Below are 140840 nucleotides of genomic sequence, written 5' to 3' on the forward strand. Positions count from 1 at the left end.
CAGGGACACAGGAAAGGAGAGCTAACAGGAGTGGAGTCAACATGCTGTGAAAATTCAGAGAGAAGCGGTTCATTCCAACGACCTGGAAGGATCTGTGGCAAGTTGGCCTTGGAAGTGAGGCTGGAAGGAGCACTGGGGTGCTGTAGGGTTTGTGGCTGTAGCGAGAAGATAGTGATCTTGTTCTACTCTATGGCAATATTGCTTCATAAGGCCAGTGTAACAAGAAAACACAAGACAGAGGGTTTTGCAAGGGCTAACTGCCATTCAGCTCAGTGGAGGGAATTAATCCCCTGTCTCAACGGATTCCGCCCGAGGCCTCCAGCGCAGGGTAAAAATAACTCGGCTGGGCTATCCGCAGGCCCGTGATGAGAAACTGCCTGTGTCCACATGTCATTGCCAGTGACACCTTCTCTTCACCCCCTCAACCAGGGTCGTCCCAGAATACACACGTCCTTGTCATAGGCCCTGGGGTCATGTCCCTGTCCACACGCTGTCAGTGACCACCACTTCCCGTAGCTGCCGCCTGGGGAATCTGCGTGGTGGGGCTGGGAAGGCTCGGTGGGGCCCCACCAGCGTCGCCAGGTGTGGGGCAGGGCGGTGGAGAGGGCCCTCGCGGCCACGTGCACCCACCCTGGGCGTGGTACACTCCGGAAGGTACCAGGTCGTGGGAGCCCCATGGTGTCCCCTTCGCTCCGGGAGGTCAGGTGCCCAGTCCGCCCATGGGAGACGCCTGTCCCGGGGGCGGTTCTCAGCGGCGCAGCCACTACAGCTCCGCACTGATGCCAGCAGCCGCCACCGCCCACTTTCATCCGCCGCCCAGCTTCCCACTCTGTACGCCGCACCTTCAGGCCGCCTTTCTGTCGGAGGACAGCGCTCACTGGGCGGGAAGCCCTCTCCTTTAAGAGGCGTCCCGGAAGCGGTACCGCGGCAGAGCCGGTACCGGAAGTGAATGAGGCCGGCAGCTGCAGGCGGCCGGTTGGGGAGCTTCCTCCGGCGGCCGGGCAGGCGTCGCTGTTGCGGCGGGGGTTGCTGCTCAGGTTCGGGCTGGCCGGGTGCGGCCTCGGGGCTGCCCATGGGGCGCGGAGGGCCGGGCCGGTGACGCCGGACGCCCATGGACGCCCCTGAGGAGCCGCTGCCGCCGGTGATCTACACCATGGAGAACAAGCCCATCGTCACCTGTGAGTGCCGGTCGGCGCGGGAGGGGGCGGCGGCCGTTGGAGACAGCCCGACCCGTGTTCGCCGTCCCCTTGACCCCTGTTCTGAGGCCCTGGCCGCTTCCCGGATGGAAGTGTGACTGGGGCGGCGGCTGCGGCGGGATCCCCGCAGACGACCTCCGACCCTGCGGGAGACGTCGTCCCGGGCAGTTTCCTTGCACTTTGACAGCGCTCGGGGCAGGGCGTGCTCCGAATGGAGGGCGGGATGGGGGCCCGGCTGTGCCCCCGTCCAGCTCCCGGCTTGGTTGCTGGCCGAGCGACCGGAGGGGACCGTCCTGCCGGTCACACTACTCCCGGACCCTGGGGAGGGCCCTCATCGCTCGCAGACTGGGAAGCGTGGATGAAGTTTGTGTGCGTGTGTCTTGTTAGAAGACACGAGTTTGTACTTCAGTCAAGTGTTAAATGTGATCGGTGCAGGTAGTCCGATCAGAGCCGTGCGCCGGCAGGACCACTCCCCCGACCGAGCCGGATGGCGGGCCAGGACGTACCTCACGCATCCTTCCCTTCTGTCCATCACCTGGGCCGCCAGGCCCACTCTTTTTTGCTGTTACAGGGGTGAAACCCATTTCACAGATGCGAGCGCAGAGGTTAGGCGAGCCTCCACTCTTGAATGCACACTCCAGACAACCAGACTGGAGCCTTTACAGCTATAACTTTAGAATGAAATACTTCAAACAACACTAATGGGTTGAAATGTTGGCTGGCATTTAGGCGATTTGCAGAGAAGTGTTTCAGTTGGCCTTTCATGCTCTGAGAGGAAGCACTGTCGCAGCAACATCTGGGCCACCAGGCGGTAGAAGACTGTGTGTCTCTCTTTTTTCCTTTTTTTAATTTAATTTTTTTCTGATTAATGGACACACTCCTTGTATGCTCCCTCTTGTCAGATCCCTGAGAAATTACGTATTTAAAGTTTGTTGGCTGCTGCTTCTTTAGTTGGTAAACTATCTTATAGAAATGTACAGTTTCATCTAAATGTGGAGACTGGCATGGTTCAGCAGTTGCTGTTTTCTGCCCCACCCCCCGGAATACTTGAACTGGTCTTACTCAGGACTGCACCTTGAGTCCGAGGGAACCGGTGTGTGGCACCTACCTTCAGGTCCTCCTATTCCCAGGCACTTTCTGAGTCCCCAGGGCACCGGCGCCAGTGCCCTGCTCAGTGCGGGTCCATGGAGGTTCCCTGAAACTCCTTTCCAGAGGGTGTGCACACTGGGGGTGCTGCAGAAACGCTGCGCACAGGGGCACCCACGCACCCACGCACCCAATGACACCTCATGCCCCCGAGCTGCCTTTGGCTAGCAGTGTGTTTCAACACGTGCCTTGTCAGCTCGTCCGCAGACGTTCCTAAAGCTCTGTGGTGTTTTCCACGCCCAGTAGCCAGTGCCAAAGCTGTGCTAAGGTTTGGTGTCACGCACACAGGCATGACAGGTAGCGAGGGACTGTTTTCTCCTTATCTTGTGGGATGTTTCCCTCTAAGCTCTGTCCGCACCGACTGTACCTGTGTTCACAGGCAGCTCGGAGAGGAAAGTGGCTTCAGTAAACTCTCGGGGAAGTTAGTGAAAAGTGAGAAAGATCCCTTTAAAAGTTAAAGGATTTTTTAACTTTTTGAAAGACTGCCTGCACAGTTCAGCCTTGAAATGACACTCCAGTGTCTCTAGTGCTGAAGCTCTGGTGGCACTTGTCCTGCTCTCACTTTGTACTTTATACCTTGTTCCATTCTCCAGCTGCAGGTGCTGGGAGGGCGGAGCTATCCAGGTGGTGCAGGGGTAGCAGGAAGGTTGCTTTAAAAAACCCATCCAGCGGCTTCATGTTTTTTGATATTATGTACATAGTTCCTTTAGTGTACAACATTTTTGTTTTCAAAAGTTCATTTCCGTCTCCTTGAATACTTATCTAGCCGTTGGCCCTTATGAGACTGTGCTTGTTCATTTTAAAATGAAAGCAGAGTTTATGCTTGTTGTCAGTTTCTTCCAAAGAACTTAGAACATTTTACTTAAGTGAAAATGACTTGTGGGTAGACTTTTCCAAGAAGAATGTAGAATGCACCGGTTCAGGCAAATTTCGGGACTGTTTGTTTATGTGTGGGCAGGAGAAGACCGGGAAGTCCCCTGAGATTAGGGGTATGTAGAATTCATTATTGCTCGAAAACCTTGCTGAATTATTTTAATATTCTGATGCTCCCTAAAAGTTTTAATGGCCTTCAATCCATAATTAAAAGTTTCAGACCCTGCTGCCTACGCATCCCTGCTTCACTGCCTGCCTCTGTAGAGGCTCCCCATAGACCCTGGAATGGCTGAGCTCGGCAGTGCTTAGAGCAAGCATCTGAAAGGTGTCTGCCGGGGGAACAGTAACGGTCCTGATAACCTGTGGGCACTGCATGATGGATCGCCTAATCCTAGCAGTTCGAACACCTATAATATAATTTATTAATCAGGAAAAACGCACGGTGGGACGGAAACAAATCCAGCAGATCCATTTGATCCAAATTTAAGTTGTAGCTTAGATTTTTTTCAACCACTGGATCAATTTTCTGCTGAATAAAGACTTAGGTTTCTGATCCAAGGTTATATTAAGAAAGATATGTTCCTTTTCCAGCTCTCTCATTCATGGACAGAGTTATCGTCATTCCTGATTTGTGACTTTTCTTTGTTCATTGCTGGTATCATGCCTAGATTAGCACATTCTATCGATATGGGATTGTCTAATTTCTGAAAAATAACAGCACTCTGACCAAAGGGTCTGTTTGCCCCTGTCCCATTTTATATCGCCTATTTCATTTTTCTGAATCTCTGTTTTGGGGGTTCCAGATCTGATATAAAATTTTCAAGGGAGAAAAAAAGCAACAGAAATGATTTGTACTTGGTTATGGTTTATGTTTTTCCTTCTGGTAAGTTAAAGTTTTCAAATTTGCACATCACAGTTTTTCACCAATCCTGACGGTGTGGTACTTGTGATTTAACCGCTGTCTCAGTTTCATGACCAGAAAAGTAACATAATGCCTTTAAAAAGATCAGCGCACGTAAATGCACGTCTGGGTCCATACTGGGTTTGTACGTCCGTAGCAGACCAGCAGTTGAGAGGTGGAGAAACAGCTCTCCGTAGGGAACCTCAGTTCTCCGTGGAGTGGACTCGGAGGGCGGGGGCTGAAGGCGCCCCCAGATGTGCTTAACTTGCTTCGTATGTCATTTCTGCCTGGGTCTGGTTCAGAACAGTTAGGTGTCACATGTGTGACCTAGAGAGTTCCATAATCTTGTCCTCATCTGTGAACTTGGGAGAGTGGCAGCACCAGTCTGATGGGGGGATATGGATTGAAAAGTACGCATATTGTGAAGCACTCTGATGAGGGGTCCGTGTGCAAAAACTGGTAGCTGCTAAGGAGAAAGCCTAAACTTCCTCTGTTCACGATGGCTTTGGTGTATCAGGGATTTTTTCCTGGCACTTCTTGGCCAGTAAGAATACCAAACAATTTCATTTATTAAGTAGCTAGGTCCAAATAATTTTATTAAGTATTATGTACTAACAGTCACTATCTGAAAAAATAAACGTAAATTGGAAGAAGATGTTAATTTCATTCTTCGATAACCACAGTAACACACCAGTGGGATGGCTGCACCGCACAACTTCTCTGCCCTGCAAGTCACAGTGCACACCGATACCCTGTTTGATTGTGTGTGTGTGTGTGTGTGTGTGGTACTTTTATCACAGCAACCACCCTGTTTTCTGACAGTGATACGTCATGGAAAGGAATGTACCATGATCTAATTTTGAAACTGAGTGCCTGAAGTAGGATTCGCTGCATCTCTATCTAGCATTGCTGTTTCCTCTCATTTGAACCATCTTCTTTGGCATGTGGGGGGCTTGCTGGTACCCTGAGGCCCCCGGGTGCCCAGCCTGGGAACCCATGCTGTTAGTATATTACTCCAACTTGAGGGTGGATTCGAACTGACGATTTAGAAGTGAAAAGCTTCCTTGTCTATGTGAACTTCAGTTCACATACCTGGTTTGCAAATGTGTTTCTGAAGAGTTTCTAGTAAAGAAGCCTTTGGTTTCTGCAGATGGAAGTCAAGAGTCTGATTTTAAGAGCCGTTGGCGCTTGGAAGCAACCCGGCACGGCAGACCCTCAGCCCAGCCGATCTTTCCCAGGAAGGACCTGGCCTGATGTGTGGTCTGCCAGTGAGATGGGGAGGGCTGAGCCCTCATCTTCTATTGGAAATGCAGGTGACTTGCTGAAAAACTTTTTTGTCTAAAAAATATTTTTGCCAGTTGACAGAGTATCTTTTCACATGAATCGCACAATGTTGTGTGTGTGGTCTTCCAGGGGGTCACTTGCGCATGTTCTGTTCCCTGTACTCCCGCTCTGTGACTTCAGATCTCAGTGACAGGCCGGGTGGAGGGAAAGACTACATGCCTTTCAGTGCTCTCAGGGCAGAAGGACGCCTTCTGCACCCTTCTAGGTTCTTGTGGCTGGTCTGAAAATCAATAGACGTGAGATGAAATAACCGAATTGAATCATATATATGTGTGGGAACCCCGGGTACAGGAGAGGATTGGGGCAGACCTGGGAGATGGGGGCTATGTGACATTCTGAGCTAAAGTTAAGGTGAGGTGCCTGCGGCTGCGGAGGGGAGGAGGGCCATTGCAGGGTGATAAGAAGAGCAGATGTCTGTTCATTAGAGGTTTGGCCTGCTCCATGGTTGGGTTGAAAAAAATTATTTCTGGCAGTAAGTCTTATTATGGGCAAGGCCCCTAATTTAACTTAAGGGAGAGGTAAAACTTTCCCTTGAACCTACAGGGTCTCTGTTTCCTTCACATCAAAATAATCCACAAGCCAAGATGGCATGTACTGGGGAGGCCTGTTTGGAACCCCTTAAATTACAGACACACCTCTTTCTGAATAGTCTCTGACTGTATTGGCCCCAGGGTCTTCATGGCTTCCTCTCCTTATCTTACCTTCCCGTCTGTCTTTTCTTTCTTCTTTTCTAATCAAGTCTTTCTTCTGTAACTACTCCTAATGTAAATTTTCAATGTAGTCACAGTATTTTAGGCTTAGAGAATATTTGGTTTTTAAATTAAAAATTGATGAGCTTGGAGTCATTCCTGACTCCTCTATTTCTCTCACAGCTGACGTTCAGTCTATCAGCAAATACCATTTTATCTTTGACATTTACTTAGAATTCAGCACTTCTCCCCACCTTTGCTGCTGCTCCTCCAAACCCAAGCTACTTTTTGTCTCTCCCAGGACTACTCCAGTGGCCAACCAGCCAGCCTCCCTGTTTCTGTTTTAGCCTCTTGAAGCTAATTCTCTGTGGGTTTAGGGTGATCCCTCTGGGAGAAGCCACAGCATGTCATTCCTCTGCCCAGACCCCTCCAGGGACTAACCACCTTCCCAGCCTAACAGTCACAGGCCTTTCACGGGCTGCAAGACCCTCCCTGATGTACAGCCTCCTGGCCCCTCTGCCCTGGCTTCCTGGCTGCAGCCTACTCCTCTGCGGTCTTTGTAGCCTTGTCCCGGCGGGGCCTACGTGGCACTGTTGGTCCTCAGTGGGTCCCTTCCTCCTGTGGTGGCTGCTCAGATGCCACCCCTTACATAGATATTTGTTTTCTTTCTTGGTTTATTGGTTTTCTACCCCTAACCCAGGGGGCCTGCAAACTGGAGTGCAGCGTTTGGAACTGCAGGAACTTGGTGTGTTTCGCTCCCTGCTGTGACTCCAGCACCGGGAACAGCGCTTGCACAGACTGGCTACGCAGTCTATCTGCTGTGCTGTGTGTCGTTTGATGCTTCTGTGTGTAAGTTAGAAGCTTTTGATGGCACACGGTTATTTAAGTACATACTTTTGTTCAAGATAAGACAGGTTCGTAGAAAATGCTTAGAGAGTGTGAATTCTTATCACTAGACTTGCTTTTAGGCAAACTGCTATATGGTTAGTTTTGTTTTGCCTTTGATACTGGAACATTTTCTGGTGCTCTACACGTTCAGAGAAACCTCTCTAGTAACGAACTATAGAAATGATCCCTGAAAGTATAGTCTTTGATACTGGAACATTTTCTGATTAGCGTTTTTGACCGAAGAAATACATGTTAATGCAGTAAAAGAAATAAAGTTAACTAGTATGCTAGGGGCTCTGTTCTTTGAAATGGACCTCTGAGTTGTGTTCAGGTACACTTTCTTTGCTGCAGGTCAGTAAAAACTTAACTGCGACCAAACCAGAACATTCTCAGGTCACTGATTCAGCTCCTGGGGTGGACGTTTAGGTTGGGGCACTGTCAACCCTGGCATTTGGATGAAGCCTTGATGAAAATATATCTGTAACTTTTCCAAACTAAACTCTGAACCTTAACAAGTGCATCAGTAAAACGGAAGTACATTTTTTATGAAGAAGAATGGGGTCTAGGACTGCGGTTGCTGGGCCAGAAGGTGAGAGCAGTGTAACTTTGCAAACTGCTTCCAGACCCCCCGTGGGAAAGCAGTGCGCCAAGTACATTTACTGCACTGGGGCGGAGTCTTTGAAGAGTTTCCCCACCCCCCCGTCTGCTGGATGGGAAAAAAAACTACCAGTGTTTAAAAACAGGTTTATCGAGCTTTCATCTTTATACTGTGTATTTGATCCATTCTAAATGTACAGCCCTTTGACTCTTAGTTTATTTTTAGAGTTGAGCAGCCATCCCTATAAGTCAGTTTTAGAACATCTCCATCACCCCGAGGAGTTAGTTTCCTTGCACTTCTTAGCAGTTAATCCCCGTTCCCGCCTCCAGGCACCAGCAGCCACCAGTGGGCTTTCTGTCTCCATGAACTTGTGTTTGTAGACATTTTGTAGAAATAAAATCGTGTAATGTACGCTCGTGGTGTCTGGCTTCTTTCATACAGCACTGTTTTTGAGGTTAATCTGTGTTGCATCATTTAATGTTATTTGTTCCTTTTTTATTGCTGAATAGTATTTCATTGCATGGATGAACCACATTTTATTTATCCATTTGCCATTGATGGACATTTTAATTGTTTCCAGTTTTTGGCTAACGAATATTTGCATGTATGTCTTTCTGTGGACTTGTGTTTTCATTTTTCGTGGAAAGATTCTTTGGAGCAGAATTGCTATGTTGTATGATTAGCCAACTTCTTAAGAAACTGTGAAATTGTTTTCCGAAGTGGTCGTACTGCTTGACTCTTGCATCATCGGTGTGTGAGGGTTCCAGTTTATCCAGACCCTCGCTGAACTCGTCTGTCTTTTTTACCGTAGTCATCCTATTGGGCATGGAGAGGTACCTGAATTTGGCTGTAATCTGCATTTCCCTGATGATTAGTGATGTTGAACATCTTGGTGTGTTCTCATTAGCCATTTGTATATCTTCTTTAGTGAAAGGTTTATTCAAATTTTTTGCCCATTTTTTTAAGTTAGATTATCATTGAGTTCTAAACAGTTCATTATATTTTCTGGGTACAGTTCCTTTATCCAGATAGATGATTTGCAAATATTTTGTCTTGGTCTTTGGTTTTAAAATTTTCTGAATGGCATCTTTAAAACATTTTTAATTCTGATGCAGTCTGATTATCAGTGTTTTTTTCTCTCACGAATTGTGCTTTTGCTATCATATCTTAGAGCTCTTTTTCTAGCTGAAGGTCGTCATAGTCGCTTCAGCGTGTACATACTGATGACCAGTGAGATTCTTTTTGTGTTTCCTGGTGATCGGACCTCTTCAGAATTATCTGCCCATCTGTGTTTGCTTTGACACTTAAGAGATAGAGCCAAAAAACACGTCTGGAAGAGGAATTGGAGTAGCACTAGGAAAAAATGCGCATTCCTTTTTTCCATTTTATACCATATGTATTAGGTTTTTTGAGGGCTGCAATAACAAATGATCAGAAACCGGATGGATTAAAGCAAGAGGAATATATTTTCTCGTAGTTCTGGAGACCAGAAGTTGAAAACCAAGGAGTCATCAGGGCCGAGCTCTCTCCCAAGGCCCTAGGGGGCATCCTTCCTGCCTCTCCCAGCTCCCCGAAGTCCTCTGCGTCCCTGGGTTCTCAGCCCCGCCTTGTCTTCTCAAGGCCTTCGCTTTCCCTGTGTTTTCTCTTCTGCCTTTTTTAGACATTTCGGAGCCCATCCAGATGATCTGCGATGATCTCATTTGAGATCCTGAACTTAATTACATCCACCAAGGCTCTTTTTCCAAGTCCTGTTCACAGGTTCTGGGTGTCAGGAAGCGCACCCCTGGTGATTTTGGGGGCCCCTTTCTCCCCAAAGTACAGTGTCTGTATTGGCAGCCAGGTGCATATCAGCCCACACCCTGTGGGCGTCTTGGGTTTTTCTCTCACTTCTTCTGTCTCTGGAGGCTTGTCCTCACTCTCCTTCCGACCAAGGGAATTCTTCCTTGGCATCTGGAAGTTGGGCTCCAGAAGTTGACATAAGGTGGTGTGATCCCTTAGAAAGAAATGAGCCTTTTCTGCAGTCTCTCCGTTTTCTCCCCAGGGAAATAAATGTCTTCCTTTGGCTTCTTACACATTGTTTCATGGTGATTCCTTTCTCAATATTGTTTTGGGTCCTTGTTTATTACATTTTTAGAAAAGTGAGGAGAGCAATTGCAGAGAAACTGACAGCAGGATTAGACCTTGGCCTCACCAGCTATATATATGTGCACATTTTTCTTATTTTTGACAGATATGTTTAGTATTTAGAAGTTGTGGCATCAATACCAGAGCTAAAATTTTAGGTAGAACCTTGGAACTAACAATTATCCCTTGGGGTAGTAATTTTTACTAAATTTGTAGCTCACTACATATGGCACTTTTATTTTGGCCAGATGCGTTAGAAAGTTTCTAAGCACCAGGCTGAGCAACAGGAAGGGCTGTCAGAGGTCATTTTGAAGGTGAAGACTGTGCCTGACCAGGTCCCTCAGTGCTGGGTGGCGGAGTGAGCTGCTGCCTCGAGGTGGCTGATCTCCTGCCACGGCTTCACCAAGTATTGCAGTGTCAGACACCCTCTGCTCACATGGAAAGGGCGTTTTCCCTAAAATTAGCCCTCAGAGAAAGCATTTCCTATGGAGTTAGGAAAAATAAAAGTATCACTTCCTTTAGTTTAGCAACCTAAGCACTAAGTAGCCACGCCAGAAATGTTGGGTATGATGTAAAATGAAGTTTGTATTCTGACACCCAGTGCCATCGTCGCTTCTGCTGCAGGTTATCCCGTCCTTGGGAGCCCTGGGTTGTCTGATGTAGCATGTGAGGGAGACAGGCCAGGTTCACCAGTCAGTGAACAAGTACTCAGCGTCTGGTACCTGCCAGGCACTGTTGGAGATGCTTGGGTTACATTTGTGAACAAAGACAGCAGCCCTCTTAGAGCTTACATTCTAGCAGGAGGGAATATACAATATACATAAATGGCAAATTATATAATATGTGATAAGTGCTGTGGAACAAAGAAGGAAAAGGGTCAGAAAAATGGGAAAATTGTGTCATTTTAAACTTTTTATTATGGAAACTTGCAACTATGTATAAAAATAGACAGTAGTATAAAGAAACCTTACAAACCCATCACTCAACTTCAGCGGTGGGAGAATTTGCCAATCTTGCTGTTCTGTGTTCCCCGTTCCCTCTAATCTTTTATTATTTTGAAGAAAATATCAGGCATCATGTAATTTATCTGTAAATGTATGTGTTATGGACGGAATGTCTGTCTCCACCCCCACTTCCGTGTCAAAGCCCTAACCTCCAGTGTGATGACATTTGAGGTGGAGCCTTTTGGAGGCGATCGGAATTAGAGTAGGTCCCGAGGGTGGGCCTTTGTGATGGATTCAGTGGCCTGACGCACCTCATGTGCACCAAGGAAAGGCCAGATGGGCACGTGGAGAGAGGCAGGGGCTGTAAAGAAGCCGGGAAGAAAGACCTCACCAGGAGCCAGGTGGCTGGGACAGAAGACGAGCTTGTGCAGCCTGAGCTACGCCCTCTGCCGTGTAGCCTGAGCCGACACAGTGTGTCTCCAGAGGACAGGGTTCAAAGAAAATGTAACTGCAAAACCTTTGTGACAGGTAGAAATTTCCTAATTTCGAATATTTCAGTGTTTACATTTACAGTGTGTCTTAAATATTTTTTTAACACTTTCAATTAATTAGTATCCAAGTGAAGTTTTTAGATAAGTGTTTTCAGTTTCTCTTGAACCCTCGGGTTCCCCTCCACATCCCTTTCGCCTTTCGTTCCTTGCAGGGTGTTCGAGAGCCCGGTGTTAGTTCTGTAGTGGCATCTGCCCCTGCTCCTGGACTTCGCCAACTGTGCCTTGTCCTTGAATACCACCCTCTGCCCTCTGTGTTTGCGGTAAAGTGGTGTTTGGAGTGAGAGGCAGGGTCAGGTTCGGGTTGGATCCCTTCTGGTAAGACCCCTTTGTGTGTGGTGGCGTGTTCTTCCATCAGCCGGTGCGTAGTGTCCGGGGGTCTCTCTCTCGTGCTGCAGCAGCCGTTTCCGTCCATGTCCTTCGTTCCCGAAGGGCTGCAAGATGGTGATATTCTAATTTTACCACTTCCTTTTCGTTAGCTGAATATTTCTGTACAGGGGTGTATATGTACACATGTATATGTATACATACTACATACCTCTGCACACCCCCCCTACATACACACACCCACACACACATACTCCCCTACACACACATACACCGTACACATACATACTCTCCTACACATATATACACCACTTACATACACATACTCCCCCTTACACATACACTCCTACACACACACCCTCCCCTACACATACTCCCCTACACACACACCCCCTACATACACACCTATACACATACCCCTATACATATATACACCCCTATACACTACACACATACTCACACATATACACATATATACATACATGTTTACATTATTGGTTTCCCAGTGGTAGAGTGTGTAAGGAAAGTCAGACTAAGTACTCGATTCATTTCCTTCATGTAACTGTTTTCAAAATAGACTGGTTCATTACTTCCTTCAGTGATGATCAATTTGATTTTTTTAAGTATTATTAAGAACTTAAGGATTTAAACACCCTTGATTTGTTTTTGCTCATTTCAGTTGTCAACCTTTTTGGTGAGTGGGTTGTTCCATCTTTAACAACTGGCTTCTGAGATGTAGGGATCTTTGTCAGTTTCTCTGTTCTCTGGGATGACAAGGTGGCCCAAACTCACTCTGCACGGTTCCTGCCCTAGGTGTGGAGTCAGCCGTTTCCTCAAGGGGCCCCGATTCCCTGTGGTGGGGACTGGTTGCTGCTGGGCCATTTTGGGGGGCAGAGCTAGGATTCAGCGTTAAAGCACATCCTAAGTTCACACGGATCAAATTCAGGACTTCAGAGTCACAACGAAGTGTTCTGTCTTCCGTATTTTCTTCCTGTTTTCATGGGTTCTGGGGTTGGCAGAGTTAGGGGAGGTTCTCGAAGGATCTGCGTCCCAGTCCCCTGAGGCCATGTTGGAACCCCAGGCTGCGTCCGAGCTTCAGATTCAGCAGGTCTGGGTGGGCCTGGGGCCCGCCTTTCTAAGAAATGCCCGTGCAATGCCTGCTGCAGGTCCGTCTTGCATCTCTGAGGAGCAGCTTTTCCTCGGCCTCAGCAACAGGGCCCGTGAACACAGATGTCAGACTTGTTCAGTAGTTCTTTGTGGCATTTGAGTATGTGCTGCCAGGAAAAACAAGTGACTGTAGGTTTCAAAGTGTGAAGTCCCTTGTCATAGTTCCTCTCTCTGTGGTTATACTACCAACTCTGTGCACATTAACTTCCTTGGTTTTATTTTTTCCTTATATTTTTATGGAAAGAGTTTTAAAAATTTCATTTTGTTTGATAATGATGTAAAATATTTAGTCTTTCAAAATCAAATCTGTCAAACAAGCTAAATGTCAAGCATTTAAAGCNTCCCCCCCCCCCCCCCCCCCCCCCCCGTTCCATTCCTTGCCTAAGTAGTCTCCTTTCATAAAAAAAATTCACGCATACTTGTATTTCTCTTGGATGAGAGATTGCAGGCTGGGTGCTTTTCTCTGCAGCATGACCTGGAGCACACTGCACCCTAGCATCCGGAGATCTGTCCCAGGCCTGCCTACAGCCCATGGGACTTGGTCAGTTAAGGAGCTGTTCCCTGGTTCATTCTACGAGACCCCCACAGTGGAATTTGAATGGTTTCCTCTTTCCCTATTCAGCTAGTCCTGCCTGCAATAATAGCCTTATTGTGTCTGTCTTCCAGTTTTGCTTGCTGTATCTGTTGGGGATTGCTGGGTCTGTGGGAAATTCTGTGTAATTTTGCTACATGTCGCCAAATTACCCTCCATAATGATGTACCTTCTGAAGCTGCAGTTGGCTCCAGTGAGAGAGTGAGTTTGAACTAAGTCTTTAGGAAGTGATAGGGAATCTGGAGAAAGTCCCTTCTATCCAACCCCCCCGGGGCGGGGGGCGGGTGGCTGTCTGGAGCCACACTGTCCCTTCTTGAATTTGCAAGAGCTGTGATTCAAACTGCTATAATCATCTTACTTTTAAAAAATTTAAAATGTACAAAGTGTTGAAGACTGATTCTTCAGTATTGTTACGTTTGCATGCATGTATCCAGTCTTTCTGTTTCTGTTCCGACTCTCTGGTTTTAAGGCTAGCCTGGTCTCTGAGTGTTAGAGGTGGCTGCTGTCCCCCTGGTTACAGGGGTCACCCAGACCTCGTCAGCACTCGAACATCAGCACTCGGCACGTGTGCTAATTATCTTTTTGGTGAGAAAAGAAAAAGACTTTGGGACTTTGTATTTTGTGACTAGTGTCTCAGTATCGGGTGTAGTCCCTTTTCCACAGATTTCCGCAGTATAAAACTTGGTGGACGCTAGCATACTTTGTGCTTTTTCCCCTCCGATGGCACCTCTCAGGGGAAGTAACCGTTCTATGGACTTAGCACTGGGAAGGTGGGAGAAGCAGAGTGGAAGACCCTGCGCCTGTGTGTGTGTGTCGCAGGAAGGGTCGGGTGGGCTCAGTGGAGTGGACACACCATGAAAGCCAGTGACGAAATGGCAGCCTGTACTGAGCTGTGATCTAGAGTCACCCTCATTTGGCCCAAATGCAGCAGGCGACAGCCAAAGGAGGGCGCTTCCCACCAAGCCACAGTGGGGGTTGCTTTTCTTTAAACTTGGCCTCTGGTGCAGGGCTGCGGGAGGGCTCATGGCTTTCTTCTTGACTATGTGCCTTCCTCCCAATATAGGGAGGGCAGGGTTTTTTAAGGTATTATTTTAGCCCTGGCCAATGTGGCTTATTGGTTGGAGCGTCATCCTGTGACCAAAAGGTCGCTGGTTTGATTCCTGGTCAGGGCACATACCTGGGCTGCAGACTTGAGCCCCTGTCTGGGTGGGTATGACCCCTGGGCTGGGTGCGTACGGGAGGCAACCGATTGATGTTTCCCTCACTGATTGATCGATGCTCTTCTCCTCAGGTGAGGATGAAAAAAAATAAAACAAAGGATATTATTTTAATTTTTATTTATTGATTTGAAAGAGAGAGAGAGAATTGGCTATCAATTTGTTGCTCCACTTATTTATGCATTCATTGGTTATTCTTGTATGTGCCCTGGCCAGGGATTGAACCTGTAACCTTGGTGTATCAGGATTGAACCTGTAACCTTGGTGTACACTCTAAGTAACTGAGCCACCCAGCCAGGGCCAGAAGGGCAATGTTTGTGTGTAGAATGAGGATCGGTTGCCTAGTCATTTTAAGGGCCAGACTAGCCTGGCTTTCTACTTGTAGATCTGGTTAACACCTGGATCTTGTTTTTTTCTCACGAAGCTTCACCCCCTGTTCCCACTCAGTGTATGAGCCTTTTGTGCAGTTCCCGGTGCATGGAAACCCAGCGCCCAAGCCTTTTGTGCTCAGGCACTCGGGGGGTGGGTGCTGGGGAGGCTTCCAGAGTCCTCGAGTGTGCATCGGATAATGGCTTTCCCCAGGAGAAAGCTGCCGATTGGAAGCATTAATTACTTTTTATTACTGCATTTACATTATACATAAATTTTAGCAAATTGGCGTTACGCATTATTGAACAGGCTAAAATGACTTCCCAGTTTGTGACCTTGGACATTTTTATTGTCCGTTTGAAAGTCTCTTCTGCTAAAAGCTGTTGAGAAATTCACGTTTGGTCTGTGGGCAGGCACATGCGTTCTTAGGGTTAGAGACAGTGGTCTCTCAACATGTTTTCAAGGGGGAGTGAACTGCTGAATCATGAATCTTTGCCCTCTTTTGTTAGCAGCATTCTGACGGAATGGCTGTTTCTGTAAAACTTTCCATAAAGCAAATATTAGAAAGATTATGTATGTCCTTCGACTCTTGTTCAGAAGTTGAGTTACAGAATCTCTTCCCTGCGAGGGCCGTGGAATGGGTCATCTCGGCCCACGCAGCCGCTGCTCTGCTGCGAGGTCTCCGGAGCCCCGTGGGAAGTGCGCAGGTGGGGGGCACTTACCCCTCCACAGGCAGTTCCTTCATCTTCCGCCAGAGCCTGTTTTTGTGTTGAGCTACAATGAAATGAAGAAACAGAAGGCAGCGCAGAGCAGTGGAGAACGTTGGGTCGAGGGCCAGGCTGCCTGGCTGAGTGCGTCCCAGCTTTGATGTTCATTAGCGGCTTGAGCTCAAGCCAGTTAGGGAAGTTCTCAGTTCCTCGGTTTCCTTCTCTGGAGTGGCACTCTCACCTCAGGCTGGTGTCAGGGTTCACAGTGGCTGTGTGCAAAATGCTTAGTGTGTGCCGGCCTGCCATGCTGCCTGTATGGGCCGTACGCACATGGCCCCTCAGCAGATGGCCCCTCCCAACTTCTGTTCGCCAGCTCCAAGCTGGTGCCAGACCCTCTGCAGCTTAGTAAGCCCTTCTCTGTCATCAGGTCAAAGGTATTACATAGAATTTTTTTTTCAAATTAAATACTTTTGGTTTTTTCCCCTTTAAGTCTTTCACATACTTTTTATGGCTGTATTAGTTTCCTGTGACTGCTGGAACAAATTACATAGATTTAGTAACATTAAGAAAAGCCATCTTCTTGGGCTGAAATCTAGGTGTCAGCTGGGCTGGTTTTCCATGGACGTGCTGGAGGAAAGAGTCTGTTTCCTGGCCTTTTCCAGCCTTTAGAGGCCCCCACTTTCCTTGGTGCTCATTCCCTTCTCCATCTTCACAGCCGGCAGTGACCAGTTCAGTGTTGGTTCTGGTTTTTCTGCCTCCCTCTTCCCCATTCTGAGACCCTTGTGAGTACAGTGGGCCCATCCGGATAATCCAGGATAATCTGTTTATTTAAGGTCAGCCGGTTAGCAGCAACCTTCGTCCACCTGCACCTTTATTTTTCCTTGTCAGGTGATGTAACCTATTTACAGGTTCCGGGACACCAGAGGAGAGTTGTGAATGCCCTTAGTGTGCCTGGAGGAGAAGCCATAGGAAGTAATGACTTTATGAGCATGAAAATCGTGTGTCCTTCCCTACAGAGAGGTGACTTTTCAGTCTAACCTTGTGATCCCCTGAGGCATAATTTATAGCTCTCTCTTGAGCATTCAAACCACATTTGGTAATTAGTGCTACTTTTCCATATAGACAGTTCCAAAGTCAATCTTATGTCATAATTGAGTCCTAAAATATTTTTTAATTGTTGCATATGCATAGGAATATTAACAAAATAAATCTATAGCTTTTGATTGTAGATACAAATACTTTCTCTTAGGTTGAAGAGAATGTATGCCTTTATTTTTGACAGCCTGTGTTCCTGAAATGCAGTGTGAACTCCATAATCTCATCCCCAAAGAGAACCACTTGGGGCGGTGTGGTTTGGTCCTAAGATTTTGGGATGAGAAGCTGGCTGTGCGTCTTGTTTGAGGCATTTTCACCAAAGCGGGTCCTAGAGTCCTCCGCTCATTCGGCGCCCACTTAATAATTGATTCTGTTCTGCTTGCAACGGACTGCTAAGAATTCCAGATTTGAATTTTAAAATACTTCAATGTGAAATACTTTGTGACTTGGCAGTTCTAGTGGGCCCAAAGTAAAAGGTTCTGTGCTTGAAATGATTGTCAGTAAACAGTCCATTGCCCTTTACACCGACTGAAGGTAAAACGAATGGCATGGGGCTGTGACGACAGCTGTACCTGGGCCGGCCATGTGGCTGGTTAGCAGCAGCGTCACTGTTGGGTCTGTCTGGGCCTGTCCTCGGCTTGGGTTAGACTCTCATTTTAGTGATAGCATCTTCGGTCTAAAAAGACTGTCCTGCAGGATTCTATTTTTAGTGATAATAGACTTCTTTGAAGAGGAGAAGTGCTCTAAAATGGCCATTTTTCTCATTGTCTTGTTGTCGGTGATCTAACATCTAAATGCGGCATCTAAATCTGTAGTGACTGTGTCAGTTGGGCTTGTGTTAGTGTCTTTTTAATGTCGATGTAAGATACTAAGTACTTACTCTGTAATTTAGACCCCAAATGCTTCTGTTTTAGAGATTTTGAGAAAATATTAAGCAGGGTTTGTCAAAATACATTTATGCTTAAATCACTGAAATAATCTTTTTGAATTCTTTTCCCTGTGTTTGATTAATTCTTATCAGCTCGTAACATAAAATTTTTTTAATTATGTGATTGATACAGGAATATATGCTTGCAAAAATCTCAGCGTGTGCAGAAATAATTCAGGAAATAGTGAAGGTCCGTATCAGTCATCTGACTAAATGTAACAGAAAATCCAGTTACAACTAGCATAAATAATAAGAAAACAGGCCCATGTGGTCAGAAACCCGGGGCTGTGCCCGCCTTTCTTGGAGTGTCTGAACTGGGCTTTCCCCAGCTTGTGGGCTCTTCCTCCGCCTGGGGGCCAGTGCCCAGCGGCCCACAGACTGAGAGCTTATGTTGATCACTTCAGAGCAAGGTGACTGTCCCCTGGCATTTCCCTTCACAGTTGAGTGTCTCCTGCGCCTACTCCTCCATCACCTCCTGCCGGGGTGCCGCCCTGCACTGATGTGACAAGGGGCAGAGGACAGCCGTGCTGGTGTGTGCACGCCCCTGAAACCACCCGTGGTGCCGGGGTTACTGAGTGCTCAGATCTCTGTGACTTTGTCCCCTGGTTAGTGATGAGGACTGGCAGCGTATGTGCAGACACACACACATACACACATGCAGGTTTATGTTCATGGGACTGTGCTTTGAATTACTTGTTAATTATTTTGATGTCTTCCCCCTCACCAAAAAAAAAGAGAAGAAGCTTATTTGTTAAGTAGTCTGAATTGACTCTTTTAACAGGCCTCTGGCGTCAGAAAAGTGAGCACAGCAAGTTTCTGAACAGGGATCTCTGAACATGGGCACATCTGTCTCAAGCCTCGTATTTGCTTTTAGCAGCTGTTTTCTAGTAACTGAATCCTTGGTTTTTCTCTCTTGCCCATGGGATTAAAACAAAAACTCAGCCTAGAAGTCGTTGATCTTGCAGCCCAGACCTGTATGCGGTAATGACTTTCTCCTTTGGTGGTCGGGCTGTTTCGGGAAGCTACAGTTGTACGTACTGTTACTTTGACTCCCCGTCACGCAGGCCGAGACCCAGTTCTTTCAGGTTTTCTGCCCCAGCCCGTCCCAGCCCTGCTGTTTTGTGCTCCGGTTCTCTGTGGCTCATTTGCAGAGGCATCTCTAATTTTCATGATAATACAGATTTAAGAGTATCGTACTTAATAGTAGCTGCATATTCAGAGGAAATCATGGTGGCATTTCTTCATTTTTGTTCAATGTAGGGCTTTGATGGGTTAGAGGGATTTGACCTCCAAATTTAAATTAGGGCACTGTGTCAGTTTGCCAGGACTATCACAAAGAAACGCTGTCCACTGGGTGGTTTAAACAACAGAAGGTTATTTTCTAACGTTCTGGTGGCTGGAAGTCCAAGCTCAGAGTGTCAGCAGGGTAGGTGTCTGCAGCCTCTTTCCTTGGTTTGTAGGTGGCCACTTACTTGCTGTGTCCTCACATGGTCATTTCCTGTCCCCGTGTCTCTGTGCGTCCCATTTTCTCTTCTTAGAAAGACCCAGTCAGATTGGATCAGGGCCCACCCTGTGGATCTCATTTTAACTTAATCACCTCTTTCAAGATCTTATCTCAGATAGTCTCAAAGCATGAATTTGGTGGTGGGGACACACAGTTCATAACAGGTGCTGAGATCTAATGGTCTTGTGTTAATAAGTCCCCAGTTATTGTTAGAGGACATCTTTGTCCTTGACAGATGTGCTAATTAACCTATAATATTTAAAAATGAAAATTTGGACACAGAGTACATTTTTATTTCACAACAGAATGTAAGAAAAGTTGTTACTTTAGTGTGTCCATTTATGGACGTTTTATTGTATAATAGGATTTCCTGTGGGAGAAAGCTTACAGGGGCGGGTTGGGGGGGGAGGGGGGAGACCTGGAGGCACTTCATTGGTTTATTCTGTGTACTTATGTAAATTAGGTATTCACGTGAGACTTCACAACAAACCTGGTGAGAGAGGAGAAAGCTTTCATATAGTCACCCTAACTTCTACATAAGAAAAAAATAGTGATTTTTGTATATTAATCTTGGAACTTTTAAAAGAGGCAACAGAAATTGGCAAAGACAAGAGATCTAACTGAAGGTTTTTTTTACTTTAATGATTTCTAGGATGACCATCAAATAAATAAACATGATTAAAACAAAATTTTTTTATTTTTACAAAAACTGGAATAATAGTAACCCTTACGAGTATTTACTGGGTATCAGGCCTTATTCAAGGTTATTTATCAGTGTCGACTCATTTAGTCCCACCTCAGCCCTGGGGGTTGGTGTCTTACTCCTCCCTTTCACAGATGGTCCTGTGAGGGCTGGGAGTGGGGTGGTAAATGGTCGCCCAGGGTGTTCAGCTGGTAGAGGTGGAGCTGAGATGGGATTCAGGAATTCAGGCCGTTGTCACCATGTCTCACCACGCTCAGGTGCTCACAGCACAGCTGTCCAGAATGTCATTCCTCTTGGCAGTGACTTGACGTTGTTATGTGGTTTGGGTAGGTTTATTTTTCATTTTTGTTTTTGTAGGTTCATGGTAGCAAAACAAGCAAATGTATTAATGACCCCCATCAATTCCCCATGATTTCTTTAAAATCGACAAAAAAGCAGTTTGGAAAACGGTTTGCTCAGTGTTGGAGGACCCTCTGAGTATAAGAATTTGAGTAGCCTACAGGAGAAAGGTCCTTTTCTAGCTCGACTGTAACAGTGTGTCACACTGTCACTTTATGAGAGCTCGGTGGGCGTTTCCACTCTGTGAAGCTGCTGTGGAAGAGCTGAGTGAGAAGCCGAGTGGGGGTGCAGCACAGAGTCAGACACACAGGGTGGGCGCGGGCCGGGGCCAACCAGTGTCTGCCAGTGTGGTCGGGTGCTCTGGGTGCCTTGGCTCTCAGACCTCCCTTCCCTTCTCTGTGAGGCTGGCTCCAGTCTGCTAGGCTTAGTGCAGGGACTGAGTGAGAGACCGCATGGCGAGAGTTTTGCATAGTGTGTGTGCAGAGAACGTGTCCTGTGCGGTTTTGCTCCTGATTTGCTCCTGATGTCATTTTGATGCACAGAGAGTTTCCATTGTTGAAGAAACCTCTCCTTTTCTCCCAACCTCTCCTTGGGTCTCCTTTTCTGCCGGGATGTTCTGGCTGTTGTCTTGACATTGAAGAAGGTAGCGGCTGTAGAGCAGGCTGGGGGTGAACCTGGGTGGAGGTGGCGGGGCCCTCTCTCCCGAGCTTGGCGGCTTTGGGCAAGTCACTCAACTTTTCTGACCCTCCTCCTCCTGGAGGGGAAAACCAGACCCACTCGTGGAGGTGTCGTGAGGGTTAAGTTAGACCATCAATGTCAGGTGCTGGGTGTTCTAGAGATCGATTATTTAAAGACAGTCTCATTTTGTGATGTCATTTTACTAAATATGAAGTAGTCTAAAATTGCCAGCCTAATAAATTCTAGAGCCCGTTTTGCCTACATTTACCTACAAATGTCTTAACTGGATTTCTCTTTATTCTTGTTGTAGGTGCTGGAGATCAGAATTTGTTTACCTCCATTTACCCAACGCTCTCCCAGCAGCTGCCAAGAGAACCGATGGAATGGAGAAGGTATGGCGTGCTTGTTTTCTGGCTGCATCTCTCTCTTCACTTTCTAGACATTTGTGTGAGCAAGGTGGGTAGTCAGATTACAGCCTGAGAGCTGAAGTGAGCTGTGGAGGAACTACATGGTGTCAGCCCGTGGGCCTTCTTCCTGGAGGAATTCGTTGGTTTTCCTAGTGAGGCATCGGATGGCAGAAAGAAGTGATCCTTTTGAGTTACACGCCCACTTCTACAAGAATGATTTCTGATCCTTTGGGTTCATCAGAACATCTCAAAGGCACAGACCCTTGGGAAAGGAGACGCGCTCACCCAGGCTGTACATTAAGCAGAAGGTGGGCCTTTATCTGCGTTCTCCTGAGCAGCGCTGCCCCCCGCCCGAGATCCCTGCCCTCCCAGGTTCTTCCTTACGGGTGAGAAAGTGTGCAGTGTGCAGAGAGACGTTTCGTAAAAGTGAGAGAAACCGTGCCGGCCGCCCGGGCCGCCCCACTGTGTGTAGTTGTTCATTGAGTGACATCCCTGCTGTGTTCAGAGGGGATGATTGACTTTGAGTTAACTTGTTGGAAAACTGATTTCTGGTAAGCTATGAGTTTTAGAAAGTGTTTGGATATTTATTTGTTAATACAAGTAATCTGATTTTAACAAGGTGGATACATACTTTTCTGTTGTTCATACTCACACAGATCTGGTTCTTGCTATTCTTCCTTTCTGACCACCAGTTTGTACCCAGTGCCGGGAGGGGTCAGTGGGGCTCTCTGGGGGTGACTCACCTGGGCCTCCACCGGGTCTAGTCTCATTTCTGTGCCCGCTTGTTGTGTTGCAGGGGTGTGTTTACTGACTGACATTCAGTATAAATAGTGTGCTGCAGAGGGTGGGAGAATTCTCTTTCAAAACAACCTCTGAGGAGGCCCAGTGCTGTGAGTGAGAGAAAACAGCTCACTCAGCAAATGGAGGACTTCAATGTCTGAAGAAATAAAGTAATCTGAAAAGGATTTCAAATAAGAATATACTATGTAAACATTTATAATAGAAAGGTAAAAGAAAAAGATGTATCCAAGAAGCAATAAAGGGAGTTACTCGGGGGGGAAACGAAGTAGAGAGACTACATAGATTAATGCATGTATTCACCTTCCTGAAACCTCACTGAAGGAGAAAAAGGACTGAAAAGGGCATAAATGCACAAAGACAGAGAAAGGGGTGGAAATAATGGCAGCAAAGAGGTCTGGACGCCTTTTTGGTAGAAGGAAGCGAAATGGAGGAGTTAGGAGAGACAGCTGAGCCCCATGTGTCTGCAGCGGTGGCTCCCTGAAGAGCAGGAAGTCCCCGACAGGTGACAGGGCCCATCCAGGGCCCACCCAGGACCTTGGTAGGCAAGGGCAAGACCAGGCTGGAAAGGGAGGTGGCAGAAGGGGTGGGCAGGGAGCTGCAGGGCCCCCATCGCGTGTCCGCGGAAGCAGTGGCAGTGGTCTGCCCCTGTCAGACCCTGGGGGTGGGGTGTCTCTCTGTGGACGGAGAAGCGCTGGGCCCTTGGGTGTGAGGCGCTGCAGCAGGTGGGAGCAGGGCCGTTCTGGAACCAGCGGGTCTAAAGCTGAGACCCACGAATCCGGCGCCACATCCCTGCTCCCCAGGCAAGACAGTGAGCGCGTATCTCAGGAGACACTGGGTGGTCCTAGGGACAAGGCCTACCACACTCCCTGCCTTAGAAAACACTGGGAGGAGGTGCTTCCCCCAGTTTGGGGCCTGGATGTCCTCCTGATCAGAGCAGCAGGACTGAGGGCTCTACGGTGTGTCACCAGGGAAAAGAACTGGTAGTGACCTGATGTCTGACTGTGTGGGCAGCATTCAGGGAGTTGTCAGTTCTGTTGGAGAGCTTTGGAAGGTTTCAAAATGGTGACACTGGAAGCTCAGAAAATAAAAGTGCCAAGAAGAGGAAAAGTTAGGTTCTAAAGCTACTGTAAGAACAGACGTTACTTGACCTATTAGTGAATAGTGCTTCTGCTTTTAATAATTTGGGCAACAGTTGTGACGGAGCCACTGGGAATGGGGAGGGAGAGGAGGAGGGGGGGAAGACAGCTGAATCTGCAGCTCCCATCTCCCATGGTGGAAGATTGGGTCTAAAATGAAGTGCCTGGGGAAAGGCAGTGGGTGGAATCGTGGCCCCAGAAGGTGAGTCTGTTTGGGACCAGTGGATGTGGACCTTACTTGGAATAGGAGTTTTTGCAGATACATACAAGTTAAGGATCTCACTACGAGCTCATCCTGGATTTGGTTGGGCCTTAAGGCCAATGACCAGGAAGACACAGAAAAGGAAGAGACACATAAAGATGGAGGCAGAGGTTGGAGTGATGCACCCACAGGCCAAGGCTGGGGGGAAGGCAGGGGAGAGGCAAGGGACGGATTTCCCTCAGAGCTCCCAGAGGGCACCAGCCCCGCCAGTACCTTGATTTCAAATTCCTGGCCGCCTGAACTGTAAGAAAATGAATGTGGTTTTAAACCTCCAGGTTTGCGGTGCGTTTTTAATGTCAACTCTAGGAGACTAGTACATAGGTGAGGTAGAGAGGACAGGGTAGGCACCTGCACTTGTGTGTGTGTGAGAAAAGCTAACTCATAATATTTGACATGTTAGAGTGTGTCCATATTACTTTCATAAAAATTCGAAATTAACTGAGTAGCTCTTGGAGGTAAAAAAGCTTGAAGCACAAACTTGGCTAGATTCACTGAGCAGTTGCACAGCTGAAGGGCAAGCTAGTGAGTTGAAAGATCAAGCTTAGAAGTGCTAGGCTTAATTGCCGGAGCTGGAGATGGGGAGCATGCAAGAAAAGCAGAGACGTGGCGTTTCTGTCCAAAGGTTTCAATGTCCTTCTAATAGATGTTTCAGAGGAGAAAACAGAGAACGAGGACAGGCAGTATTTGAAGAACCAACATCAGGATTTTCCCAGAAGTGATCGGAGATTTCGGGAGCCTGCAGAAAGTCAGGCGGAAAGAAAGCCAAACTGAAAGCCGCGCCAAGAAAACAGAGAAAAGGGAAACAGAATTTGCATCTCTCTCGACATGTAAAAGACAGTTTGAAGTAGAACATTTAAGGACAGTCTTCTCAAAGTGTTGAGGGAAAATACCTCTGAGCCCAGAACTGGTGCAAGAGGGAAACTGCACCAGCGCCTTCCTCCGTGGGCCCTGGAGGAGATGGAGTGCTGAGCGACGTCAGCCTCGGGGGCCCGGCTGGGGCCTGGGGGCCCGGGGCCCTGCTCTGTCTCACCGCACTGCACGCAGCCGTGTGTGTGTTACTCCAGAGTGACGACGACATGGAGGTGGTCGGGAAGCAGTGAGTAATGACATTTTCAGACGTGTGTGGTCAGAAACCCTGCCACCCTGACTGAATAATGAAAGGATGGATCTCAACAAGAGGAAAAATGAACTCAGGATTCACAAGATGAAAGAAGCAGCTGCCAACAAACAAGTCAAAATATTTTGCTGAAGTTAAGGTATTGATCCTTTTAAAAATGAAAAAATGTAAAATTCCAGATGTGTGGAAGAAAGCAGAGAGAAGGTATACTGTCCTGTGTCATTCAAGGAGTATACATTTTTTTCTTCAAGAGTTTATTGATTTATTTTTAGAGAGAGAGGAAGGGAAGGAGAAAGAGGAGAGAAACATCGATGTGTGGTTGACTATCGTGTGCCCCCCACTAGGGACCTGGTCTGCAACCCAGGCATGTGCCCTGACCTGACTGGGGATCGAACCAGTGACGCTTGGTTCACAGGCCAGCGCTCAACCTACTGCGCCACACTAGCCAGGGCTACATGTTTACTTTAATATTTGAAAGAAAATGTACATTTATGTATATTAAAATAAAAATGTAACTAACAGCAGAATAGGGATAGATGGTTAAGAGGGAAAAAGAAAATTTGATTAATTTCACAAAGGACAGACAGAAAAATAGCCTGCAAATAGGATATAGACAAGTTCACGTGTGAGCCTGGTCACATTCAACATGGCTGGTGTCAGCTTGTTAAACACAGATGCTCCTGAGATTAGAGACACAGCTTCTCTCTAGAGGTGGAGAATAAGCCTTGGAAAAAGACACGGGTGACATAATTTATTTTTAGAAGTGTAACTACACTGCACCCACATCCTCTGATAGCCTTAGGTTAGATGTTTGTAGCTGGTGGGGTTTCTGCGTTCTTGCCTCTCGGAGCGGGAAAAGGGGGGAGGGTGGTCACCACGTTTTTATTTGTGCTCTGCAGACAAAACCTGTTCTCTTTCACCAGATGATTCTCTTTTTCAGATAATACAGGAGGCAAAACTGCTGGTGCAGTTTAAAGCTTTCATAGTTTCAAATTGCACTTTTGACATTTGGGAACTTTTCCTCTTTTCCAGTGACTTAAAGATGAAGTTAATCTCCAAGTAAGGTCCGTTTTCCCCAGAAGTCTGCGTTGTTGCAAACAGCCTGGTTAGACAGTGTGCTCCTCTGCACGTGAGCATCACCGAGTAACTGGAAGATGTTACGGAGAGATAGCTTTGATATGTAGTCGTGCAGTGTGTTTAAAATAACTTACAGAATTTGCAGGGTTAATAGTCTATACGTACTTCTGAACTCATGGAAATGCGTATATTCTTGTTGCGTTATTTCTTTCTGCTGAACGTCCGTCAGTTGCTTTTCTCATTGACTACAAATTGCTTGCAGGTCCTACGGCCGGGCTCCCAAGATGATTCACCTAGAGTCCAACTTCGTGCAGTTCAAGGAGGAGCTGCTGCCCAAAGAAGGAAACAAGGCCCTGCTCACCTTCCCCTTCCTGCACGTTTACTGGACGGAGTGCTGTGTAAGTGTTCACTGCGGGGACCTCTCTTGGAATCGGGGTAAGACCTCACGGGCCTAGGTTTTTCTGAGACAACCATGGTTTTTCATATGTTCTCGCCAGCGTACCCTTCACCCTGGTGTTCCCTTGTCTCTGTTCCTCAGCCGTGTGTGTGGCTTTGTCACATCTTTCCGGTCTGGCCTAGTGTGTTGCCCTTGTGGTCATCGGCCAGCACAGTCTTACTTCCCGTGCTCGGGTTCTGTGAGCCATCTCTGTGACCGAGTGACCTCTAGGCATTTTTTCTGTTTATTCTCAGCTTCATTTCTTCAACCTCCTGTTCTTGCCCTCCTGGCGAATAGTCCTTGTGTGTCCCTTGCCAGTTTGTAGACTTTCTGAGGGCCAGGGGCACCGTGTCCTTCCTCACAATCCATGCCTGTCCCTCCAGGGAGTGAGCGCTGCTGCTGGCCGCCTTTCCTTGAACTTGGCCGTTGTGTATTCTTGAATCCAGAAAGAAACTTTACGTTCTTGGCATAATTCTACTGTCATGAATTAATAGGAAGTTTTGTGGGTCACAAGAGCAAGCATTTATAATATACAAAATACATAAATCATGGCATGGCATTTTAACCTGAATCTGAGGAGGCAGAGACAGTTTTTGTAATTTTGATGAGAATGAACTCAAAGCTCATGCTGGTTTCCCTGGACTGTACCCCGCGCATCTTTTGCTTGAGCTCAGTGACATGTGTGAGAAGTTGTCTACTAGGGGGATTCATCATAGACCCAGCACCCTGGGCTCTTATCGGGGCTGGTCACATGGCACCCCTGCCCAGCACTTGCCCCAAACTTCACCCTCCCAGAGGGAGAGAGGTGTCAGCATGGCCATTGTGCTGTGCAGACGGTTTAGGCCCAGTGCGGCACTCCCGTCACACATGCTGAGGGCCCTCCCACAGTCCCCGTTCCCAGGTGCCGGCCCAGGGCCAGCCTTGGGAGAAGGCCTAGAGGTGGCTGCCCCAGGCCTGGTACCTCTTCCCTCTCCAGCCCCTCAGTGGTCAAGTCAGATTCAATTTGTGGTCAGGGCGTTGTCTGGTTTCCCCTTGCTGCGAGTAAGCCACCTCCGGGGGCCACTTCAGGACGGTGTGAGTGCCCTTTTCGTGTGGTGTTCGTTCTGAGACTTCGCCCCTGGTGATTCCTCCTGAGCAGTCTTTACCCAGGGTTGCCAGTGCCGCTCCCCTGAGTTGACCAGCCTGTGCTCTACTCTGGGAAAGAGCCTGCATGGGTTTTTGTTTAATTTAGTGCTTTTACTTAATTGATGTTCAGATTTCTCAGATGTGGCCAGTGGTCACTCCAGACTTGCTCCTGTGTCCCCTGAGCTTTGTCTAACTTTCCGGGACAGTAAAGATGTTCTAGGTTCCTGTAGTTTGCTGCCCTTGTCCTGGAAGCAGCCACGTCTTCACAGAGCGCTGTGTCCTTGGCCACTGTGGAGCGCCCCTGCTTCCCGCCCTCTTTGTGGACAGAGCAATGCAGGATATCTCATCTCTCGAGATCAGAGCAGATAGCAATGTCGCGGAGTCTAGCCTGGCCCCACAGGGCTCTTTCTGCCTCGCCCACTTGATGTCTGTACTCACCCCGCTCTCCACGCCACCAACACGTCTGCTGCGGGCCCAGTCCTATTGCAAGCATGATGCAGCTTGGCAGCTGCTGCGCTGTGCTACAGCTGGAAGCAGACCTTCTGAGAAGAGTCCAGCAGTAGTTTGCGGTTTGCACTTTCCTAGATGGACGGGGATGCTCGTTCTCTCCGCTTGGGCCAGCCCTCCTTGGCCTTCGGCCTTTTAGCGTTTCCCTAGCTGCTCTTGCCCGTGTGTTTTCTCTCCGTGATATATTCTAGTTGGCTATTTTTGCTGTATATGACAGTTCTTAATTTTTTCGTGTTACCCTTGCTGAATTCTTCCGTTGTTTGAGTTAGTTATCATTGGTTCTATAGGTCCCAGTAGCGCTTTCCAGATACCCTATCAAATAGAGATAGTCTGACCTCTTCTTGTTCGGTTCTGTGCCTCACATGTTTTCTCAGTTCTAAGACATTGTTAAGTGGCAGCAGAGATAGTGGGAACCTTGCCTTGCTCCTGGCCTTAGAGGGGGTGCCTGCCGTGGTTCCCTATTCAGTGCGATGTAGGCTCTAGGGACAGAGGTGAGTTCATAGGAGCATGTAAGGAAGTTCCATCCATCCTGCTTTTTCAGGGTTTTTTATTAGAAATACATTGTTGAATTTTGTTGAAGGCTTTTTTACATGCAGTGGAGATCGTCATATGATTTTCTCCACTTAGATCTATTAATATGTTGAGTTACATTCATGGGTTTCTGATTATTGAGCCACACTTGTGTTCCTGGTGGAAATCCCTCTCAGTCAAGTATTATTTTCCTAACGTGGGTTAGGTGTTTGTTCGCTTTATTTAGGATTTTTGTATCTGTGTCCACAAGTGATTGGTCTCTGCTTTTTTTGTGCTCTTTCTCAACTCGAGGTACTAATGTTATACTTGATTCATCAAAAGAACTTTGAAGTTTTTTTCTTTGTTTCTGAAACAATTTCTGTAACACTGGGACTCTGGTGGCTAAGGTTTGGTGCCATTTTCCCATGAACCCATCTGGGCCTGGTGCTTTCCGCGGGGCAGGTCCTTGGCTGCTTCCTGAATCCCTTCCATGGAAATGGGTCTGGTTTAGCCATTTGTCAATTTTGATAAACTGTACTTTTCTTAGAAATTATATATTTAGTTAAGTTTTAAAATTTACTTTTCTTGAGGTCTGTGGTCTTTTTTGACTTATAAAATATGCTGTGTCCATAGCTGGGTCCATCATGGCTCCTTCTGTGTGTCTACTTTCTCCCGCTCTTTCCTGATGACGTCATCGCAAGGGGCGGGGTCTTCCTCTGAGAGAACCGGGGTTTCTTCATCAATCTGCCATACTGTTCGTCTGCTGTCTCCATTAATTTTTGTTTCATTTTACTTATTTTCTTTCTTTTGTTATGTTTTACTTTGTTCTTGTTCTAGTTTTTTTGAGTTGGGAATGCATTTATTTTTGCTTTTAAATTTTTATTGCTATGGGTCTGTAAAGATAAGGACTTAAATGTGCTCCAGTATTCTATAATTGTTTTGGGGTATTCTCTATTTTCTGTTTGTGTTGTCTCTTACAGCTAGTAGTTTAACAGAAAGAAAGTTTAAAATTTTTAGAGATTTCTAATTTTATTGCATTATTTGCTTTATGAAACTTATTTTTTCTCTGTGACCTAATAAGTGATCAGTCTTTGTGTGGTCCATGCCTGTTTGAGAATGTGTTTTCTCTAATTTAAGGTATTTATGTTAAACATGTATTCATAGAAATATCTTGCCTATTATGTTGCTTAGATCCTTTACATTTTAGTGTTTTGTCCACTTGACCTGTCTTTAATTGACGGTGGTACATTAAAGCCTTCTCTATCAGTATGTTTCAGCTTCTCTTGCATCTTCTGCAGTTGCTGATTTATAAAGGCAGTTGATGTATTGTTTAGTGCACTGGTATTTGTAACCAGTATAACTTTTATGGAATGAAACATGTCATTTAAAAAATGGTTTCTGAGTAGTATATCTTGTTTAGAAAGGCCTTGTCTATCTGAAGGTAACTGATTTTCTTGTAATGATTTTGTAATTTGATCTGTGTAACTTCAGGTGATTTTTGTGTGTGGCAGGAGCTATAAGGACTTGGGGCCTAATATTACAGTCTAAATGTGTAGCAAATTGGCCTAGCATCGTTTTATATTTGTCTTTTTCCCACTGATTGAAAAATACCTCCTTCGAGCCAAAATCCCACATGTGCAGTCTTCTGGACACTTCAGTTGTATTGATCATTGTCTGCTCTGTGCCAGGATTGGACTTCTAATTATTACATTTTTATAATGTGTGTTGATTATCTGTTCTTTTAAAATAAATCCCTTTATTAGCGTACATTTTCTCTTTTATATAAACTTTGAAATCAGGTTGGTAGGTGTACAAATTTTATTTCCCAAAAGTGCCTGTACCAGTACATCCCACCCGTAGCTCCTCCGCCCGCGTCAGGGACAGCCCTCCACGGAGAGGCCAGGTCTGCGCTTCCTCTAGTGGATCCCCTGGGCCTCTGCCTGGCAGAAGGGACACTGCAACTTTTGAAACTAAGTCATAAAAGGTAACTTATCTTCTGCTAGGTCCTCTAACGATGTTTGTCAGCCACCATTCTGTCAGGAAGTCAAGTTCCCCCATGGGAAGGCCAACTGGAGGTGCAGTCCCAGACCCGGGGGGTCCAGGTCCCCAAGCTAGTCCACCAGCAGACAGGGATGCCTTTCTGTTTTAGCCTTCAAACCCCACAGCGGACACCAGGGGGCACTGGCGAGCTGTCCTCCAAGTCTCCAGGTTGTGGCTTGGTGAGCAGAGTAAATGTTCTGGATGGTTACATACTGCCTGCTGTTACAAAGCAGCAGGTAACTGGAATAGCAGTCTAAAAGAAAAAAGGAAAGATCGAGGGTTTAGGTTGTGACTGCCTTGAATAAGTTATAGATTAATGAGAGAGGAATTGGTGATCATGCATCTTCTTGTCTGGGAACATGGCTTGTTTCTGACTTCTTTTTACCTTTTTTAGTTTTTTAATAACGTTCTGCAGTGCTTTTCACAAAAGTCTTGTGAAACTATTCCGACAATTTTTATTGTCAGAATACTGGAATATTGTCGGAATATTGTCGGAATAGTTTTTGTGGGCATTATGAATGAGGCGGTTTTTTTCCTTCAATTGCATTTTCTCTGAGGGAGCTGTATATTTTGTAGTTGTTTTAGGGTTTTCATTTGTTCAGTTTTATTATCTATTAAGAAGAGTTTCCTGGAGCAAGTTGATAATAATGAGGATTTTAAATTTAAAAGTAAAACTCTTTGTTGTGTTACTGCAGTTCAGTCAGTCCTCTCTTCACGTCATCAGTGGCTTCTGGGAACTGCAGCCAAGTGATGTGTTAGGAAACCAGGCTGGCCGCAGGCTAGGCAATACAAACGGGAGTGACGCGTCTGCGAGCCCTGTCAGATGGCGTTGGATGGAACGAGGTGCTGGAGGACTCGCTGTAGTCACTGCCGTGTTTGTCCTCATCTGTGACTTAGCGCCTCCTTCCTTCTAGTCACACCTGACACGCAGCACGAGAACTGCACAGCGATGCACCTCCGTGCCCCCCGCGGCCTCTGCACTGTTGTGTCGTGGCCCCCACGGTGCATGGGCCCTCTGTTCCACTCTAACGGTCAGTCGCATCTTTACCTTGGTCTGCAGGGTTTTCCTTTCCGGCGCTCCCCTTCCCTTGCGTCCGTCGGTCCATCCTGGTTGGCAGGTGGTGGTCATTCCCTCTGCTGGAAGGACTCCCTCGCCTTTCTGCACAGCAGGCCCGTGGCGATGTGTCACTTCAGCTTCCGTGTTTCTGAGACAGTCGTTTGCCTTTATTTTTGGAAAATGTTTCACTGGTGATAGAATTCTAGTTTGAAGGTCCTTTCTTTTCTTTTAATACTTAAAAGATGTTGCTCTGTTGTCTTTTGTTTTCCAGTGTTACCGATGAGCAATCTTTTCTTGTTGTTACTTTGTATATAGGTATCTTTTTCTTTGGGTGGTTGAGGATTTTTTTCTTTATCCATGATTTTAGGCAGTTTGATTGTGGTATGCCTTCATGTAGTTTCCATGTTTCTGTGCTTGGGTTTTTTTTGGCTTTTGGGATTATAATTTTGGCAAATTTGGAACATTGTTGCTCATTTTTTCTTCAACTATTTTTTCTGTATCTCCTTTTTCTCCTTCCCTTCGGGGACCCCAGTTACTTGTATGTTAGTCCACTTGAAGTCTCACTGATGCTGCGGTGATGCTTTGTGAGCGTTTTCCTCTGTGTTTCATTTGGATGATTTTTGTTTCTGCATCTTCAAGTTGTCTAACCTGCTCTTGATACTGCCCAGTGTAGTTTCCAGGTTGATGCTGTGGTTGGCATCTTTGGAAATTCCAAGAGGGTTTTTCCCTCCTCCTTTTCAAAATATCTTTCATGGCTCTGCTTAACATTTTGAACATGTGCAATGTGGTTACCGAAACTGTTTTAATGGCTTTGTCTACTCATTTTCATATCCGCATCATTGCAGAATTTACTTCCATTGATTGATTTTTCTACATGTTATGGACCATACGTTCTTTTTTCCTACCTGGCAATTTTTTATTGGATGCCAGACATTATGGATTTGATTTTGTCCAGTTCTGGTCTTTTTGTAAGCCTAGAATTTTCCTGAGCTTTGACTAGGTTAAGTTTGATCCTTTTAGGAATTGCTTTTATGTGTGGGTGGGACTGGAGCAGCGAGCAGTCTAGGACTAACTGTTCCTCACTCTCTGAGTTCTCCTCCTGACCCCTGTGAGCGAGGAGGTGTTCCGCTCTGGCCTGTGAGCACAGGTACTGTTGCCAGCCCTGCGTGGGTGTCTCATCCTGCCTTGAGGGGTCTCTTCCCCGGCTCTGGGTGCTGCCTGCGTGCATGCGCTCACCAGTTCCCTGCCGGACACTCGAGGACGATTCTCGGGCCTCCAGAGCCCCTCACGCTGCTCTCCCCTCGGGCCCTGTGGCCTCCTGTGAAGCAGCTGCCTTCGTCTCTGAGGCCTCCTCAGCCCCGCCCTGCCCGTGGTCAGAGCCTCTCGGAGCTGCACTGCTCTCAGGGCTCGCCTCCCTGCGGCCGCTCCCAGGAACTGTGCTTCATTGCCTGACGTCCAGGGTCTCGGAACCCCTCGATTCGTGTTTTTTGGGGGTGAGGAGTGGGGAGGTTGTTTCAGGTGGCTGTGTCAGTCTGGTCCTTGTCACTTCATCTTGTCTGGGAGCAATGGTCCCGTTTGTTCATTGGTGTCAGTACACACTCATTAATTTCTAGTTTTTGGAATGTAATTCCTTAATGCCATTATTTATTTTAATGCTTAGGCTGTCCCAGATTCGGCTTCTGTGACCTTTGGAAATGCCTTCACCGTCTGAGCGCCCCCCACACAGGGCGTCCAGGGTCCTTTCCAAGTTTTTTCCCTCCCTGAGCCCTGGGTCCACTGTTCTCCAGGGACCCTGGGTTCTGAGTGGGAAATTGTACTTAGAAACCAAGATCTGGGGCCAGATGTGCTGTTGGCTACTGAGCCATCTCAGTGACACAGCGGGAGAAGGCATGTGTGTCTGTGCATGTGTCACCTTCACACCCATCGGCATTTCCGCATGTAGCTCAGTGTGCACACACAGACATGTGTATACATGCACAGCCTACTTCCAGTCCTGTCCCACAGGGCTGATTACAGTTCTTTCCTTTCCACACTTGCCGCTTCCTTCTCTGAGACCGGAAGCCGGGCACTCCTTAACCCCCAGGTGTTTGCTTATTCGAATGCTTGCTCTCACAGGCACTCTCCCCACCACTGCATCCTGACCCCCACAACACGGCGCCCTTCTGCTCTGGAGCAGACGCTCAGTGCTGGATCATGCGCTCCTCACTTCCTCTGACCCACAGCGCCCCCAGGGAAAGTCCTCTGTCCTGCTTGGCCTCAGACACCTCGTGCCAGTGCCCTAGTCCTTCGTCATCTCACCTGGGGTCCCATACCTCATGCTGGGACACCCTCCTCATTCTGCTCGGCTCTGAGGCCTAGGCAGGGCTGCTCCTCCCTGAGGCCCCTTTCTTGCCCCCTCCCCCCCCCCCGTGGACACCTTTCCCTCCTTCCCTGCTAATGGGTTCTTCTGCTATTAGCCTTCTTTTCCTGAGAGACCCTTAACCTCAGGGCTCACCTGTGCTCCTCTTCTGGAGAGATGCTTGGGTCTTCTTAGCACCCTTCCCTGTGGGCTCACTCTCGTGAGTGACAGGCCGGACCGTAAACTCCCGATTTCCCCAGGGCTTTTGGGCACTCTGTCCCACCTGCCGCTCATTGAGGTCCCTTCCCGAGTCCCTGCACACTGCCTGCCCTGCTGAGTGTCTCAGAGGGTGTGCAGGTGTCTGCCCTAGGCGCCTCCTGGGGTAGAGAGCTGGGGTGGGGGAGGCGCTGGAGGGGAGTGCAGGGCACCTGGAACCAGGCCCTGTGGTTCTCAGTTCTTTGCTGCTCCTTGGCCTATGGGGCCTTGTGATTTGTGTCCACTCTTAGATTAGAAGCTCTGGGGTCTGGCATTTTGTTTCACCCTCCAGGTGGGATGATGCATTTGGGCTCTCAGAGTTGCTACAGGACACCAGCATTCTGAAGTCTCATTTCAAGCCCCAACACTGCCATTCTATGGAAAACATACAGTATGTGAGCATGGGTACAGTAATTCATAGAAAATTGATTTTTGCAAGATTTTTTTCTTAAATTTTAAGTAAAATATTTTTTCAGCTTACATTTGCTTCTAATTTAAACCAAGGACATAGTTTTTAAAATCAGGTTAAAAATTATAAGTACTGCCTTTTGGAACTTTTCACTTATTAATGAAGCCAAAAGTGGGACTGGATACAGAACTTGAAATTGAACTCGTCCATGAATCAGTCAGTCACATCAGTACAGATCTGCAGGAGTTGTTATTCCAGAAAGGCTAAAAATTTGCAGCAGTATGGGCAGGATAATGAGGATTCTTCCATTAAAAGAGGGAAAAGCAGCTACTAAGTATAGTTTTTAAAGGTTTTAAATGCCTAATTTTGAAATGAATTAGGTATCTTGGTGTTTAGATTTTCACTCTGGATCTTCCAAGTGCATTTATAGAGCAAACAGGGGACTGTAAACAGAGATACAAACGGCAAGGACAGTTTCCCTTTCCCTGCTTCTGTCTGGAAGAGGCTGAGGCCGGACTCGCTGGCTGTGGTGCAGGCCGGGTGTTCTCTTTGGCAGGCTGATGTGCCGAGCTCAGAGTTGGAAGTAGCACTGATTTTTAGGACCAGGACAGTGGTCCTGTTGATCCGTGAGAACCAGAATAGCTTTAGAGAAGCCTCAGGTAATCCTTTTTCACTGGGCTCCCATCTGAGGCTGCCTCGCCCCAAGTGTGGCCTGGGAATGACATGGAGTTTGAAGTGGTTCTGGGGGTTGGCAGAGAGCTGAGGGCTGTGGAGGGGACTGCTGGGAGGCTGGCCCCGGCCCTGCCATGACAGCCAGCTCACAGTGGTGACAGCCAGCCCACAGAGGTGACAGGCAGCCTGCGGCGGAGGTTCTGCTCTCCTTCCCCATCCAGGCAGAGCACATGACAGGGCCTGGGCACAGAGCCCGTGGCCATGCTGACCTGGGTTTTAAAGTTTCAGCTTGCCTCGCTGACTGTGTCACTGTGGGCAACTTCCTGAGCTGTCTGATCCTCACTGTCTTCCTCACTGTGACATGGGAAGGTCTTCCTTCAGTGTCCCAAATATTTGGGGATCACATGTTGCCCGTGCCCAGAGACCTTCCGGGTGGCTCCATGCTGGGTGTCTCTTGGAGTGTCCCCAGCCTGAAACTGTAAAGTGCTGTCGCTGCTGTGTTCTGTTACTGGACACATTTTGCCATATAAATAAAAGGGATTGATTAACTTGCTTTCACAGTGACTTATTTATTTTTAGGACACTGAAGTGTATAAAGCTACAGTAAAAGACGACCTTACCAAGTGGCAGAATGTTCTGAAAGCCCATAGCTCTGTGGACTGGTTAATAGTGGTAGTTGAAAATGATGCCAAGAAAAAAAACAAAACCAACATCCTTCCCCGAACTTCTATTGTGGACAAAATAAGAAATGATTTTTGTAATAAACAGAGTGACAGGTAAGTGATCTTTAATTTCACCTCATTGGGCTGATTCCTGGGTAATGCAGGTCATTGGCTTGGGCGCTGATGTGTGTGCGTCCCCAGTGGCTGTGGCGGGCGTGCCTGACGCTGGAGCGGGTGACCGGGGTGTGAAGGGAGGACGGGTCTCTCTCCTGCTGGAGTTCCTGGTCTGGCAGCGGAAGCCTGCACACAGAACCCCCCGTGAAGAGGCCACGCACAGCGTGACAATGATGGGTATCAGCGTAACGAGGGCTCCGAGGAGCCTTGCTGTTCTTGGTGCAGCAGGACCCCTTAGGAATAGGTGTTACATGGTGCTGGCTTCCCTCCTTCAGAATCTGAAGCCTTGGTGCAAACTGTCGTGCAGACTGGCTCCCCTCTTACTCACTGTCCCCTCCCCCTGGGTTTTGTCCTCTCTCCTGGGGGTGGCGCACTTCTTTTCAGCAATGCCGTTCCCGGCTGTGCCAGCCAGCCTGTTTCTCAACGCTGTAAATTTGGGTCTGTGTCGCATAGTTTGGTATTTCAACTCACCCAGGTCCTGCAGGTGAGTGGGAAGCATGGTCCCTGTTCTTTTAAAGTGTGGTATAGTGTCAGAGACAGGCATGCCTCACACTGAGGTCGCCACAGTCACCACCATTTCCAAGTGTGAGACCAAGGGTTCCGTGTGTGGGAAGAGCCTGGGGGAGGTGCCGGCCTGCTCTGGAACTGTGAGTGGGGGGGTGCTGCCCTGGGGACGCAGCAGTGGTGGGGCTTAGGAGTCAAGGATGAGAAGGGAGAGCTCCTGAGGGCCGGCTGCGGGTACCACCTGGACTGGCACGAGGCTAATTCATTCTGTGACTGAGATCTGTGTCAGGGTCACCCAGTGAATCGACAGTTCTCTAGGGGAAGGAGCCATATGTGACTTCCTTTTCAGTAATGTTCAAACTTGCTTAATTTATAGCTTTGATAAAATGTTAGATGGTTGAGCTTAAGGTTTATCTTTGAGAAATTTCATGCCGTCTGGACTTGTGGGAATTTTTCCTTAGAGTCATCTATTCACAAGTTAGTTATCCCAAAGGAGTCACCTTAGGAGCTTCGCAAGATGCTCCATGCCTGAGTGGCCTGTCCCTCTCTGTGACTCAGGGACACCAATGTTTTTGTTCTCAGAGAAGGAAGAGCAGGGAGCGGGAGCCTGGCGGGCAGAGGGGGCAGCGTGGCCTCGTGGAATGAGGAACATTCAGTGTGGTGGCCTGGAGTGGCTGAGTGGAGAAGAGAAGTGTTTGTGGGGTTTATTAGGTAAACGAGGTGGTATTTATAGAGTGTATTAGTCTAAACTATGGAACATTCGAATTTGTATGGTAACTTTTTTGAAGTGCCTGTTGATTACTTTTAATACAGTTTTTATCTAATAGCCAAAAGTGTGTTTCTGCTGAGCCCATTTAAAATTAACTTGCATTTAATGACTATTCTTTATACGTAAAATTTAACTTACCAAAATTTTTAACGATTTATCTCCATATTTAAACATATCTTCTAACACTTTGATTTTCATTAATTTGCAAAGCTATCTTTGACAAATTTATATTTTTTCATGTAAAAACTGGTCAGATTTTCATAAATCTGAACTTAGTAGCATCTTTATTGACAATTATTTTATTAGACAATATAATTTCTGCCTTTGGAAATGTTGGAACACCTGGTCCTGACGTGGCTTACAATTTTTTAAATTTCTGATTGCAGATGTTTACAGGTTTATTGTAGAATTGTTAGAAAGGGCAGAGCACAGGAAGAAAATAGATATTAGCACTCAGTATTCGGTAGGTATCTTTCAGATGCTTTCTTCTCTTTGTGTGCACGTGTGTGCGTGTGACGTGCTGCAGGTGCGTGGTTTGTACTTGCCTTTCTCACTGAATACCACTGTACATTGTGATAGTTTTTCTTTGACAATAAATGTATTTCCACACCATTATGGTTAGTGAATTTATGATATTCTGTAGTATTAATGTGCTGTAAGTTGTCTGTACTGTCCTCTGCTGGGCCTGTAAGTTATTGTTTATTTATTATAAAGCACAATATTGTAAATAATATTCTGGCTCCAGTGTTGTGTATATCCTTATTGTTTCCTTAGCATAAATCACTGAGAGGAAACTTGCTTGGAAAGGGTTTTGTGCTTTTTCGGGCGCTTGGCAAGTAACACTTGTGGACTGTCCATGCCGCCCGGCTGTCCCGGGCCCCAGCCTGGAGCTCCTCCGTGCCTAGTGCCTCTGGGGGGCTGCCTGGGACAGCCTGGGACCCTGAGGATGTGGCTCCTCCCCGGCTGGTGCCCACCTCCCCTGACTTGAACTATCATGGATTCTTCCTTTCTGAGTTAAGCGTCTAGGCTTAAGGTGAATTTCTTGAGCAGAGTGCTTTTTTATTATAAAGAGATCTAGTAACATCGAAAGTTGAAAGGCATTATCATGGGCGGAGAAAATAATGAGTCCATTGCCTGGTAAGCGCCGGGACACTGAGACAAATGCTGTTTCAGTGGTTGGCGTCTGTGTCAGTTTTCTTTCCCACCTCCCCCCGTAGGTGTCGGGTCTCTCTGTGTGTCATGCTGGTCTGGTCAGGGATAACGCTGATGAGTTCCGTCCTTGAGAGGCCCGTAAGGGTAGGCTGCTGAACTGGTAAATTCTAGCAGCTCCTATGGTGAATAAACACGCTAGTCCTCTGCGGGGAGGGCTTTGGGGAGAGCTGGCTAGACCCCTCCATCTTTCGGGGAAGAAACCGTGTCCAGGGCAGGGTGGGAGGGTGGCGGAGTGGCTGGAATTAAAGCCTGCTACCACATCTCGGTTTCCTTTTTGGTGCTGACCGTTCACCACGGCCTTTGTCCCGGCCCTTGTCCGGGGCTGAGCGGTCCATCCAGCTAGCCCTCCCTCCAGAGGGTGTGGAGGGCACAGAGAAGTGAAGCTCAGAGTCTGCTCATTTCAGTTCTTGGTGGTGGTTCAGGTAAAATGTTTACTGAGGAGGGATGTTGAAACTCATAACCTCAGCATTTTAAAATTATTTCTGAGTTCAGACTTGTTCATCTTTTTCTAAGTTATTGTCAAGGAAGGATGAAGAAAGTGACCTTTTTAACCTATTGGATGGATATGTAGCCATTTCCAAATCCGCTGGACACTCTTGTAATGTTATGCCCTTGATCTTTGTACATGAATGCGAAGTCCTCCCACGGTGAAGCTGAGTCATACCTACATGTTAAGTTACTGTTCCTCTAAGCTTTTAATTATTATTAGTTTATTCACCTTGCCCTTGAGGAGCTCACAGTCTGGTTGAGATGGACCTACAAAGGGAGGAAGTGTTCACAGCGGACACTCAGCGCAGGAGAGGCCAGAGGGTAGAGCAGGCGCAGCAGCCGGGGGTGGGGGGGGCTCAGTGAGGGTGTGTCAGCTGAGCTGGGGTGTGAAGGGGGAGCAGGAGGAGTATCCTTGATAAAAAGAGGAGCGAGCATGGGAAGGTCGGTGGCCCCAAGTAGAAACGGTAAGAAGTAGAGCTGGACACCTGGGCTGGCCAGTTGTGATGGTCCTCACATGCCATGTTAAGTAATTTAAATTTTAGCTTGTCCATTACAAGGAACCAAAAGAGGTTTTCGAGGGAAGCAGGGGAAATGAGGTTGGGGAACTGAGTGTGACACGATCACTTTATTTCACAGAGAATCTGGAGGCACAGTCCAAGACTCAGGGTTCATCGTAAATCCTTATTCTCCGCCCTGGCTGGTGTAGCTCAGTGGATTGAGTGCAGACCTTGCAAACCACACGATCGTGGTTCGATTCCCAGTCAGGGCACATGCCTGGGTTGCAGGCCAGTTCCCAGTAGGGGACTCACGAGAGGCAACCATACATTGATATTTCTCTCCTTCTCTCCTTCCTTTCCCCTCTAAAGATAAATAAATAAAATCTTTAAAAATCCTTATCCACCTTTCAGTCTGCTCTGCAGTGATTCTCCTTGAACAGCACTTGCTGCTTGTGTGGCATCAAACCTTTTCCTAACCTGATTTCTCACCACCTGCCTAACGTTTTTCACCAGCTAAAGAAGGAAGCAGGAAGGAGGGAGAGGGGAGAGAGGAGGGGAGGGAGGAGATCATCGGGAGAAACAATGGGGCCTGGTGCTGTGCTTGGAGAGTATTTTCCAGATAGTCCGTTTATGTCTCTGCAGGTGTGTTGTGCTCACCGACCCCCTGAAGGACTCTTCTCGAACTCAGGAATCCTGGAACACCTTCCTGACCAAACTCAGGACATTGCTTCTTATGTCTTTTACCAAAAACCTAGGCAAGTTTGAGGATGACATGAGAACCTTGAGGGAGAAGAGGACTGAGCCAGGCTGGAGCTTTTGTGAATATTTCATGGTTCAGGTACTTGACCAATGATAGAACCGGACAGTTCCCTCCCTCCCTCCCTCCCTCTTTCTAAATAAGGCCACTCTCTTGTGGTAAGTCTTCTTGGCATGGCTTTCAGACCAAGAGACTATGTAGTAGTTCACAGAGGTTTCTGCCTCTTGGCTTATCAAGCAGGAGACCAGAGATTACCATTCCTGAGTAGTTGTATCATCTGCTCCCTGGAGCTTCAGCGCTTGGTGTTTACCCTTTTATGCAATGGCCTTGCCCTCAGATTAACACCTGTGTGCGGGCGTTCTGGGGTGCCTCCTTCTGGGGTGGCTGTGCGGGTGCGCCTGGAGGTGCCGTGGAAGAAGAGCCCCAGCGGTGGCAAGGGTCGCCGTGGGGAAGATGCCCATCACCTGCCCGCCACTGCGACTGCGCTGTAACGTCCAGGGCACAGTTCTCTCTAGTTCTGTTTTGTAATCGGTTAGGCTACTTTCTTTACGACAGTTTTAACAAAGTTTAGACTTTACAAACTGTAGTCCATAACAGCCCTTTTTCTGTTTAAGAAGAAAAGTCTCAGTGAACAAAGGGATGGTAATGGTGTAGTCTGGGGGGCGGGGAGCTTTCCTGACTCTGCAAAGAGGAACAGAATGTTGCTCTTAGGGTTCTTTGTTTTTATTCACCATATTTTGAAAAAGCTTATTTTTTACTTTTAAATACTGAAGAAATAATACATTTTGAGCAAATAAGAGGCAATTCTGATTAGAAATTTTGATGTTTACCTCTTACTCTGATGCTTTTGTCCTACTGGCCATTGGGTGGTTGGGGGCACAGAAGGGAATTTGAGTGTTCACGATTTCCCGTATGGCTGGCCTGCTGCAGGCCTTTCAGATCAAATGCCCCATCCTTCCACCCTTTGAGTGTGTGGAACTTACTTTGAAGAGTTACAAACAGGAAGGGAGGGGGGTTCTCAATGAACCCAGTGGTGTTGGGTTGGAATCTGAGGTGTCAGTGTGAACCCACAGTGGGTGAGCGGGAGAGTTGATTCGGAAATAGAGGGGTGTGTGTGTTAGTACACGCACATGCACACTCTGTCTTCTGAGGAAGCATGACACCTCAGTAGCAGTGAGCACTCCCAGTGCCGGAGCTTGGTTTCTAAACTCCATGTCCACTAAGAGGTTCTGAAGCCCCTTGCAGAAGTGGTTGATTCCAGGTTGGGGCAGGGAAAATGCAAGATGGACCTGGAATACCTGTGGACCCAGCAAGTAAGGGGGTGCACGGGGAAGGTAGAGGCCCTCCAGGAGAACATAAGCACCACCAACAGGAGCCTGCCATGGCCAAAGCTGAACCATTTATGCACCAAAACAAATGATGACAGGATTGGATTTAAACCTGTAAGTGGAGTTAATGCCCATTAAGCCTGAGTGGGTATAAACATAGAGCTGGTTAAATGAATAAATGGGGGGTGACGTCCAGCTCGTCTGCATGGAAGAGCCCAGTTAAAAACGTGTGTCTGGGTTGGCAAGGGAAGTGCCCAGGACAAGAGGTGACTGTGGTGTCCTGTGCTGCTGCAAAGTCACGGAGGGTCAGGCCTCATTTCTCTGTGCTTGCATAAATGTCGGCACACTGTTAACTGGTGTTCACTCAGAGTAGTGCAGACATTGTGTATAATGCCGCCTGCTTCTCTCCATTACCGTCTTGAATAGCCATATAATGTTTCACATTATTGACTTACGTTTTTGCTTTTTTAAAACCTCGGGTAAACAGGAGGAACTTGCCTTTGTGTTTGAGATGCTGCAGCAGTTTGAAGACGCTCTGGTGCAGTACGATGAGTTGGACGCCCTGTTCTCCCAGTACGTGGTCAACTTCGGTGCTGGCGGTGAGTAGTGATGTTTCAGACGCACATCTCTGCGAAGTTTCCCCGCTTTCAAATAGTCTGGAAGCTGCTATTTATTCACAGAATGATTAAATCATCCTGTGTTATTGTTTTAAAGTACATGATATGGTTCCAGTAGGAATGAAATGAGAATTAAGATTTAGTCCCTTCCACTTTTAGAAAAATCCTAAGTATTAAAAAGCATTTAATGAGCGTGGGCCTGCAACTCAGATGATCACGGTTCGATTCCCAGTCAGGGCACATGCCTGGGTTGCAGGCCAGTTCCTGCAGGCCAACTCCCAGCAGGGGACACACGAAAGGCAACCATACATTGATGCTTCTCTCCCTCTTTCCTTCCCTTCCCCTCTAAAGATAAATAAATAAAGTCTTTTAAAAAAAGCATTTAAGAAGTTGTTTTTCCAGTATGAAGTGTCATATTCACAACTTACAGCTGACTAGTGAAACTTCCGATCCTGTGCTTCCCAGCCAGCAGGGGGGTGGGAATCTTTACTTCTGTTGAAGGTCGTCTCTGTGACCTTCGAGAGCTCCTTGCAGTGAGTGTTATATGACACCATTGTCATGGGTGTTCATCTTTTGAAAGTACACAGCACAGTAAAACCGTATACAAGGTTTATAGTCATCTTCACTGTTTTTTCGTTGATAATTGGTTTTGATAGAAGTGGCGTTAAATATATAAATCTATCCGTCTGTAGCTTGTCGTTCTCATTAACAGCCCACCACAGGCATCTCTCCAAGTTAACAGCAGGAGCTCTGACTCGTTTTTGCTCACAGCCGTGTAGCGCTTCCCAGGGTGGACTCCTTCTTGGTTTGTTCCGCAGCCCCTGGCGCTGGGCATTTGGGTTGTTTCCACCTCCACAGGCAGGGCTGTAAGAGATGGCTTTGTCGGGAACCCTTGTCATGATGTTCAGAGAAAAGAGTGATTTTAGGGAACCATCGTGTCTGCTAGAAAACCCTTGGGAAGTGAGTCCCGGGAGAGTCCACCTGGGCCATGGTGCTGCCCTTGCTCTGGAAATGCTGATGAAACGCCACCGTGGTCCCCACTCCAAGCCAGTTGTTACCAAGTTCAGGTTTGGATCTCTCTTTGCCAAGACACAAATTTAAACATACAGGCAAAGCAAAGTATTTACTAATTAAATAAAAAAAATTTAGGAGGTAATGCCTTTCTTATATTTTACATAATTCTGCATATATATCTTTTAAATTTCTCACATATTTCTTACATTATATTTTACATAATTTGTTCTCTCAGTTTTAAAATGAATCTGGGACAATTTGAAATCCAAAAGTAATAAGCCTGGTCCAGGTTTTGCATCGGACCGATAAGATGGTTCATTTTTGTTCTTCATGTCATAGATACTGGCTGGGCACCCACTACGTGCCAGGCACTGTTCTCAGTGCAGTGGGGCTGGACCGAAACCAGGCAAGATAGAGGCGTATTTACTTAGAGTCAGGTAGTCATAAGTGCCGGCTGCAGAAAAGAACACAGGGAGGGGATAGGGTGGCAGTAAGTGCCGTTCAGTTTTAGATGGGACAGTCAGCTAAGCCTCTCTCAGCAGGTGGCATTAGCACAGAGGCCTGGAGGGGAGGTGGGCGGGAGCCAGGTGAATCCTGGGAGTGGTGGGACTGGCAGAGGGACCTGCTGGTGTCTCGGCTCTGGGGGCCTGTCAGGGCACTGCACGTCGCGTGCACTCTGGCAGCTCCGAGTGCAGGTGGAAGCCAGTAAGCGATGCCGTGGGCCGTGGCTGGCACTTCAGGTGCTCAGTAATGTCAGGTGCCATCATCCAGTCACTTCCTGACATGAACGTACCATGAAATCATTATAACACGTCTGTTTTGGAGTGGGCAAAATAGATTAAGACTTTTTTCCATAAAGATTCAATGACTTATTTAGATTCTTGTGTTTATTTTAAGATCCTGTTTGAGTCTTGAGGTTATAAGTTTAAATTGAGAGCATCGTTGGAAATTTGTGATAAGCAGGAATTTCCCCCTCTGCTTCCTGCTGTCCAGCCTTCCTTTGCCCACTGTCCTTTTCTCTGGGGGCAGGACTCAGGTCGTCGGCATGGCAGAGTTAGAGACAGTGGGTAAGGTGAAGAGTGGAGACAAAAAGACCCACAGGAGCAGGCTGCCCTCCAGCCCCGGAAGACCCCCAGCCCAGGCCTCACGCCTTCCCTCAGAGCTGATGGCCATGGAGCCCCGGGCTCCCTGGCCCTCGGCCTGCCAGTCTCTGACTGCTTCCCCACCCATTCTCCACCCTGTGGCTGGTGCGACGGTGCTCGAGCCTAGGTCCTGTTACCCTGTGCTCATTGTCAAGTGACAAATCTGGAATGAGTGCTTTTGGTAATGACCTCATTTCCACCTCCCAAGACTGGTTCCACGCCAACTGGAAGGGGGCGGGCTGGTGCCTAGGGAGTACCGGGGTGGTGAGCTGCCTGTCGGTACCTGAGTCCCACAGTCCCTCGAGAGTCTCAGTGAGGTGAAGGGATCTGTAGTCAGCCTTTCATGATGTGTGTTTGTTTAGATGGTGCCAACTGGCTGACTTTTTTCTGCCAGCCGGTGAAGAGCTGGAATGGATTGATCCTCCGAAAGCCCATAGACATGGAGAAGCGCGAATTGATACAGAGGCAAGAAGCTACCCTGTTAGATCTGCGCAGTTACCTGTTTGCTCGCCAGTGCACCCTGCTCCTCTTCCTGCAGAGGCCATGGGAGGTGGCTCAGCGCGCCCTAGAGCTGCTGCACAGCTGTGTGCAGGAGCTGAAGCTCCTGGAAGTGAGTCGCCTGTTTGCCCCGTTTACCCTTTTTGTGACTGTTCCAGTAGAAACCCCAGGCTCTGAACTGTTTGTGCTTAGGAAAGCGTTCTCTTCTTCTGAATGTCCTTGAATTCTTGTGTGTAATTTGTATAGTTACTCTTCACATTGATTAATTAATCGCTGGGACACACAATTTCTGCTCTCAACGTGGTGGAGTCCCTATTTGGCCAGAGTAGGCCTCTCAGGTCAGTGTCTCCGGGGGCCTTTAGCCTGTGCTGTGGAAGCAGATCTCCGCTGGTAGAGGTTGCCCCCCTGACGGCCACGGGACACGCAGAGTCGCGTTTTGCAGGTAGATACTTGTTTTATTTCAGAACTGTCTTTGTTCTGCACGTGAACACACATATAATGCAGCACTCAGCCAGCTGTGCCATATTAATTAGTAGCACAAAGATGAAGGGAAGGTATGTTCTGAATATGTGTGTGCAAGAAACCACCTAGGGAAGCAGAACATTGTTGATCTGCAGTGAAATATTACCTTTAAAAATGAATTTACAGGGCCCTGAACTCTTCTCTGCCTGTAGACTTGGAACATTGTGGTGAGGAAACCTAGTCAGGGGGGTCCTGCCATTTAATTCAGAGACCTCTTTACCCAGATAGACACACATGTGCACTTATAGATGCGATACAGCGTTTCAGAGGGTTTCTAGACACCCCGCCCCGTCCTCAGTGAAGAACTGAGTGAGTGGCCTGGTGGTGGTTAGACAGCTTGCCCATGAACACCACTGGCCAAGACTCAGGTCGTCCCCGCCAGCCCAGTGGCCCTTCATGTCATAGATACTGGCTGACTGCAGTGTCTTCCATCTTAGTCCGCACGGGCACACCCAGGGGCGCAGTGAGGGAAGGCCTAGGCGTGCAAGGTCCCCGTGTTAGCTGGGCTGTGAGGGGTGGTCTTCCCTGATACAGAGGCTTTTATTTTGTGTGCCCGGAAAGCTACATACAGGCTCGCCACTTAGTCTGAAACTATCTCAGGAGATTTAAACTTGTTTTTGTCCAAATGGGAAATTATTTTAATTAATTTCTAAAGAGAAATGCCTAGCCCAGTTGCCATAGACTCAAGAACTGAAGAGTTTTATCAAAATGTTTTTTTGCCTTGGACATGTACTCAAGCAAAAAAGGAAAAATAACATTTTCCACCTTGAAACGATGCTCTTTGGTTTCCTCTCCCCGAGTCGATCGAGACTGCCTGCTCTGCCTGCTCCAATCTTGCTGTTCAGCCCTGGGGGTCTGTGAGGTACCCACCCATTAACGAGACAGGCCATCTGCCCTCATGCGGTCCCAGAGAGCTTAGCTGATGTAGTGATTTTTGTCCTGTTAGTTTCTGGGGAAGGGCTGGTAAGGGGCGGAGGCAGGGGTTGGAGTCCAGGCCGGTGGCACTTGGCACTTCCGATTGGGATAGCTCGGGGGTCTGTGAGGCGGCACTGTGCGGCGTGGGGCCGGCCTGGGAAACCACGGCGGTGGCGCAAAGCCAGCCCCTTTAGTGCTGTGCCCAGCCTGTCACAAACTCAAGGATTTAAAACTGTCTCTTAAATTCTTTTTCTTGCCTTAGAAAGTTGACCAGTCAGAGCCACAGTATGGCTGCCAGCCTATAGGGAGGACAGGAAGCACAGCGGGAGCCAGCAGGGCAGGCAGCCCCTCGAGGCCTGGGCCCTCTGGTGGGGGCCGCCGCCCCGGGGGAGGGGCCGGCACTCTAGCCACTGCAGTCTCCTTGTGTCTTCCTGTCTCCTTCAGGCATTGTGGAGGCTGGAAGGCAAGGGAGCCCACTGATGTATTACACGCAGCAGCAGGGGGCACAGTGTGGCCGGGCTATCCGGTATAGTGTCATTGCACGTCAGTGTCTTTGTCCCACCATGGATCCCTTATTGTTGTGGTGTGTGCAGACACGCAGGTGGGCTGCAGGGGGATGTGGTGTGTCCCCCTCATCCACTGCACCGCAGCGCCCTCACCTCTTGTCAGCTTGCCCAGCGCACAGCCGGTCCTGCTCTCCTTGCTTGCCTTCTGAGTCCTGCTGTGCCTCTGGTGTGAATGGCAGAAGCCCAGTTGTTCCTCTTTGCTTGAAGAAAGAAACACGCAGGTCGTGGGTGGTGTGGGCCCTGAGTCCCTGGCAGTGCTGTCGTGGGCAGCACGCCTGCAGATGTCAGTGGGGTCCCCGAGCTCTCTTGCTGTACTGTGTGAGTGCCCTGGGGCCTCTCCGAATGCCGTGGGTTGATGCTGCGTGTCTCCTTCACTGTGGTATTTTATCCCTGGCTATTTTCTGGGTGAAAAAATGGTCATTGTCATCTTGATCTTCCTCTGAGTGCAGGCTGTCCCCACTTTTAATCATCGTTAGTGCACTCCTTTGTACTTTTCTGGTTCCGCACTGTGCCTCTCACAGAGTGGACCCAAGCTGAATGCTGAATGCAAGGTGAGGCCGAACCCCCTGTTGTCCGCCCTCTCAGTCTCTCTCCTTCCTAATGCCCCAACTCCCTGTTCCCTGTCAGGCCACACACAGCCAGACGCCGTTGTTTGACTGTGCCGTCACTTGGTGTCCCCATTACTCTGCGTGCACGGGTCCCGGGGCCTCTTAAGTATGCTGTGTTTATGAAATCTCCTGGGACTCCTACACTGCCCTCCGTGGGCGCTCGCTCCCCTGCGTGAACCCACAGGTACGGACGCTGTCCTGCCGAGTGTCACGGGAGCCGCTTTTCCACCCCAGAAGCGTCTCCTGTCTTGTACCCGCAGTTGGAGCGCTGTGTGGTCAGGTGTCCCTCATGAGGGTTTTAGGGACACAGGAGGGTGGGCTCCAGAGCCAGACCATCTGCATGTGGATTCCACCGCACCCCTTCCTGCTGGGCTATTCATTTACTACCTGCTGGAGCTCCACGTGTCCAGCCACGAGACAGAGGTGGCCAGTAGCTGCCCCTGGGCTGTGAGGACTCGCGAGGTGACGTGTGTATGGGGAGCGCAGCATGGCTCTGGCCCATCGCCTGCCTTTCATCCGTTTTGGCCTGGCCTCCCTTATCCATGTCTTCTCGAGTGTTCTTTCAGACAGTAGAGTGGTCCGCGTCCACTTAGGTGTTAGCCTTCTCATAAGGCTGTAGAGGTTTTGCAACACTTCAAGCATGAAATTAGTCCCTCCGCGTTCTCATCTAAGATTCTCTCTGCAGGGGGGAGGGTTGTTGTAGTTCGTGTACTTTGCATTTGGCTGACTGGAAAAGTTGATTCTTAAGAGTTTATTTTAAATTTTTCTAGAAATATGCAAGTCAAAAGACTCAAAACTGTTTACTTATTTTATACATTTGCTTCTACTCCCCAAATCAGACCTGTTTTCTGTGTCTGGCCCAGCTGGCCGGTGGCTTGTTTTTCACATCCACGTCAGTGGCCAGAGGCCAGTGTGGAGCGTGGCTCTGCCGCAAGGGGCTGGGGATGCTCGGGTGGAGCCATCGCCGGCTGCGGGCGAGGCTGTGGTGACAGAGGCCTGGGACGCAGCCTGCTGGCTGGGTTAGGCTGCTGCTCCTGAGTCTCCTTTACAGCCCGAAGCCAAAGTGGTGCAGCCATTGGGCACTGCCGACTGACCGTGACATCTCTGTGGTAGGAAGTGCTGTATGTTCGCTTCTGTGGTCTGTAGGGCCATGCGGTAGGTTTTAAATCAGTGGAAATCAACTTCCTTTTGATTTCTCGGTTGATTCGAAGTATCTTCTTTGCGAGGAAGGGGCAGTGTGGTTGCCATTTGCCGTGGGAACAAGCCCCACCTCTGTAGTTGGGCCTGGAGTCCCATCCCGGGGTGCCGATGTAGAGCCTTGGGCCCGCTCCCCTGATTGAAAATGTGGAAAAATGGAAATTGTAGTTATTCCGTTCAGCTGTTAGGGATCAAGGAGTAACAATCCGTGAAGTTACATCGGTTCCATTTGGGTTCACATGACTTCTTTACATGGTATTTTTTTTCCTACAACATTTTTAAATCCCCGCCCCCCCCCCATTTACCAAAAATCAATTGTGTTCTCTATATAAGTTTGGAAGACAAATATACAGGAGAAATGTCATGCCGAGTCCCCTGGCAGGAGGCTCCCTTTTGGCCTTGGCCTTTCTGTCAGTAGAGGAGCTGCGTCTGGTCCGTCGGCCTGGTCCGAGCAGGGCTGGTCGGGATTCTCTGCGGAGCGTGTGGCTCTGCCACACCCTGTCGGTGCCACACCGTCCTCCAAGCAGAAACGCCAGTTCAGGGACACGCTTGCTTAAAGCGCTGAGTACAAACTGTTGGATGGTCTTCTGGAAAGACCTCCCCACTTTCAGTTACATTAATAATGCCTTTTTTTCATCTTCACCAAACTGGTAAGTGGGAATAATATAAGGAAGGAATTTTCTAGAAGGCCGTTATGTGTTTATTACAGTGACTGGCCAAAGGACTTTTTCTTAACGTGTGTGTCTTGGTGCTGCCCATCTTTCATCAGCTTGGGTTGTGGTTCTGTTTGCAGACAGTGTACGCCAGGAAGGGTCAGGACCCCTCAGCGTCCCTGGAGAGCTGCCCAGGTAGAGACCGGCCAGAGCTGTGCCCGAGAGGCCATCACAGCCTGTTGGCCAGATTGTGAGCAGGGGCTGCGTGTGGTAGAAACTTCCAGGTTAAACTGGAGAAAACAGATAAGGTGGGCCATTCAGCTGGCCAGCTGGGATCAGTGTCCCGAGGTTGGGGTCCAGCAGAGGACAGAAGCAGAGGTGTGGCTGGAGACTGGGGCTCGGGGTTGCGGAGAACTTGTGTGCGCTAGGCATCCTGCTGGGCTCCTCAGTGGATAGTGGAGGCTGTTGCGACCTTGAGCCCAGAGGAGCTGAGCTGGAAGAGTAGTGGGGGCGACAGGAGGAGGAGTCAGTGTGAAGGGCAGGTGTTGCTGAGGGGGAGCCAGTAAGAGTCGATGGCTCTGGGAAAGGAGAAAAAAGGCTACCAAGCACTCTTCGAGAAACGGGTGGTTGTCTGCCTGACTCTGTGGTACGCATGGGGTGGGGGGTGAGGGACACAGAGAAGGAAGAAACGCGCACTCAAGGGCCCTGAGCAGCCACACGCAGGTCGTTAGAGTGCAGTGTCAGAGCCAGGTGGAGAGAGAAGCGTGGGCAGGTGCAAGAGGGGCCGGGGCGGGGTGGCAGCCCTGCGCGGGCACCACTGCCGTTTGGCCTGGCACCGTGTATGTAGTGCCTGCCGTGTGCCAGGGGAGGTTCCTGCAGGCGATCTTGTGTGAGCTGGTTTTGAAAGATTCATTCAGTCAGCAAATACTCACTGAGCACCTGTGTCGTACCAAGCAAGCATTTATTCTAGGCACTGTGTTTTCCGGCAAAGAGAAAGACAGACCAAACCCCACCCTGTGGAGCTGTCGTTTAATGGGCCGAGTAGGACGAGTGAGGATTCACTAGGTAGACCTGGCTTGTGGTGGCAAGTGCAAGAGTGCATTTCAGGCGGAGAAGGTGGTGGTGTATTTAAGGAGCTGCACGGGATCTTAGCCTCGTTGGAAGGTGAAGGGTGAGGCAGGGCGCAGAGGCGAAGGCGACAGAGGTGCTGGGAGTGGACTCGGAGGCAGATTGCACAAGTGCTGTTGTGCCTGGTGGAAGGTGGGGTTAATTCCAGAGCTAGGAGGGAGCCGCTACTGGGTCTGAGGTGGGGCCGCTGTGGAAGGTGCTGGGACCTGGCAGGGTGAAGGGCTGGAGGGAATGAAGCCCTAGAAGGAGGCAGGGAGAAGACTCGGAAACTTGCGCTATGACCTTAGGAAGAAGGGATGAAGTTCTGGACTAAGGCAGTGGGGCGGGTTTCAAGGAAGTGGATTCAAGTAAAATTTGTTCCATGAATAAGTGGTTTGGAGTCATCTGAATATGTGTAAAAATAAGTCTTTATCTCACACTACACACAGTTAATTATAGTGGAGATTTGACCTAACTGTGAAAGGTAAACAAGAAAACTAGAAAATAATGTGGGAGAATGTATTCTTGAGGATAGCAAATATTTTTAATATAGGACCAAAGGAGCTAACTGTAAGGGAAGGGGGGCGATAAACTAGACTGTAGAGATCAGAACTTCTGTTCCACCACTGAGTGCGTGGAAGGCGCACACAGAGTGGGGGAGTGTCCGGGATGTGTGCTTGGGGCGGACTCTTACCCAGAATACACAGAGAACTCCCTTGAATCACGTATAAAACACTGGCAGATGAGTAGGGAGATAGGGAAAGAAGGTATCCAGGTGGTCAGTAAGCACATGAATCAGTTAATCGCAGTGAAGTGCAAACAAAAGCCACAGTGAAGCCCCCTCCTCCGCCCTAGGACAGCTGGGAAGGGCCCAGCGGCTGCACGAGAGGGGGCAGAGACCCTGGACAGCGCTGGCTGATGAGGAGCGCGATCGGTGCCGCCGCTTTGGAAAATCGTTTGGCACCTTCTGGTGGAACTAAACACGTGTGCCTCGGTGTAGATACATCGTGTGTGACCCAAAGGCACATGCCGAGTGCTCGTGGCAGCATGATTCGTAACTGCGGGCAACTGGAAGTGACCCCAGTGTTCATCTCTTCAAGGGATACAGCCGCTGCGGTCTGTCCAGGCCAGGGAAGGCAGCCAGCAGTGCAGATGGACAGACTTGAAGTGAGCGAGTGCCACCATTGTAAAGTGGAGCTCAGGAAGTCAGGCACAAGCGTACCTATTTAGCTCCTTGTACTCGAAGTTCAAGATGAAGCGAAACTGTCTGTCATGAGAGTCTGGGTGTGTGAGGGTGTGGGAAGGGGGTGCTGACTGGCAGGGAGCCCGACTGGGGGCTGCTGCAGCTGGGATTTTCGTGGACAGGCGGCGGGGGCATGTCGGGGTTTCCATAGGACCCTGTTTTTCAGTATTTGGGAGATATGTGTATATGTGTGTATATATAAAAGTCACACAGGTTTAATAGAATAGAGAGAAGAGTGCTTTTAATTTGGGGCTTTGAGAGACAGCCCTTTCAGTGTTGGGAAGGCGGGGACTTTCTGCAAACTAAAGAACACAGAGAAAAAACTAGTTTAACAAGTTTGTTTCCACAAAAGAGGTTATCCAAATGGCCCCCAACTCTGGGAGAGGGCTCAGCATCCTTCTCATTAGGAAACGTGTATTGTCAAGAGTCGCTCGGCCCACCCCCTGTTTCAAATGAGGCGAAAGAGCCCGGGTCTGCTGGGTGGGCAGCACTGCAGTTGTTTTGTCTGTAGTGGCCAAACCCTGGAAACGGCCCAAATGCCCGCCAGCAGGGGATGGATGAAGAAACTGTGGCGTGTCGGAGGAGGGCCTATGCCCCACAGTAAAGTGCAGCGAGCCGTTGACATGCTTGGCCAGGCTGAGCTGTGCAGATGTTGCATTGAGTGACAGATGCTATGAGCAGGGGCGCTCAGGCCGAGACTCGGCCTTGTGTGAAGGTCAGCAGTCCGGCAGAAGGCGCGGCTGACAGAGTCAGAGGAGGGGGTGGCCGTTGACTGGGAAGGGGCTCGAGGGACCCTGCTGGGGTAATGGAGATGGTCTCGTCCTTGATTTGAGTGGTAGTGACAGATGTGTCCCCATTGAGCTCTAAACTTAGGGTCCGTGCCCTTTACATTCCTCACCATATTTTGTAACTTAGTTTTAAAGTGCTTGAAAAAGTATTACTGTAATCATTTTAAGTATGTGAGTTTCCCTAAAATTTCCAAAAGTCCCATGTGACCATGACTGCCATAGAGCCCATCTCTGCCAGGCCCTTGAATGAGTGGAGAAGAAACAGGACTGCTGGCCCCTTTGGGGTGTTTAGCTGGGGTCTGGCTGGGAGCCCAGAGGGGCACACAAGTGGGTAGCAGCGTAAGAGGTAAATGACAACGAGAAGCAACAGATCACGGGTGTCATAAGATGCCACGTGATGCACCAGTTTGTGTGCCTTTGTCTTTCAGTGAACACTTAAATGTAAGCTGTCTCCTTTCCTAATGGTAGGACAGGAGAGAAGCCATGGAAGTCTCTGACAATGGGGGCAATTTGAGCACTGTAGTTACTGAGCAGACCTGGTGGCAGGAGCCAGCACGTGCCCAGGATGCTGGGACCACAGGGTGTGCGACTTTCACTGGGCAGGACTGGTGGGAGGTGTCAGGTCTCAGTTAGTAAAGCCAACCCTGAGTCTGGACAGCCAGACTGAGCACCTCAGTCAGTGCATTTGTGTCAGCGTGGTGTCTGCTGGCCTTGGCCTCCTCCAGGCTGCAAGTTGAGGCTTCAGCTGTGGACACTGGGTTTGTTTTTACCCCTAGAAACACTGACTGCTGCTGGCTGGTGGTACTGTTTTTCATGTACCGTTCTTTTACTGAGTGGCACTTGCTTTTTGCAAAAAACAAAGTGACCCACTGTTCCCATCATGGTGTGTGACTCTCAGTTCTTCCCACGTGCACAGATGTGCATCCCTGGGCATCCCTTCGGGTGTGGTTCATTGTCTGGGCGAGAAAGTTGTACCGTTTTATGAAGGTAGCTTCTGATCGTGTAATTGCTTTCCATGCTGATTTTTCTTTTTGAAGGCTCTAGGTGGTTGATCGCATTTTTCAGAGACTAGACAGTTTAGCGTTCCTGGGAACGTTTAGTGGGGCTCTCTGGTTCTTCCTACTTGGCTCCAAGTCCTCTTATTGGTGCTCAGCGTGTGCCAAGGGGGTCTCTCTGACTCACGCCAGTTTTGTCAGCGTTATGCAGCCTGTCCCTCATCAGCTGACAGAGAATCCCCTCCCAGGTCCCCATTTTGAGTGGCACCAATGACCGTCTCACCTGAGCTGGGTGCCAGCTGTGAGACACCCTGTGACGTTAGTGCCACCAGGAAAGCAGTGGCACTGCCACCTGTGAGTGTTGTGATGCCGTTGATGGAGACACATTCTGATCTCAGAGACGCAAAACTGTGAAAAAGTGCCTGTTCTATAACAAGTGAGCATGTGCGGTAGATGCTCTTGTGTGGCACCACATGTGTTTTACTGTGTGTTCCTGGAACAGCTCAGATAGATGCGGGAATAGAGAGGATGATAAAATGGACTCCTGGGCACCCGTCACCAGCTACAGCTGTCCCCGTCTCCTGTGCTGTCTGTGTCGCTGGCCACTTTCCCCTCAGTTAGTTTTTAGGCAAACCCTAGTTAATATGTCTTATTTCCGTGTAAATGTTTCAGTGTGTGTCTCTAAGCAACAGGAGCTCATCTTTAGAGGAGTAATCACACCTAAAAACATTAACAGTCATTTCTAAGTATCGTCAAATACCGATTTTGTATTTAGATTTCTAGTAGTGAGCATGGTCTTTCTGAAATGTGACCCAGCAGTCATCTGAGGCCTTAGCTCCCTTTCTTTGTAATACGTGCCTGTCAGACTGAGATGTGGCCGGGTGGCAAACTTAGTAAGGGATGATAGAAGCCTTTTTATAGGCTTCTTTTCTTCATAAGCTTAAAAATAATCCATTATTGAAAGCTACAAAGTCCTGCCAAGTCATTCACATCATTCAAGTCATGGTTTGGGCATAGATCACTCCTTCTTTTTGGACGTGAACCGGTGTGATTATTGTCATGGTCCCCTTTTCTTTTCTATGGTTTGGCAGGTGACAGCACTGTTGGGCTGGGCATCTGCTTGAAGGGGCAGGCTGGCACGTGTGGGTGTGCATGTGGGTGCTTCCCGGAGTGCATTCCTCATGCGCCCACTCTTGTGCCCCCAGGTCTCCGTCCCGCCCGGGGCCCTGGACTGCTGGGTGTTTCTGAGCTGCCTGGAGGTGCTGCAGAGGATCGAAGGCTGCTGCGACCGGGCGCAGATAGACTCGAACATCGCCCACACTGTGGGCTTATGGAGCTACGCCACGGAAAAGGTGACTGCCGCTGTGTGCACCTGTGGGCAGTGCCTCTCAGCGCTGGGTGCGGGAAGCTGTTGGACAAGTGATGTTTGCTTAATGACCACACGGGCAGCTCTCATCACTTTCGGCCGTGTCTGACAACAGCCCAGGACTCAGTGGCTCCTACTCGTAGCACTTCATTCAGAGCAGATGAGGCACTTGTTATGCTTGTGCTGACGCTATGGCCTCCGCCAGCTGTTGGTGGGAGCAGGCTGGTCTGCAAAGACCGATGGAGTGTGGAGCGTGTGGAAATGCAGCATGGTCTCCTGTGGGCAGCCAATGGGGCTGCAGATTGAGCCACAGAACCTGAAAGCTTAGGAGTGCGTAGGCAGGTGAATGGCGTAAGCTCAGAATTGCCAACCTTGGAGCCCCTCTGAGAGTTCCTGTGTGGGAGGTAGGAGTTTGAACTGGTCCCAGTAAGATGTATTTTTATATCCAGATAAGAGTCATTTAGATGAGAAAGCTAATAAGTTGCTTCTAGAATTTAGTTGGGTTTTAATTTTTGTATTTAAATTTATAAAGTCTCAGCTGACTCTAGGGCAAACTAATTGCAGGTGTGGATTTATCTCAACAGCTCAAGTCCCTGGGCTACCTGTGTGGACTGGTGTCAGAGAAGGGACCTGACTCGGAAGACCTCAACAGGACAGTCGATCTTTTGGCAGGTTTGGGAGCTGAGCGCCCCGAGACAGGTACTTCCTGGGGTGCCCTGGGGCAGGTGTTACCGTGGGAAATCGTGACGAGTCAGTTGTACCTTAGCATGTGTAGCGCAGGTTCTAACAATGCAATGACTCACTGGGGGACTGTGGTCACTGTTAGCCAGCTAGATTCACATGTGGGGTGTTTTACCTTTTAGTGACCGAAATGTTAGAACTCGCTTAAGAAATTGTTGGAAGTTTCTTTAAAACCACGCCTGAGCTCCTCACAGGCTCCCACCAGCTGATTGTGACTTTTTACAGCCCATGTGGCCTTGGAAGGCACCGGTCTCCCTGTGAACGAACAGGCGACCTTGTGTTCTAACAATGTGGCCAGGCAGGTCCTTCCCTCAGTAAGTGACTCCTAGCAACTGAGCACTTTGAAGGGGACCTGGCTAGTTCCTCTGGGTACGAGGAGAGTGAGGTGCATGACTCAGCAGAGCCGTTGCTAACTGAAGTCAGGCGACCTGAGGAGCTGAGAGGATGCCCACCACCTTAAGTGCGTCCCAGAGGGGGGGCATGTGGGGTTTCTGACCCATGGTTGCGCTCAGAGACCACCTCAGGTCCCTTTGCAGGAGTTTGATTTGTTGGAGGTTTGTAATGCGTTCTTTCAACAATTCTAATCTCAAAGATAAAGTGCTATGTGAAAGGTCTAGACTATTTCATGCATTTGTTAACTAGACAAGAATACAGGTTGTTACGCAGTTCAGCCCATGTGGCTGGCTGTGGTCTCCGCAAGTGTCCGGTGCAGCCATCTGCCTGTGGCGGGCGAGGGGCAGTGTGAACTCCTGTGTCTGGACATGACGAAGATGAATAAGGACTCCTACTTCTTTTTGTTTAAGCCAACACAGCTCAGAGTCCTTATAAGAAACTCAAAGAAGCATTGTCATCAGTAGAAGCTTTTGAAAAACACTACTTAGTAAGTATTTTATATGCTGTTTCTTGTCTGCCCATAGCAGAAAACCCAACTCCAAAAGACTTTTTCTGCTGTGTGACCTTTTGAATTGGGAATGAATTGGGATTTGGGACCATCTTTCTTTCTTTTTTTAAAAACTTTGTTTAGTTATTTTAGAGAGGGGGGAAAGGAGGGAGAAAGAGGGAGAGAAACGTGTGAGAGAAACACGGATTGGTTGCCTCTCTCACTCCCTAAACCTGGCCCACAACCCAGGCATGTGCCCTGACCTTGAGTCCAACCAGCGGCCTTTCAGTCTGCAGACCTGCACTCAATCCACTGAGCCACGCCAGCCAGGGATGGGACCTCCTTCTCGTTGTCTTTTCTGTTTCTTTGGTACCCTAGGGAGTTGTGGGTAATACCTGGAATAGTTGTTGTTCATTGAATGTATATTAGTACTCATGGGGCCATATTTAGGCATAAACTCATCGTTACATGTTTATAGTTTTGTTCAAAATAGCATTGCTCCTTCAATAGAATAGAAATTGAAACAGAGGACAATGAATAGTTTTCCATGGACAAAAGAATCATTTGAACTTGAACAGAGTGATTGTGCTTGATTTTAGCTACAGTGGCTAAAGGATCTAAATTTGGGACTTTAGAAAGCAGTGTAGGGAGAAACTCGGCGAGTCAGCTGCGTGCTCGAGTCACGGCTAACTCAAGAGCATTAGGCGGTAGCCTCTGATGGTTTGTTCCTATGATCCAGAAATTGAGAAAAATACTAGAAATGTTACCTGCATGCAAAAAGTGCTTTGACAGGTTAAAAGTGTATGCTTGCTGAGTTCATATTTTTTAATTATGCTTCATAATTTTATGTACAAGTTAGTGACTTTGTGTAGATTACTGCACATACAAACTCCACACAAAAGTAGATACAAAGTAAAACAGATAATGTTAGTGTTACATTAATAAATCTTTGCTTCGGCATTGGTGCATCAGTGTCAGTGTGTGGAGCCCTAAAATTGAAGTACAATATGTGGTTTTTTTTGTTTTTTGACCTTTCCACAGGATCTGTCCCACGCCACCATTGGAATGTACACCAGTATCGGGAGGATTCGATCTGCTAAGTTGGTTGGGAAGGATCTGGCAGAGTTTTACATGTAATTGATTTGGGACTTTTCTTTGAATTTCAAACATTTTGCACCTGTTAAAGGAAAATTTATTGTGTATGGAGTTAGTATGAAGTGTACATAAATTTACAGAATGAAAAATATAGGATCTGTGAACCAGTTGTCATCATTTTAAAAAATTTCTTCTGAAAACCAAATGGATTTTCAGCTTGTTACTCTTAATAGCTATTACTGATCTTTTCACTTTATTTAATTAGATTAACATAATGAACTTACGTGTAATATATAGTATTATAATTACATTTATTTAAAGAAGTATGAGGAACTATTTAAGAATCTAGTCTACTGGCAGCTAAGCAGGGATGTAGATTCTTTTTTTTTTTTTTTTTTGCTTTTAGAAACAATTTTATTTATTTTTTTAAAATATATTTTATTGATTATACCATTACAGTTGTTCTATTCCCCCCCTTCATTCCCCTCCACCTGCACACTCCCTCCCCCACCATTCTCCCCCCCTTAGTTTATAACCACATGTCTCAAGTTCTTTAGATTCTATATTTCCCCCACTATTCTCGCCCTCCCCCCTATCTATTTTCTACCTACTGTCTATGCTATTTTCTGTACCTTCTCCCCCCTTCTCCCCCTCCCCCTCCCCTGTTTCTAACCCTCCATGTGTTCTTCATTTCTATGGTTCCACTCCTGATCTAGCTGTCCTTTTGGTTTGCTTTTGTTTTAGGCGTGGTCGTTAATAACTGTGAGTTTGCTGTCCATTCACTGTTCATATTTTTCATCTTCTTTTTCTTATATAAGTCCCTTTAGCATTTCATATAATAAGGGCTTGGTGATGATGAACTCCTTGAACTTGACCTTATCTGAGAAGCACTTTATCTGTCCTTCCATTCTAAATGAAAGTTTTGCTGGATAAAGCAATCTTGGCTGTAGGTCTTTGGATTTCATGACTTGGAATACTTCTTTCCAGCCCCTTCTTGCCTGTAAGGTCTCTTTTGAGAAATCCGCTGACAGTCTGATGGGTACTCCTTTGTAGGTGACTGTCCCCTTATCCCTTGCTGCTTCTAGGATTCTCTCCTTCATTTTGGTCTTGGCTAATGTAATTATGATGTGCCTTGGTGTGTTCCTTCTTGGGTCCAACTTCTTTGGCACTCTCTGAGCTTCCTGGATTTCCTGGAAGTCTATTTCCTTTGCCAGACTGGGGAAGTTCTCCTTTATTATTTGTTCAAATACGTTTTCCACTCGTGGCTGTTTCTTTCCCCCTTCTGGTACCCCTATAATTCGGATGTTGGAACGTTTAAAGATGTCCTGGAGGTTCCTAAGCCTCTCCTCATTTTTTTGAATTCTCATTTCTTCATTCCTTTCTGGTGGGATGTTTTGTTCTTCCTTCTGGTCCATTCCATTGATTTGAGTCCCAGTTTCCTTTCCATCGCTATTGGTTTCCTGGACATCTCCCTTCATTTCAATTAGTTTAGCCTTCATATGTTCCTCTAATTTGTGACTATAATCAACCAGTTCTGTGAGCATCCTGATAAACAGTGTCTTGAATTGTGCTTCTGAGAGGCTGGCAATTTCTCGGTCTCTTACAGTTATAGGCTCTGGGACTTTGAGTTCTTCTTGCGCCATCTTTTGGGCTGTTTGTGCCTGTTACGTAGTAGGATCAGAGCCCTAGGCGTTCACCAGAGCAGGACAACTAAGTCGCTGGGTTGTGACGTTGTATGTGGGGGCGGGGTCAAAGAGGAACAATGGCGTTCCGTCTGCTGCCTCCCACCGCGGCCCCCACAGGTGGCTGATGCCGCAGCTGCCACCGTCACCTGGGCCCACTGCAGTGTTTCGTCCCACTGTACACGAGTGTGCCACCGCCGTTAGCCCTCCACTGGGTTCGCCCCCTGGGGTCTGCGTGGTCCATCTCACTGTGCGCGAATGTGTGACCACGGTCAGTCTGCCCCACACCCTGACTGGGTCCGGGCTGCCTGTGCACCTGGGTCTGGGGATCTTTCCTGCCCGACCCTGCTCCGCTGCTGGTTCCACCCCTCTTACCGTCCCGGTGGAATGGTTCGTTGTTGTCGGACTTCCGTATAATTCAATTTTCTGTTCTTTGGCTGTGTCTTTGTTCTCCAAACCTTTGTTGTATTCAAACTTGGTTGTGGGAGAAGGCACAGTGTTTCCACCTATGCTTCCATCTTGGCGGAAGTCCCTAGAAACAGGGATGTAGATTATTGAGTATTTTGTTCCATAGCATTTCCTCTGGTTTGTGTCGGATGCCCCCAGGACTCTGAAAGCCTGGAGGTCAGTGACGCACAGCAACTGTGCGGGTTGTGTCGTGAGAGGAGGTGGCCGTGACTGAGTGGCGGCGTGCACGGATGCGGGAGCATTCCCAGTTGTGCTCTAGCTCTGCAGCTGGGTTTCATGGCAGACTTGAGACAGCGAGTTTCTCGTGCGATTGATAAAATGAGCCTGCCAACGCAGAGAAACCCCAGTTGGCGTGTCCTGCTATTTGAAAGCGTTGGCGAGAAATACACGTAATAAATTAAAAGATATTTAAGATTTTCTAAAAGAAATGTGTGTTTGACACGATATCTTAAAGCCTATAGTAGTTTTAGTAGCTGAAACAAGGAGGAATGGTTTATTTTAACTGAGTGAAGTGACTGTAGCAGGCATTCAGAGGTGGTCCAAGTGAACTTCTGGGTCTCCAGTCGTGCTTCCAGCCGCTGCCCTGCCACACGCCTGACTAACAGCCGTCAGGGCTGCGGTCGGCTGGCGCCTCCATCTGGTGTATCTCCGCAGTGAGTTCTTTGTGGAGCAGAGGGGCCGCGTCTGCAGCTGCCGTGAGTGGTACCCTCCCGGCCAGGAGCGACGGTGGCTAATCAGAGCGTCGGGTCCTTGTTTCAGCTTGGCCTCAGGCTAGCCAGGTGGCCACTGGCCTCCGTCTCCAGGGGCCGGGTGACGAATGGTCTTTTGACTCCCTTCTAGCTGTAGAATGTGAGAAATGTAAGAATGTATGGCTAGAGATAGTAACTGAAGATGTATTGAAGGTTTGGGCCTCTTTAAAAAGGGTTGGGGTAGGAGAGGACCATGAAGGTGTAGAAAAACAAACATATCATTTGATAGGTTTAAAAGTTACTTGATCTGTGGTTTTGAGAAATGTCATTGCTTCCAGAGTAGGGCGGTAAAAACGGAATGTCTTCCGAGGTTGCCTCTGTAGTGCCAGCCTGTCCCTGAGTTTGGGGAGGACCGGGGGACCCACGTTGTCGTGCCGGCTTTGGCAGGCTCTCGCTAATTGTGCTCTCAGTTGTCCTTGGTTTTGTTCTGAACATCTTGAAGGTTTAAATTAGGAAGGGCTTCTCTCGCGTGATAAGTGTTGCTATTTAAATTCTTCATAGTGCTCTGAAAATCTTGGAAACCCGCTCAGGGCAGTTTGCTTAAGCCTCCCTATTGGTTGGGCCATGTAGCCTGCTTCTGTGTTCCCCTGTCTGCAGTGGGTAGGTGGCACTGAGCCCTGATTTCGTAGCTTCCTCCCTAAGCAGCTGTGCGCCCCTAGACAAATGTTTTCCCTTTTCTTACCCTTGGCATTCTTGTATGTCAGGTTGAAACAGTGAATGGTGCCCCCACTTTCTTCTCGTGAGATTCATCTGTGAAAATTGACTTCCTTCACAGATGAGCATATGATGCTGGGCGAATGACGCCGGGCAGACGTGCGGGGTCGTGGCCCTGAGCCAATTTCTCAGGTCCAGTGAGTGAGGCACCCCTGCTCTGGTGCCTGCTCTCAGACCACAGTGCTCAGGGAAGGGCTGTCTGCGAGGGTACACAGGTCGCAGTGGGGGTGGCGCAGGGGGTGGAGGACGTTGTGGGGATTATGACTGAAATTGTGGATCACTATAACAAAGCTTCTGTTTGTTGACTTGCAAGGAGGAAGAAGTCTCCACAAAAGGCGGAGAGCTACCTCCAAGGGGCACTGAAGAATTACCTGGCTGAGGGCTGGGCGCTCCCTATCACGCACACACGGAAGCAGCTGGCTGAATGCCAGAAGCACCTTGGACAGATTGAGAAGTATCCTTTAAGTGCAGCATTTTTGCGAGAAAGAAAATTGTTTTGTGTTTAAACAGCAGCGATGCCCATAACTGAATGTTTAATAAACACCTAATAATTAAGAGAGAAAAAGTCGACCTGTGCATAGGTAGCACTTTGAATATAAGTTAAATGCATAGTCCACGTATTTGGTCTCTTTTTGAGTTCCTAATAATTACCAAAATAAAAGATAAAAAGCGTGCCTATTGGGCTGCATTTAGAGAGCTCTGGGGCCCTAAGAAGCCCCTGGCACGCAGACCTGGCTGGTGTGAGGCCCTGTGCGCAGGCCCCTTGACTCCCCTCTAGCTACCTGCAGACCAGCAGCCTTCTAGCCAGTGACCACCACTTAACCGAAGAGGAGCGGACGTACTTCTGCCAAGAGATTCTGAACTTTGCCAGCCGACAGACGGATAGCCCAGGTGAGACTACCTGTTAAAACTTTATTATGACAATTTTCAAATATTACCGAAAAGCAAAAGGAATATACAATGTAAAATGTATACTAACCCCCTCGAGTCAAAAACCAGCAACATTTTGCTGTGCAGCAAACATGTATCTATACCTTTCTTTTCACTTTTGTCTTTTTGCTGAACTTCCGAGCAAGCCCAACCCGTGTGTAACTCTTCACCCTGAAATGCTGTAGCATGCATCTTGGAGAACAAGGGCAGTCCCCCCACCAGGCCCAAACTGTCAAGGTTCTAACTTTCTGGTATTCGGTAGTCCAAATTCACATCCCCTTAGCTTTAGTAGGGTCTGATCAGGGATTCTGCATTTAATTGCTGTATCTCAAATTTAAGCTGGAACAGTTTTTCCCATCTTTTTTTCTTTTTTCAAGACATCAAAGTTCTTTAACATAACAGCTGTATGGGGCGAGAATTTCCATACCACGTAACGAGCTGATTTGCAGAGTACAATCCACCGGCTTTTCGTACAGTCCCAGATGTGTGCCGGCGTCACCCCAGTCCACTTTCTGTCTCTGCAGGGACCTGCTCTGGCTATTTCCCCGGAATGGTCACACAATATTTTTTGTGTTTTACTGGGACTGGCTCATTTCCTTCAGCACAGTGTTTTCAAGATTCACGCATGTTGTTGTGTGTACTTCATTCTTTTTTCTGGCCGAGTGACATCTCATTGTATGACAGGCCACATTGTGTGTGTTCCTCCGCTGGCAGTGTGACGCTGGGTTGTGAGACGCTGACTTGTTACAGACATCAAGCCAGTTGTTTCACGGGCCGCCCCACCTTCTGGAGTTGGTTCAGCGTTGCTCCCTGGAGCACGCAGCGGGAAGGCTGGTCTGACAGGCTTAGGTTCCAGCTAAACATTTTGGCAAGAGTGTTTTGTGGATAACACTGTGTGGTAAGAGTACCAACACATTTAGCTGCTTGGGTTTAGTTTGTCAGGAGGGGCACTTATTTAAAAGAGTTCTCGGTCAGCTCTGGTGGCCATAACAGAATGCTACGGACTGGATGGATGTTTAAACGACAGCCGTTTATTGTCTCACAGCTCTGCAGGCTGGACGTCTGAGACCGGGATGCCAGCAGGGTTGGTTCTCCCCAGGCCTGGCCTCCTGGCTTGTCCTTACATGGTAAGGGGGGCCTTGAGGCTTCAACTTAGGAATTCGGGGGGAACGCAGTTCAGTCCGTAGCAGTTGCTAACTCCCTGAAAGCCGGTGTTTCACAGGGTTTGGCCTCAGGGTGATACAGTCCTTGACTGCTGGCATGTGTTCACTCACACGGAGCCATCTGGGTGCATGGCTCAGGAGCAGCAAGGCGTCAATTTGTCAGTTGGCTCTGATTCTTCAATGTGCCCGACTGGTCACTGTGGCGCCATGTGCCACGTCTGCTGTGTGTGACGTATGTGAGACTATGCAGTCACTCTTTCCTTGCCAGCGTTCTTTGATTTCTCTGTCAAACAAGATATTCTGATTGTCTGCTGTGTCTTGTGGTTTTGCAGCATAGGTGTCAGCATGTCCGTTAGTTGTTCGTGTTTGGTAAGTACTCCTGAACTCTAGGTTCGCAGCCCCAAGGGTTTTCCAGACAAGCCTGGTGCTTGTAGAAAGGAGGTCGGAGGGAGCAGTGGGTTCTTCCCCTTCGGTGACTGTGGGCCTGGGCCTCATGGCCCCCGGCCCCGGGCTCGGGAGGCAGGGCTCCCTGTGCCGTGGACTACGGCGCGGGCGGGCAAACATCAGGGCTTGCTTCCAGTTAGTCAGGGGTGGTTGGGGGGTGGGCGGGCACTTCATTCCGGGATTTTGTTACATAGGTAGAATTCCGTGAAACAGCTCCAGGAATTGGACTATTTAAAAACAGTGGTTTGAAATTGAGAGGTTGACCTAAGTTATCTTCAGTGTGTCCAAACAGGACTTAAAAACCTTGATTTCTACTGGTGTTATGGTTTCTAGGAGTTGTCTAGGCATATGTTCATGTTCTGCTTTTGACAGAGTGATTCTGTGGAGTGTGAAAGTGGTATGGGGCTGGGTGGTTTTAAACTTCTCCTTTGAACTTCACTGCTTCTTGCTTCTCATGTTGACCGTATTCCAGCAGGCCCAATGGTAGCCAAGGTCCTGCTGCCTCTGCACCTTCCAGAAGTGTGACTTGGGAAGGCAAACACGGTGATGTGTATTTGCAGGTCGCAAAGTCGTGCTCCCTATGCATTCTTTCGCACACCTGAGGGATCTCCGTTTTACCCCCTCCAATGCCGTGGTCCACGTGGGCGGCGTTTTGTCTGTGGAGATAACCGTGTGCAGTCGGATGCCCATCCCTGTCCACGTGGAGCAGATCAGCATCAGCGTCCACTTCAGCATTGAGAAAAACAGCTACCGGAAGACTGCCGAGTGGCTTACCAAGCACAAGACGTCTAATGGGATTATTAACTTTCCAGTGGAGACCTTGCCTTTCCCCGCGTCCCAGAACAGTTTCCCGACGCTGGAGTTGTATGAGACGTTTGAGAGAAGCCCTTCCGACAACTCCTTGAGCACCACGGGGATCATATGCAAAAACGTCCACATGCTCCTGAGGAGGCCGGAGAGCAGCGCTGCTCCGGACTCGCCCCCGGGGGTGGCACTGGAGGGCGGGGCCCACGTGCTGCAGTGTGGTGACGTGACCCTGGAGCCGGGGGCCAATACGGTCACGTTCAGGACGCAGGTATGTGTGACGGACCTGACTCGAGGGTGGTCAGTGGGGTTGTTGGTTGTGAGGATCGTCTGGAGTGTGGTGAGGGTCGGTCAGGTGGAGGCCTCTGCTCTTACACCCCTGGTTTTGTTTTTCTCCTTAAGAGAAGTTTTCTTTATGCTTACCCAGTTATGGTTTAAAGGCAGTTGATAAGTTTTGAATGAAGTCCTTAACATGATTATTTGTGTTCTCACTGGATTTAAATTTTTTGGCCTTTCCACAGCATCACAACACACCCTCATTTGTTGAAGCGATGTGTCGAAGAAGGGGGCACCGTTTCACGTTAAACTTCATTTTCCTTTTGCAGTTGCGTGGAGGTCAGCGCAGCTGCTCTGACGCGCTCTGACTCAAGTCTTCCTCCATGCAGTGTGCTCCATGAGTCCACAACCGGACACGCATCTGGTGGGAAGGACAGCTGTTGTTGTCACATGTTTTAGTCCAGTCAGAGATGGGTCTTAAACCTCATACCAAATGGCTCCATTTGGAAAAGAATGCCACAAATGAAATTCATTAAATTGAAAACACATTATTAGAAACATGAAGTCCAGTTTAAGCCCCAGTTACTGAGAAAGGCCTCGATTGAGATGCGTGGGGCCCTTTGCACAGCCCGTGTGCAGACGTGGGAGCACAGAGCAGTGGGGGCAGAGGGTGAGAAAGACGATCGTTTCAGACATCACGGCGCAGCCTGCCCTCAAGGTGCCTGCTGTTACGAGAGCAGGTGGTGACTTTCTGAACTCTCGATTTGACCCTAGGCGAAGGAGCCTGGAACGTACACACTGCGGCAGCTGTGCGCCTCGGCGGGCCCAGTGTGCTTCGTCCTTCCGCACCTCTACCCACTGGCGCAGTACGACGTGTACTCCCAGGAGCCTCAGTTGCACGTGGAGCCGCTGGCCGGTGAGTGGGCCGCACACAGCTGGGGTCATAGTTGTTCTGGGTTGCACTTTACCCCTTTACGAAGGAATCACAGGAAGAAGGGCTTTCTGCACCCTCAGACTTCTAGCACGTTGTACAGAGATGTTTGGGGTAGATGTCTTGACGTCACAGAAGTTTTGTCTGGGAACCAGCTGACTGTAATTGTTCTCTTCATCAAATATTTGCTTTTCTGCAATTGCTTACTTTCATGTTTAATAAAACATGCATATCTGAACATAAGAAAAATACAAGAAAATTAGCTATCAGTTAGTGTCTACTGCAGAGAACTTAATAAGTAAATATAACTTTCTGCTTAGAGTTTTATTTCAAAGGCTAAATGCTAGATTTAGTTATATTCTACACCTGATCAGAAGTTTTTCTTTGAAAGCATGAATTAAATTTGATTCCCCAGCATGACATTTTAGAAAGTCAAAGCTGCTATTTTGTAAAGTTCTAAAATGAGGACTTCCGCTAAGATGGAGGCATAGGTGGAAACACTGTGCCTTCTCCCACAACCAAGTTTGAATACAACAAAGGTTTGGAGAACAAAGACACAGCCAAAGAACAGAAAATTGAATTATACGGAAGTCCGACAACAACGAACCATTCGACTGGGACGGTAAGAGGGGTGGAACCAGCAGCGGAGCAGGGTCGGGCAGGACAGATCCCCAACCTAGGCGCGCAAGTGGCCTGGACCCAGTCAGGGTGTGGGGCAGACTGACTGTGGTCGCACATTCGCGCACAGTGAGATGGACCACGCAGGCCCCAGGGGGTGAGGGCTGACGGCAGTGGCACACTCACGTGCAGTGGGACGAAACGGGTGGGCCCGGTGACAGTGGCAGCTGTGGCACCTGTGGCTGCGGTGCGGGAGGCAGCAGACGGGACGCCATTGTTCCTCTTTGACCCCGCCCCCACATACAACGTCACAACCCAGCGACTTAGTTGTCCTGCTCTGGTGAACGCCTAGGGCTCCGATCCTGCTACGTAACAGGCACAAACAGCCCAAAAGATGGCGCAAGAAGAACTCAAAGTCCCAGAGCCTATAACTCTAAGCGACCGAGAAATTGCCAGCCTCTCAGAAGCACAATTCAAGACACTGTTTATCAGGATGCTCACAGAACTGGTTGATTATAGTCACAAATTAGAGGAACATATGAAGGCTAAACTAATTGAAATGAAGGGAGATGTCCAGGAAACCAATAGCGATGGAAAGGAAACTGGGACTCAAATCAATGGAATGGACCAGAAGGAAGAACAAAACATCCCACCAGAAAGGAATGAAGAAATGAGAATTCAAAAAAATGAGGAGAGGCTTAGGAACCTCCAGGACATCTTTAAACGTTCCAACATCCGGATTATAGGGGTACCAGAAGGGGGAAAGAAACAGCCACAAGTGGAAATCTTATTTGAACAAATAATAAAGGAGAACTTCCCCAGTCTGGCAAAGGAAATAGACTTCCAGGAAATCCAGGAAGCTCAGAGAGTCCCAAAGAAGTTGGACCCAAGAAGGAACACACCAAGGCACATCATAATTACATTAGCCAAGACGAAAATGAAGGAGAGAATCCTAGAAGCAGCAAGGGATAAGGGGACAGTCACCTACAAAGGAGTACCCATCAGACTGTCAGCGGATTTCTCAAAAGAGACCTTACAGGCAAGAAGGGGCTGGAAAGAAGTATTCCAAGTCATGAAATCCAAAGACCTACAGCCAAGATTGCTTTATCCAGCAAAACTTTCATTTAGAATGGAAGGACAGATAAAGTGCTTCTCAGATAAGGTCAAGTTCAAGGAGTTCATCATCACCAAGCCCTTATTATATGAAATGCTAAAGGGACTTATATAAGAAAAAGAAGATGAAAAATATGAACAGTGAAAGGACAGCAAACACACAGTTATTAACAACCACACCTAAAACAAAAGCAAACCAAGAGGACAGCTAGATCAGGAGTGGAACCATAGAAATGAAGAACACATGGAGGGTTAGCAACAGGGGAGTGGGAGGAGGAGAAGGGGGGAGAAGGCACAGAAAATAGCATAGACGGCAGGTAGAAAATAGATAGGGGGGAGGGCAAGAATAGTGGGGGAAATATAGAATCTAAAGAACTTGAGACATGTGGTTATAAACTAAGTGGGGGAGAATGGTGGGGGAGGGAGTGTGCAGGTGGAGCGGAATGAATGGGGAATAGAACAACCGTAATGGTATAATCAATAAAATATATTAAAAAAATAAAATGAGAAGAAATTGGCATGAACAAATGATTTAAAACCACACAACACTAATGAAATAGCAATGAGCGGATGTCTTAGTTGTTTAGGCCAAAACAGTATATTGACTTGTTTCTTCCATTTGGAAAAAAGAGAATCAGGAAAGCATTTTTTCTATTTAATCTCCCCATACTCTCTGTTTTTCTGCTTTTAAACTTCTCCCATTGGCCACAGTAGAGGCCTTCATATGCCAAACACCACAGTCTCTCAAGTGACTCTACAATCAGAGACCCTCTTGCGGAACGATGTTGCTGGTAGGGCCTGGGAAAGGCCCCGTGAAAGCAGCCGCCCCTCTCATGCCCCCACCCTGCAGCCCTCCCTCCCTCCCTTGCTCCATGCCCTCCCACCCCTCCGTCTTGTCTGTTTCTTCTTATTTCTTACCTCTTGCCTTCTTTCTGCCTTCCCTGGAGAGGGATTCTCAGAAACCTCAGCCTATTTCCGTGCAGGAGAAACCAGAAGCCATGCCTTTCACTGAGCTCTTTCCAAACCAAAGATCCTGAAGGCCTAACTTGAGACGACCAAAGAAAATTCCAAGTAGTGGTAGCACGTGTAGTTTCACCGGTCTGTTCTATACTGCCATTATCCGAGTCTCTCTTACTGATTACTGGCAGGTGAGGTTTGAGCCCCACACAGACATGGTTGCCACGGTGATCCCTGACTCTCTGAACCAAGGTGGTGAGAAGACCCTCCGTGCTTACAGGTTCTCTTGGTTCCAGCAAGGCCCCTCAGCCCTGCAGTACAAGTAATTGAGATGGAGAGTGAGGGTGGAGGGAAAGATATAGGGAATTTGAGGAGTATCTGCAGTGAACAAATCTTGTCTAGTGGAAGAAACAGTGCTGGTTAGCCTCATAGTAGGTTCTCCATTGGTATTTTTGGTTGCAACTGATGCTAATTGCTGTCTTTTTCCCTTCAGATAGTCTTTTGGCTGGTATTCCTCAGAAGGTCAAGTTCACTGTCACTACTGGCCACTATACAGTGAAAAATGGGGACAGCCTCCAGCTCAGCAATGTGGAAGCCATGCTCATCCTGTGTCATGCCGAGAACAGAGCAGTGATCTATTCCAACACGAGAGGTACGGTGGCGGCCACCTGGCAGAGGTGGACTCTCAGCATTGCCGCGCACCGTGAGCGTGTACGGAGGTGTCAGCCCCTTCATCCTCAGTAGCTTAGGCCTGCTTCTACCTACAGTTGCTTCATGGCAGCAGCCCACCTGTGGGTGGTCAGGGACCCTGCCCCTGGATGGGGCCTCCCACGTGGGGAGGACAAACCGAGAGTCGTGTATGTGCTTGGTGGCCAGGCAGTGCCTGCTAGGTCTTCTGATGTGGCATGGGCTCATGCTTGATCGTGACGCCCTGTAGGCCTTCACCTCTCCCCAGTTCCCTCATCAAAAAGCAAAAAGTAAATCGGCCTTTTTAGGCAAGCCCTAAAAACACCCTCTCTCTTGCCCTGGCCGATGTCGCCCAGTGGTTGGCACATTATCCCGTACCTGAAGGGTTATGGGTCTGATTGCCGCCAGGGCACATACATGGGTTGCAGGTGCGCTCCCTGGTTGGTGGGATATGATGCCCAGTCTGGGTGCAGCCAGTCGGTGCTTCTCTCTCGCATCGATGTTTCTTTCTCTCTCCCTTCCTCTCTCTCTCTGAAAGCAATGAAAAAATGTCCTTGGATGAGGATTTAAAACAAAGTCCTGTGTCCCCTGCCCCCCTGCCGTGAGGTATGGAGGGAAGGATGCTGCTCCCCTCCTGGGAGGGAGTTAGTCTGGCAGTGTGACAGGGCAGGAGCACGCTGTGCGGGGACACTCACACAGAACTTGGGCAGGCCACAAAGGCAGTGTCCCTTTTCTGTGTCCCGGCTAAGCACTACGACAGTTCTCCAGCCTGTGGCCGGCCGGCTGTCATGCAGTTACTCCGTCTCAGGGGGTTAGTTCCTGGTTTCCCGCCTCTTCAGTCCCACCTTCATGCACATGCTTTCCCGTGCATGGGGGCAGCAGGAGTTGGGCTGGAACTTCACTGCTGGGCCCGCGCCTGCCAGAAGGAAAAGGAGCAAGGAAACGGAAGCAAGGTGTTAGAAGTGACTGTCTTTCTCTTTCCTAGAAAAGGCTTCTGAGGCGTCCCTCCGGGTTCAGTCGTCTGACAAGGTCACAAGCATCAGTCTGCCTGCTGCGCCTGCGTACCACGTGATCGAATTTGAACTGGAAGTCCTGTCTTTACCTTCAGCTCCAGCAACTGGAGGGGAGAGCAGCATGCTGGGGGTGACAGAGGCCCAGAGGAAGCATAAGGACACACAGAAGGCTGGCCACTGCATGGCTACCACGGACCACAAAGTAAGGAGGGGCTGGAACTGCTCAGCGTATGGCGGTGGCCTCCGCATGTCCCGCTTGTTCTGAAAGACAGTACTTAAGAGACGCATTCTGTTGCAGTGGCAGAGTTCCACCCTGATACTGTGGGCTCATGCTGGGTTTAGCATTATATCTGTGAATCATACCTTCTTACATAAGGGGCACATATTGGAGGATGAAGACAAACAGGCTCTCACTTTTCCATCCCAACTTAAGAGGGAAGGACCATGTATTATGAGAGATAGAGTGTTTGCTTAGGAGAGGTTGGGTCCGTGGCCCATTTGTCCTGGTGACCGACTAGACTAGAGGGAGTTCTGTGTCAGGTGTGCTTCAGTTTCTGTCTGCTGAAATGTCATATCAGACTCAGCGAGGAGCGAGCTCTGCTCCAGTGCGGGTGTTTATTGACAGTTGCTTGAGAGACACGTGGCTTTGTTCCCAGGTCCGCAGTCCATGAGCTCACAGAGCATATCTGTAGCATTGCGCCCGTCCCACTTGCATCTGTGTCCTATAACACAGAGAACAGCATGAGGACCCGAGGACCAAATTCTTTAAGCAAAAGATAGAGTGGCTGCATGGATAAAACCAAGACTATCTATATGTTGCCTACAACGGACTCACTTTGTCTAAAAAAAACTTAAGAACATTATTTATTTTATTTTATTTTTTTAAAGATTTTATTTATTCATTTTTAGAGGGGAAAGGAAGGAGAGAAGGAGAGAAGTATCAATGTGTGGTTGCCTCTTGTGAGTCCCCTGCTGGGAACTAGCCTGCAACCCAGGCATGTGCCCTGACTGGGAATTGAACCGTGATTGCGTGGTTCGCAGGCCCACGCTCAATCCACTGAGCTACACCGGCCAGGGCAAAAATTAAGAACATTATTGATTATGTTGTTATAGTTGTCTCAGTTTTTCCTCCTTCACCCCTCTTCACCCAGCACCCCCACTCCCTCAGGCAATCCCCACACCACTGTTCATGTCTGCGGGTCATGCGTGTAAATTCTTTGACCACTCCATTTCCTTACTGTGCTTTACATCCCCACGGCTATGAACAGACTCACTTTAGGTGTAAGGACACACACACACACACACACCGAAAGTGAAGGAGGGAAGGATAGTTCCATGCAAAGGAGAAGGCTGGAGTAGCTCTATGTATTTCAGACAAATAGACTCTAAAACAAAGACTCTAATAAGAATCAAAGATAGGCATTACATAATGATAAAAGGGATAAATACAACAAGAAGATACAACATTTGTAAACATTTATGCACCCAACATAGGAATAATTAAATATATAAAGCAAACATGAACAGACCTAAAGGGAGAAATAGACAGCCATACAAGTATAGCAGGGAACTTTAATACACCACTTGCATCCATAGACAGACCATTCAGATAGAAAATCCATAAGGAAACACTGCTCCTAAACGTGGTAGAGCAGATCAGCTTAACATGTGTATCCAGAATATTCCATCCAAAAGCAAAGGAATATGTGTTCTTGTCAGGTGCACACAAAATATTTCCAAGATAGAACACGTTAGGCCACAAGTCTTAATAGATGCAAGAGTATTAAAATCATAGGCATCCTTTTTTAGCCACAGTGGTATGAAACTAGAAATTAAGTGCATGAAGAAAACTGGGAAATTCACAAATATGCACAGATTAAACAACATGCTAACGAACAACCAATGGGTTAAAAAAAGAAGTTTAAAGAGAAACCAAAAAATGCCTTGAGACAAATGAAAGTGAAAATGCAACATACCAAAACTTACAGGCTACAGCATAAGCAGTTCCAAGAGGGGAGTTCAGAGTGGAACTGTTTACCTTAAGAAACAAGGAAAGTCTCAAATAAACAACTTACCTCTACACCTCACGGAACCAGAAAAAAAGAGAACAAACAAAGCCCAAAGTTAGTAGAAGGGAGGAAATAACAAAGATTAGGGCAGAAATAAATGAGAGAGACTAAAAAGACCATAGCAAAAATGAATGAAATTAAGAGTGAGTTGGTTCTTTTGAAAAGATAAAATTGATAAACCTTTAGCTAGATTCACCGAGAAAAAAAGAGAAGACTTAATAAAACCAGAAATGAAAGAGGAAATGTTACAACTGATACCACAGAAATACAAAGGATCATAAGAGACTATGGCAAATAATTACATGCCAACAAGTTTGACAACCTAGAAGGAAATAAATAAATTCCTGGAAATATACAACTTCCAAGACTGAATCATATGCAGCAGAGAATCTGAACAGATTGGTTACTGGTGAGGAGATCGAACCCATAATCAAAAACCTCCCAACAGTAGTTGAAGACTGGAAGGCGTCACTGGTGAATTCTGCCACGTATTCAAAGAAGAATGAATTCCAGTCCTTCCTGAACTATTTCAGAACATAGAAGAGGAGGAAATACTCCCAAGCTCATTTTAGGAGGCCAGCATTACCCTCATAGATACCAAAACCAGGAAAAGGATGCCATAGGGAAAAAATTACAGGCTAATATTCCTGCTGAACACAGGTGCAGAACACCTCAACAGACGGTTAACAAACCAGATTCAACAATCATACACCATGATCAAGAGGGATTTATTCCAGGGATGCAAAGTTCGTTCAGATCTGCAAATCAGTCACTGTGACTCACAACATTATCAAAACAAATGACCAAATTATATCTCAATAGAGGCAGAAAAAGCATTGGACAAAATTTCGCGTGCATTTATGATAAAAACTCTCAACATCATGGGGTACAGAAGGAGAGTAGCTGAGCATACTGGAGACCATGGATGCTAGCCCCACAGCTAGCATCGTCCTCAGCACTGAAAGGCTAAGGCTTCTTCTCTACGATCAGGAGGAAGACGGATGCCTGCATCACCACTCTTTTTGAACATAGTGTCAGATATCTTAGCCAGAACAATTAATCAAGAAAAACTAAATGCATATAAATTCGAAAGGGAGAAAGGAGACTGTAACTATTTGCAGATGACACGGTCTTAGGTGTAGAAAGCCCTTAGAGACTCCATCGGAGAACCGTTGGAACTAATAAATGAATTCAGTAAAGTTGCAGGATAGAAGTTCAATACACAAAACTGTTGCATTTCTATGTACTAATAGAGGACCGTGAGAAAGAGAAATTAATAAAACAATACAATTTACAATTGCAATTAAAAGAATAAGGAGGTGAAAGACCTTTATATTGAAGACTAGAAGAAGTAATAATAGAAAATGAAGAAGACACAAATAAATGGAAAGTAGTCCATGCTCATGGAATAGAAGATTTAATGTGAAAATGCCCATAAGCATTTCACCCAAAGCAATATACAGATTCAGTGCACTCCCTATCAGATTCCAGTAGCATTTTTTTACAGAAATAGAACAATCCTAAAATTTGTGTGGAACCACAAAAGACCCCGAATAACCAAAGCAAATCTGAGAAAGAACAAAGCTGGAGACATCGTGCTGCCTGATTTCCAACTATATTACAAACCGATAGTCATTAGAACTGCATGGTATTGGCATAAACACAGACACATGGGTTATTGGGAAAGAATAGAATGCCCAGAAGTAAATCCATACTTACATGGTCAATTAATTTATGACAAAGCATCCAAGAATATACAACAGGAAAAGACATGTATTGAGTGAATGGTGTTGGGAAAACCTGGACAGTCACATGCAAAGAAATGAAACTGGACCACAACCTTATAGCTTACACAAAAAGTAACTCAAAATGGATTAAAGATTTGAGTGTAAGACCTGAAACCATAAGACGCCTAGGAGAAAACATAGGCAGTGAGCTCCTTGACATAGGCCTTGGTGATGATGTTTTGAATCTGACACCATAAGCAAAAGCAACAAAACTACAAATAAACAAGAGGGACTTCATCAAACTAAAAGGCTTCTGCGCAGCAAAGGAAACCATGAGCAAAATGAACAGACAGCCCTTTGAGTGTGGAAGATATTTACAATCGGTATATCTGGTAAGAGGCTAAAATCCAAAGTATGTAATGAACTCATAGAACTTAATGGCAAAAATAAAGCAAAACCCCCAAACAATCCAATTAAAGAAGAGGCAGAAGATCTGAATAGATATTTTTCCAAAGAAGACATACAGATGGCTAACACATGAAAAGATGCTCAACATCACTCATCACCAGGGAAATGCAATGGGAACACGGTGAGGTACCATCTAACACCTGTCAGAATGGCTGTCATCAAAAAGTCAAAAATAAAAAGTGTTGACGAGGATGTGCACAACAGGGAATGATCGTGCACCGTGGGTGGGATTGTAAATTGGCGCAGCCGCTGTGAGAAACAGTGTGGAGTTCTCAAGGAGTTAAAACTAGAACTGTGTGATCTAACAATCCCACTTCTGGACATTTATCTAAAGAAAACAGCAACACTGACTTAAAGAGACATCTGCAGCCCCATGTCCATTGTGGCATTATATACAATAGCCAAGATAGGGAAGTAACGTAAGTGTCCACCTGCGGGTGGGTGGACAGAGGAGTGACGTGCAGGCACACGCATGCATGCACGCACAGTGGAATGTCGTTCAGCCCTAAAAAAGGGGTGAAATCCTGCTATTTGCAACAACGTGGGTGGACCTCGATGGTATTAGGCTAAGTAAAATGAGTGAGAGAGAGAAAGGCAAATACTGTATCATCTCTTAACTGTGGAATCAAAAACAAAACAAAACTGACTTCATAGATGCAGAGAAGATGGGTGATTGCTGGTGGGATAAATGGGTGAACTGTTTTCTCTTTTTGTTTTAGTTTAAATGACTAATTTTTTTAATGTATGTCCAAAAGGCTAAGAAACGCAGTCATTCAGAGATTATGGCATAGAATATCAGACCAGTCAGGGCCTTTGGAATAATGTTTTTGTTTTTCAGTCCTTGAAATTTTTCCCCTCACTTGATTGAGGGTTCAGGAGACAAAGATGATACTTACTTTGGTAAGCTCATAGAGTCGTGCTGAATGATAGAGTTTTCCATACTCAGTATTTTGTTTATATAAATTGAAGCTTGAGGCCTGGTTTCTGTCCTTAGAAGAATTAATAACTCGATCTACACTGTGCCCCCAAGTTGATGGGTTTTCAGTTAGGCATTCAGCACATGTGGGTTAGATGTTTGGATTATTCACTTACTTTTGTTTAGGTAGTGACTGACCAGTGTCATCTGGACATAGTGATTAAAAGCCCTTTGTGAAAGCCTCCTGTGCTGTAGAAATTACGTTTGGCATGGTGGCCACGCATGCGAGGACAGTGAGGTGGGGTTTGTGCTGCTCGCCGTGGCCTCTGCTCTGCAGCCATCGAGACCATTCTGGTGACTTCTGGACATTCTGCCAGTTCCACGTCCATTTTTCTTGACTGTATGTGCAGCTTTGTGTCTCTCCTGTGTCTGTGCACGTGTTTGATGGGGCTTTCTTCTGAACACGGAATCGGAAAGCCATCAGGTGTGCAGGACATTGGCTGCCACTGCAGATGCAGATGGACGGTGGTGGGGGCTGAGCCGCTGGGGAGCAGTCTGAATGGCGTCCCTCTGTTTCTCCTCAGGTGTCCATCGAGTGCCCGTGGTCCATCTACTCCACCGTCATCGCACTGACGTTCTGCATGCCCTTCAGGACCACACATGCTCTGCTGTCATCGGGGACACGGTAAGGGAGGCCCTGCTCCTGTCCCAGGCTCTTTGATACAGAGCCCCTTGCTGTTCAGAGCTTGACCTCGATGACTTTGAGCATGCTGTGTTACATGACTGTGATGCCATTGTCCCCTACAGCACCCCGTCTGTGCTCAGATCTCCCCAGCTGTCTCAGCAGTGACTCTGCACTGTTGGTTTGTGGGATGCGGGCCCCAAGCAAGCCCCATGTGATTATCACATGTGATTATCAGATGCCTTTTTCTCCCTGGGTCAGGTCTCCTCTAGGAGTCCACTGTTCTGTGTGTGCCCGGTCCGAACTCTCGGGTTTGTTAAACTAGTCCCCCCGTGAACCCCGGGTTACCTCTGGAGCAGGCCTTTCCAGCCGCAGCACTGCTGACGTTGTGGGTCAGATAACCCTCTGCCGTGGGTGCTGTCCTCGCACCGTACGGTGTTAGCAGCTCACCCACTTCACGCCGGGGCACGTCCCATCCTGCCCACCGGCAGTGTGACAAGCGGAAATGTCCCCTGACATTGCCCGATGTCCCCTGGCACGGGCAGAGGGGAAATTGCTGCCAGTGGAGAGCCACTGCTCTGGAGGCTTGATGGGATCCGGAGCCAGGCTCTGGAGAGGCCGGGTCTCGGAGGTGCGGCCCTGGGCTTCGGGTGTCACTGCGTCCAGAGACACGAAATCCTGTTGCCTAGAGGTGGCGATGCTCACGTTGACCACAGGGCTTGGGCGGGCCTGGCCTCTCAATGTGACGTCCCCTTCTGCTTCATCTACTGGTTATTTGGGTAATTTGGAAACAAAAATGTCAGAACCCTATTCAGAGTGGAACATTATTCTAGCAGCATTTTCCCTTTAAACTGCAGTCAGGGAACTAGAGATGTTAATGGTTAAAAACATCTGTAAGTAATAAACGGCCTGAGTTGCTTTAAGATCAGTCGGCTTTCCACAGCTGCTCACGTGTGACAGAAACAAATCGAGCCCTGTGCTTGATTCCCCCATGAGGAAGTGGTCCCTTGGCCCCTGCTCGTGCCTACGTCAGTGGTCGTGGTCAGTTGCTCCACGTTCAGAGGACTCAGTCACAGTCGTGTGTCAGAACGCTGTGTCAGGACCACAGCGCTTTGTTCTGCTTTCCTCAGAACTGGCTCCTCAGAAAGATTGGTGCTCGCAGGCTCTTCTATGAGTGAAATAAAAAGTAGGAATATGTGTAACAGCTGGTCCTTAGTTATTTTACCACTTTTCTGATGCCCCAGAGAGGTTCTTCTTGACAAAGCCAACATATATTTCATAAAGTTCTTAAGTGTCAAAGTCATGTTTTTTGTTTTTCTGCTTTAGGAAATACATTCAAGTTTGTGTCCAGAATTTGTCGGAACTTGACTTCCACCTGTCAGATAGCGCCCTGGTAGACCTTGGGGGGAGTGCTGACCTGCAGCTACTGCCGCTGAACCTGGAGTCCCAGCAGGTAAGTGTCTTCTAGAATTGGGCATGAACTCGGCAGGACCCAGGACAGTGAGTGTGTAGTGGCCGAGCCACCTGGAACGTTGATCGTGTGCTTTAGACCCTCTGTTCTGGGGAGAGAATGGCATGCTGGCAATCCGTCAATGGGCGTGCACGTGAGACCCCTTGGAAGCACAGCTTTGGGCTGCAGTGGTGTGTGTGTCTGCCTCCCACTCTGTGGGCTGAGCAGTGTGGGGAGAGATTAGGAAATGGAGCGATGTCGTGTCATCAGGAGAATGAATTCTGACCCTTGTCCCTGCACACAGATTTATGTCACCACAAGCTTACTCGTAGTCTCCCCTGGACAGGGAACAGTGGCCGTGCCGTTCCACCTGCCATCAGATGCCTGCCTATGCCCCAGGGAGGAGTCAGAGGTGTTGGTGTCGGGGGCTCATGCTCATGTTCACACTGCCTGGCGGCATCCTGACCTTGCTCTTCCTGTTTGCATGTCACCTGTGTTTTCAGACAGTAAATGCTGAGTGTTTAGAAGAGCAAGAGTTTTCTTAAAGGATGTCTGATCTTCAGCATTTTCAAAAGATTTTCCCAAAACACGTTTGGAACGTTTCAAACCCCACCCCAGTCTGTGGCTGTGCTGCAGGGGTGAACACTGCGCACGCGCTGCTCCAGTTCCTCCTGTCACTCAGTGTTAAAGACAAAGTGATTGGTGTGGATGTAGGTGTCCTTTCTAATTGGTCGATGCATTTCCCATTTTGGAAATGTATGGGATACTCTCTACTTGTAACCGTCCTTAAAGCTTTTTAATCTCCGATGCTATGAAGCACCTGAAATCTTAAAAAGGTAAAGCTTTTTTTTTGCCAGCCTTGTGCAGACTTCTCCAGGGGCAAAGGCAGGCAGGAGGGGGCCCCAGTGGGCGCAGGGCGGCGCATGCTGGACTGTCAGGTCTGGGGTCCTGTGGGGTCTCTGCTGCTCCATCTCACCCACTTCCCTTCGGAGGAGGTGCACCTTGGACGGGGTGGGGCCTGTCCCTGTGCACTGACAGCTGCTCTCCCGCAGCGCGTCTGCAGCCAGCAGTCGGTGTTCTTTGTCTGGGAGCTGACGTGGACGCGAGAGCCGCCCCCTCCGCTGCACGCTCGATTCTCCGTGGGATTCCGCCCTGCCTCTCAAGAACGGCTGACTGTCTCCTTAAAGCCCTATACTTACGAATTCCAAGTGGAAAACTTCTTTGTATGTATTGAGTTATTTTGGGGGTGGGAGTGCAGGGTGGGAAAGTGAAAGGCGACACCATATTCTTTATAATCTAAAAAATCAGACAGAATCTTTCAAAATAATGAAGGAACAGATCAAGGAAAACAGTTAACAGTTGGAGTAGTTAAATCACTGACTGACAGTGTTTGAACCCAGGTCCTTTTCAGGAGAAACGTTCATGCCCGTGTGCTATTTCTGGCAGCTCTAGGATGAGTGTTTGTAACCGTAAAGACCGAAGACTTCTTGCCCTCGCCAGGTGGCTCAGTTGGTTGGAGCATCGTCCTGTACACCAAAGGGTTGTGGGTTTGATTCCCAGTCAGGGCATATATGGAGGGCAGCTGATGGTGTTTCTCTCTCACATTGATCTCTCTCTCTGTCTCTCAGTGTCTCTCTCTTGCTCCCTCCCCAGTCTCCTCTCTTTTTCTGAAATTGGTAAACATCCTCAGATGAGGATTAAAAAAACTTTTTTTTTAAACAAAAAGACCAAAGACCTCTTATTGCACTTCCCTTCTCTTCCTTGGCTGACACAGTAATGTTCTGAAACTGTTTCTTAAGAGTCCTTGCAGCTTGATCATGAACTGTTACGTGGGGGGGGGGAGGCTGAGTTATAAAGACGTATTGAATTTTCTAAAAGAAAAAATATTACAGAAGTTCACTTAATATTGGGAAGGTTTCTGTACAGTCTGTGCATGGAGCTGAAAGAAGCCTTGAGCTGGGTGAGTAGGTAGTTGTTTCCCATTTCTTCAGTGAGATTGTTGGGTTTTGTGTTCGGTAGAGGAGGTGAAAACACAATTGACCCTGAACAACTTGGGGAGGGAGGGGTACCCACTCCCATGCAGTTGAAAATCCATACACAACTTTTGATTCCCCCGAAACTTAACTATCAGGAGCCCACTGTTGACTGCCTCACTGACAACATACATAGACTATTAACACAAGTTTTGTATGTTACGTGTGTGTTATACAATATATTGTATTCTTCCGATAAAGTAAGCTAGAGAAAAGAAACATTAGTAAGAAAATCATAAAGAAGAGAAATTACATTGACAGTATTTGTGGGGAAAAATCCACGTGTGAGTGAGTGCATCTGTGTAGTTGAAACCTGTGATTTTAAGGGTCCGTGTCCACAACTTTGTGGTGTTTCCTTTTCTCCTCTTTACGGCTGAAGCTGTCAGATAGCGCTTTGTTTGAGAGGCGTTTGTGTTGACCAGTCTTTTCAGTACCTGCCTTCAACCAAAAGACTGTTTCAACCCTTCAGTTTTATTTCTCTGTCCGTTTTAGCTTTAGTGTTAAACATGACCGTGGGCATAGCTGTTGTTTTGCAGTGTTGTATAAACCAGGTACCTTTTTGATGTGTTAATAGCAACCGAGTATCAAATGTCACATAGTAACCTCTGCAGAAATTTCATCTGCTTTGCTTGCTGCAAATGATTATTGACCAGTTAGCTGTTTTCACTGGTACTTCTCTTTTTTGCTTCCTCTTCTAATCCAGAATATAGAAAAAATTTCCTTTAGAGCAGTGCAAGCTGAGTAAAGGGCCAGAGAAAAATGTCTGGTGGGTTGTTCTTCCCAGGAGAACAAAAAGATATTCTGAGGACCAAATATGTGGATACCACTTTTTAAAAAAGCCTTATTGGGATATGACTGATGTACCATGAGGTTCACCATTGAACGGGTACATTTGATTTTGGTGGTACGCTGACAGCAGTGCAGCTGTCACTGTAGTTGTGCTCGAGAACACCTGGATCGGCCCAAAAAGCAACCGTGTGTCCCATGAATAGTCACTCCCATCCTGTCCTCCTCTTGACCGCAGGTGGTCACCACCTCGAGGCAGCTCTGCCCGGGTCTGCCTGTTCTGAGCAGTTCATACACATGGGGTGAGGTGGCGTGTGGGCTTTTCGTGCCTGCTTCCCTTGGAATACATTTACTCCCTTTGGAGCAGGATCAGAACTTCGTTCCTTTTCGTGGCTGAGTAATACTCCATTGTGCAGAGGGGTAGGCCACGGTTTGTTTTTCGGTTGTCAGTGGCTGGACAGTGGGTTGTGCCCACCCTGGGGATACTGTGAGTGACAGTACCGTGAAACCCTTGTGTGAGTTTTTCTGCACCAACCTGTTCAGTTTTCTTTGGTAAATACCTGGGTGGAGTTGCTGGGTCGTCTGGTAACTGTGTTCTTCTTTGAGGAGCCGCTAAACTGTCCTTCAAGGACATCACTTGGCATCGCTGCCAGCAATGTCTGAGGGCTCCCTTCCACCTCCTCACCGGCACTGGTTTTTGTTGCGCTTTTTACTGTCACCCTCCCAGTGGCGTGCAGTGGCATCTTGTGCTTTTGATTCGCACTTCCCCGCTGGCTGCTGGTGTTGAGCACCTTCCTGTGCCTTTTGGCCATTTGTGTACGTTCTTTGGAGAAACATCTGTTTAGATCCTTTGCCCATTTTGCATAAGGTTGTCTTTTTATTAGTGGGTTGTAAGAGCTCATATATTCTCGATATCAGTCCCTTATTAGAGATATGATTTGCAAATATTTTCTTCCATTCTTTAGGTTGTATTTTCACTTTCTTGATGGTCTCCTGAAACAAAGTTGTAATTTTGATGAAGTCCAACTGACTAAGCTCTCTTATTTCTTGTGCTTTTGGTGTAGGATCTAAGAAATCATTGCTTATCGCAAGGTCAAAATGATTTCCTTTGAGTTCTCGTCCAAGAGTTTATAGTTTTAGCTCTCACATGGAGGTCTGTGATCCATTTTGAGTTAACTTTTGTGTGTGGTGACAGATAGGGGGTCCAAATTCATTCTTTCCCTGTGATTAATCAGGTACCCTACACCATTTGTTGAGAATGCTGTTCTTTCCCCATTGGATGATCTTGGCACCCTTGTTGATAATCAGTTGGCCATAAATGTTAGAAATAAACTCTTATTTATTTAGAAATAAGCTTTAACACTGTCCCTAAAGCCCCAGCAGCTGCTGTCATGTGTGGGAGGCACCTCCCTGCTCACTGCGGTCCCGTGCTTCCCCTCGGCTGCTGTCCTCCATCCCTCATGCAGCCAGAAAGGCGGGGACCAGGTGCTCCCAAGCGCACTGGGGAGCACACTCACTTGTGTCACCTGTAACTGAAACTCACCCAGCTCAGAAGCAGTCCTGGTGGTGGGTTGTACCCGGGAGCTTCCTGGGAGCAGGAGACCCCTCGGGCAGCTCTGTGGCAGGGGGGGGCGTCCCTGTCTGTGCAGCGCTCCTTCACCTGTCCGCCACTGCTCTGCCCCCAGGACAGATGGACATCTCATTGCCTGCTTGTGTCCCTTTGCACCTGCATGTGCAGGAATCTCTTGTGTCCAGTCGGAGCGCCCTCCAATCAGTAGAAGCCTGCCCCATCCCCAGAGGGTCGTGTTGGATGGGCGGATCACCGCTTGAGGCCCATCAGGGGTTACCGCTTAGCCTCGTTAGCTCCCAGGAAAATGTGGTACCTCGGCAGCAGCCTTTCTAAAATTCTGAAGTCTTTTTTCTTTGAACATTTTACAATACCAGCAGAACACTTGAAATCAAATTATACTGTAATTACTTTGTGTGCCCGTTATGTAAATTAACAGTAAGTGGAGCACAGGTCGCTGGGTGGTGAGCTGAGGTTCCACAGTAGTAGACCACACGGGGATGGAAATAGAGAAGGTTCTCAGGGCCGGGAGGAGGTGCCCTGCACTCCCTCCTGCGGGTCTGTGGGTGGAGTGCTTGGAGGTTCCCGGGCTGGGGCTGGATCAGTCAGTTCCCACCCAAAGAGCGTAATTAGTTTTTGTGCGCTATGAGATGGGAAAGCTTGAAAATCGTAGATCCAGGGTGGGGTCCATTTAGGGTCTCTGCAGGCCACTGGACCAAACAAAATGGAAGGGGAGGCAGCAGTACCATGGAGTAGCTAAGCTACGCTCTCCACAGTATTGTGAAAGGAAGGAGGCTTGCCTTCACAAGCGGCAGTGGCAGCAGCAGCGTGCGGCAGGGGGGTGTTGGCCCCTGTGCAGGCTTTGGGTCTTTGTCCTGGGCAGCGGCAGGTGTTGGGTGGGTGTGAATAGGCATGGATACCAGAAAACATGTCATGGAGAAGGAAGCATTGAAGAGGAAGTGGATTATGACTTGACATTGGATGATGCCGGAGAACTAACACTAATTTTGTCAGTCGTGATAATGGCATCATATTTTGGTAAGAAAACACCCATGTTTTTAGTCATACGTACTGAAGTATACACGGGTGAAATGACAGGTTGTCTGGAATTTGCCTAAAACACGCTAGGTGACTACGTCAGTGTAGGTGGATAGACGAGGGAGCAAGTGAGCGCCGCGGTGGTGATGTGGAGTTTGGGGGACTGGCACGTGGAGAGCGCTGTGCCGCTGTGCGTGCTCCAAAATGCTCGGTGCTCACTGAAGCAGGACCGCAGGGCCACCGCCTTGTGCAGAGGAGGCGCATGGCTGCTTTGCTGGCCACCTGCTGCCACAGCAACTGAGCAGATGTCTCCTCCGTTCACTTCCAAGTCTGTGGACAGCACCTTGCCTGCCGCAGAGCCTGTGTTTTCAGATCTGTCTCCAGGGTGATGCATCTCCTCTGTCCTCTTCTCCCCTTTCCTGCCCAGACGCTATATGACGTGAGAGCTGAGATCCTGCCCCCCGCGGGGGCCGAGCTCTGTAGGACAGGTTCGCTGTGCGCCCTGGAGGTGTCCATCACACGCCTCTCGGACCTCCTGGAGGTGGACAGGGACGAAGCTCTGACAGAATCTGAGGAACATTTTTCCACCAAGCTCATGTATGAAGGTAGGTCTGAGGCCTCTTTTCCCTAACTGTTGCGCTAATCCAGTGCTCCAAGTGACTGTGTCCACTCTCTCACAAAGTGTAGTATTCTTTGTAAAAAAGCAAGAACACTTTAGAATTAAAAGGTCTCGTTGAAGGTTTCCTTCTGTAATGTGGTCCTAGGCTCACAGGAAGTTGAACTTGGTTGTTACGGAGTCGTTCTTCTAACAGGTTTCAGGGTCTTCTGTTTACTTCCTGCAGCACAGTCCCAACTCCGCGTAGCCCATCAGGTGTCCTCTGATCATGGNTGTTGCGCTAATCCAGTGCTCCAAGTGACTGTGTCCACTCTCTCACAAAGTGTAGTATTCTTTGTAAAAAAGCAAGAACACTTTAGAATTAAAAGGTCTCGTTGAAGGTTTCCTTCTGTAATGTGGTCCTAGGCTCACAGGAAGTTGAACTTGGTTGTTACGGAGTCGTTCTTCTAACAGGTTTTATCAAGCAGTTGTTGGGTTCAGGACTGAGCACAGCTGCCACGTGGAGCGGCCCTTCCCTTTCTCCCATGATTCAGGGTCTTCTGTTTACTTCCTGCAGCACAGTCCCAACTCCGAGTAGCCCATCAGGTGTCCTCTGATCATGGCTCCTGCCCCTTTCCCCCCAGCCTTCTTTCATTCCCGTTTCATACTCTCCCCTCCCCGCTGTGACCCCCACAGTGACCCCGACGTGCCCAGGCCCCCTCATCGCTGATCACTCGGACACCCCTTGGCAGCCCTCCTCCCCAGGGCCTGGCTCCTTCAGGAGCAGGTCTCAGTTTGGAGGTTCAAGACCCTTTATTCTTTACAGGACGATTGAGGTGTGGGGAAAGGTAGAGAAGCCAAACATTTATTTACTTGCTTAAAGATAACAGAACTGTTTTCCAAAACAACAACAAAAAGTAGTGAGGAGAATGACATTAACTCGAGTTTTCCTGCCTGCTGCATTTAGTCTGCAGTGATGTAATGGTCTTGGTCACGTATGTGAAGAAGCTCCAGTCTCCCACACTTATGGTTGGAAACGGGAGGAATATTTTAATAGCCTTCCTGTAATAGATGGTCTTCTTTGATGCCATACCAAAGCTTGACAGGTGGCAGTTTTACGGTCTAGACACTGCAGAATCCGAGCTCATGGGAATGGCCCTTCCGTACGGGTTTCATGGAACCTTCCATCTGCCCTGCATTTCAAAAGGCTTTCCCCGTCTGTGGGCCGGTCCTGCGGTCACCTGAGTTATGCAGACCCTCTCAGTGCTGGTGTCCCTCATCACACACTGTCACAGACTCACCCCGAATTCAGCAGGATGGTCTGATTATAGGGACACAGTCAAGTTCACAATGGCAAGTGCAGATTTTCCAAAGTTCAGATTTGTGTTGAGTGTTTCGGATTGTGTTATTGGCCCCTTCTTTGAAGTCACAGGCGCATTTTTCAAGAAAACGTCTGCAGAAACCCAAGACTGAGCAGCCATAGCTGGCGAACTCGTGGTGGGCTCGGAGTCCAACACTCTGCTCTGGGCCGACGCCGCGTCCTACGTCGCTGGGGACGGCGAGGCTGGGGAGGCGGGTGGTGGAGCACGGGCTTCTCTCTGCTGTTTGCAACTTATGAGTCTGTAATCATTTCCCAAAGTTAGAAAAAGATGTGTACTTAAACCGGAGTGTGAAAATGGCTTTGGTCTGCCCTGAGGACCCCACTGTGGGAACTGCTGCTCCAGTGTGTCCCTCCTCGATGCTGTCTGTCCTTTGCACACCTCTGTGTGTCCTTCACCACTCATCCTGGGAGGTGTGCCCGCCTGCAGGAAACTCACCTCTGCAGCCCTTCTTCGCTGCTTGTGGAACTTGTGGTCACAGGCTCCTGGGCTCTTGCCTTGTGTCCCCATGCCCCGGTTGCTGTGATCCCTTTGCTAGGTCTTCTGCTTCTTGAGGACAAGGACACTATTGGATGTACTTTGAAGTGCCCAGTCAGTTAGGTATTTGAATTGCACTGGATTACACACAGTTGTGTTATAGTTAGTGTTACTAACAACACTTACTGTGTATTTAGACTCTGAGGGCAGCTGGGATTCAGACAGACCCTCTGCTCTGATGCCCCCACTTAGAAGATGCCCCGCCCCCCGGTCCCGCTCACATTCCTCATGTAGCAGCCAGACGGCCATGCACCGGAAGAACCACACACGTAGGTTGTTGCAAAGTGACTTCAGTCAGAATTGAATCCTTGATCGTTCATTGATGAGAAGAGTGGTTTCCCTGGACATCGCCATGTGTCTTGGCTACTCCACTCCGCCGTTTGTGTCTGACTAGAACGCGTGGTCACGAGACACAGAGACAGAGACCTGTGTCCCAGTTTGGGGTTTTGTACCGACCATGAGACTATTGATGTTTTGTTTTCTTTGGGTCTGACTGTGTGTGCCCTTTTTTGGGTAACGGAGTTTTTTCCTCTTGGTTTCAGTGGTCGACAACAGCAGCAATTGGGCAGTGTGTGGGAAAAGTTCCGGAGTCATCTCCATGCCTGTGGTCCCTCAGGCCACGCACAGAGTCCACATGGAGGTGATGCCCCTGTTTGCAGGTTACCTGCCCCTTCCCGACGTCAGGCTGTTCAAGTACCTCCCGCATCACTCTGCACACTCCTCACAGCTGGATGCTGGTAAGGACTCTGTGGTGCGGGGAGCAAGCTTGCTGGTCACAGCATGTTTCCCGAGTCTGGGCTGCAAGCCACAGGCATTTGCTCTGGAGCTCAGTCATTTGAGGGCCCTCGTGCTAGGTTCCCTGTGAGGGGTTGCCTCAGTCCACCTGCCGCTGCACTAAGGGTGACTTGGGTGGCTTGCTACTCCCCAGGGTGGGTCAGGGTCTGTGGCTTCGTGGCCTGTATCTCACCTCCTCTGTGTTTTGCAGATAGCTGGATAGAAAATGACAGCCTGTCCGTGGACAAGCATGTGGACGACCAGCTGGACAGCAGCAGCGTCAAGAGCAGGGGCAGCGTGCACTCGGCCACCAGCAGCGAGCACAAAGGCTTGCCTATGCCCCGGCTGCAGGCGCTGCCACCCGGCCAGGTCTTCAACTCCAGCACAGGCCTGCAGATCCTGGTCATCCCCAGCAAAGACGACCATGTTCTTGAAGTCAGTGTCACATGACCAGGCCTCGGTGAACATGCCCAGACCCCGTGTGAATGCACTCGAAGGGATCCTGACTCGGTTGTTCTCCATTGTAACGTTCTGGCTCTAACCACACCTGGGGACTCTGCCTGGCCACCGAAGCATCAGAGAGGCTCCATGTACAGCTGGCCAGCAGAGTCCAACATTTAGTTCGTGTTGTCAGTGGTGTAAGGTTACTTACTCCTTTCTCATCTCCCTGTCCCTGTGCTGGTGTCCTCCAGTGCTGGCCCAGAGGCCACTCCCTTATCCCTCACTCCCCGCCCACGCAAGCTCTTCAGAGGGGTCTCCCACCTGGGCAGCCTGCAGTCTGCCGGTTCCAGGGAGACTCAGCAGGCCTTTCGGTCTTAGTAGTGACACACGTGTGCCTTTCTGGTCACACGGCTGCCCGATTTCTGGACCACGTGGATTTGTCAGTTTCCTAAGGGGTAACACAGTCCTTTACCTCAGCTCATCTAATTGTGCTTTTCTAGAAAAATCCCCTTTTAGGGCAGGTAGGTGGGACTAAGGGTTGGGGTGGGGAGGGAACAACCCCTTCTGTGCCTTGGGATGTTGAACTGGGCCGACCTGGAGCACCCATTAGCTGGAGCCGTTTTAAAGGTACTTTCAGACTAGAGCAGGGCCTACGGGACAAAGAGCTCGGTATTGAAGCCGTTTAGGGATGAATGTTTCTGGGACCCTTTTTCCCTCATAATGTTGATTGAATATCATATGCACTTGAAATTAAATATATATTTATTTTAATTATATATGTGAGGGTAAATATGTTGTGTTTTCTCTCACCTTTAAGCTTAGAGTCTTTACTTGTAATTGTAACTGTATAATCAATATTTTTTTTGCACCTTACATCTTAGTGATTAACAGTTCCCATCTGAGTGACAATTGGAGGGGCCCTTCGGTGTGTTTCTGGTCAGGTCGTAGGAGGGACGGAAGTCCTGGCGTGTTCTGTGCTGGCCCACTAAACTGCAGTCACACCATACCGACAGGTTAATTTGCTTTTGGTTGTAAATGTAACTGTACATATGGTTGATTTATTATTTTTTAAAGTCCAGACTAACTGATGTAATGTTTATGTGTAAGTTGCACCAAAAATCAAGGACAGAATAAATATGTGTTTGTTTTTATTGGTGTGAAAGTCACAGCTTGTAAATAAGTGATGTATGTATTAAACCTTTTCCAGCTTTCCAAAGCGATGTATTTTTGTACATATGAAAAAGGGAACTCTTAATTCACTGAGAAAGTGCTGTTGAGGTTGAACTTGACCCGATTAATGCAAGAAAGGATGGGGCCTCACGTGAATAACCTCAGATGTGTAAGCCTTACAGAAGGAGCCTCCGCAGCTGCTGCCAGCCCGGCTCGGCCCCTGAGGGGGGAGGCTGGCAGGCTGGGGGTGCAGAGGTCTTGTCGGTGCGCACACAGCAGAGCAGTTGCCATCGCTTTTCTGTAGGTTGTCTGTCGACCCAAATAAAGGCGGTATGATTTCCCCCTCATGTCTTTTTCATTTATAGAAATCGGAGAAGTATGTGAAGAAGATAAATATTGGTGTGTTTCATTAAACTTTCCAGAAATTGGTCTTCCTTATGAGCAGCTTAAAACTAATAAACTTGGTCAGCTAGTTGGGCAAATTAGAACTTCAGCCTCTAATGATGGTTTCAGGTTTCTAAAATAAGCTTGTTTTATTGTAAACATTGACAGTTGCCCTTTATATCTACCAAGCCCTGTGAATGAATAGATCCTTGAGATTTGATTCCTTCAGAAAAGCTCTAATCCTCGTGGTCGGCCTCAGAGCTAAAGGGATGGACCCTTCCTCTCTGCGTGATGTAGCTTTTCTTCTTCCTTCGGGAAAGGACAGTGTGGTTTAATGGTATCCTTATTTCTGTTTGACTTTGGTGTCTGGGCTGTAAGCCTGGGCTTTAATCCCAGGATGCAATTCTTAATGGTATAGATTTAAAGGGGAAAAAGTGAATGGGAAGTCCAAAATTTTTAGGGTGATATCTTGCTGTCCGGAAATTTAATGAAATCAAACGTATCACAGGTTTGTTTTTTTGCCCTAACTGCCCAAAAGATCTTTTGCAATATAAATTACATGACTGCCTCTTAATTTTTTTTTTTACATAAAAGAAGGATGTCACCTAAAATACCATTTTCTTTTTAACTAAAAGGCTATGATTGGATTTTTGTTGTGTTTAAAATAAAGTAAGTCTTATGGGTTTGCGACAAGCTGGTTTTGTTGACAGATGAAGCAGCTGTCAAATAATTACGAAGCCAGATATAGAATGTACATCTAAAAAAACAGAATATGCAGCTACTTTGCAAATGTGTGGAAATGTAAATATTAGTCAAAGGAAAAGAAAGTTATAATTTTGGTGAATTTCATGGGGTCTCCTGTGATTGGAAAAATTATAACTCTGCTGATTCTAATGTGAAAATTGTTGTATTTAATCTGAAAATGACTTCTACCTACAGTTTCATTGTCAGCACAGGCTGTAGTGGGCTGGATTCCTAAATGATAAGTTGATGAGGATAGAGATCCTGTAAAGAGCCAGTAGAGAAAATATACACAGGCTTCTAGTCCATTTTTCTTTAGTGTTTAAAATAAGGTTGTTACAAAATTAAACACTCCAGGTGTGTATATAAAATGAAAAGTTAAGTCCTTTTTATAAAAGAACAAATTAGGTTGATATAAATGTTTCACTCTCAACTGTGATCTTTAAATCCTACATGACTTTAAAGTTTGATTTTTCATGAAAATGCCCCGTACTCTAAATTTATTCATCTTATACACCAGGCTATAAGACCAGAAAGCACTGTTAGTAGAATTTGCTGGGATTCTGTAACTGGAAAAGGTAACAAGTTGGTGACTTTGACACTGCAGGCATTAATTCCATTTTCATGGTTTACTATGAAAGTCATTTTTCACATTACTCTGTAATATATTTGTTAGACTAAAACCATTGTATTAAGACTGTTTAAAATGTAAGCATTATAATTCTGAAAATACACATTTTAAGAAGAAACTTTGCTGATTGGAACTTCATTCTTTTACTGAGTTAAAATTTTTAAAAATTTTATTTAGTTTTAAAAAGAGGGGAAGGAGAGAGAAAGGAGAGGAACATCAATGTGTGGCTGCTTCTCACTGGGCCCCCTACTGGGGAGCTGGCCCACACCTCGGGCATGTGCCCTGACTGGGAATCAAACCGACTGGGAATCAAACCGGAGAACCTCTGGTTCCCAGGCTGGCGCTCAATCATGAGCCGCCCCAGCCAGGGCAAGAATTTTCTTGTTTTCCCTCCCTGAGCCTTGTTTCTGACTCTAAGCTTAGATTATTCGTTTTGGGGGAGCATTAGGGTCTTCATAATTTATTACCTTCTAATTCACAAGAACTAAGACGTTTGCTTCAGAGGTTTTTGGCGGGGGGTTGGTAGACATTTGCCAACTGAACGTTTGACAAGGTAATTAATTGCCTCCGTGTTGTTTGGTAGCATCGATAATACAGCTTCTTCGGAAGAGTGTGGTTTCCAACTTAGATCCGAGTCTCATTCTGCTTTGACTCTCTTTTCATAATCCGGAGATATTAAATAAGCACGGGGTCTGGTCACCTCACTCTTCTTAGTTCGTGAACGGTTCTAGCAGAAGCCTGGTCCTGCTCAGGTGCGAGGCACCGGATGGCGGCCGCGGGACCCGAGGGCTCAGGCTCCACCTCCCGGTGGGGGGAGTGGGCGGGGCCTGGAACTCCTCCTGGCTGGGGCGGAGCCGGAGGCTCAGGCTCCGCCTTGAGGTGGGCGTGGCGAGCTCGGGGGTGGGAGCTGCGTCTCTGGTTCCGGCGGCGCCTAACCTCCGGGCCGGTGGGGGCGCTGTGGCGTACGGTGGCGGCCGGCCCGGAAGTTCTCGCTGCCGATCGGCAAGCGGGGCACGGAAGGTGTTTAGGAGCACACGTGCAGCGGCCGCAATGAAATTCGCCTACCGGGTGAGCGTGGATGCGAGTTAGCACACGGTGTCTCTCGGAGGCCGGGATCCGGGGGGACGGGGAGGGAGGGGTGTAGGTGCTAGAGACCTGGTCTTTGGGGGCCGACTAACCATGCCTGGGTGGGCGCGGCGTCTGGCAGCACTGTACTCACCATGTAAAGTGAAGTAGTCTGGGCCGCGTGGGGTGCAAGCGACAGCAGCGTCTTGTATGCGGAGGGAAGGCGGGCGGGACCCTAGGCGGCGGCTTGCGGCTGGTAGGCTAGCCCGGAGGTGACATCCCGGTTACCAGAGGCCGCGGTGACGGAGAAGGCTGCAGGCGCAAATGGGCGGAGAGGTGTCGCTGAGCCTACCGACGTCACTGTCGTCTTGCTTCACGGCTCAGGATCATTGACTCTGCGGCTTACCTGCTGGTACCATTTGTCCAAGGCAGTACTTTCGAAAGGGCGGGTCATTCCTCCTGGTCGGTCTCTGCACGGTGTAGGTCCCCAGCGGCTGCATCCCCCCCTTGCGCTACTCCAAACAGTCTCGCACCCCAACCCCACCATCCCTTCACCCCCGTCCCCAGAGAGAGTGCACCTGTAATCCAACACAGTGGGTTCGTGGCTTGGAGTGTCTGCGCCAAAGGAACACAAGTCTTGTTGGAAGAAAAAGTTTTGTTTTTACTTGTGACAAGTAGAGGAGGCAGGGGAGTGATTTCCATAATATACACCGACTGGTTAATTACTTGTTGAAACTTTCTTTGCAGTTGGCTAAACTTACCCGGTTGTGGTTCCAGTAAAGCTCATTTGCAAAATACTTTGCGACATTTTAGCCTTTAGTAAGAACCCCCCAGACATTGAGACCCTTGTCATACTTAACCCTCCCTTGTGACCCAGACCTGGAGGGGCTTCATCACTGCCCTTGTTCCTCCCATGTCCAGCTCCTGGCAGGGCCTGCACCTCATCTGCTCTCTCCATTCCTGGGGTCATCTCTGTGGTTGGGACACCTTCACCTTCCATGTAGAATAGCACAGAAGGCTAAGTGGCTTCTCTGCTTCCCTTCTTGCCTCCATGGTCATCGGAGTGGCTTTCAAAAAGTGGGAATTGGATTGTGGCGTGCCTCTGTTTAAAGCCTCCTCAGATGACCAAGTTCTGCTCCCACCCCACCCCCCACCTCCTTGAGCTTCTCGGGGTTTCTGCTGGCCTGCAGCTCCCAGTGCTGGCCTGGCTGGCTCTTCCTTCAGGGTCCAGCCCAGGTGGCCCCCGCAAGGGTTCCTCCTTGACCACCCTCTGAAATGCCTCTGCCCCTTCCCACTGCTGGGGTTGGCTGGCAAGCTCCTCTGTTCAGGAAGCCTTGAACCCAAGATGCACCTGGGGTGCTGTTTCATTGCTGCTGTTCTCTACTCCACCTGGCAAACATCTTCTGTCTGTGGTGGCTCACAGTGCCCATTGGCCACCTTGGAGGGAGCTCGGGGCTCCTGGGGACTGATAGGGCTCACTTGTCCTTCCTCTCTCTTGCTCAGGGCTGGGCCTCACAAGCAACAGTAAGGGGGATGACTGGAGGGACCCCGGGAATGACCAAGGACCCTGCAGAGGCTCTGCACCGTGTCCTTGACCAGATGCATCACTTACCCCTTTTCCGGGGTTGAGACTCTTTGTGTTTTCTTTGTATTGAGAGAGCTTTGTTTTCTTTCCAGTTTTCAAATTTGCTGGGGACAGTCTATCGGCGTGGAAACTTAAATTTTACATGTGACGGGAATTCAGTGATTAGTCCTGTGGGGAATAGAGTCACTGTATTTGACCTTAAAAAGTAAGTACGCCAAATTGATATTGACAGAAGCAGTCCTTATAGTTTGCTTATAAAAATCGATGGTGTTTTTCTCCAGCCCTCTTCATAGTACCCCTGTTAGTTATTAAGGCAGCCTGAGATGGGGGCCACAGGGTTGCAGAGAATCGCTGGGCCAGTCGTGGAACTGGCTGTAGGAATCCAGGTTCCTCAGTCTAGTTCTTCCACTAAACCCTGGGTTTCTAGGTCGTTGTTACCTTCAAGGTGTGATCATGTGCCACTCAGCCAAATCCTGCGGGGAGGCGGCACAGCAGCCACCCCGGACTTCTGCCCAGGCAGCACAGCGCTCGCTGCACATCAGTTCTGCGCGCTCGGGTGTGTGCTCTTTGTCCCAAACCAGAGCGTGTGGCTGCTGTGTTCCTTTCTTAAGGGAAGGACTCCTGCATGGGCTGTCGCCTCTTCCCAGACTTGAGTGGCCTGAGCAAGATCCTCCTGGCGTGGAGGTTATCTGGTTTCTTGCTCTGCAGGCCTCAGTTTCCCAGTCTGTAAAATGGGGCAACAGTGCGAGCATTCTCTGAGGGCCCTTTGCTGTAGTGCCCAAGAGCAGTGCCTGTGGGGGGTGCGCTCAGGGCCGGCTGCTGGCATGGTCATTACCGTCACTGTTTTGTGTAAGCGACGTGTGACCGGGGCTCTCTAGGGTAATTATCACATGTTCACTGAAGAAAAATTGGAAAATAATATGAAGGACAAAATTAGCATCTAACCCACCTATTTGTGCATTACTTGTTTTTCCCTATTTGTGCATTTTCTGTAAAAAGTTTTAACGATGTTCTGCCCTTGTGGTTAATCCCTCCTGTTGGACAGTTAGCTTGTTTCCATTTCTCTCACTTTATACAAATGCAAAAACTTCAGATGCAGTCCTAGAAGCAAAATTGACATGTCCAAAGCCCATTTTTAAGCCCATTCTTTGCTGTGCCAATTTTTCTCCCGGAGTTTGTCTACTTCCTTTCCCTTCAGCAGGGAGCGAGGATCAGCCATGAGCTTTGGCTCAGGGGACAGGAGGGGCATATTGTGGGGGCAGGTGGCCTGGTGGTCCCAGCCTCTCTTTCTGATGGCATGCAACCAACTCACAGCTCTGTCCTTTACTTGTCTCAGCAACAAGTCCAACACTCTGCCCCTGGCCACTCGGTACAATGTCAAGTGTGTGGGGCTATCCCCAGACGGTCGTCTCGCCATCATCGTCGATGAAGGTAACCACCAGTGACCACAAGAGATAAGAGACGATGGTGCAGAGTGGTGACCGATGGCACCAGTTGGAGGGGCAGATGTGGGCACCAGGGTGACACAGAGATGAGTCCAGAGCCTGCTGGGGGTGTGGGCCCACTTAGTCCCCTCCCCTGGTTGCTTTCACATTGGGCCCCAGTGAGGGTGTGTACGCAGTGTGGGTGTGCCTGGGCATCCTTCGTGGCCGTGTACCTTTGGCAACAAGGTGGGGCTGGGCCTCCTGTGCTCGGGAGCTTGCTTCCGGAGCCTTGGTGCTGACAGTGGAAACGCGCAGAACTCCCTGCGTTTCAGCTGCATGGCAGGTGGACACAGTGGCCGCTCTCATTCTCCAGGGGGGAACGCGCTGCTGGTCAGCCTGATCTGCAGGTCCGTGCTCCACCACTTCCACTTCAAGGGCTCTGTGCACAGCGTCTCCTTCTCTCCCGATGGCAGGTAAGGGCCCGCCCCCAGCTCAGGACTGGGCATTGTCAAGGGCTGGAGCCGGCAGATGCTGACCTAGAGGGCTCTTCCCATGCTGGGCGTCACCGTGGGAGCCTGTGCTGGGCCTCACGTTGGCGGCCCAGACGGGTCCTGAGCCGAGTGCTCCCATGCGGCCGGGGCTCCTGCAGGGCTGCCTGGCCTGGCCCTTCTGCTCCCCCTGCTCCAGGGCGGGAGGACACGCCGTCTCCAGGGCAGGCGTGGCCTCGGAGGGTCTTACGGCCTCCAGACAGTGAGGCTGTGAAGGAGTCACCGGCTTTGAGGCCGTAGTGANGGACACAGTGGCCGCTCTCATTCTCCAGGGGGGAACGCGCTGCTGGTCAGCCTGATCTGCAGGTCCGTGCTCCACCACTTCCACTTCAAGGGCTCTGTGCACAGCGTCTCCTTCTCTCCCGATGGCAGGTAAGGGCCCGCCCCCAGCTCAGGACTGGGCATTGTCAAGGGCTGGAGCCGGCAGATGCTGACCTGGAGGGCTCTTCCCATGCTGGGCGTCACCGTGGGAGCCTGTGCTGGGCCTCACGTTGGCGGCCCAGACGGGTCCTGAGCCGAGTGCTCCCATGGGGCCGGGGCTCCTGCAGGGCTGCCTGGCCTGGCCCTTCTGCTCCCCCTGCTCCAGGGCGGGAGGACACGCCGTCTCCAGGGCAGGCGTGGCCCTCGGAGGGTCTTACGGGCTCCAGACAGTGAGGCTGTGAAGGAGTCACTGGCTTTGAGGCCGTAGTGAGGAGGATGTTGCGTGGGGACAGGTCCAAGGCCTCTGAGAGGGAGGGTTTGTTCCTGGGCTGACCAGGATGTGCCACAGAGGGGAGGGGGGCTTCAGGTTTCAGCTGTGCCCCCAACCCCATGTTCACACTCAAACCCCTCAAAGCGGCATCCGAGGTCGTGGCCGCTCCTTGGTACCTGTCACGCAGGGCTGGCATCTTAGTTTTGGTTCCACCCAGGGCTGTCCCAGCTTGTCCTGGCTTTGGGAATGGGTGGCCGGAGGGAGCTCCTGAGGGAACTCTGCCCAGGGCAGGGTGTGGGCAGGGCCCACAGGATGTGTCTGCCTCTTCCCTGACTCTGTCCACCCATCCTTTAGGGGCGGGAGAGAGGCAGGTTCCCCAGGTTTGCCTCGAGTAAGAGACTGACCTCAGAGTAGGTAAGCTGTCCCCTCCAAGGCCTTGAGCTGGCCTCAGGACTCTACTAGTGTGGAATATTGATGGCTACTGTTTCTGCCACAGGAAATTCGTCGTCACAAAAGGCAACATTGCTCAGATGTACCACGCCCCTGGGAAGAAGCGGGAGTTCAATGCCTTTGTCCTGGACAAAACCTACTTTGGGCCATACGATGAGACCACGCACATTGACTGGACAGATGACTCCAAGTGAGGCTTGGCAGGGGTGGCCGGGGAGCCTGGGAGGGACCCCTTGTTAGAGAGGGAACACCAGGTGTTCACTGTCACCTTCTGACGTTTCATTTGAAATGACCTCTCCTGAGCCTCGTGTGGGGTTGGGTGCCGGGAGGGCTCCTGGCTGAGTTAAGGCCACACTGCCCGGCGTCGGTCACTGGAGTCAGAGAGCAGGATGGGGACCCTGACGAGGAAGGCGGTAACCTAGTGCATTGTGGCCGAGTTCGTGCCATCAAATGTCTCAAGAGTCACAGCCAGTGGGCAAGTTGGCAGGCGTCTCCCAGCGCGCGTGCTGCGGGTTGCTCAGCCTGGCCTTTCATAGCCGCCATCCCCAACCATCCCCAAAAGCACCTGAGTGTCACTGGCTTTTTCTCTGCTGCCCTTTGCTCTGCATGCACAGAGAGGTGGGGCTGGCAGTGGCTAATCTTTGTACGTTGGACCAGCGGGTCTCATGTCCTGGGCCACAGTGGGGAGACATGGCCCCCAGGCACTGTGTCAGTGGGAGAGGACAGTCTCCCTTTTCTGGGGGATGGGGCAAGGGCGGGAACCCCAAGACTAACCCTTGTCTTACGAGGCACCTGGGTCTGGCTCTGATTGCCGTAAGCAGTTTGCTGCAGTTGGGGTCCTGCGGGGGGTCAGGGAGGCTTGAGGAGCAGCTTCCCCAAGCAACACTGAACAGGCTCTGCCATCAGTTCTTGGGGCTCCCCTGGATGCCCCTGTGGGGGACTACCTCTCGAGGAAGGACAGTGACACATGCACACCGAGGCTTCTGGTCCCGGTAGATGTACAAGGGGATACCCAGCACCCCTGGTCTGTCCCCCACCCACCACTCTAGGGTGCCCCCATGCTGGGCGCAGTGCCTGGCTGGCAGCCCCGAGGACAAGCTGTGTTTCCTCTGTCCAGGTGCTTTGCGGTTGGGAGCAAAGACATGTCCACGTGGGTGTTTGGGGCTGAGCGCTGGGACAACCTCATCTACTATGCCCTGGGGGGGCACAAGGACGCCATCGTGGCCTGCTTCTTCGAATCCAACAGCCTAGATGTATGTCCCTGCCTCCAGAACCCTAGCTCCACGGAGTCCCACGTCATGGCCATGGGTGGGGTCCTAGGCCATTTCCTGTAGGTGGAGGTGCTGCTTCTATGGGGGTCCTCCTGGGTCAGCTGGGGTCATCGGTGGCTGTTGGCTGCCCATCGGGAATCATCTCTCAGTGCGTGGGGGCAACTCCACAGGACGCATGAACAGGGTTCCTGTCACGGCTGCCTGTGGGTGGCGTGGGCTCGGGATCCGGTGACCGGCACCTATGCATGTGCATCCAATTGCAGCTGTACACCCTCAGCCAGGACGGAGCCCTGTGTGTGTGGCAGTGTGACACGCCCCCGGAGGGCCTGAGGCTAAAGGCCCCCACGGGCTGGAAGGCAGACCTGCTGCAGAGGGAGGAGGAGGAGGAAGAGGGGGAGCAGGAGACCACTGTGCGAGGGAAAGCCACGCCGGCCTCGGAGGAGCAGAAGGGCAAAGTGAAGTACTCTCGGCTGGCCAAGTAGGTCTCTGGTCCACAGAGGGTGGAAGGCCTTGACCTTCTCAGGCTGAAATGTGACATGGATGGGGCATCATTGGGGCAGGCACCCAGAACACAGGGAACAGGCTGTTTCTCCTCGGGCCCATCCTGGGGAGGCCCCAGGACACCAGCCGAGAGCCTGCCTTGGGTCCCGAGCGTGGGGTCAGGGAGGCTTAGGGAGTGGAGAGCTGCGGGTACAGAAACAGGGGAGTCGAGGCGGTGCACTTGGGGCTGGCTAACCACGTGCCCAGTGAGGAGCGAGGGCTGCAACCTCCGGGCCTGGGCCGGGGCCGTGTGACTAGCCTGGCTCTCTGGCCCTCCTTCCACAACTCTGTCGTCCCCCATCTATTTAGGTATTTTTTCAATAAAGAAGGAGATTTTAATAATCTGACAGCTGCAGCCTATCACAAAAAGATCCACCTCTTGGTCACTGGTTTTGCTTCTGGAATCTTCCACCTTCACGAGCTCCCGGAGTTCAACCTTATCCACTCCCTGAGGTGGGTGCCTCAGCTCTCTCCGGTTGGTGTGGTTTATGGAAGTCTGAGGGGCTGGTGGCAGGGGACAGGTGGAAGCCATGCTGTGCTTGCCCTGACCTCAGGCTGGCAGTGGCCAGGAGGCCTGAGTGGCTGCACCAGGGCTTCCTGGGACACCTGCCCTCACCTTTGTCCTGGCCAGGTGCGTGGAGGGTTGGAGGGGACTCGGGTGCTGCTGCCCCATCTCACTGTTGCAGTCCGCTCTCCTGGGCTTTGGTCTGTGTGTGGGCCACGCCATTTTATTTTTCATTTTGTTTTTTACCTTCTGTTTGGCATTGCTGTTACACAGAAAAGGTTAAGAGACTGGTTTCACAAAATCATCTAGCTTTAAGGCTTTGAAGGCAGTGCAGTGCTCTGGGTTTTTGAAGCTTTAAATGAGTGGAATTGTTTACTGTAGTAAGTGGGTGGGGAGAAAGTGCGTGGGTCAGAGGAGGGTCCTGTCCTCAGTCACCAGCCATCCAGAGGGTGGGCACAGGGGGCTCTTGGGCTCACTGAGTCCTGCTTTCTGTTCAGCATCTCAGATCAGAGGATCGAGTCTGTCGCCATCAATAGCTCTGGAGACTGGATCGCCTTGGGCTGCTCAGGTTCGTCTTCCTGCCAGATTGGGTGAGAACAAGAAGCAGCTTCTGCTCTGGGACACCTGCCGGCAGTCCCGCCTCGGCCCGGGACCCTCCAGGCCCTGGGAGACACCTTCCTGGGCCTGCCGTGAGCAGAGTAGGTCAGCGGTGGCTCGTGTGAAGGAGAGGTTGGTGAAACTTCCAGAACAAGGCTGCCACCGCAAGTGCCTGCATTGTCGGCCGCTCTGCACGCTGGTGATCAGGAGGCCGGCGTGTCTTTGCTGGGGCCCCGCACTCAGGAGAAGGGTGATGGCGGCCTCTGCTTCAGGGTGGGGTGGGCCGTCACCGTGCCAACTTGAGTCTGGGCCACGTAGTCCACGCAGAATCTCACGGGCAGTTGGTGCCTTCGTCTGCCCTCCGGGCAGGGTGTCAGGAGCGGGTCCCCATCCCTCCCTCCTCATGTGCCCCCCCAGGCCTGGGCCAGCTGCTGGTGTGGGAGTGGCAGAGCGAGTCCTACGTGCTCAAGCAGCAGGGCCACTTCAACAGCATGGTGTCCCTGGCCTACTCCCCCGACGGGCAGTACATTGTGACCGGCGGCGACGATGGCAAGGTGGGCTGTGTTGCCTTGGAAGTGGGCTGGTCAGTGGTGAGGGAGCATGGCCTGGGAGGAGCTGTGGGGTCCTGTCCTTTCCTGTGGGCTGGGCACTGGGGCCAGGCCTCAACTGTGGGGTTCAGCCTGCAGCTCACGGGCTCGCATCGCCTCATCTGGCTCATGAAAAAGCACCTACAAACTTAGCAGACCTGAGTGTGGAGGGTCCAGGGGTCTCCCTGATTTGGGCTTGGGCTCCCACGTGTGGCTGCTTGGCTGAGGGCCCTGTGGGGCTCAGCACCACCTGAGGCGGGCGAGTGCTCGCCGTGTCTCCCAAGGTGACGCAGGACCCCCCACACACACACAGTCCCCCAGCCCTCCCTCACGTGGGGGCAGTGGAGGAGGCAAGGGGCAGGCAGGCAGTCTCCCCGGGCCTCAGTGCCCACACAGGTTCGTGTGTGTGTGTGTGTGAGAGGAGCAAGCCTCAGCCGGGCCCACCTGTTCCTCACTCCCTACCACAGGTCAAGGTGTGGAACACCCTCAGTGGCTTCTGCTTTATCACTTTCACGGAGCACTCGAGTGGGGTCACCGGCGTGACCTTCACCGCCACTGGCTACGTCATTGTGACCTCTTCCATGGATGGGACTGTGCGGGCCTTTGACCTTCACAGGTGACCTTTCTGCTCAGGCTCTGGCTCAGAGCAGGTTGTACCTCTGCACTGGGGTTTGGAAGGGGCTCAGGGTGCAGCTGCAGCCTTCAGGCCCCAGGGGCAGCAAGGCATTAGGGACCTCGGCGAGTGGTGCCACCCTGGGTCTCCTCTCCTCCTGGCAGGTATCGGAACTTCCGCACCTTCACGTCCCCGAGGCCCACCCAGTTCTCCTGCGTGGCGGTGGACTCAAGTGGGGAGATCATTTCTGCCGGGGCCCAGGACTCCTTCGAGATCTTTATCTGGTCCATGCAGACGGGCAGGCTGCTTGAGGTGAGACCCGCCTCTCCTAGGAGCTGTGTTCCAGAAGGGTGGGGGGCGGAGGGGGGCGCAGAAGACATGTCACCCGCAGGAAGGGCATCTCCCAGTGGGACTGCCTGTGGACGCTCTCGGCTCTCAGCTTTCCTCTGTGACTTGCTGCAGGTCTTGTCTGGCCACGAGGGGCCCATCAGTGGTTTGTGTTTTAACCCGATGAGGTCAGTCCTGGCCAGTGCCTCCTGGGACAGGACGGTGCGACTGTGGGACATGGTGGACAGCTGGAAGACCACAGAGACGCTGACTCTGACCTCTGATGGTAAGCTGCGTTGCGGACTTTGTGGGCGGAAGTCTCGGCCCAGGATGGGAAGGCTGGGCCTCGGCGTTGGTCCTGCCCACCTTGGCTGGCTGTCTGGGTGTAAACCCAGGACTGCCAAGGGCCCCACTGCTGTCGGGGTTGGTGATTCAGTTGTGTCACTTTGGGTGGGGCTTCCCCTAGGACAGCGAGTGGGGGCCCAGACTGCAGCTTCCTGATACTTCCTGCACTGGCTGGTGGGAAGCAGCAGGTGTAGCGGGCCCCACAGAGCCCCACTACCACCCAGGTGTGTGTACGAAGCTGTCCCCATGCACAGTCAGTGTGGTGTGGACACCACTCTCGTCTGTGACTGCTCTCCACTTCGGCGGCAGAGTTGATTGGTCATGGCAAAGGCCCTGCCGTCTGGCCCTGCTCAGAACACATTTGCCGGCCATGGGACTCTGGGGCTCTGCGGGGTTCTCTGCTTTCTGCTGCCCACCTGGCTCTGGTTCAGTCTCTTAGCAGCCAGCGTCCTGCACCTTTCTGGGGCTTCCGCACTCACCTCCGCCTCCAGTTAGCCTGTTTCCAGTCTGTCCCCAGTCTGACCCCAGTCTGTTTCCACCCTGTGTCCTCCCACCTGGCTGGCCCTTGCTCAGTCCTTCATGACCTGTTTTGTCACCAAGCCTGGACCCCCCTGTCCCAAGGCAGTTGGGGCCCTGTCTGCACGCATCGCGGGCGTGGCCTTCCTCCTGCGGTGGGGCGTCTCGGAGAGCTTGTGTGCCCCCTTCAGCACCCTGCTCGGACCGCCCCCTCAGGAGCTGGTGAAGAGGACAGCCAGGGTGTGGCTCGTTGGCTGGAGCCCAGGGCCTTGCTCAGGTCCTGATTCTGTGCATCTCTTTTCAGCTCTGGCTGTGACCTTCCGCCCCGACGGCGCAGAGCTGGCGGTGGCCACACTGAACTCACAGATCACCTTCTGGGACCCTGAGAACGCTGTGCAAACAGGCTCCATCGAGGGCAGGCATGACCTCAAGACCGGCCGGAAAGAACTGGACAAGATCACCGCCAAGCACTCGGCCAAAGGGAAGTGAGTGCCTTGGCCAGGAGCTGGGGCTCTTGGCAGGTGGGGTGTGGCCTTGGGGGCGGGGCATGCTCCTTGGGGCTCTTCCCCCACAGTGGGAACACTGAGCCATGCTGGGGCTTTGTGGGGGTCAGTGGCTGCAGTGTCCTAGCACTTAGTCTGCGTGAGCTGCACCGCTCTGAGCGTTGCAGGACAGGCTTCTGTGGACGCCTGTGTTTGGTTCTCGTAGGTCTGTCCCTAGGCGTGGAGTTGCTTGGTGACTTGGGGTGACCCTTTTTGAGGAACTATAAGCAGTTTTCCCCAGACGTGGCACTATTTCCCTTGCCCCTAACAGTTGCAGGGGGGTTTCAGCCCCCCACCTCCTTGCCACCATGTGACTGTCGTTCTGAATTGCAGCCATCCTGGTGGGTGTGAGGTGGGGCCTCGTGGACGTGGTTCCCATTTCTCTGAGGACAGACAGTGCTGAGCATCTTTTCACAGGCGGGTTGGCATTTGATTGTCAGCTTTGGAGAGACATGTCTCCAGAGCACCTGCCCGTTTTAACCAGGGTGTCTGCCCTTCTTGCTGAGTTGTAAGAGTGCATGTATTCAGATACAAGAGCCTTGTCAGGTACCAGGATCTGCAAACATTTTCTCCTGTTCTGTGGGTTGGCTTCACCTTCCGGATGGTGTCCTTTGGAGCACAAAGGTTTTTCATTTCCAAGATGTCCAGTTCAAAGGGTGGCCTCCTTCATATTCTGATTTCAGCGAGGATGTGCCCTAACTTGAGCCAGTGGGGCCCTTTAGTGCCGAGGTGGTGCCTCCCAGGAGGCTGAAGTCCACGCCCCACCTGGGGGCGCTGTTGCTTCGGAAGCAGCAAGACTGGACGTTTCGGGCTACGGGTGTAGCGTCCCGCTGGTGTCCCGGCCATGAGCCGTGGAGACTGCAGGGGAGCATGGTAGGAGGACCACGTGTCGGAGCTCCCTGGGCAGTGACTGAGTGCGAGCCCCCCCATGCTGCAGGGCCTTCACCACTCTGTGCTACTCTGCGGACGGCCAGAGCATCCTGGCAGGAGGGATGTCCAAGTTCGTGTGCATCTACCATGTCAAGGAGCAGATTCTCAGGAAGAAGTTTGAAATCTCTTGCAACCTGTCTCTGGACGCCATGGAGGTGAGTGAGCAGTGGGGGCTCCGAGGCACGAGTCTGCGGGCTTCTAAGGGTCCAGCATGGGGCCGTGCTGGGCTGTGGTGTGAGCCCATGAGGTGGACAGCTGGCCCCCTCTGAAGTGCTTCTGGGAGGAAGTGTCCTTGGATTCGCTGAGGACCGGCCCAGCAGTCTGAGGGAGCAGCCTCACACCCTCCCAGAGGCCCCTGGGAGCCTTCGAGGGCTGAGTGAGAGACCCTGACCCTCGCGGTGGTGGCACTGGCTCCTGCCCGGCAGTGCCAGGCTCTGAGGGAGGTTCTGCCATGAAACTGGCTTGTCACCATCTCTTCTCAGGGTCCCCATGTCCTGTGTGTGTTCTAGGCAGGGTTTCAGTGCTTACATATGTGAGCGAAGGTGGGGAGACACATCCCCCTGTCTCCCACCTCTCATGGTGACATGTCTGAGGTTTTGCTCTTCTAGGAATTTTTGAACCGGAGGAAAATGACAGAGTTTGGCAACCTGGCGCTAATTGATCAAGACGCCGGGGAGGAGAATGGAGTCGCAATACCACTGCCAGGCGTCAAGAAAGGTGAGCAGGGTCCCTCGTGTCCCCTGTGGACTTGGCCACAGCAGGCCACCCTGCTCCTGGTTCTTTGAGTCACTGAGTTTCATTCCATGGGGTTGTATTATCTGTTACAAAAAGCATTTGAAAAAAAGTGACAGAGAGGATTTGCGTGATGCCTCCTGGGGAGGACCAGCCTCCACTCCGGAGCTGCCTGGTGCAGTCGTGTGGCGTGGGCGCTGCACCGGGTGCCTGGCTGAACAGGCAGGTGGAGACGGGAACCCCCACTCCGCCTTACAGCCCTGGCTGGGGCAGAGGTCACCTCCCGGGACTGAGCAGTTCACTGGCCAGGCCACATGTCCTGAGAATGAGTGTCTGCTCCGACGGCTCATTTGTGCAGGTCAGAGACGCCCATGGAGCAGCGTCTAGGAGGCAGGCACAGGGCTCTCCTGCTGCACCTGCAGACAGGGCTGCAGGGCCCGGGGCTGGACTGCCGCTCCTGATGGGCTCATAGCCACCCTAGCCAGCGAAGTGACTCTGGTGGTCCTCTCTCGGCAGGTGAGTGGCAGGGGATGTGCTGCCCCGTAACCGAGTGATTCCTTTGATTTCCAGGTGACATGAGCTCTCGTCACTTCAAACCTGAAATCAGGGTGACTTCACTCCGCTTCTCTCCCACTGGTGAGGCACAGCAGGGGGTTGTTGGTGTTGGAAGGTGTGGGATTGGGCGTGGGGACCCACGCTGTGCAGGACTGGCTCCCAGGGTCCATGTCAGTCTCAGTGTCTAGCTAGCTCTGGGCTGTGCTGTCCCCCATGCTTAAGACATGGTCACCTTTGTCCTCTGGAGGATGGCTATGAAAGCTGTGGCCTCAGACAGGCTGGGCTTGGAAACCATAAGGCAGGCTCCTGCTCTGAGCACCCCTCACGTGTGCCGTTGGGGTGTCAGGTGCCTTGCTGACCACCCGGCCCCGCCATCCAGAGCGCCCGGCAGATCATCTCTGATGGCCGTGGGGGCGGGGCAGCACTTCCAGGCCTGGGGCCTTCCGACCAGAGCACAGCAGGGCTGCAGAGGGCCCGTCTTCAGTCATTGACAGCTGACTCTCCGGCACAGACTAAGTGACGAAAGCAGTAAGGCACGGGGCAGCAGGTGGCATTGTGTTGCTGCTGTGTGAACTAGGGGTGCAGACTGCAGCTAAGGGACAGGTCTGGGGACCACCTGGTTTTATAAGTAAAAATTTATACACCAGCCATGCTGGTTCACTTGCACCTTCTGTCCTCTGGTGGCGTTGAGACATTGCAGCAGAGACCACATGGCCTGCAGAGGTGGAAGTACATGCCCTTGACCGGAAAGGCTGCCAGGCTGGCTTGTGTGAACAAGGCGGGAGGGCCCGTGTGCATCTGCTGCTGTGTGCCCACAGCGTTTGGGTGGGCAGGTGGCAGCAGGACCCAGGTGCTCCTTCCAGAGGGGCTGGTGGCCGGGGCAGGAGTGTGAGGAAGACATCCCGCGCTCCTTCCTGTGCTGCTGTGTTGGGACCCACAGGAATGTGGTCAATACCTGTTCCTTCAAATAACTGAGGAAAAGTGAGGGTAACTATTTAGGAGCCATGCAATTGCTTCACTTCACAGGGCGCTGCTGGGCGGCCACCACCACCGAGGGGCTCCTCATCTACTCCCTGGACAGCCAGATGCTCTTTGACCCATTTGAGCTGGACACCAGTGTCACCCCTGGGCGCATCCGGGCAGCACTGCGCCAGCGGGACTTCACCGGGGCCATCCTGATGGCTCTCCGGCTCAACGAGAGGAAGCTGGTGCAGGAGGCCCTGGAGTCGGTGCCCTGGGCAGAGAGTGAGCGCCGGTCCTGGCTGGGGCGGGCAGGACGGGCAGGTGCAGAGATGGCTTTTCTCCCGATAGGAGTTCTTTGTGGAGTGATCGTGTACTTCCTCTTTTCTTACAGTCGATGTGATCAGCTCCTCCCTCCCCGAGTTGTATGTGGAGAAAGTGCTTGAATTTTTGGCTTCGTCCTTTGAAGTGTCTCGCCACCTAGAATTCTACCTTATATGGACTCAGAAATTGCTCATGGCCCACGGACAGAAGCTGAAGTCCAGGTATGATGTGCTTGTGTGCTCGTTCGTCTGTGGCTCCTGTCGCTTGGTCAGCTGGCCTTTGTAGGTATAGAGGGGAACTACACGGAGATCTGCCGGGAACTGAGGCCTGCACATGCATACACAACGTGAAGTGAAGCCTCCGCATGCATGTGTGGTGTGGCGCAAGGCCTTTACATGCGTACACGGCATGCGACGGGAGGCCGGTTTGGCACTCCGTAACTGCTGACACTAAGGGAAGTCTCCTTTCCAGAGCAGGGCAGCTGCTGCCGGTCGTCCAGTTCCTTCAGAAGAGCATCCAGCGACACTTGGATGACGTCTCCAAACTGTACGTTCTGCCGCTGTTGGTGGTGGGCAGGGTGGGGCTTGTACCATCACAAGCTGGCCCACACCAGGGTCTGCTCCCTGTGTCACCTCATTTGGGGACAGGAGGTACCAGGGCTGGAGGTGCTTGTTCCCTCACTGCTGGTGAACTAAACCTGCTGGGTCTGCCCCCCATAGTGGTACTCGAGGTTGGCCAGCTTCGGATGAGGCTTGGAGTTGACAACGAGGAAATTGCCCCATGAACCAGGAGCACCTGCTGTGGTTGGGCAAGCTGGGGTGGGCATGCTGTGGTGGGGTCTGGAGCCTTCATCCTCCTGTCCTCAGATGTTCCTTTATGGTTTGGGCACGAGTCTGTTTTAGAGTTCACAGAGCTTCACTTTTTTCTCTCGTCCTTTCCCCTTTTAGTTGTCCTCACTGGTGGTTTCCTGCATTGAAATAATCTCTATTCTCTTCATGTGGGGAATTAGGGTCCCTGTGTGGTCTCTAAGCCAGTACTTCCTCAGATGTCGGGTGGGACTGACTGATGAAGAAGATGTGTGTCGGATACAAGGAGGAGCAGGGGTAGTGAGGCCAGACCAGAAGGACTAGGTCGTACAGTTGGGTCCTCGAAGGCCGCTGCCTCAGGGCTGAAAGGGGTAGACACTGGTGGGCCAAGATGAGACAAGGAATGGGTGGGGCCAGAGAGGCTTCACGCAACCCGAGGCTGGTTTTCTCAGTGGTGGGGGGGGGGGGGCGCTGCCCGGTGAGCCAGGGTTTGTGGTGGGATCAAAGTCACCGCTGCTTTCACTAACGTCATCTGTGCACCTTCACAGCTGCGACTGGAACCGCTATAACATTCAGTACGCTCTGGCAATTTCCAAGCAGCGGGGCATGAAACGCCCCTCGGAGCCGCTGGGAAGTGAGGAGGAAGTGGATGGGTCCGACAGCGACGACAGTCTGCACCTGCTCGGTGCAGGAGGACACGGGCAGGAGGATGACAGGGACAAACTGTTGGCGTAGAGCCAGCTGGGTCGCAGGCTGGCTCATTTCAGTGAAGACCCTGGGAGAGAGAGAACCATGGCCACTGGGGCCCAGAAAGCGAGTGGAGGGCAGGCTTGGGAGCTATGGCATTGTCACCAAGGACTCGCTCTTCATGTAAGGACCACGCATCTGAGAACAAGCCACCTGGTCCCTGGTCAGCACCTGCTTGGCACACAGGGCCCCAGTGTGGGCTAAAAATGCCGAGCTTTTGCTAATGAAGATGCCTTTTAGAGAGGCCAGTGGGTCTGTTTTTATAGACTTGTGGACTTTGTACGCAAATTATTTATATTTTTTCACAACAGTGTTTTGGTGATAAATTTAGGGATAAAAAAAGATGGGTTTCCTAAAATGGAACTATGGATGAAGTCTTAACTCTGAATTACAGTGTTTGTAATGTATCCTGAGTGGAACTGTCATGCTGCCCAGCCTAGGCTACCTGCTCCATAATCTCTCCATGGGGTCGGGGCAGGGGGCAGCTACTTGACTCTGACCTCAGAGAAGACCCACATGGGCCTCCTGGGGAGCTCACTCAGACCTTCGGTGTCAGCTCTGCCCTGTGGTGGCCCTTGGGAGGGGTCAGTGAGAGTGGCTTAGACCAGCTTTGCTACAGCCAGGTAGCAACACCATTGCTCTCCAGAGCTTGTGGGAATGGTGACTGTGGGCCCCATCCCATTGCTTGTCAGAGGTGTGGCCCACAAGTCACTGGACAGCCTGGCTCCCCCGTGTTCCTCCCAGTGGACACGTGCCCATCACCCTCCACTGATGTGAGGCCTCAGGCCAGGTAGGGGGTAGTGCATGTGACACCTGGCCCACCTGTATCAGCTGCCACCACCACCACCCAGCAGGAAAACCCTCCACTGCCGGCCTGTCTGCTCTTGGGCTGTGTAACCCTCTGTCCACCCACAGTGGCTGTGCCCCTGGGTGTTGGTTCCTACTCATTATCCGCACCTGTGACATCGCTGGATAAAGACAGTCAGTCCCTCCTCCTCACCGGAGCTTTCTGAGTAAGCTTCCCACGTGCAGGGTGCATGCACCTTGAGCAGCCCCCTGGGTTGTCTGCTGTCCAGTTTGCCCACGGCCTCCAACTGTGGCCATTGAAACTATTTTTTTAAAATTTGTGTTAGTTTGAAATTGGTAAATCAAGGGAAAGGATAAAGGATCCAGGTGTCTGTATGTGAACCAACTCCTGGCTAACCAATGTTTTGGGTTTTTTTTTTTTTAAATGTGCAAGGTCCAGCTGGGACCCGAACGAATGAGAATGTCTCCATTTTGCAATGATTGGTGCAAGAGCGTCAAGGGCAGCAAGGGAACTGCCCTCACGGGCTGTGATGAAAGGCGCGCAGCCCGCACTACCGCCCCCCGCCCCGCCCCCCCAGCTTTCTGAGCGGAGTGCGGCCCCTGTGGGGCGGGGGGCGGGCCTCCAGTTTACAGGCCACATGCACAGGGAAAGACCCACGTGGACTGAATCCGGATCCCAACGCAAACACAGACACCTGGGAGCCTCAGACCCCGGACGTTGGCTTTTCGCTGTTCGGAGATGGCTTCCATGGGTGGCAGAGGACACTGAGGCTACTTCAGTACGGTGGCCAGGCCCCTGCTTGGTCCCGTGGACACAGTGTGGGCGCGGTCCTGAACACGCTGGAGGGGGTGGCGTGAAGCCAGACACTGGACAGGGTGCAGGGTCTCCCGCTGGCAGCAGCCTGGCAGCCCAGCCAGAGTACAGACTGAGGGGAAGAACCACTGGTTGACAAGGGCTGAGTCGCAGCACTGCCCGGGGAATGCGCAGGCGCGGCCCCTCCCGCCGGCGCTCTCGCGGAGTTCAAAGGGAGACTGCGCAGGTGCGAGTCAGTAGTTTGAAGCTAGGCCCCTTCACCCCGTGGCCCTGTGACCCTGCCTTCCCCTCCGTGGCCATGGCGGCTGTTAGGGCTCTGGTGGCTCCCCGGCTGGCGGCGGCCTCTACTTTTGCGCCGCTCCCCGGCTTCCGGCCGCTGCTGTCCAGCGGGCCCGCGCCCTCCCCGCGCGCGACCTTCCACCGCTCCGCACCGCGGCCCGGGGCCAGGGTCGCGCTGGTGAGTGCACGACCTCGGGGCCGTGGGGCGGGGTCCCCGGAGGTCAGACACCCCCCCACCACGTGGACGGCTCGTGACCCACGCTCCTCCCGCAGGTGCTGTCCGGGTGCGGAGTCTACGACGGGACGGAGCTCCACGAGGCCTCAGCGTAAGCACGGCTGCCTTTGGAAGGGGGTTGCTTCCTCCTCAGCAATCTGTAGAAACCTGTCTCCGATTAGAAAGGCAGAAGTGGCTGAAAAGACACAGAGAAGCTTTAAAGTTACATCTGCAAAATACAAGGAGACACAAAATAAACTTCTTAAATATCTCCTGCAATGCTCTCCCGGGAGTAAGCACTTCTCCCAACTGCTGTTTTGAATGGCCGGTGTTTACCGGCATGGGGATCAGGTGCCTGAGTTTTGGCAGTTTTTTTTTTCTTCCTGCGTCAGCCCAATTTCCATCCAGGCAGCGCACTTGCAGCACCCCTTCCTGTAGACTGCCACTGACCTAACCTGTCAGTTGTTGGTTCTTGCCACCAGACAAGGAGTGAACTTTAGAATTTGTGGAACTGGTGGGTGGCAGAGGGCCAGAAATGTCTTGATGGGGATGGGGTCAAGAAGTTGTAGGTGGAGTGCCTAGGAGGTCAGGAGAGGAGCAGAGCCCCCAAGTGAGTACCAGGGCAGTTCAGTTCAGGCACCTTTGGGCCTGAAATACAAGATGCATTTCCACTTCCTCCAAAAGGGGGCAGTGACAGCACCGAGTCAGAGTGACTGCATACCTGGCACAGAGCTGCTCTCTGGTAAATGCTGCTGTGGTCAGCGGCCCTCCAGGAGGTCTGCATGTCCTTGTGCTTCCCGCCTCCATGACAGCGAAGTTGGGGACACCAGGAATTGAGCTTCCTATCTTGACCCAAAGCCCTCGTCAAACCTTTGAGTATCCCCATCAGTTGGCCCGTGGGAGGAAGGCGCCCCCCCAGCAGCCTGGGAATCCAAACAGCTAGACCGTGGCACCAGTCAAGTTGCCCCACCCCCTGCACCCCAATTTGTGAAGGGAACATGGAGACTAGCCAGTCTCCAGGGGCTAGTTCAGTGGCAGCAAATTCAAATTGTGGGCCTTTGTGTCTTTAGCAAGCCACCACATCTTTTGGTAAAGCTAGTGGGTTGTTAACTATATGAGGAATTTATACTGGGCATTCAGCTAAAATCCTGTTTTTAGGAACATGTTCACAGGTGAAGCAGGTTGGACCTGTCTCCAACCTTGGTCTGACTTCCTCCCTTGCAGGGTTCTGGTGCACCTGAGCCGCAGTGGGGCCGAGGTCCAGATCTTCGCTCCTGATGTCCCTCAGATGCACGTGATTGACCACACCAAGGGACAGCCTTCTGAGAGCGAAACCAGGTGTGGTTTCTACCCTTCTTGTCCTTGACTGTCAACAGGGGCAGGTTTCATTCCAGCCAGGGTCTAATCCATTCAAATGAACCTCCGTCCTTCAGTGCACTTGTCCCTGGGCAGGTCTGAGGCGGGTCTCAGAGTGTTACTGTCCATTCTGTACCAAAACACAACCCTTCTGAGTGAGCACCATACTTCGTTCTGAGTGAAGTCAGGTACCTCGGTTTGGCTACCCTACGTGTCTTTGAGTAGCTGTAAGCAGTGTTTCTGTTGCTGAGAGCCCGCAGAGCCACCTGTCTCCTCCTGTCCTGCCAGGACCAGAGGGCAGCGGCCCGTGGAGGCTGTGGTTCCCAGACACCTTCCAGCTAGGTTTAGACAGTGAGAGGTGGGTTAAGGGGAAGAAACCGCATCTGTCCTGCTGGGGGCTGCCGTTCTGGACAGGACCCCTGTGGCTTCTTCTCTGCCTGGGCCCCTGGCCTTGGTAGCAGTAGCTTCCACTGTGGTTGCTGCACTCAACTTGGCACAGGAGCGTCCTAACTTCCCCACCACCGTCCTGTTGTCTGTTAGTTCCCCTCGTGGATGCTGTCTGCCCGGTGACCCTGACTGATAGGAGGGTGACCCCTCCTGTAGGAGGCTCCAGATGATTCGGGTGGGTTCTGAAGTGCTGAGCTGAAGGGCTCTGGGAGATGTCTTATATGCAGACCTACGTCCCTGTAGCCTTACTGTTGCTTTTTCTAGGTATTGTCGTGGGATTCACATGTGAGTGCTGCTCCCTGGGAGGAGAAAACTCAGCCTCTTGTTCATGGGAGCCTTCCCGCCTGATCTCCTGTCTGCGCTGAAGCTTTTCTTGGCTTCTTTCTGTTTTTTTCCCAGGAATGTTCTGACTGAGTCAGCAAGGATCGCCCGTGGCAAGATCACCGACCTTGCCCAGCTACGGGCCGCCAACCACGACGCCGCCATCTTCCCCGGGGGCTTTGGAGCCGCCAAAAACCTGTGAGTGTTTGAGCTCGGGGCCTTGTGCTTTTCGCCTGGAGCAGTAATGGGGACCAGGCAGTGACATGGGCCACTGCCGGGGTCTCGACGTCCAAATGATGAAGTAGCTGCTCTGACAGGAAACTACTGTAGCATGGGACTTAGGTCATGTTTTGGAAAGATTCAGGTTTTTCTCACCTGCTCCTTTCTGGGCCCCCAGCACCTGGCTGCCATCATGGGTGTGACTCCCTCTGACCTGCCTGCAGTGTAGGTGGGTCTGCTAATGGCAGAACTAGTCTCTGCGTGTGTGTCCCTGTGAGCCGTGGGGCCCGGAAAACTAGTTTCCGGTCACCTGACTGTCCCAACTGGAGGAAGGAGCCCTCTCTTGCTTTGCTCCTTGGGTCATTGCCACAGCAACAGGATGGCCTGGGAGGCCGTCACTGTGACGTCCTTTGGGTTTCAGGTCCTCTTTCTCTTATTCCTTGTCTCTTGCTGTGTGTTTCACAGAAACCCTCTGCATGGCCTCACTGTCCCAGCACCTTTCTGCTGTGGTGGGCTGCCGGGGCAGGGGTGGTTCCGGGGCACTGTGTGTGTTCGGTGGAGACAGAGGAAATTAGCAGGTCGGGCCCTGGATCAGGTGTTTCCCTGTGTCACTTTTAGGAACATTCCTGGTCCAGGCTCAGGGGTCGGTGGTGACAAAACCCTTAACCGTGACCGCAGGCAGCGGGTCCTGGGGCTTGTCTTCCCACTGAGAGGCCATTCCTAGGGCCCTGCAGCTTCCTTCCTCAGCCGGCCGCTGGCGGAGCCCACCAGCCGGGAACCGCCACTTCCTCCTCTCTCTCTCCCTTCTCTCACGCGCAGGCTGAGCAGGCACTGCTGTCCCACCAGCCCGTGGGCCGTGCATCCTCCACGTCCTCACCTCGCAGTGCACACCTCCTTTGGCAGGTGTCTGGCACCTACCTCACCTAGACGTTCCCTCCGCTACCTGACGTCTCGGGAGTGCTGCCGGGCCTGCCCATTGAGCCCAGTTCTTCCCAGCTTTTCCTTCTTGGAGTCTCCACCACCTTGCTGCACCCCCTTTCCGTTCTCCCAGGAATTTCACCCACATGTTACCCCAGCTGGCACCACGCTGGGCACAAGTCCCCTCCTGCCCCGCATTTCCAGCTGCCCGCCCCAGACGCCTGCTGGAGTCTCCTTTTGCATTTAGAGCCAAGTGCCTCGTCCGCACTCACCTGTCATCAGAATTAGCCCATCCTGTGGGGAGGGGTGGTGCATGGGGAAGGCATGGCTTCAAGCCTCAGCCAGGGTCCTCTGCTCACTGTCTCCCCTTCATCCTGTTGGGACAGTTGACCACTTGGTCATGCTGTCCCCCTGCAGTGGCATATTGACCCTGCCAGCTGGCCCTGTCTGGGTGTCCTGTCCCCAGAAGTAACAGGCAGAGGTTATGGTCCCTAAAATCTGATTCTGTTCATAACCCTTCTGTATCCAGAGGCCTCAGGGCTCCCCTTCACCTGCTTCTCCAGATCTGTCTGTTTTTCCCCCAGTTCCTAGAAGGCTTCTTTCCCAGCCAGGAGCCCCAGCCCCACTTCACACCCACTCCCTGTCCCAAAAACCAGCCTTTGAATCTCCTTTTGCATCTAGAGCCAAATCACTTTGAAGTGATTTCCACATGTTGCTGTCCTTAGGAGCCTCCTGGTAGGAGGTGGGAGAGAACAGTCTGGATCAGCTGGGCTTTCACTTTGGACCTTTGGAAGGATGAGCCTGCTTTACAAACCGCTGGCTGACCTCTGACCATGAGCACCCACTGGGGTGTGTCCCCAGCAAAGCTGACGCCATACCTGGTTGACTGAGGAGCTCAGACAGGAGGGGTGCCAGGTTCCGGTGCATCTGTGTCTTGGTGTTAAAGGGCGTGGGGCTTCCGGAGCCACTAGGCATGTTTGTGAGCTCATAGCACCCTGTGGAAAGATGCTACTCCCGGTCACAGGCCTCACTCTTTCCGACCTTTCCAGAAGAAAGGTCAGCTTCCACATCAGTCTCTTCTACTCGTAGGCACTGTGGTCGTTGGGGTGCAGCACGTGGCAGTGGGTGAGCCCAGTGGGGACAGCAGTTACTCAGTTCCTCCTGCGTGGGACTTCGCTCCCCTCCCTGGCACTGTGACTAGCTTCTGTGTGTATTTCCTGAGTTATGCACATGCGTGATTGTGTTAAAAATCTGACAGATGATGGCCTCTTAAGTTCCCTGTTCTGCACTTGGTACTTGTCACTTAACGAGATGGCTTGGTCTGTTAACTGTCCTAACAGCTGCACACGGTCCCACTGGATGAACGAGCCAGCTCTGGTGGACACGCTCGTGATGTGCAGGGCCTTTCTTCTCTTAATAGCTTTTTGGAGTTGTAGTTAGCATGCACGTATTTAAAGTGTAAAGTGATCATTTCGATGGGTTTACACACTGTGAGAAACCACCCCATGTCAGGAGAATGACCACCTGTCAGCCCTTTGTGCCGGCACCCTGCAGGTGTCCCTGCAGGAGAGAGGGGCGGGACCACAGGCACTACCGGGGGCTCAGAGTGGGGCTTTCGGAAAAGAGGGCGGACTCTGAAACCCAGGGGGTCTCACCCAGTTGCCTTCCATAGAGGTGGTGCAGGCAGGCGCATACCCTCTGGCTGGGGCTTGCCTCTGGTGGCAAGGGTGGCGCCTTGTTTAATTTGCGTGTCTCCCTTGTTAGTCAAGGTGGAGCGTCTGTCACTGGTTTTAGACCAACGATGTGTCCTGCTGTCTCTCGGTTTCTGAGCAGACCTCTGAGGACCACGTGGCATGGCTCACAGTCCGACCCGCTGGTTTGCTCTGGTATCTGCCTTCCCACCTCACCTCTGCTGCCCGAACTCCCTCCTTCCACTTTCCATGCCTCCTTCTTTAAAAAAAAAAAAGTATAATTATATACTTGAACCCACATTGGAACCACACGTCAGGTCTCTGGTGTTGCAGACAGACAGGAGCCCTGAGCTGTGAGGAAGCCTCTCGTTGTAGGAGCACGTTCGCCGTGGACGGGAAGGACTGCAAAGTCAACGGAGACGTGGAGCGCGTCCTGAAGGACTTCCACAGGGCCGGGAAGCCTGTGGGGTAGGTACTGCTGGCCTCAGGAGTGCGCCTGTCCCCTGGGGAGCAGGCTGATGGGACCAGCAGTGGGGGAAGGCGGTGGGCTGGAGCTGGTGGGCTGGAGCCCGAGGCCCGTGGCTGGTAACCCACAGGTGGCAGCTGCCTCTGCGCTGTGTAGTCCTGAAAACTCTCAGTCCCTTTCCTGGTGTTAGTTGAGGGGGTTTCACAGGTGACTTCCAGCTCTAAAAATTCTGTACTATTGTGGTTTTATTTTAACTTCTCCTGAAGACTTAACAGGAAGGAGAAGGGATGGTTGTCATCCTCTAGAACATTCCCCTGTCAGTTCTTCCCTTACTCCCATCCTTTCCCAGCACCACATCCCTGGCCTCCATCTGCCCTCCTGTCCTGCTCAGCTAGTTACGCCTCTTCTTCCACTCGCTTCTGCTGTGAAACTCATCCCTGCCATGGTGGCTCTCAGCCGCCCTTCCTCAGTGGGGAGGCCGGCCGCACCTTTGAGCAGGAGGGACACAGGGCCCTATGATGGAGACCCTGTGGTCAGACCTGATTTCGTCAGACTCCCATGTCCACAAGTGTCTCCGTGTTTGCCTCTCTGGCCTACTTTAACAGAGGGCGTGTTTCGTCCATGTCAGTGAGCCTGTCACTTGTCCTTCACTCGGTCCTGTGAGAGAAGGCCTGGTAGGAGCTCAGCAGTGTGCACACTCGGGACAAATTCACAGGATGCAGACCTGAGGCCCACCCCCCTCCTGCTCCCGAGGGTGCGGCTTCGTACTGTTTCACGGGCAAACCGAAAAAGACCAGCTTATGTTAGACCCCTGCATCCAAGTGCGGGGCAGAGGCTGCAGAGGACAGTCCCCGCCTACACTCAGCATCTCACAGGCCTCCAGTCACGCTCCTGAGAGCCCCTTAGCACCACCAGCACCGGCCTGGAGTCCGAGCCTGGGAGCCGTCTGTGCACAGCGCCCTTCCTGCACCCCTGGCCTGGCGTCCTCCTGCACGGGGCTGAGCTGACCCTGTTATCCTTCACCTTTCAGCTTGTGCTGCATCGCTCCTGTCCTTGCGGCCAAAGTGCTCCCCGGTGTTGAGGTCACCGTGGGCCACGAGCAGGAAGAAGGTGGCAAATGGCCGTATGCTGGGACCGCAGAAGCCATCAAAGCCCTGGGCGCCAAGCACTGTGTGAAGGGAGTGACTATATCCTTTCTGGCAGCTGGGGGCGGCATGTGGCCTGGGGTCCCCTTCCGTGGCTGGGCAGGCAGCATCTCCAACCAGGACCTGCGAGGGGCACCGTGAGCGTAGAGAGCCTCCTGTAGGGGCAGACCAGGTCCTTGGATGCCCCTGGACCCAGAGCATCCCTGCGTGGGCCGGAGGCAGAGGAACAGTGTGTCACAGTGTCCCTTCAGGTGTCTGCTAAAAATGGCTCCCTAGAGGGTCTCATATACAGTCATATCAGGTGGTTGTGTTCCCTCTCCTTCCGGTGCAGAGCAGCCCACAGACATGCTGTCGGGCTGGCCAGGGGTTTGGCCTAGGTCTAGGGCAGTTGAGGGCAAGGCCAGTTCAGTGACCTCCCAGGGTCTGTGTGAGCTGGGGCAGAAGTTGGGGTGGTGAGGTGGGTCCCCAGTGGAACCGCCCTCTGCTGTTGCAGTGACATGCAGATGAGCTCTCTTAGTTGTCTTGATCTGAAAAGCGGAGGTGCTGTCACTGCCTTCGGGGTTGTGGTGAGTCCTGGGCCAGCACCATGCACCCAGCAAAGGCCACTGGTGCCGTGGGTCCTGAGTGGGTCCCACATGTGTGCCGCCATACGGCTCCTTGAAGCGGGTGCTGTTCTGAGATGCGAGCTGCTTGTTTTCTCCTAGAAACGTGTTGGCCATGTTCTTGTTCAATCCGGTCTGGCAGAAGGTGGGGTGCCGCCTGCAGGTTCCACTGGGGAAAGTGTGTGTGTGCCCACCCTGTCACGTTGGGAAGGATGGTGGCACTTATTCCGAGGGCAGCTGGGAGCAGTGTCTGGTGCATGCTTTATGCCTGAATCTCCTCGTCCTTGCTGGCTGGCGTTTTCCCCTAACTGCTGTGCACGAAGCGCACGTGGACCAGAAAAACAAGGTGGTCACGACCCCGGCTTTCATGTGCGAGACGGCACTCCACCACATTTACGACGGGATCGGGGCCATGGTGACGAAGGTGCTGGAACTTGCCAAGAAGTGATGTGGCCAGGGCTGTGGGCTCCACCTCATCCTCCAGGTGGAGCTGGTCGCCTGTGCAACTGGGAGTGTGGCGGGAACTCACGGTTCTGCTTATAGGACACACTTGGGGTCAGGGGTAAATTGGCATGAGAGTGTCGTCCTCAGCCTTTCTTCCAGGGGAGGAGGGAGGCAGAGCCCATGCACTGGAGGGGCAGTGGTCACTCTGCACCTTTAGGATGAAGTAGTGTCTTGACTCCTTGTGCATCCCCAAAATTTCAGCCAGAGTCAGCTTCTTCAGGAAGCAGACGGGGTTAGAGGTATTGTTCTGCAATCTCAGATTTGGCCTGCTTCAGAATAGTTAGTGTTTGGAAGGGAAAACAATTTAAGTTTATAAGTCTGATAACCAAAACCATGGTTACTGACAATTAGAGACACTAATCCGGGCTAAATATGTACTAATTAAAATGTCATGGGGATTTTATAGCAGGCAGCTGTATGTCAGGTTTTCTGAAGTTGGCAGATGAGGAATGTAAATGAGGTTTCTTAAATGAGTCTCAGTTCCTTAAATTTTAGGAAGAAAGAGAAGTTGGAGACACTCAGCGTGGGTGGTGGACCTGCTGGGTGGCAGGGGCCTGTCAGGTTGGTCCCAGGCCACAGGCACCCACTGACACAAGATGTCCATGGGAGAAGCAGTAAATTGTGTTGTGTTCCTCTTGTGAGTGTGGCTTCTCTTCTGGGGAGCGGGCTCCTGGGGTGGACCCTCGCGTGCAGAGCACCTTTCCCCTTCCAGTCTGGACGCACAGATACCACGGTGCTTGTGCTTTGGGTTTGGGAAGCTGTTGGTGGGGCTGCTGGATTGTTTCGCTGGGTGCTGGAGCTAGCCTAGGAGCTGGTGCAGGGGCAGGTCCTGCTGCTCGCCCCTCCGCCGCCTCACTGCTGTGTAGGGGGAAGTGATGGCTGCCCCTCCGCCGGTTTCTCAGGGTGTGATGCCTGGCACTGCGCTCACCCAGGCCCTCTCATTTGCCTGTCTCAGCCCTTGATGTACCAGTCCTCCTTCATGGAGCCCCACTGTTTGGCGGCCAGTTTTCTTCCCACCGAAGGTGGGCCCACAGGCAGGAGCCCTCTGGCAGCTGCATTGGCACCGACCACAGGGGCTGAAGGGCTGTGCCTGCCTTTGCCTTTGTACCTGACAGGAGCCTCGCAGGGCCTGTTGGAGGGCAGACAGCCAAGCTTAGTCTCCAACCTAAGACTTGTTCGTGGAGGCACTCCTGTGTGTGTGCGTGCATGTGTATGTGCGTGTGTGCCTGTGAATACAACAGTGTGCACCTAGGTGAGTTTTCACAAAGCAAATGCACTGTGGAACCAGAGAGGACAGCCCTCAGGTGTGAGCCCACAGGCGACAGTGCATCTTGGCTGTTGCCCAGGGGAGCCCCAGCTGCGTGGCTTCCCTTCCTGGGAGAATCTCCAGATGGGCTTCTCTGCCAGGGTGTTGCCCACGTCTGTGCTCTGCCGCCATGAACATCACATAGTACTCCCGACACCTCCACGGGCATGTGTCTGCGTGGAGCTGCTGGGCTGCAGGGACAACATGCAGCTGTAGTGGGGGATGTCAGCAGTGGTCCTGCGTGCCACCAACATGGCTGCCAGCTTCATCCTGGCTTGCCGGGCCATCTCTGTCTCGTCCCTGCACCCCAGTGGGAGGGCGGTGCTCATGCGGTTTTCTCTGCCATGTGCCTGATGCCCCCTGAGGCCGGCTACCCTCCTGTGAAGGACCTGTTCTCCCCAGTGGTTTGCCAGTCTGGCTGTCTGCCCCTCTGGTTGTTGGAGCTCTATATGTTCTCACTGCAGGTCCTCTGTTAGTCAAGTGGGTCACCTGTATTTCCTCCCCCTGTCCTCTCATTCTCCAGGGTGTCCCAGTGAGCAGATGGTCCTAATGTTTACATGGCCCCTTTATCACCCTTTGCAATTGTGTTTCTCAGATGTTCCTGCCTTTCCCCAGGTGTGCAGCATTTTCCTGTTGTCATCTCTTGTCTGTCGCCTGTTGTCTCACTGTCCAGGTCATCGTTCATCTAGAATCAGAGTTTGTGACTCCCATCTGCTCTGCAGTTGGTTTGTCTTTCCTGGAAAGGCTGGCAGATGCACCCTTGGAACCAAGCACTGGGCAGGGGCAGCACCAGCACCCCCACCTCCATCTGCCTGGGGCTCACCCCGCAGGGCTGGGCAGTCGCAGGTGCCATGGACAGATGTGCCCCAGGAATGGGGTCTATGCTCGGGGAGCAGCAGGCTGGCTGGGTTTCACCTTCTGTCACATCACCTCTGTGGCTATCTGGCCAAAGGGCAGGTGACCGGAGAGGGAAGGGAGAACTTACCAGGAAATCTTTGAACGTGTCTGTGTGTCATTTGGTGCTCGGGCCCTTCCCTCGTGCACTTGGCTGTTGTCCACCCCATTGCTTTCGTGAGGTGCCTGGTGGCCCAGGTCAGATGCCACTGCAGTGCCTTGCCTGTCTGCCTGTGCAGCCCCTGTGGCAGCCCTGGGAGGTGGGTGCCTGACCATCCTCTGTCACAAGGCCCAGCTGGGACTCCAGTCAGGCAGAAAGGCTGGCGCTCAGATCCGAAGTGTTGGAGAGCCCAGAGAGGCCCCCAGGCCCGAGCCCAAGTTCAGTCTTCACTTGACATCAGCGGAGCACTGCATGCCCAGAGCCGAGGGAAAAAAGGCTGACGTGGCCCCAGCACTCACGGAGCCCAGGCCGTGGGGCGACCGGACGTGAGCCAAGGAGCCGTGGAGGCCAGTGACACTGGGAAAGAGGGCCTGTGGGGCTGGTGGTCCAGGAAGGGGCAAGGCGCCATTTCATCTGAGTGAGGATGAGGTGGAATGAATGGGTGACTCTGAGAAGAACATTCCAGACAGAGGAGTAGCCAGTGCAGAGGCCTGGTGGACAAGGCCATGAAGTTCAAGAATAGCATGGGCGTAGGGCAGCAGGGCCATGAGTGATGTGCTGTGTGTGGTGGGTCCCTAGAGGCTCCTTGACCAGAGGCGGTGGAGCGTGCCCTTGGTTCAGGCTCTGCCACCAGGGGCGCCACAGAGTTGTCCGGTCTGGCTGCAGGCTCCCAGCTTCACTGAGCCTTGGGTGGGTGGTCTCCCTTAGCGTCCCCTGCTGCTCCCACTAGGGGCAGGAGCCCTTCTGGACCCCACATCCCCAGCACCGTACCCCATCTGTCTGAGCCCTTCTAGGACACCTGTTCACCACCCCTCCTGCCCCTTCCAGCTGGAAAGCCCAGACTCCATCTCTACCACCAACGCCCCTTGCCCCGCGGTTCCTTGCTGCAGCATCGCTCTGTAGCCGACTTCCTGTGCTCCCTGGCTGAGGAGGTGACCCTCTCTCGCTCCCCCTCTGCTCTCGTGAGCTCACAGTCTGTAACTGCACACACATGGGTGAGTGTGTCCCTGTGCGTGCACACATGTCACCAGCTTGTCATCTGTTGCTCACATAGACTGAGCTCCAGGAGAGAAGGCACCAAGAGAACCTCCGTAGAGGACCTCAGTGTCCCCAGGGCCAGGTAGCAGCCCAAGGGTGGTGGGCTCAGTACAAACCGAAGCTCACTAGCAGGGCCTGGGATCCGCCGCAGAGGCTGCAGTCGGACCACAGCAGGGTCCAGGGATTCCTGAAAGGTGGGTAAGGCGTCGGCGATGGGTAACAGACAACAACACGCCTCAAAGGACAGTGAAGCTCTGTTCCATTTATTGCAAGTACAAGCAGGTTTTTATATTTTCATTTTTGGTAGTGATTAATATTTACAGGTGTATAGTATGATCAGTTAAGCAGAAAAAAATCAATACAAAGGTAACCAGGAAAAGTACGAAAGTTCCCATAGTTTCAGTTATGTTAAACAAAAGTTTTGACTAGGAGAACCATTAATCAGACAATTTGAAATAGCTCTCTGTACAAAGTTTGAATATTTTATTGTTTATTAAAGGTCTTAGAATTCGACATGGGGCAAAAGGATATGCTAGATTGAGCAGAGGTTAGGAAATTCATAAGCCTTTGTGATGTCTGACGTAGCTATCTTTCTGTCTAAAATATTTCTCTGTGTACTATAAACTCTATCTCTCTAGTAACTGTTTTCTATATGCTTAATAGCTAACTAGCTTCTCCTGTTTCTTTGCCTGTCTAATTCTAATAGATATATATCCCTATTCAAGGTAAAGGAGGGGCTGTTATTCTAACAACTTTAGACATTCAGGGGCTATTTCATTAGAGGGGACTTGCCTCAGGACTTACTTAAGGGGGCTGCCTTGGGTGTTCCAGGCCCCCTACTAGCTGATATCATCGTATCCTACAGCTGCTTAATCAGATCAGGGAAGGAGGTGTTATTTTGGGGGAAAGGCCAAGGTGATATTGTTCTCAGCCTGACTTAGTTGGGGTTCAGCTCTGTGAATCATCAGCATTTCTAGGAGATTCCAAATGATCAGAAAGGCAAAGGTTAGAACACCAAGAGACAGCAAGATTAAGATCAACACCATATATCCATTCACGCCACGTCCGCCAGGCCAGAACACGCTTCTTTGAAGTCGTCCTCCCCATGTTCAGACTTTGTCAGACAGCATGGTTGGCGCTGGGACTGGACGTGGCAAGTAACTTTTTAACTGAGTTTGCTTGGACTCTGGAATTAAACAGCTGCATGTATATGTGTGAAGGGTGGGAGTGGTGGAGGGAGCTGGGCCTGGAACTAAACAAGAGTCCTAGAGATAAGGAACTATGAAGACAATTACTTTTTTTCTTTTTGGGAGGCTTAAATTGTTTCTTTGCTAGAATATAGCCTACATGTCTTTAGATATTAATGCAAAGAACCTTAGAGAACATTCATTACAACATTGCTTGTTGATTATCAAAAATATGGTGGTGACACAAATATAATTAAATAGCTTTACATTTATTCTTTGCAATGTCACATTATGTACCTATCTATATTAATGAATATAAAGAATTTTCAGAATAGTTTGCCAGGACTAAAAAGCAAATTGAGGAAGACTATGTGCAATATGACTTTTTGAGTGTGTACTATGAGTAAGGCCATGATACCCTGATGCTCCCAATCTCATCTAGAGTATATACTATATGAGAAATACAGTTTTGAGAGAGAGAGAGCAATTTTTACTTTTTATTTCATGTCCTTATTTACTGCCACAAATCTTGCAATTTTCATATATTACATTTATAACTTTAAAATAAATAGAGTAAGACTAAAATTATCTCGCAGTTAAATTAATCAGAATCTAAATCTAAGCTTGTCATGTTTATTTTTTCTTTCGGTATATTCTGCCTTATTTGATAGCCAGCTATCCAATCAGCATATTTACCTGTATTGACTCAATCCAAGTAAGAACTCAGCATGTTACTTCTTTTTTAAGTCCCCATCTGTCAGATTGATGGGTATCCCTGTGAAAAGTCATCTTACAGTAATTTTGTTGGTTCAAAAATATGTTCGTCTTTTTTTTCCTAATACAAAATGAAGTCTGCCATCATATACTTTAGTTTTATCTTTTTTGTAATCTGTTAATAGATTGTAGTTTGGTTTTGTTTTTCTCTCTGCTACCCTATTATACTGAACGTGTATGGGAGAGGATGTCAATACTATTAGATCCTGCTTTGGATCCACACATCTAAGTGACATTCACCGACTGTTACCTTCTCTCAGTAGGCATCTTGGCAACAAACTGGAAATTTTCTGGTGTACTGCAGGTCCAGTCAATGCTCTCAGTATTTATACATACAGATATATTTTCATAATATGTAATACATATCAGCTGTTTTTCTAGCAACAAATAGCTATTATAGTTAGACTATAAGTGTGTCTGTGCATGTGGGCATGTGTATGTGTCTCATGGTCAATGTCTCTGGCTTTCATTTTTGTTGCCTATAATTAAAAATTATGAAATCTGAAGGGCAGTGACTCTCATGTATTGTTTTGTTTTTCTAAAATAGTTACATTCTGGTTGCAAGCTTCACAATTTTCGGTAGCTTTGAAAATATAACACAGAAAGTGTTTTGGAATAAAATGTGCCGAAGAGAATTGTATTGATCCTATTTATTTGCCACTCCTGCTTAAATGTTGCCTTATTCTGATTTTTATAAACATACTGCTCAGACTATTCTACCTTGGGTTTTCTTAGATTAAGCTTTTTATAAGAGTGGTGGTAAAAATGAAAAGAAAGATTCATATATAGGGGAAGAGTGTGTGCGTGTGTGTGCATTTGTTACAAATGTTAAATCCCAGAAATGTTTTGATAGTTCATAGATTTGCCTCAGCTATTGCTGATTTAAATAAGATCTCTGAGGTGATGCTCTTGCAAAAAATGAACACATCATGCCGTTTTTCTTAGTTTCCCTTTGGTTTGCCTAGTAGAATCTCAGTTGGCTAACAACCATAAACAGAAAATTGAAACGAAATCCTCTTCTTTTGAGGACAAAGAGTTGTAGAGTCTTCAGTTTAATCATGTTGTTAGAATAGTTCCTCTTGCCAACCACAGAAGGTTAGGGCTCTGTTTTCATGTCCTCAAAGGAGAAAGAATCCACATTCTAATGAAAGGAGGCAGCTGCTTACATGGGTATATAGACTGAAAGGCATTTAATTGTCTTTAATACATCAAAATTGCTTATATGTATAAATGCTTCAAAATATAGGATTCATAGTTAATTCACAAATATATCATTTCTTCTTTAAAATTGTTCTTGTTTGAAAATGACAGGAGATATTAAGGACATTTGTATTTCATTTCAGAACATTAAAAATTATTTTATATTGGAATTTTCTGAAGGTGGGAAAAATGCAGAATTATGCATTTGTTTAAATTACTCTAAAAATCAAAATTATCACTACTAAGAAGTACATAACAATGCTTATTAAGTTATTGGCTCATTTTACTCCCTTCCAAATTCTCTTTAACCTTTAGATAATTAAAGATGATTTTCATTAATTAAAGAAAAAGGCAACTTTTTAATAGCTTATTTACAAAAAAAACAGTTTAGATTTTGTCTTAATGTTCTTTACATAAGTAGTCTCCATGTCTTCTTTATTTTAAATAAATATTAAGGCATGATATAATTCTTTTATAGTAGACTACAGAATATAAATGTGAAACTATTCAGTAAATGATCAGAAGTTAATGGGGCTGGAAAGAAGTATTCCAAGTCATGAAATACAAAGACCTACATCCAAGATTGCTCTATCCAGCAAAGCTTTCATTTAGAATGGAAGGACAGATAAAGTGCTTCTCAGATAAGATCAAATTCAAGGAGTTCATCATCACCAAGCCCTTATTATATGAAATGTTAAAGGGACTTATCTAAGAAAAAGAAGATGAAAAATATGAACAATGGAAGGACAGCAAACTCATAGTTATTAACAACCACACCTAAAACAAAAGCAAACTAAGAGGACAGCTAGATCAGGAGTGGAACCATACAAATGGAGATCACATGGAGGGTTAGCAGCAGGGGAGTGGGAGGAAGAGAAGGGGGGAGAAGGTACAGAAAATAGCATAGACAGTAGGTAGAAAATAGATAGGGGGGCAAGAATAGTAGGGGAAATATAGAATCTAAAGAACTTGAGACACGTGGTCATAAACTAAAGTGGGGAGGGTAGGGTAGGGGTGTGCAGGGTGGAGGAGAATGAAGGGGGGGAATGGGACAACTGTAATGGTATAATCAATAAAATATGTTTTTTAAAAAAGAAGTTAATGCACAATTTTTGATGAAAATATACTTCAAATCACTAACTATAAAGCTTGAAATAGAATTGCAGCATCAAAACTAGTATTTTCACCCTACAAGTATAAACTAGAATCAGTGCATTGTATCCCCTGTAAAAGCAGTGCTACATTCTTATATAAAGGGCATAGATATTTTTATTCTTTTTATAGAATATTTATCCCCTGGAACCAAATACCTTGTTGTCCGAAATGTCACAAAATGAGACTTTAGTTTAAAGTAGTTGCAGGTGGGCAATTCCTCCAGATGCCTGGGAATATAGATCCATAAAGAGGAAAACAGTATCAGTGAGACCTCAGAAATTCACAGAGATAAAGCTCTAAAAATATGAGCTTAAAATCAAAATTTATAAAACCTATGAGAACACAAGGGACCCAAAAGACTTCAGGTATTGGGACAATTAGTTACAGAATAGAAATATATATGTTTAATAGAATAAAAAAAATAATTGGAAGAGCTGAAAGTAAAAGTAAATGAAAGCAGCCCCTTAAACAGGAAAAGTAAAATAAATAATTACTCTAAATTAAATGTATAGTAATTGAATATACAAATTAGACTATGAATGACTACATCTAATGAGCAAATCAATAAAATACAGATTTGAAAAAAACTACTAATAATACAGAAGAGAGAGCTAGAGGTACAACACATATAAGATTAAGGGAAATCAGTGATAAAGTTAGAATATACGTCTAATCAGTTCCAGAACAAGATAATATTGGGTGAGAGGCTATATTTGAAAAATACTAGTTAGAATCTTCTAGAAGTCCTTTGGGAAGCACAAATACAAGGTCTGTCCAGAAGAAGTCCAACCATTGTTAAAATAACCAGAACTGGTTGTGCAACATTGATGTAACTGGGCAGCCGAGGAGAGTGGACTAGAATGCGGTTTTGTGAATAATGATGACTTCACTGTACTAGTCAGTGAGGGCAGTAGACGCCATTGAGTGAGCATGTGTACTATGTGACCATGGCATTCAAAATGACTGAGTAACTGAAGCAATGAATCTGCATTTTGCTTTGAACTTGAACATTCCTCCCTGGATACTATTTGGATGATTCAGAAGGCCAGAACTATGGGCAACTGGTGATTAGTAGCTTTGTCATGATAATGGGCTTGTTCATGTATCACATCTCATGCAGAGTTTTTTGGCCAAATATCAAATCACACAGGTGACTCAGCCCCTCTATAGCCTAGATTTGGAGCCCTATGACTTTTGGCTTTTCCCAAAATTAAAATCACCTTTGAAAGGGAAGAGATTTCAGATTCAGGAAGGTACAATGGTGCAGCTGATGACATTTGAGAGAACTATGTGAGGTCCCAGGGTGCCTACTTTGAAGGGGACTAAGGCATCATTGTCCTCTGTACAATGTTTCTTGTGTCTTGTATCTTCTTCAATATATGTCTCCATTTTTTTCATATTACATGACTGGATACTTTCTGGAGAGACTTTGTCATAATGAACAAGATAGATCAAAAGAAATCTAAACCCAGAAACACCTTTTGAAACTTCAGATCACCAAAAGCAGAAAAAAACATTTAAAGTAGCTGGAGAACAAAGATTACCTATCAAAAATTAGAATGACAGCCAGTTTAATAATAACCACAATAGAAGCTGAAGCCAGTGTGATTGTTGTCTTTAAAGTAAATAACAAATATATGCCCTGGCTGGTGTAGCTCAGTGGATTGAGCTTGGGCCTGTGAACCACACAATCGCGGTTTGACTCCCAGTCAGGCCACATGCCTGGGTTGCAGGCCAGTTCCAGCAGGGCACTCATGAGAGGCAACCATACATTGATATTTCTCTCCTTCTCTCTTTCCCTCTAAGGATAAATAAATAAATAAATCTTTTAAAAAATAAATAACAAATATGAAGGTGAATTAAACAGATCTTCAGAGAAATAGAAATAAAGTTCGAAAGGGAGGACAGCAGGAAGGTGGAGAGTATTTACATACTAAAAATCTAAAATTAAAATGGAAATGTTGAATAAAAACATATGTAAAATATGTTTGAAAATCTAAATATTGACTACATTTTAAAACATGCCTAATTTTTATGGTCGAAGAAATCTAAAATATTAGATAGTGGCATATATAACAGAAGACGGATAATTACTGATGAAGCAATCCTAGAATCGTTTGAAATCACTTAAAATCACTCAATTTTAGTTAGTTAATTATTCATGTTACAATTTTTAGATTAACTAAAAATTCATGTTATAATTTTTAGATTAACTATAAAACAAGAGGTCGCAAATTTCAAACCATTAAAGGAAATCAGAAGAAATGAAACAAGAAAATTCAATCAATAATAAAGAAAATTTAAAAAATAAGGAAGAAAAACAGGGCAGATGGCACAAATACAAATCTAGTAATAAGTCCAAATTGTTATCAATAATTACAGTAAATCCATATGCACTAAACTCATCAAAGAAAGAAGGATTATCAGAATTGAGGCCCATTTAAAACATAAGCATATTGAAGACTAAAAGTAGAAAACACAGGAAAAGAAAGGTGTAACACAAATATCACTCAAAGAAAGATGGCATAGCTTTGATCACATCACAAAATAGATTTTAAAGTAAGCATTTATTAGAGACAAAGAATTCTAATCTTAAATGCACTGAATATGTAATTCAAATATAGATAAATAAGAACACTTTTGAGACTTTTGAATACATCTCTGATGGTAGTTCATATACCCAACTAAAAAAAAATCAGTAATGGAGGGGATATGAAAGAGCACTAGGGTGGTCAGTTAGCATTTGGAATAGCTCGATAGTTAAGACAACAGGGCTGTTTGTTTAGTGGCAAGACATTAATCTAAAACCCCAACCTCCTTTTTTTTTAAAAATTTTTACAAATGGCTACTACAAGGCTTTAAATATCTTTGTCTGATTATCATGGAAGGATTCATTAATAGATGTCAGGAATGATATATTGCTTTAGTGAGATGATTTCAAAATATGTGGGTTGGTTAAATGTTATACAGACATCTCCATTCAGGAATGAAGACAGTTGAAGAATCTAGGAAGTCCAATAGCACATAGGAGGTCTTTGTCCTGGCCTGTGTTCAGTCATGTTAGGGCATTCTGTCACTTTAACACATAATAATACCACTGCTCTAATATAGTTGAATCTGTTTCCACTGAGCATTTGCTACAGAGAAGCTTGTCAGGAAAAGTAAATGGACAGAAAGCTAGGACTTTGCTGATCTTGTAGTACAGCTGTGTGACTGCCTACAAATTATTAATAATATTTGTGTTTACAAGGGGGGATCTAAAACAAACAGAATTATCTTCTGGAGGGCAGGGCTCTTGTAGTACAGGCTTCTCCCACGAGGTGAGTGTTCTAGAAACCCATCTGTATCAGTGTACCCACTGGCATTGTTGTGAGAGCTGCCCTTGGCTTCAGTGAATTTTTTTGAAGACTCTTTCAATGCATTTGTCCATTTCACAATGGGTGATTCAGTAGCACACCTGCCCACACCGCGCTGAGTGTTCAGCAGTTTTGACCAAAAAATGGTGTGACCTCTGTGTTCCACTACCCCTATTCACCAGATCTCGGCTGAATGACTCCATTTTGTTTCCCCAGATGAAAAAAAGTCCTCAAGGGAAACATTTTGCTGATGAAGAAGAGGTGAAACAAAAAACAGCAGAAGCACTAAAAGGCATCAAAATTAACAAGTTCAAAAACTGTTTTGACCAGTGGGGAACATGTCTTTATAGGTGTATTGCACCAAATGGATAGTACTTTGAAGGTGACTGAAGTTTAAACATGTAAGAATAAATATACAACTTTTTGTAAATAAATTGCAGGTTTTGGGCTTCCCCCTTTTGTTATGTTACAAATAAAAGGACAGTCACAGACCTTTTATTTGTAGCATACCCTGCACAGTTATAGTTTTATTGGAGAAGAGACGAAATTACAAACTAAAGATATTCACATAAAAATTGTGATAACTGTGAAGACGCTAACATGTTTAGGTTAGTTTACAACCCCTGGTTCCAGTTCACTGACTAAATGGTCAATTAAAAATACCTTCAGTCATTAATATGGAATATTACTGGCTGACTTTCTAATAAAAATAAATAAGACTATCTGTAAACAACAACTTGAATTATTGCTGTGAATTTTAAACAGTGGTTTTGATTAATAGAAAATGAGAATTTTTATGTTAAATAGTAAGAGTACTTAGAGGATATTTTCTTTTATAGAGTTACAAAGACCTGTGACAACAATTTGTTCATTTTTTTTATGTATGTCAGAGAGAGAATCCCAATAATGGATAGATTTTATTCTTCATCTGGTAAAATCTTTTATTTGCATTGATGATAGCAGTAAAAATTCTACAGGTTTCCTTTGGAAATATACACTAATTATTTCAATACTGCATTTTCAAATGGAAAAGGTCTTGGTTTAGGAATAATCTGATTTTATGTTATTGTTACTAAGCCTCGGTGGAGAATAAGGTAACCCAGTAAAAAGAACAAATGTCAGTGTGGTAAATGAATTTTAGAACTGTGACATACTAACTAGAGTGTGTCACCTTGTAAGCTCTCTATCTCCTGCAACTGTATCACAGTTATTTTTCTTCTTCCTTTGAACTCCTCCAACCTTTCCCCATTATCATTGTGTGGTTAGCTCTCTTGCCCTTATCTTTCTGGTTAAATAGATGCTACATTCCTCAAGGATAGTAAGACATTGTCTTTGGCTTTCTTTCTTTAAAAAAAGCTTTTTTTTCATTGAGGTATTATTGACAGACATTATAGTAGTATGGCCTGTTCTCTGTCTATCTTTGCTAGCCCTTTGTCTTATAGATAGTAAATATCTAATCTATATTTGCTAACTGACTCATTTCCTCAAATCTGCCACCTAGAGCTTTGTCATCATCTTAGTGGTCACTTGGTAAACACATGTTAACCACTGACATTTTAGAGGCAGACAGAGGGTTCTAATGATTTTAGCTTTCAATCACCTTTTGTTTCCTTCTAGGGAGGGCCTCAGCCTTCAGGTTTGTGTCCCTCAGCACCTAATTCAGAGCCATTTCCAGAATGGGACTTCGTATGAAGTTTGTTGAACTCAAATGTGGATTCTGCTGTCATGAGAATCTCTAATGCAGCCTTGCAGATACTTTTACAAAACCTTAAAGGCCTGCAGACGCTTTTTAGCTGCCGTGTTTTTCACCAACCCTTAAATCAGAATCTAGTGATACTATATCTGGTGGCAGTGGAAAACTGTAGCAAAAAAGTATGGCACCACATATACTGAATGTGATTTAGGTTTCATTTAAATTCTTTCTTGCCCCGATCCTCTTGGCTCTGTCCTTGATTTCTTTTAGTATTTCATCCATGGATCTATATTCATTTATTGGCAGGTATAATGTGCCATTCCCTCCCTGTCCCTGTCCCTTTGGAAACCGTTCTTGCTTTGTGTCACCACTATAGCTGGTGATGACTTTGTTTTCTGGCTTCACAGGAGACTTACACCCTTTTCGTGAAATGAGCTGTCTTTGATTACAGCTTGTCAGTGTGCTGTGACTGCTAACATCGATTCCCAGCAGTCAACAACTTTGTCATGTTGTGCAAGATGAAGTTTCGATGTGTCATTTTAATAGACTAAACGGCTATTCTCAGGGAAATCAAATTCCTACGGGAATCATTGTCAAGCATGCTTTCAAAATGAAGAAAATTTGTAATGATTTAGAGATTTCAAAGACGCCTCCCACTGGGGAGGCATCAGGTGACTACATTTACTGAAACTGCCAATGTTTTAGCTGAATTTTATATTCTGAAATCTTGCTTGTCTTTATTTAGGCAAAACATGATTTACAGTAATTAAACTTTATTTTTACTTTTGTTTTCAACAGAAAATATTTGCACTTTCTTCACATTTCCACGTGTGAGCCAAACTAAGGTCACGGCTGGGCCGAGGCATGTGGATACCCTGTTCAGGCTGGCCATGTGGTGCATCTACAGACTAGTTTTATTTAACTATATGCTATCGTGGTGAGATGGGCAGGCTCTGAAACCAGACTGTGTGGCTTCAAATTCCACCTCGGCCATTTACTGACTGTGACTTCTAGTATTATTTCAGTTATCTGTGCCTTGGTTTTTCTTCTATAAAGTCAGATAGTATCTTATATATAGGGCTGTTGAATGAGAGTTGATAGACCTGTAAATATGTGCACACTAATGTGCATACCTTACAGTCACATCTCAGTAAATCTTCTTTGCTATTCTTATTATGCTGTTGTTTTTGATCTATTGTGGTTGTTAATGTTCATTTGGAGATCTCCCTCAGCCTCACAGGTGGGAAGGATGCAGAAGTAACCAAAGTCCACCCTCTTTATCGACCCAGCAGTTAATCTCTTACACCAGATTTGCATATTCTAATTAACAGAATGAAAGCTCTTCAGTAAACTGTACCACATCTCCTAGGGTGGCAGTGTGTAAGCCCTCCTTGATTACCTAAGCAGGCTCCTCAGAGTCTGATGATTTTTTCCTCTCCCCCCAGTTCCTATATGAGAGAAGTCTCCTAAGTAAAGTTTTCTATACTTATTTAAATTTCTAGTGGTAGCATTTTGCTTACCTGAACAAACTTCTAGCTAGGCCATCCTTAATTGCCCCTGACTTTATATATTGCCTGAAACTCAGTTGCCAGGACCTCAAACTCTGCTTCAGAGGGATGTGGGACATGGAAGCAGCTGGGTATCTCTATATTGGGCCACTGACCATACATGTCAATAGAGAGCAGTTAGTTCAATAAGGCCTTAATCTTGGTGTGGACTTGTTTATAGGCACTGGCTATTTCCAATGGAGTAGGATTTGCCCCTTAAGAGAAACTTGGTTAGTTTCAGAGAAGGTCTTTATTTGCCACAAATTCTGGCCCTAGCAATAAATTCATTTTAGGGCTCTTTTTGGTATATGTCTCAGTCTTAGGCCTCGGTTCAAAGTAACCATGCCTACCCTACTTCTACGTTTTAGCTAAACAACTACATACTGCATCTTCATCTCTGCTGTAATTGCCACCCATGTCATGAATGTCTAGAGCTAAGTCTTGCTGGTACATGACATTAATTGTTTGTATGCCTTTGACAGGATCTTACTTTGCCATGTCCTGCATCCATCTTTTCCAGGGCTTGCTTTAGCTGTCCAGGCTTGGGTGGTTTGTTTGTCTTTCCCTAGCCCTAGTGCCATGCTAGGCAAATGTTAGGCCCTCCATACATGCTGTAGAATGTAACTGTTGGATCTGCCGGCAGCGGGAGTCTGTTAATTTCCCATGTCTATGCATTTAGCTGTGACCACTGTCCAGGTGCCCAGTATCTATACTTCTCAGTGTCTATGACCTTTTGTAAGTGTCAAGCACTGTGCTTATCGCTTAATATTCAGAATCTCATTTTATCCTCACAAACCCCTAAGTTATATGTACTTTTGTTGTCATCTTCGTTTTACAGATGAGAAAACTGTAACAGGGTGAAGCCAAGAGGGGGACCCCAAGTAGGGATTTGTAGTGGGGTCCCGAAGAGCGTGGAGGTGATGGGCTCCACACGACAGGGCCACACCTGCCCTGAACGCTGGCAGCTGTGGCCAGTTGTGGGAGGAGCGGCAGCAGAGGAAGACTGGCGCTGGGGTTTAAACCCAGGCAGCAGGCTTTGGGCATCTTTTTGGGACCACGCAGCTTTGGCAGAGTGGAGACCACACAGCTTTGGAAATGGTCCCTTTTTGCCACATGAATGGTGCCAGGAGCCTGAATCACGGACTTCTATTTCTTTCCTGGGATATGGTACCCAGACTGGGCAGAGGGAGAAAAAAGGACTGTGTGTGTTTGTAGGTGTTCTAAAGAACTTTAGTCTGTATAACTTTTAAATAAATAATAATTCCTTTCCTTTCCTCCAATCTCTGGCATTGAGAGACGTCTTTCCTCTGGTGGTGGGCAGAGGGAACCTAGTACAGGGGAGGAACCCCTCGGAGAAAAAGTGGGGGTCTTTTCTATCATTCAGCACCCTCCCTGGGTCTGCTCTGTAACAAAACTGAGACCCAGGGAGATTAATTAATTTACCAAGTCAGTCAGGCCAAGTACCCAGAGAGAAATAGGATTTAAATCGCAGTCTGACTGACACTGTGTGGCCTGTGTTCCACACCAGCCAGAAGAGAGACTGTCACTACAGGTTAGCTGTCCCACAGGTAGAGACAATATTTCAGGCAGCTGTGCTAAATTCCCACCACACTTGATCCCCCTGCCCAGAGCTATTCTTGGTCAGATTCTGTTGAACTTGAGGTTAGTATTCTTACACACTGCTTGGGTTGGGGAGGGCTTTATTCTATGGATGCGCAAGGACTAAACAAGTATGCGGGATAGAAACTCCAACTGCTGAGCTGATTCAGATACGCGTTTCTTTAGGAAAAAGGAGAGACCTGGAGGTGTAACAGGGCTGGAGCCGGTCTCATATCTCCAAGGCATCCGCCCTTCCTGTGGTAGGTAAACAGTAAGATTCCAATTGCAAGTACCTACTGCTGATTTCCCGGGGCTTTCTCTGGCTCCTGAAGCCAGCTTAGCTCAAAGAGAGAGAGGGAGAATGCCAAAACTGTTCAGAGTTTATGCCCAAGTACTCTCCATTGATGACTGGCAAGAGTTGGTGGATAAATACTTAGTGTCTCTTGAACTTTAGTGTGCTTAAAAATCTTAGAGAATTATTTAAACATAATGAGGTCAGAAATGAGACCCATAATTTACCCTTTTAACAGCCAGATGTGTACAACCCATGGCCCACGGGCCACATGGGGCCCAGGGTGGCTATGAAGGTGGCCCAACACAAAGTCATAATTTACTTAAAACATTATGAGATTTTTTGTGTGTGATTACATGTCACAGGGTATCTAATGTGTGGCCCAGGACAACTCGTCTTCCAGTGTGGCCTAGTGACGCCAAAAGTTCGGACACCCCTGTAGGATGACGCTCACCCTCGGAGCACAGGTCAAAGCACAGCTCTAACACCCCTGCCTCTCATTCGGGACAAATACAAGGTTTATTGGGCACTGTGTTCTCAGTTCCTTAGCAGAATTAAGTGTCAGCTGTCCATAAGTGTAACCTGCTAAATAGTCAATATTTAATCTTATTTCTTTACCTTTCCTTTATGACTTCCCATGTTTATACTCCTGCTCCCTAGCATCAGCATCTACATGAACTACCTGCACTCTCATGCTTCTCTCAGTATCTTTTTCTGTTACAGTCCAAACTAAGCAGATGTCTCTATCAGCTTCTGGAATGGACATTCCTGACAAGATCATCAGACTGTCCCCAGTGCTTAAGACTTTGGCTGACATAAGGTCACCTTCATGGATCTTTTTCAGGAAAGTCTCATTGGGCACAAGGTAGCCTAGCCTGAGGTAGCCAGGACTTTGTATTGATTTTAGAATATTTACAGATGACAGCACCGCTGGCATTATTCCCTTGGGGATTTGCCAGGATCCTTATTTGAGGGAAAGATACTATGTTACTGATCTAGAAAGCCCTAGGGCCTATAAACTCAGCATGAACCAAGATTCCCAAATACGCTGTGACAGTTTTTCCCTTAAATGTTAAAACAAACAAACAAACAACCACCACGACAAAGCTCAGATCCCAACTCTAAGAAGTTCATCACATTCTTGATGATTCATCAGGGATAAGAGTTAGGGAGTGGTTAGTTAACCTGAGTGCGCTCCCTCTGAACTCCTGTCCCCAACTAAACTCCTTTTCAAACAAAGTCCCTTATCACCTGTCTAGCTGCTACTGCAGCCGTCGCTGGTTCTCATTACCTCCAAATGTAAGCATGACTCCTTCTGAGTCATTCCCCACAGCATTACTCCCATAATGCTCTTCAGTTTGTTAGACCTCTGGGAAATCTGAAATTAAAGGAAGAGAATCACTCAGGGAACACTTGAAATTCAGTATTACTAAGACACCAAATTGCTCAGAGGCATTATCATTACCTGTCACTGTGAATCAAATCAGAGTCAGTCAAGTTTGGCACTCATTTCTGCTGCCAAGCTTCCCATGCCAGTGGCTTTTTCTCCTGGTGGCATCCTCGGACCTGCTTTCTTTCCCATTTTCTGAGTCCAAGCCCTTTGCTGCCAGAGCTTCACAGCTTGGCCGTGCGGGCTGTAGAGGGTACCACTCTAGGGGCACAGCTTGCAGAACGTGGTAGGAATGGCGTCCCTGGATTGGGTGCAGCTTGGCAGCTCTGCTTTTTCTCAGCTACTCCACCCATGGAGAGCCAAGAGAAGTTGAAATTTTCTGTTATTTTATTATACTTTTTTAACTTCTATTTTCCAGTAGTGCCTCCAGAATCCTACCGTAGAATAACTGAAAATCTCACTGAAGTATTTTTCCCAAAACAAAATAATGGTTTTCTTTCTATGAAGATTCTGTCTCCCTTCTAAGTTCATATTGAATCCAGCTTCTAAAATTTCAACTTCTCTGTCTGTTTCTTCTATTTAATTCCATGAAGGATGACACGGGTCCTGTCTAGGCCTTAAACATACCACTGTGAGGAGTTCTGTCTCAGCTGTGACCCTGCCCTTGGAGAATTCCAATTCTTCTTTCCAGACTTTTCTGGAGCCAATTATTATTATTTTTTGGTGTTGTGCTGCTTTCAGGGAAGCCTTATAAAAACTTTCAGTTGAAGATTTCTTCTTGACCTAAATGGAAGCAGTTCTTTATACCTCTTATCCGCCCAAACACTGTTTTTCTTTTTTTTTAATTTATTTTATTTTTATTTTTTTAGAGAGGGGGAGAGAGAAAGAGAAGGGGACAAATATTAATGTTTGTTTGCGTCTCTTGTGCCCCCCCGCAACAGTGGGGACCTGGTCCACAACCCACGTATGTTCGTTTTTTACTTTTAATATTTTTTTGTAGTGTCCTGTTTGGCAGGTCCATGTCTTCTTCCTCTCTCTAAGGATAAAGTCATAATGGAAATATTATGTGTGTTCTGTGTCTGAGAATGCATGCTCTAGAAGACCTTTCTGCTTTGTTGTAAACTTGTACAAAATAAGATCTTGTAGTTCAGTGTGGCAGAAGTTCCATGCTCCACTCAGTGCAAAGTTCTTGTACTACTTTCATCCCTGTAGATATGATTATGAAACCTTCATTCACACAGTGGGCAGAGGCAGCCTTTGGGCTTGGTATGAATGCAGTACCTTTGTCCGAGTCAGCTTTTGTTTGTTCCTCTAAAATAATGTTAGTTTATGCAAATTGATTGTAAACACAAACACAAATGTAAACACATAGTGACTTGTTAGTACTTGGTCAGGAGGAATAATAAGGTCATGCAGATGGCACTAATGAGCTTCTCTCCCTAAGGGATAGCATCTGGTCTTTGGGTTTAAATACCATCCACTCACTGACAACTACAGTTTATGTCTATAGCCTAGATCATCCCTCTAAACTCCAGACTTGTGTATCTAACTGCTCGATAGACATCGCCACTTAGATTCTAAATGGTGCTTCACATGAACAAGTTAACTTCAACATGTTCAAATCCAAATGGATTCCTGATATCCCTGACCTGCTCCAAATCTTCTTTTCCTGTAGACGTCTCTATAATGCACCTCCCCACCCTAAAGGGGGCAATTCCACCCTTCCTGTTGTTGAAGGCCCAAACCTTAGTCATCCTGTAGTTTTCTCTTTTTCTCACATCTTAAATCCAGACAGCCTGAAAATCTGCTGGCTCCTCCAAAACATACCCCAAATCTGAATACTTCTCGGCCCCTCCACTACTACCTCCCAGGTCCAAAGCCCCATCACTCCTCTCCTGATGGTTGGTTGCAGTAGCCACCTAACGGGTCTCAGAGCTTTCCCTCTGGCCTCCTTGATTATGTAGTGCCATCTATACTCAGTAGTCTGAGTGGTGCTTTAAAAGTAACCCCCTTGGAAGGTTACTCTATCACGCCCCTTCTCCAACCCTCCAGGGCTCCTAACTCAGAGTGAAAATCTAAGCCCTCCTAGTGGACTTTCTACAAGGAAGGCCCTGCCACTGCCCTCTCCTCAGGCTGTTGCGGTTACTCTTTGCCTCAAACGTGCAAGCTTAATGCTTCTCAGAACCTTTGCTGAGGATCCTGTTTCCCTGATGGCCACCTGGTTTGCACCCCCACATTCTCCTGACCTCTGCCTAGATGTCACTTTATCAGAGAGGCCTTCCTTAGTCATCCTATAAAAAATCTTGACCTCAGCCTAACTCCTGCTCTTATAAATATACAAATTGATTATTTTCTGTCTCTCTCTTCTTGGGAATATAAGTTTCACGATGGCAGGAACTTAGTTTTTCCCTAGTACCTAAAATACTGCACTTAGTATGTGTACAATAAACGTCAGTCAAATGAATCAATGAATGCCTAGTTTTTTATAATTATCACCAAAACAAAAACACAGAAGAAATATTATTATGGGAGTTTGAAGATCAGAGGATGAAAAATTTTGTACCATATTTTGACACAAAATGAACTATTGCATGCATTTTTAGATTTTATAAAACATTAGGAATCTTATTACTGCAAGATCTTTCATTTATATCAGCTTAACATCTTTTGAATTTTAGGTGAAATACAAACTTCTAACTTCCCCCAAATATTTGTGTTATTCTCTGCAGGGATATTTGCTGCTTATTTCAAAGGCAAACTTGGCTGATTGTGTGACCACTGGCACCATGCTGGGGTGTTAATACAGTTCAGATTTTCTGAGAAAAGTCCACTTTGTAAATCAACCACTCCCTGATTTTCACTTGGAACGCATTCAAATATTGATACTAGTCGGTAAAATTTCCTGGCTTCAGAGGAGAGGGGAGCTGGCTGAATGAAGGCCTGATATGCACTGGAGATTTACATGGAGAGGGAAGCAGTGTCTCTTGAACTGTGTAACAACCATCTCTGTAGGAAATTGGAATGGTGTAAACAGAACAAGTAATTGTGGTGATCCCACGGATAAGCTGGGAAAGTACAAATTGACGTTTCAGTAACAGCTGTAAGGCACACAGTCTTTCCTTTCCTGGTATTCTAAGGAAAGTAATCTGATAGTTTAAATGCATGATTAAAATACTCAAAGTCCAACTGGAATCCCATAGTTGCTACCTGTTGCTCATTGCTTTCTCTTCTCTCATCAGAGGTGTTGATAGCTTTAGACTGTTAAGGTTTACCTTTTTGTTCCCCTATCTCTTTTAGCTTTTATAGTAAAGTACTGTTAGTATAGAATTAATCAGAGCCTACCTTCATATTCTGTTGTTTTTTTCTCCTGGTGTAAACTAGTGCCATACTTAAAATAATTTTTAAGTTGTTATAACCTAAAATGTTTATACAGTTTAATTATATAACAAAGAGTACATTCATAAAAACATAGTGCATTGTTATATAATTTATTAATACAGTTTTATATATTTATTTGTACGATAAGAATGTTATGAAAATATGGGATGAAACCACAATTTAATTTTCAAGCACATGAAAAAGAATCTCTTATTTTAATGGAAAATTGACTCATATAAAAATATTGCAAGAAGCATCCTATTATAAGCACATTTTTTCCTTTCTTTCCTTCTTTTTCCCCTCTCTTCATCCCTCTCTCCTTCCTACATTGTTCCCTCCCCCCTTCCTTCCTGTTTCAATAGGTATTTATTGAGTATCCACTGCACGACACACGGTAAAGATACAAGCTCTGCCTTGGGAATGATGTGAGGGCCAATACAGCAATCCTAGGTTATCCCGGACTGACTAGCTTTTAAAAGTACATTGGAACTCAGTTGGAGTCAGCCAGCATCTAACTTTTTGGTTAGACATAGTGAAGATGAGGCCCATTTCCATGGATTTGGGTCCTGGCAACGTGGCTTTTTCCAGAGCAGGGTGCTGCATTCATTCCCTAGGGAGAATTAAAGACTTCCTAGTTCAGTGTCAGAGACTTTCAGCAACCTGAACTTTAGTCGTCTTATGTTAGCATATGCACACACTCTACCTCTAATCTCTACATCTGTCTGTCTATGTATCTAACCTATCGTCTATCTAACATCTGTCTATCTATCTGCTAGTACTTAAAGCTACTATTTATTTTTAGGTTCTAAACTGGTTTTATTTTTCTTCTTATTCCTCCTCTGAGTTCCCTGTTTTCATTTACAATGTTAACAGTTTATGTTTTCTATTGCAGCAAATTGTCTTGAAGGGAACATTATATATTGACTCAATATGAGAATAAATGCCTACATGTCTAGATAGGAAAAGATTAATAGGTTGAAAACTTCCCTAAGATTGGATGCAATGAAAGATGGAATCTTTTAAAAGGAAATTAAATAGGCCTATTAACTTATTTCCCACCAACATTTAGCTAGACAGGAAATAATAGTAACATACACTCACTGCTCCCCCGGTCACAGATTCCAAAATTTAAGTGAGTCCAGAGGCTGAACAGTGTTTCAGCCATTGCCAGTGTTTCCGTGGTATATGCCTTCACATCAGTTACTTTATGATTGGTTCAGATCGGGGAGATGGTGACCTGAGACAGCTCTCTGTTTGTACATGTACTAATAATACAAAGTATCTACATTTTAATGTAGAATGTTGGGCAAAATGTTTTTATGGAAAACCCAAAAGTCTGAACTTTGTATGGGTTACCCAGAGTGCCAAAAGAAGATGGAATATTTGACTGAACTTGACCTTTCCTTAAGTTGAGACTGAATGCTATATTAATTTTGTTTGGAATCCTCCTCGAAGATTTGTCCATCATAGTCAAGCCCAGGGCTCAGAGTTTCTAAACAAAACATTTATACTGTTAGAAAATACATTGTATGGTAGTGCTTAATAGTCCTGGAGAACAGTCATACATGTGAGATTTGATGGATTTTAGAAATTATACCAGCTCCCTCTAGTTAGTGTTCCTTTACTTCTATAAATCAGGAGTTTTTGATTTTGACAGCTAATTTTTATTTCTGTCAGGTAACACTTAGTCTCTTAACTGTAAGCAAACAAGAAGTGCAGACTCTCTCTCTTTTTCTTATTTTTATTGATTATGCCATTACAGTTATCCCATTTCCCCCCCTTCATTCCCCTCCACTCTGCACATTCCCCTCCCACCATCCCCCTCCTTGAGTTCATGTCCATGTGTCACAAGTTCTTTAGCTTCTACATTTCCCATACTATTCTTGCCCTCCCCCCTGTCTATTTTCTACCTACCATCTATGCTACTTATTCTCTGTACCTTCTCCCCCCTTCTCCTCNGGACTTCCTGGAAGTCTACCATCTTTGCCAGACTGGGGAAGTTCTCCTTTATTATCTGTTCAGATAAGTTTTCCACTTATTGCTCTTCCTCTTCCCCTTCTGGTACCCCTATAATTCGGATGTTGGAATGTTTAAAGATGTCCTGGAGGTTCCTAAGCCTCTCCTCATGTTTTTGAATTCTTGTTTTTTCATTCTTTTCTGTTTGGTTGTTTCTTTCTTCCTTCTGGTCCACTCCCTTGGTTTGAGTCCCAGTTTCCTTTCCATCATTATTGGTTTCCTGTGCATTTTTCTTCATTTCAATTAGTTTAGCCTTCATTTGTTCCTCTAATTTGTGACTAAAATCAACCAGTTGTGTGAGCATCCTGATCACCAGTGTTTTGAACTGTGCATCTGATAGGTTGGCCATCTCTTGGTTGCTTAGAATTATTGGCTCTGGGGCTTTGAGCTGTTCTTCTTGAGCCATAATGTTTTGGTCTGTTAGCACCTGTTAGGTATGAGGGACAGAGCCTTAGGTGTTCACCAGGGCGGGGTGACCCAGTCATTGGGCTGTGACGCTGTATGTGGGGGTGCGGTGAGAGAGGGGCAATGGCACTTGTTCCACACTCTTTCTTGGATTTCAGTTCCCTCTGCTGCTTTCCAGAAGCAAACTGGGCCCCCCTGGTGCCAGCTCCCAGGTGTGTGGGCCTGTGCACCATCCAGGACCCTGTGGGTCTCTCCAACAAACTCTCTGTGAGCCTGGGAGCTTCTCCCCGCACCTTGACCCTGAAAGTTTTTCCAGTTGGTGCTTTTAGGCTTTAATTCTCATCCCTGGGGTCCTAGCCTGAGCGGTCTGTCTCACTGCTCGCTCCTTTGCCTGGTTTATCTGTGTGCAAACGTGTGACAATGGTCAACCAGCTGCCTTGCACCCTCACTGGGTCTGCCCATTGCCACCCCACACCTGGGATCTGCCAACAGCCGCCTGTGTGCCTGGGTTGGTCTGGCCACTTTTTCCTGTGTGACCCCGCTTCACCAGCCGCTGACTCTGCCCTTCATACCGGTCTGGATGAATGATTTGTTGTTGTCGGACTTCCATACAGTTCAATTTTCTGTGTTTTGGTTGCGTTTTTGTTACTAAAACTTTGTGTTGTCTTTAAACTTGGTTGTGCAAGGAGGTACAGTGTTTCCACCTATATCCTCCATCTTGGCCAGAAGTTCAGACTCTCTCTTAAGACACTGATATATATTTTTCTTGGAATTATAATTTGAATCCCTGCATTTATGTGTTTTTAAGTTTATTGTACTCTGTTCTGAATAGAAATAGACTCTCCTTTCTTCACACATGGAATAAAGAGATAACTAAGATGCTTATTTAGAAATGTATTTGGTTCTGTAGTAAGCAAAATAGTATAGTTAATGTATTGCATAAACATTATTTTAAAACTAATGGTGGAAACTAAGAATTTCTCACATAGACCTGTAGTATGAGATCTATTCTACTATCCACATTCCAGCTGGAGAGGCTGTGAGGTGGGGGTGGGCCAGTTTCAGCATGTTGTTAGAATTTTCCATTTATCTGTTTGCTCGAGATCTTAGAATTGTCTAGTTGAAAAGATCTTTGGTGATCATTCTAGAGCAAGTCTTCTAATTTACAACTGAAGGGATCTTTGGGGAAAGTTACTCCCAAAACTGTTAACATAAAAAAGTACTGCATCATTGCTACTCAGTTCATTACTAGTCAAATCTGTGTTAGGAATTAATAGTTACACCAACAGTGGGCCAGCAAATAGTCAAACTTCACACTTTTATTTGTAGTGGTCATCATATTTAGGAAATAATTTTCCCTAGGAGTGTTCAAACTATAACACATAGAACCTGTCTTCACTAAGAGAACAACTGGAATTCTCTCAGCAAAGGAGGCATTTTGGAATCTCTCTTGTAATGAAACACAGTAATTATGTTGCATGAGCTAGTATGTAGTGAGGCCTAACTTCCATTTCTTCTTCTATCATGTGTTTGAACTCCCTAACTGCTCTTCCTCTCTTCTTTACCAACCTTATTCCCAAAAGGAATTATTGTCTTGGACACTATTCTACTCCTTCTGGTAGCCTCTGTGTGCTTTCTCTTTTTGCCTCTGTTGTGCAGTGTTTCTATCCCTGCCCTCTCGCTCCAAGTTCGCTGAACCCCAATC

At 48.6% G+C, this 140840-nt stretch overlaps 3 protein-coding genes and 1 pseudogene across 4 annotated transcripts; 3 read left to right on the forward strand and 1 right to left on the reverse strand.

Annotated features, from left to right (window-relative positions):
* Positions 1 to 987: 987 nt before the first annotated feature.
* Positions 988 to 87886, forward strand: TRAPPC10 (trafficking protein particle complex subunit 10). 2 transcript variants are annotated; one of them, XM_037043071.1, is made up of 23 exons: positions 988 to 1178; positions 21188 to 21269; positions 25940 to 26075; positions 35606 to 35802; positions 39976 to 40171; positions 41906 to 42017; positions 44554 to 44801; positions 54489 to 54635; positions 55234 to 55348; positions 56194 to 56270; positions 57312 to 57403; positions 61292 to 61432; positions 61757 to 61869; positions 64076 to 64590; positions 65370 to 65511; positions 68708 to 68866; positions 69887 to 70116; positions 75679 to 75779; positions 77103 to 77229; positions 78279 to 78449; positions 83078 to 83255; positions 85704 to 85898; positions 86147 to 87886. In XM_037043071.1, the coding sequence occupies exons 1-23, from the start codon at positions 1112 to 1114 to the stop codon at positions 86383 to 86385; spliced, it is 3780 nt and encodes a 1259-aa protein (XP_036898966.1). In that variant the 5' UTR covers positions 988 to 1111; the 3' UTR covers positions 86386 to 87886. The 2 variants fall into 2 exon arrangements, with proteins under 2 accessions (XP_036898966.1, XP_036898967.1); XM_037043072.1 differs by lacking the exons at positions 988 to 1178; positions 21188 to 21269; positions 35606 to 35802 and having other exon boundaries at positions 25994 to 26075.
* On the reverse strand, positions 7161 to 7240 carry LOC118984911 (uncharacterized; annotated as a pseudogene).
* Positions 87887 to 90266: 2380 nt separating the features above from the next.
* On the forward strand, positions 90267 to 106304 carry PWP2 (PWP2 small subunit processome component). Its single transcript, XM_037043073.1, has 21 exons — positions 90267 to 90370; positions 92045 to 92157; positions 93289 to 93383; positions 93750 to 93849; positions 95112 to 95255; positions 96183 to 96318; positions 96600 to 96814; positions 97186 to 97329; positions 97879 to 97949; positions 98396 to 98532; positions 99033 to 99181; positions 99343 to 99490; positions 99641 to 99791; positions 100671 to 100851; positions 101846 to 101993; positions 102447 to 102555; positions 103141 to 103206; positions 104152 to 104370; positions 104480 to 104630; positions 104881 to 104955; positions 105764 to 106304. The coding sequence occupies exons 1-21, from the start codon at positions 90353 to 90355 to the stop codon at positions 105948 to 105950; spliced, it is 2757 nt and encodes a 918-aa protein (XP_036898968.1). The 5' UTR covers positions 90267 to 90352; the 3' UTR covers positions 105951 to 106304.
* Positions 106305 to 107773: 1469 nt separating this feature from the next.
* On the forward strand, positions 107774 to 116383 carry GATD3 (glutamine amidotransferase class 1 domain containing 3). The gene is made up of 7 exons (XM_037043074.1): positions 107774 to 108040; positions 108136 to 108188; positions 109301 to 109414; positions 110279 to 110398; positions 113404 to 113496; positions 114525 to 114681; positions 115561 to 116383. The coding sequence occupies exons 1-7, from the start codon at positions 107882 to 107884 to the stop codon at positions 115687 to 115689; spliced, it is 825 nt and encodes a 274-aa protein (XP_036898969.1). The 5' UTR covers positions 107774 to 107881; the 3' UTR covers positions 115690 to 116383.
* Positions 116384 to 140840: the final 24457 nt, after the last annotated feature.

Source organism: Sturnira hondurensis, unplaced genomic scaffold, assembly GCF_014824575.4.
Source record: "Sturnira hondurensis isolate 20B ecotype Veracruz unplaced genomic scaffold, ASM1482457v3 Scaffold0003874, whole genome shotgun sequence".
Taxonomy (NCBI): domain Eukaryota; kingdom Metazoa; phylum Chordata; class Mammalia; order Chiroptera; family Phyllostomidae; genus Sturnira; species Sturnira hondurensis.

What these genes read in the sequence shown, in the direction of transcription:
- GATD3 (XM_037043074.1), top strand. Translation starts at nt 107,882, where the DNA reads ATGGCGGCTGTTAGGGCTCTGGTGGCTCCCCGGCTGGCGGCGGCCTCT. An exon ending in GAGCTCCACGAGGCCTCAGC is followed by an intron (nt 108,189 to 109,300) that starts GTAAGCACGGCT and finishes CCTCCCTTGCAG; the next exon opens with GGTTCTGGTGCACCTGAGCC. An exon ending in TTTGGAGCCGCCAAAAACCT is followed by an intron (nt 110,399 to 113,403) that starts GTGAGTGTTTGA and finishes CTCTCGTTGTAG; the next exon opens with GAGCACGTTCGCCGTGGACG.
- PWP2 (XM_037043073.1), top strand. An exon ending in AACCTTATCCACTCCCTGAG is followed by an intron (nt 97,330 to 97,878) that starts GTGGGTGCCTCA and finishes CTTTCTGTTCAG; the next exon opens with CATCTCAGATCAGAGGATCG. An exon ending in AGACGGGCAGGCTGCTTGAG is followed by an intron (nt 99,491 to 99,640) that starts GTGAGACCCGCC and finishes GACTTGCTGCAG; the next exon opens with GTCTTGTCTGGCCACGAGGG.
- TRAPPC10 (XM_037043071.1), top strand. Translation starts at nt 1,112, where the DNA reads ATGGACGCCCCTGAGGAGCCGCTGCCGCCGGTGATCTACACCATGGAG. An exon ending in TTTACTGGACGGAGTGCTGT is followed by an intron (nt 26,076 to 35,605) that starts GTAAGTGTTCAC and finishes ATTTATTTTTAG; the next exon opens with GACACTGAAGTGTATAAAGC. An exon ending in TCCAAGTGGAAAACTTCTTT is followed by an intron (nt 78,450 to 83,077) that starts GTATGTATTGAG and finishes TTTCCTGCCCAG; the next exon opens with ACGCTATATGACGTGAGAGC.